The 121,896-nt window shown below is 44.5% G+C and overlaps 1 protein-coding gene across 1 annotated transcript; it reads right to left on the bottom strand.

Annotated features, from left to right (window-relative positions):
• Positions 1-21,390: 21,390 nt before the first annotated feature.
• Positions 21,391-91,076, bottom strand: LOC142685328 (proteinase-activated receptor 1-like). Its single transcript, XM_075847523.1, has 4 exons — positions 90,998-91,076; positions 84,068-84,082; positions 80,315-80,338; positions 21,391-22,499 (listed from the first exon to the last, which is right to left on the bottom strand). The coding sequence occupies exons 1-4, from the start codon at positions 91,074-91,076 to the stop codon at positions 21,391-21,393; spliced, it is 1,227 nt and encodes a 408-aa protein (XP_075703638.1).
• Positions 91,077-121,896: the final 30,820 nt, after the last annotated feature.

The following is a 121,896-nucleotide window of genomic DNA, read 5'->3' as shown; positions in this document are numbered from 1 at the left end:
ACAATGTGCCAAGAGGTTCCAAAGAAGAGTACCTGTCCTGGATATCTTCCAAAACATTTCTTGATATATTTATAACAGGAGGGAATGTTAGGAAAGTTTTAATTTTAAATGTATTGTTTCTTCATGTAATAGATATTAAATGTGCATGCAGGTTTCTCAGAAAATGCTTTAGTTGACAAATAATTAAATATATTGTACTCTTAAGTGTGTGAGGCGAGGCGGTTGGACTTCTTAATAAAGATTGCAATCTCCAGAGGAAGTCCAACATGTGGCATAATCTCATTCGGAAGTGTAACATTTCATGTGACAGGAAAACCACAAATGGTTTTAAGTTGGTCTGTATAGCAATAAGCCTTGAAATGTGTATATAAATCTGTGCTTATGTAATGAAGGCAGACATTCGTCTCCTCGCCGGCGAGAATAAAGCTCTTATTGGGATGAAAACTTGAATCATTATTTTTTTTAATTCTTTTATTTTTTGTTTTTCAATACACAAAAACAATGGTGCAGACATAAACAGCACTGACATCAGCCCACAGGCCAGCATATGGAGTGTACAAGAAGTGCAAATAACACAAAGAATAGCAACGTACAGTCGGAATCAATATTGATAGAGAAACTCTTGTATGCACCCTAAACCTGCAGCCATGCATAATAACCCGTAAGAGAACTGGAAGGAGCTAAAGAGAAACAAAAGAGGGGACAGAAAGGAAAAGGGAAGGAAGGAGAACTGACCTGACATAATGGGCCTAGGGATCATGCTCAAGAGGCCATGATGGTCCTGTACTCCACAGAGGATTGAAACCGAATCCAAACACGCCATGTTTTAAGAAATTTGGCGTGGGAGCCTCTCATTGATGTCGTGAGGTCCTCCATTCTCATAATCTCCTGGATTTTGCTGAACCACATGCCCACCGATGGAGGGCAAGTTTGTCTCCACAGCACGGGGATGCACGCTCTAGCTGCATTCACCATGTGGCGGACCACTGAGCGTTGATACGTGGATAATGGCACATCACACAGATGGAGCATGAAGAAACCCGGAGATCTCGGAAGGAGGAAATCCGTGAACTTTGAGGAAATGCGCCACACCTCAGACCAGAAATCAGTCAAGAGTGGGCACTCCCAGAAAAATGGGCAGAATTGAACCCACATGGTCACCACATCTCCAACACAACGGCGAGACCGCAGATATCATTGCATACAATCTGGAAGGCACTCTATACCATCCCGACAGGACCTTAAACCCCACCTCCTGAAATCTGCTAGCCATAGAGGATTTATGCGTCATAGTGAACAAGCGGTCCTTATGTTCTGTAGTGAACGTTAAACCCAAGTCCCTCTCCTAATTTAGCAAGTAGGCCGGAGTGGACAAATCGGATGGTGAGATCAGGAGAGCATAAAGTCTGGACAACGAGTGATGCACCAAACCCGTGCCCGTGCAAAGGAGTTAGAACGATGAACTATCTTGTGAGTATGCCGATGAGTTAGTTAGGGACGCGAGGAAGTGTCTCAACTGGATGACCTGCCACATAGTAAATGAGACAGGATCAGACAAAGACTCCAACTGTGCGCTAGACATCCATGTCTCATCCTGCATAAAGTGTGCGGCACGTCCCTTACCTGCCTTCAACCAGAGCTGAAAGGGCCCCCCTTCCCGCCCCGGTGGGAAAGCAGGATTGCCCCAGATGGGAAACAAGGGAGAGGGGGACAGAGAAATCTCTTTCCGGGGACAGAGAAATCTCTTTCCGGGGAAAGAGCCGTGACACAACCGCCAGGGTGGGCCCGATAGTCGGGTGTGTCCGCGCCGACAGTGGAACGTGTCTGCCCAACCAAGGTAAGACCTGCAAAGGAACTTCAAGAAAGGCCTGCTCCATGGACACCCACTCTTTAATCTCAGCATGCATAAACCAGTCCAAAATTTGTGTCACGTGAGAGGCCTGATGGTAGGAAACAAAGTCCGGGAGACACCCTCACCCACTAAAAAACATAGATCGAGCAATACACGCGGGTTTCACCACCCATATGAACTCGTGGAGTAAGGACAGTAGAGCTTGAATGAATGGGCGTGGGATGTGTACCGGCAGTGCCTGAAAAAGGTACAAGATCCGTGGCAAAATATTCATTTTAAATATGGCACACCTGCCAAACCAGGTAAAGGTGCCCGTCGTCCAAGAATCCAAATCGCTCTTTACACATTGAAGTAGCAGAGGGAAGTTCACCGTATAAAGGCGAGACAGATCACTGGGAAGCCGGACCCCCAAATATTTAAGCGAATCCCTAGCCCATTTAAAGGAGAAGGACTCAGACAGATCATCCACCAGGGTCTGTGGCAACAAGATATTAAGAGCCTCCGACTTCTGGTAGTTGATCTTAAAGTTGGACAATTTCGAGTACCTATCCAGCTCCGCCATCAAGTTAGGTAAGGAGATCCTGGGAGCCGTGAGAAAGAAGAAGAGCAGGTCATCCGCATAGGCAGCGACCTTGTGGGACCTTCCTCCCAAAGCTATACCCGCTATATCCGGATTGGAGCGAATATGGCACAAAAAAGTCTCCAAACATAAAATGAAAATTAACGGGGACAAGTGACAACCCTGCCTCGTACCATTGGAGTAGGCGAGTGAGGAGGAGAAATATCCGTTGACCTTAACCTGAGCCGATGGGGAGGAGTATAGACCCGAAATCCATTGCAACATATGTGCGCCCAATCCCACATACCGCAAACTGGCCAGCATAAAATCCCAATTGACTCTGTCGAAGGCCTTCTCCGCATCCGTCGATAGAAAGCAAGTGGGAAGGCCGAAACAGCCGCTTGATACATTAGGTTAATTGCCCGAGTAGTATTATCTCGTGCTTCCCTAAGGGGCATGAAGCCCACCTGGTCGTTATGTATCACGGTATGAAGTAGTGGGGACAGCCTATGGGCAAGAATCTTAGCAAATAGCTTCAGATCAACATTTAACAAATGGGGCGATAATTTTGGCACATGGATGGGTCCTTCCCCTCTTTGGGTATCACCGTGATGTGGGCCCTCAATGTGTCTTGAGGAAGGGCACCCCCCTCTGTGAGTGAATTGAAGGCGTGTAGGAAATGGGGCGAGGGCAGATCTGAGCAAATCTTATAATATTGCAAAGGCAGGCCATCCGGGCCCGGTGCCTTCCCCGCAGGCGAGTCCTTCAGTGCCCAAGACAACTCTTCCATGGAAATAGGAGCCTCAAGGGCAGCAATAGCGTCCGGAGGGATACATTTCATCCTCGAGGACCGGAGATACGCCTCAATCTTTTCCAAGTGGCTGCCGCCATCTGGAGAAGAAGGTTCCCGAGGGAGATTATAAAGAGAGTAGTAATAGGCACGGAAGGCCTCCGAGATGTCTTGTGGGAGCTGCAGGCGCCTATTGTGTGAGCTTTCAACATGGGGGACATAAGTGTGAGAACGTGCTTTCCTAAGTGCCCGCGCCAAGGTCCTACCCGGTTTGTTACTGAATTCGTAAAAATGCCGTAGGCACTTAACTAAGGAGGCCCTAGCCTTGGAAAGACAGAGCAAACGGACCTGCACTATCAACTGCCCCAGCTCCGCCCTCACAACCCGGTCTTGGGATACCTTATGGTACTGTTCCAAACTGTGTATATGGGACAATAAGTCCAGGAGGTGTGCCGTCCGCTCCTTCTTTAGTTTGGAACCAATACGAATAAAGGAACCGCGCACCACACATTTATGTGCCTCCCAAATGCAAAAAGGGTCAACCCCTGGCAAAGCATTCATGGTAAAATACTCCACTAGGTCCCTACGAAGGTCTGATACCACCGTCGGGTCCTGCAGTAGCGACTCATTCAAGCGCCACTGCCAGGAGCGAGGGCGGACCGTTGGGCGAGTGAGGGTAAGAGTAATAAGAGCGTGATCAGAAAGCGTAATGTCGTCAATGGAGGCAGAAGTGAGGCTGGGAAGATGAAAATGGCTTAGAAAAAAGTAGTCTATTCGGGAATATGTGTTGTGGGGAGCCGAAAAGAATGTGTAGTCTTTGGTCGAGGGATCGAGGAGCCGCCACTTATGAACGTGCTGATGCTCATGCAACAGCCGACAGATATGACGGTGAGCTGGCCTAGATAAAGAGGAGTGTCCTCGTGAGGAATCCCACAGGATCTAAGGTGGCGTTCAAATCCCCCCCCCCCCAATATTAGAGTGCCTTCCTGAAAGTCATCCAAATCCAGAACCCTCTTCAGGAAGGCGACTTGGCCAGTGTTAGGGAGATAGTACGATGCCAGTGTGTACAGAGTGTTATCCAACTTACCCTTCACGTAGAGGTACCGATCCCGCTCCATCTGTCCGAGTCTCCACATGTTCCCAATGGAGAGAGCGTGAAATCAGGATGGAGACCCCCTTGGTCTTGGAATCCGGGGTTCACACTATGATACCCCCCGGGATAATGGGAATCCGTGAGTTTCGGTATGCAGTCAGCCCGAAAGTGAGTCTCTTGTAGAAATGCCACATGCGCTTTTTTCTTCCAGAGAAGATGGAGAATGGAGGACCTCTTTTCCGGGATATTCAAACCCTGTGCATTTAGGGAGACAATGGTTATGTCAGTCATGAAAGGATATGGAAGAGAAGACAGAGACAGAAAGAGGAAGAAAGAAAGAAAAAGAAAAACCCCTATACAGGGACAGAAGTACCGGAGCTGCGGAAGAACACAGTCGCGCTAATAGCGGAGTACAAAACCCCTATACAACTTAACGTGAGCTATGTCGTCCTCAGATGGAAAAATACCCTCCGACCACGACACAGCAGCACGGAACCCTAATGGGGAATGAAGAAAGGTAGCGAAGCGACAAACAAATCTTCAAAAATACAGCAATAAACTAGAAATCACAAATCGAGCTCAGTGAAACCCCAGACCCACCCGGTAAACTATTGCAGAAACCTCCCCTCCCCCGCTGGACTGAACAAATGAACATCCCCCACTGAAGAGCCCCCCCAGACCCGCAACATGTACATATGTCCCCTACAAAAACACCATCAGCACCATCCTCTGCATCTCTTGAAGGACCCTGCGAAAAAAGGGGAAGGTAAGTGCAATTAACGTCCAACCATAACCGGTGTCCCCGTGAGAGGCATAAGGAAACACAGGAAGGAAGTAGAAGCTCAGTCTCTGTGTGGGGATCACCGCTCTGAGGGGCGGAGCTCGGTCAGCCCAACTCCGGAGCGAGGCGGGATAGGATGAACAAAATAGGATATGGTCCTCCTCTAATAAAGAATGGTTCCGGGGGTTCAGTCCAATCCGGTAACCGCACCGGTGAGATCTCCAAAAACCGGAAGGCCTCCTCTAGGTCATCCGGAGACCGAACCGCAAACGAATGCCCCTGTCTGCGAAGGATGATGTGGAAGGGGTGGCCCCATCTGTAAGTAGCTCCCGCCACCTTGGTCGCCTCCAGTAATGGCCGTACAATCCTGCGCATGGAAAGTGTTAGTCTGGAGACATCCGGCAAGACAGTAATCTCGGAACCATGGAAGGGAACGACCCCCTTCTCCCAGGCTCTCCGGGCAATCTCCTCTTTTTGTTTGTAGAAATGTACTCTACATATAACGTCCCGCGGACGGTTACCATCTCTAGCCCGGGGGTCCGCCAGCCTGTGCACCCTGTCCATCTCAATGGCCATATGACGTGGTTGGTCCAGGAGCTTATTAAAGATATGCATCACTGCATCATAGAGGCCATCCGGGGGAACAGATTCCGGTATGCCTCTCAGTTTCAAGTTGTTACGTCTCCCCCTGTTTTCGACATCATCCAAGTGCAAAGAAAAGTTCCGCAGTTGCGAAGCTTGAGTGGCCAAGGACTGTGAAAGGACCGAGATGTCCAAGGAGGATATTGAGTTCTGGCGCTCCAATGTATCCACCCTCGCGGTCAAAGCACGCACCTCCTGCGAAACAGCACCAATGGCCTGGTCATGCTTCTCCTCCAGCCGGGAGAGGCGTAGATCCAAATCGGATTTGGTGGGCAACACCCTCACCATTTCCCAGAGATCCGCCAGGGTTCGTTCCACGGAGAGCGGGGGACCCTGAGAAGGGCCTGACTGGTGTTCCCCTGATACCGCTGACGGGGCGAGTGACCCCCTTAAAATAGCAGGCGTCCACTGACTCAGCAGCCAGTCATATGGGGAAGACTGCTGCTGGACGGCAAGAAAAGATGGCGCCGAGACCGCCCTGCCTGGCGGGGCCATGTGATCCACACCCTGCCTGGGTACTGACTGGGGCTGGGGGGAAAGTCCTCTACCAGGGCCAGAGGAGCCGACCCTGGGGAGTCTGCAGAGCACTGACCTCTCTCCGGCGTTGCCATATCAGCTCCAGGATCCCGCGAGCAGCTGTCGGTCTGTGCCTAACCAGAGGAGGAAGGAGGCGGCGAGTCTCCACGAGGTGACAGAGTCTGGGTGCGGCCTGCAGAAGGAGTGGAAGAGCACCGTGGCAAGGTTCCGTCCAGCGTAGACCGAAGGTACATGCGATTGGACGAGATGCCAGGAGTGACCGGGAGGTTCTTGCGGCTTCTCCCCTTCGTCATCGTCAGCCGAGGGCCGGTAAGTAAGCCCTTTCGGGCGATTTTCTGCTAGGTGAGTCTGGAGCTTCAGTGGAACGTGTCCTCACACCGCCATGCCTAAGCCACGCCCCTAACTTGAATCATTATCGATAAAGTATGGAAAGATTCTTCTAACACCGTTACATCAGGGTGCCAGCTGTAACATACAACTGGCACCCGGCAGTGATGGTGCGGGCTCGGTAATAGTACTGCGCTTTGCGTGAAGCCCTGCCTGACAGGGCCGTATATATACGGCGGATGTCGGGGAGGGGTTATGGCACACATGAGGCTCAAACAGAACAGCAATAAGGTAGAAAATTGAGGCACAGTAAGGCACAATTAAGCACAGTGAGACACAATGAGGAACAATGAGGTACAATAAGACTCAATGAAGCAAAGATGAGGCACACATGAGGCTCAGATGAGGCACACATGAGGCACAGTTGCGTCACGGATGGAGCTCAAGAGTGAAACACATTTCACAGTACACCTTTGTCCAGTATTTCGATTGAGGAACATATATGGGTCAAGCAGGGCAACTATGAAGCACAGACGCAGGCACAAATGAGGCACAGGTACATTGAAGAACAGTGAAGCACAATGAGGCGCAATGATGCACAGTGAGACAAAGATGAGGCACAGCTGGTGCAAAAATGAGGCACAAATGAAGCACAGATGAGGCACAATGAGGTGCAATGAGGCACGAATGAGGCGCACTGAAACACAGTGGAATGCAGAGATGGCATAGTTGAGGCACAGATGAGGCACAGATGAAGCTTTAATGGAGCCCAGGAAAATCGGAGAGAAGTCCTCACAGCTCCCATGCTGTATAAACAAAATGTTTATTTATTAGTGTTGTCACGTTATAATTTTTACTGTGTTCAAACTTTTACTTCTCTATGGGGGCTGCTATTTATTTTTTTTCATCTCTGTATGTGTCGATTAACGACACATACAGAGATGGAATACGGCACTGTAATGATAGGGGTAGGGAAACGGACAAGTGAGCCCTAATCTACCCGCCACTCTGTCCCTGCCTACTTGCAACGACCCGCCCTAGGCGACGGGGTACAACTGGGCGGCGGTCCCTACGCTCAGTAAGTGCACGAGACAAACATACAAGGGAATATAAAGCAAGGGAAAGGGGCAGTTGCCCACGGCAACACCGTGAGCAAGAGAGTGGTGAACGAGCCAAGTCAAACCAGGAGAGCACGAGGTACCAAACGCAGAGCAGAAGAGTAGTCAGAAAGCCAGGGTCAGTATGGAGCAGGATCAAATAGTAGGAGCTGTAGCTGGGCCAGGAAACCACACGGAAAGAATCACAAGCAAGGAGGAACAGGAAAGGCAGGTATAAATAGACAGAGGGCGGGAGCTAGCTGAGGCTGGCCAGGCTGCGATAGGCTCTCCCACTCCTAAGCCTGCCAGCCTGAGTGGTGGAAGCTGGAGTCAGTCTCAGAGAGATAGACTCAGGTGAAGACTGATTACCTATGGAAGTTAACCCCGAAGCTGTGCCTGGCAGATCCTTTACAGTACCCCCCCTTTTACGAGGGGCCACCGGACCCTTTCTAAGTGGACCTGGTTTACTGGGGTAACGAAGGTGGAACTTCCTGACCAATACCCCAGCGTGAACATCCCGGGCGGGTACCCAAGTCCTCTCCTCAGGCCCGTATCCTCTCCAATGGACCAGGTACTGGAGGGAGCCTTGGACCATCTTGCTGTCCACAATCTTGGCCACCTCGAATTCCACCCCCTCAGGGGTGAGAACGGGAACAGGAGGTTTCCTCGAGGGAGCCAAGGACGGGGAGCAGCGTTTAAGGAGGGAGGCATGAAACACGTCGTGTATACGAAAAGATGGGGGTAACTCCAGCCGGAAGGAGACAGGATTGAGGACTTCAATGACCTTATACAGCCCAATAAACCGGGGAGCAAACTTCTTGGACGGGACCTTAAGACGCAAGTTCCTAGATGATAACCACACCAGATCCCCGACCATAAACAAGGGGTTAGCAGAACGTTTTCTATCAGCCTGAGTTTTTTGTACGCTCTGGGACGCCTCTAGGTTCTTCTGAACCTGGGCCCAGACTGTGCACAGTTCCCGATGAACGACCTCTACCTCGGGATTGTTTGAACTACCAGGTGAAACGGAGGAGAACCGTGGATTAAACCCAAAATTACAGAAAAAGGGGGAGACCCCTGACGAGTTACTGACCCGGTTATTAAGGGAAAATTCAGCGAGGGGAATGAATGAGACCCAATCATATTGACAGTCAGAGATAAAACACCTTAAATATTGTTCTAGAGATTGATTAGTCCTCTCAGTTTGGCCATTGGTTTCAGGGTGGAAAGCAAAGGAGAAGGACAGATCAATCTCCAACTTCTTACAGAAGGCTCTCCAAAACAAAGAAACAAATTGTACCCCTCTGTCCGAAACAATATTGACAGGGTCCCCATGGAGACGGAGGATGTGTTTGACAAACAAGGTAGCTAACGTCTTGGCGTTGGGTGGTTTCTTGAGGGGCACAAAGTGGCACATCTTACTGAAGCGGTCTACTACCACCCACACCACCGACTTGCCTTGGGATGGAGGCCAATCGGTGATAAAATCCATGGAGATATGTGTCCAAGGTCTCTGGGGAATGGGCAACGAACGTAGTAAGCCCGCTGGTCGGGACCTGGGAGTCTTGGACCTAGCACAAACCTCACAAGCGGCGACGTAGGCCTTAACGTCTTTAGGCAACCCAGGCCACCAATAGTTTCTGGCAATGAGGTGTTTGGTACCCAGGATGCCTGGATGACCAGATAGTGCGGAGTCATGATTTTCCCTAAGTACCCTTAGCCGGTATTGCAGGGGAACAAACAGCTTGTCCTCAGGAAGGTTCCCGGGAGCTGAACCTTGATCAACTGCGATTTCAGAGACTAAATCAGAATCAATAGAAGAAATTATTATACCGGGAGGCAAAATACAAGCAGGATCTTCCTCCGAAGGAGGGCTGGCCATGAAGCTACGCGACAGTGCATCGGCCTTAATATTTTTAGACCCAGCCCTATAGGTAACCAAAAAGTTGAATCTGGTAAAAAATAGCACCCATCGAGCTTGTCTCGGGTTTAGCCTCCAGGCAGATTCTAGGAAAACCAGATTCTTGTGGTCGGTAAGGACCGTTACCTGGTGCCTAGCCCCCTCCAGGAAGTGGTGCCACTCTTCAAATGCCCATTTAATGGCTAAGAGTTCGCGGTTGCCAATATCATAGTTACTCTCAGTGGGCGAAAACTTCCTGGAGAAGTAGGCACAGGGGCGGAGATGGGTGAGGGACCTGGTACCCTGGGACAAGACAGCCCCCACTCCCACCTCGGATGCGTCAACTTCCACGATAAATGGCTCCATTTGGTTGGGCTGAACTAGCACCGGGGCCGAGATAAAGCACTTCTTAAGGACCTCAAAAGCCTGGACAGCCTCTGGAGACCAGTGGAGGAGATCAGCACCTTTGCGAGTGAGGTCCGTAAGAGGCTTAGCGATGACCGAGAAGTTAGCAATGAATCTCCTGTAATAATTAGCGAACCCCAAAAAACACTGTAACGCCTTCAGGGAGGCAGGTTGGACCCATTCCGCCACAGCCTGAACCTTGGCGGGGTCCATGCGGAATTCATGAGGAGTGAGGATTTGACCCAAAAATGGTATCTCCTGTACCCCAAACACACATTTTTCGGTTTTTGCAAACTGTTTGTTTTCCCGAAGGACCTGGAGCACCTTCCTGACATGCTCAATGTGGGAGGGCCAGTCCTTGGAAAACACCAGTATGTCATCAAGGTACACTACAAGAAATATCCCCAGGTAATCTGTCAAAATCTCATTTATGAAATTCTGGAAGACCGCCGGCGCATTACACAACCCAAAGGGCATGACGAGGTATTCGAAATGACCTTCGGGCGTGTTAAACGCAGTCTTCCACTCATCCCCCTCTTTGATGCGTATAAGGTTATACGCCCCCCGTAGATGAAACTTAGAGAACCATTGGGCCCCCTGAACCTGATTAAAGAGATCAGGAATCAAAGGAAGGGGATACTGGTTCCTTACAGTGACCTTATTCAGGTTACGGTAGTCAATGCATGGCCTAAGTCCACCCTCCTTCTTCCCTACGAAGAAGAAGCCAGCACCTACCGGAGAAGTAGAGGGGCGAATGTAACCCTTGGCCGGGCATTCCTGGATATACTCTCTCATGGCTTCACGTTTGGGACAAGAAAGATTAAATATCCTACCCTTAGGAAGCTTAGCTCCTGGTACCAATTCGATAGCGCAATCGTATTCTCTATGAGGAGGTAACACTTCAGAGGCCTCCTTAGAGAAAACATCAGCGAAGTCCCGAACAAACTCAGGTAGCGTGTTCACCTCCTTAGGGGGAGAAATAGAATTAACAGAAAAACATGACGTCAAACATTCATTACCCCATTTGGTAAGCTCCCCAGTATTCCAGTCAAACGTGGGATTATGCAACTGCAACCAGGGAAGGCCTAAAACCAAATCGGACGATAATCCCTGCATCAACAGTACAGAGCACTGCTCCAAATGCATGGAGCAAACAAGGAGTTCAAAAACAGGGGTATGCTGTGTAAAATAACCATTAGTAAGAGGAGTGGAGTCGATACCCACTACCGGGACAGGTTTAAGCAAATCAATCAAAGGCATAGCAAGAGACATAGCAAATTCCACAGACATGATATTAGCAGAGGACCCTGAATCCACGAAGGCACTGCCGGTAGCAGACCTACCACCAAAAGAGACCTGAAAGGGAAGCAAGATCTTATTACGTTTCATATTTACGGGAAATACCTGTGCGCCCAAGTGACCTCCCCGATGATCACTTAGGCGCGGAAGTTCTTCGGCTGCATTCTTACGCTTAGGACAGTTGTTCACTTGATGCTTGTCATCCCCACAGTAGAAGCAGAGACCATTCTTCCTGCGGAAATCTCTAAATTGTTGGGGGGACACGAAGGCCCCGAGTTGCATAGGTACCTCTGAGTCTTCCGGGGAAGAATGAAGCAACGGAACCTCGGGAGGCATCATGGGGGAGTCGGAGGAGAAAACACATAAACGTTCGCGTTGTCGTTCCCTGAGATGTCGGTCAAGTCGTACCGCTAAAGCCATAACCTGGTCTAGGGAGTCAGAAGAGGGATAGCTAACTAGCAGGTCTTTCAGGGCATTCGACAGACCCAACCTAAACTGGCACCTTAAGGCAGGGTCATTCCACCGAGAAGCTACGCACCACTTCCTAAAGTCAGAACAATACTCCTCAACAGGTCTCTTACCCTGACGTAAGGTCACCAGCTGACTCTCGGCAAAGGCAATCTTGTCAGTCTCGTCATAAATGAGTCAGAGAGCAGAAAAGAAAAGATCAACGGAGGAAAGTTCAGGGGCGTCAGGAGCCAAGGAGAAGGCCCATTCTTGGGGCCCGTCCTGGAGCCGGGACATAATTATACCCCTTCGCTGGCTCTCAGAACCTGAGTAGTTAGGCTTTAAGTGAAAGTAAAGCCTGCAACTCTCCCGAAAGGAGAAAAAAGCCCTCCGGTCCCCTGAGAACCGGTCGGGCAACTTGAGGTGGGGTTCAGGAGTTGAGGTGAGGGGAACTACCAAGGTAGCATCAGGCTGGTTGACCTTCTGAGCCAGGGCCTGGACCTGTAGGGAGAGACCCTGCATTTGCTGAGCCAGGGTCTCAAGGGGGTCCATAGTAGTGTCAGGGACCAGGGTAGACTAGGTATTTGGGCTTGTGATTATGTAATGATAGGGGTAGGGAAACGGACAAGTGAGCCCTAATCTACCCGCCACTCTGTCCCTGCCTACTTGCAACGACCCGCCCTAGGCGACGGGGTACAACTGGGCGGCAGTCCCTACGCTCAGTAAGTGCACGAGACAAACATACAAGGGAATATAAAGCAAGGGAAAGGGGCAGTTACCCACGGCAACACCGTGAGCAAGAGAGTGGTGAACGAGCCAAGTCAAAGCAGGAGAGCACGAGGTACCAAACGCAGAGCAGAAGAGTAGTCAGAAAGCCAGGGTCAGTATGGAGCAGGATCAAATAGTAGGAGCTGTAGCTGGGCCAGGAAACCACACGGAAAGAATCACAAGCAAGGAGGAACAGGAAAGGCAGGTATAAATAGACAGAGGGCGGGAGCTAGCTGAGGCTGGCCAGGCTGCGATAGGCTCTCCCACTCCTAAGCCTGCCAGCCTGAGTGGTGGAAGCTGGAGTCAGTCTCAGAGAGATAGACTCAGGTGAAGACTGATTACCTATGGAAGTTAACCCCGAAGCTGTGCCTGGCAGATCTTTTACAGGCACATACAACCCCATAGAGAATGCGAACGAGAGCCGTTCCATTCTCAGATGCGTACGCCGTCTGTGTGGGAACTGCGCATGCGCCGCTCACACACAGACCAAAACGAAGCTCATTCGCAGAGCGAAATCCGGCGCCATTTTCATGTGGACCGGAAGCCACTGCCGGACAGTAAGATGACGACTTCCGGCCGCGACTTCCAGCCATATGTTCAGGCGCAAGGAATAGGAGCGTAGACCAGCGGAGGCGGCGGCGGCAGGTAATTTATGTTCGTGTATGTGATGTGTGTATTATGTTCGTGTATGTGATGTGTGTTTGTGTATGTTCGTGTGATACGGTCTGCTGAGCCCTGTATCTAATCCTCCTACACTGTGCAGTCGCTCAGAAAATGGTGGCACACAGTGTAGGAGGTTTGAAGATTCAAACCCTTCCTTCTCCTGGCACTAGCCAGAAGAAGGGAGGGGGGATTGTGTGAGGACACTAGAGGAGAGTGTGTCCGCCACCAATTTGCAGCATAAATAATGAGGTTGCTTTACCACATTGACAATGCTGCAATTTTAGGTACAGCTCCCTCTAGTGCCCAGTACATGGAAATGTTATAAATTATATCTAATTTATAATATTTCCTGACTTGTAAAAAAATAAAAAGTTTCACTCTGCAACATCGAGTGCACGCTAATTTCTGCAAAACACCTGTGGGGTTAACAAGATCACTATAACCCTGGGTGAATACCTTGAGGGGTGTAGTTTCCAAAATGTGGTCACTTCTGGGGGTTTCCACTGCTTTGGTCCCACAGGGGCTTTGCAAATTCGACATAGCGACCAGAAACCAATCCAACAAAATCTGCACTCCAAAAGCCAAATAGCACTCCTTCCCTTCTGAGCCCTGCCGTGTTCCCAAAAAGCAGTTTATTACCACATATGGGGTATTGCCATCGTCGAGAGAAATTGCTTTACAAATTTTGCGGTGCTTTTTCTCCTTTAGTCCTTGTGGAAATGAAAAAAAAATAGCTAAACCTACATTTTCTTTGAAAAAATTTAGATTTTAATTTTTATGGCCTAGTTCCAATAATTTCTGCAAAAAACCTGTGTGGTCAAAATGCTCACTATACCTCTAGATAATTTCCTCAATGGGTGTAGTTTCCAAAATGGGGTCACTTGTGGGGGGGGTTTCCACTGTTTTGTCCCCTCAGAGGCTTTGAAAATGTGACATGGCTTCTGCAAACCATTCCTGCTAAATTTGAGCACCAAAAGCCAAATAGTGCTCTTTCCCTTCTGAGCTCTGCCGTGTGTCCAAACGGTCGTTTATGACCACATGTGGGGTATTATTTTACTCGGGAGAAATTACTTTACAAATTTTGTGGTTGCTTTTTTTCTTTTAGCCCTTGTTGAAGTGAAAGAAAAATGTGCTAAACCTACATTTTCTTTGAAAAAATATAGATTTTAATTTTTACGGCCTATTTCCAATAATTTCTGCAATAAACCTGTAGGGTCAAAATGCTCACTATACCCCTAGATAATTTCCTTGAGGTGTGTATTTTCCCAACTGGGGTCACTTTTTGGAGATTTACACTGTTTTGACACCGCAAGAGCCCTTCAAACCTGACACGGTGCCTAAAATATATTCTAATAAAAAGAAGGCCCCAAAATCCTCTAGGTGTTCCCTTGATTCGGAGGTCTGTGCTTCAGTCTATTACCACACTAGGGCCAATTTTGTGTGGTATAACTGCCTGTCTTACAAGCAGATACATTTACATTTATAAAAATGCTAATTTTTGCAATTTTTCGCAAAATTTTGGCGTTTTTCACAATTAAACATTGAATGTATCGAGCAAATTTTGCCAGTAATATAAAGTCCAATGTGTCACAAGAAAACAATCTCAGAATCGCTTGGATAGGTAAAAGCATTCCGAAGTTATTACCACATAAATTGAAACATGTCAGATTTGAAAAATGAGGCTCTGTCAGGAAGGTCAAAAGTGGCCAAAGAGGGAAGGGGTTAAAGAGTTAAAAAATACTTGTACCGACTAGATTTATATTCTTGCAGTATGTACTAAATATCTATGATTGTGAATTTGTTTTTGTTACTATCATGTAGATTATGGAATTCTTACTTTCACTTTTTCTTTGATATACAAATTGCCATACAGGAATTTATATTGTTGACTATTATATGGAATTAATGTTAATACATCATGTAGTGCTTGTATACAGTACATCTGAAAATGTACCGTATGATTTTTAAGAAATTCCATTAAAGGGGTTGTCTCATGAAGACAGGGCATATGGATGTCATAGAGGAAGGGGTTGTCTCATGAAGACAGGGCATATGGATGTCATAGAGGAAATTTCCCGCTTGGGACCACTCTCTGTGAGCCATAATCGAGAGACACTCTGTCAGAGCAGCTCCTGTTCTGGTGGACTCAATCCGTCCATGTATTACTACATTTCCAGGGCAATGCCAGGCTGGCCGTGGCTTTCCCAGCTAAGTCAGCTGTTTGCCAAGGGTGACGGGAGCTGGACCCACGGTAATCAGTTGATCTATGCGGCAGTTCCTATCTGAAAGAGGGTGTCTGTGTTTAGAGAGCCCCTTTAATCAAAATCGACTTGTTGGTGTCGTTCTGTAACATAAATGTAGGATGTGTTATTTTTTACATTCTGTTGAGTTTTGCACATCATGAATTGTCAGAAGATTAAATCTGAGTTCTATTTATACTGCTGAAGTTCCAAGTAACATTACAAAATATCAGTAGGTAGTGACGTAGTGTTATAGAAACCTTTTGATTCACGGTGTGCAGCTACAATTCAATGAATAAAAATAGCAATGATACTACTATTAATAATAATATTAATAACTATAATAATAATAACCGACACATTTTAGAAATAATTTTATTCTACAAGACCAACAAGTTGTTCTGGCAATTACAGCCATAAGTAATAATAATTTTGAGAACCAATTTACCGGTAAAGACACAGCACCAAGGAAAATAACTTAGGCTTCGTTCACATCTGCGTTGTGACATTCCGTTGTTCTGCTCCGTCCGAGCAAGAGACAAGGGAATAACGGAACCAATAATTCCGTTGGACAATGGACCATTGACTTTAATAGGTACCATAGGCTTTCCGTTGGAGTGTCCGTGATTTTACTGGACACAATAGCACAGCATGTTGCGCTAATGTCTCCGGTAATCCCTGCCGGATCTGCAACGGAGGCCTCTAACGGAGTCTCCAATGCAGATGTCAACTAAGCCTTAAAGTCATGCTGTTACAACAAAGCCAGATACAATATAATAATAATAATAATAATAATAATAATAATAATCACAATAATAATAATAATAATAATAATAATAATATTATTAAAAACTAGTAAAATATAATAAGACACCTCATCTCAAGCAAATGTCATTCATAGTAAAATACAGTAGCGCACACCAATAATCTCACCTGAAAATATATAAATATTAAACTAATAAGAATGGAAATACAGTTTAGGGACAAGATAGACTGCACACACGCCAAAGTTGCAATAACTTTTGGACTGGGATAAAACAATTGGGGTTGTGTATAGATGTAGTTACATAACCTTTCTTGTACGTTAAACAGGTTTTCCCACCAAACTTTATGTTGAAATATGAACACTTACAAACCACAGAATCCCATAATGAAACACACCCTGAGCAAATGTCAAACCAATTAAAAAAAACTTCACAATAAACCCTTGACTCAAATAAACCACAGTATTCATAGTACAGTATAATGTAATCTGTAAACAATTAAAAACACACAGAAGTAGAAGGCTTGCATCTAAACCGTATTTTGTAGTGAAAAAGACATTAAATAGTTTGATGAATTTGGTACACGAATAATGTCCCAAGAGGAAATATACAATACAGTTGTCCTAAATGCATACCAGTAACTAGTTATAAGTGTTAGAAACAAGCCTACAGACCTGGGACAAACATGACAAATGACCAAGGGTGCAAGCCTCCATCAGACCGCTACATGTTGGAATATTACTAGGATATATCATCTCTATCTGTTTTAATCTGATTCCTTGAATGAAGGGCTTGCAGCGCTAGGTAATGTGCAGTGACTTCTTCGGATTTTGAGAGTGGCCACTGGATGTTACGTCATGTAAGAGAACATGTCACTTGCTGCTGCATTATTTACATAAAAGAGTTTACAATGAGTTACAGTGCTGTATATACAGAGCCGTCTATTTAATCATTAAAACATACATTAAAGGGGTTGTCCAGGAAAAAAAATTTTTCTAAAAAATGTCCCCCAGCCTTGATTTGCCTTCCCTAATACCCCCTATTAAACTTCTAACCAGTTTCTGTTTGATTTCCATCGTCACTGCTGCTTTTTCTGTTTGTTTACATCCCTTGCTGTTTGTTTACATGCTTTACTGGCTGTTTCCTGTCTTGTAACCCACTATACCCATGATCCCCGGCTGCATCTGAGGAGACAGTTGCAGCCTCCCCCTTCCTCCAAAAAACATGTCGTTTTGTGCGCGCAAAAGGTACAAAACAGCTCCGCGTGTCAGCCCCGTATGATGCGCGGCTGTGTGATTTTCGCGCAGCCGCCATCATTATGACACTCCGTTTGTATGTTTGTAAACAGAAAAGCACGTGGTGCTTTTCTGTTTTAATTCATACTTTTTACTGCTGTTGCGCGAATCACGTGCGTACCACGGAAGTGCTTCCGTGTGCTGCGATTGATTTTCACGCACCCATTGACTTCAATGGGTGCGTGATGCGCGAACAACACACAAATATCGGACATGTCGTGAGTTTTACGCAGCGGACACACGCTGCATGAAACTCACAGACAGTCTGCACGGCCCCATAGACTAATATAGGTCCGTGTGAGGCGCGTGAAAATCACGCGCGTTGCACGGACGTATTACACGTTCGTCTGAATAAGCCCTTACACAGTAATAATCATCATTATCCTTTGTGCCTCCATCTATCCCTGATCTAAGTCCAGGCACCCGTCTCCCTCCATCGCCCCTTCCACAGCCTGATAAATGTCAGGGTATGTTCACAGGCAAAGACGTCTCAAAATACGGAGCCGTTTTCAAGAGAAAACAGCTCCTGATTTTCAGAAGTTTTTTGTGCAAATCGCGATTTTCTCTGCGTTTTTTACGCCCGTTTTTGGAGCTTTTTTCACTACAGTCTATGGAAAACGGCTCCAAAAACGTCTCAAGAGGTTTCCTGCACTTCTTTTTCGCGGTCGTTTTTTTATGTGTTCTGCTTCGGATTTTTCGGTCATTTTTCGGGAGTTTACGGCCCGAAAAACGGACGAAAATAGGCCGTGTGAACATGCCCTAAGTCTGCCCACTCCACCTAAGTCCGACATCTTGGTACACACAATCCAGTCAGCACATTTACCTCACCTGCTGCTGGATCTGTTCCAATAGATCCTGTATTAGGCCCTGTTCACACTGAGTTTTTTTGCTGGCAGAAAATTCTGCATCAAGATTCTGTCTTGAATTTGGAGGCAGATTTTGACCTGCCTGCACGCCGTTTGCCACGTTTTTTGCCCACGGCCATTGAGGGAAAAAGAAGCGACATGCCCTATCTTCGGGCGTTTACTCCTCTGACCTCCCTCTGACATCTATGGGAGGCAGAGAAAGCGTTTTTTGCAGTGTTTTTGCCCGTTGCGCTCAATGCCCGCGGGCAAAAATCGTGGCAAACGGCGTGGAGGCAGATCAAAATCTGGCTGAAAATTCAAGCGAAATTTTGAGGCAGAATTTTCTGCCTGCAAATAACTTTGTGAACAGGGCCTTACAGTGAAGCAAACGCCAAACACTACTCCAAACAATGGTAAAACGTTTCTTTTTTTTTTACATAATTTACTATAAATGTATGTAAGGCCCCATACACACTAACGTGCTTTTGTGGGCGCAATTCCCCCGAAAATCCACGAGAGAATTGTGGCCCCATTCACTACCTTCTATAGATACTGCCACAGCCCCCCTGTAGGTAATGACACACAGCCCCCTGTAGGTAATGTCACACAGCCCCCCTGTAGGTAATACCACACAGCCCCCCTGTACGTAATGCCACACAGCCCCCCTGTACGTAATGCCACACAGCCCCCCTGTAGGTAATGCCACACAGCCCCCTGTAGGTAATGCCACACAGCCCCGCTGTAGGTAATGCCACACAGCCCCCTGTGGGTAATGCCACACAGCCCCCCTGTGGGTAATGCCACATAGCCCCCCTGTAGATAATGCCACACAGCCCCCCTGTAGGCAGTGCCACACATCCCCCTTGTAGGCAGTGCCACACAGCCCCCTGTAAGTAATGCCACACAGCCCCCTGTAAGTAATGCCACACAGCCCCCCCTGTAGGTAATGCCACATAGCCCCCCCTGTAGGTAATGCCACATAGCCCCCCCTGTAGGTAATGCCACATAGCCCCCCTGTAGGTAATGCCACATAGCCCCCCCCTGTAGGTAATGCCACATAGCCCCCCTGTAGGCAATGCCACATAGCCCCCCCCTGTAGGCAATGCCACAAAGCCCCCCTGTAGGTAATGCCACATAGCCCCCCTGTAGGTAATGCCACATAGCCCCCCCTGTAGGTAATGCCACATAGCCCCCCCTGTAGGTAATGCCACATAGCCCCCCCTGTAGGTAATGCCACATAGCCCCCCCTGTAGGTAATGCCACATAGCCCCCCCTGTAGGTAATGCCACATAGCCCCCCCTGTAGGTAATGCCACATAGCCCCCCCTGTAGGCAATGCCACCCTCCGTACTTTCCTGTAGGGGACGGCTCTGGAGAAATCCCTCACTTCACTGTCCATATATCAACAGTGAAGTGAGGTACTTCTCCTGGAACGGAATCCCCGGCCACATCGGCGGGGATTCCGCTTCAGAAGTCCCTGACGTCACTGTCCATATATGGACACAGTGAAGTCAGTGACTTCTCCTGGAGCGCAATCCCCGGCCACATCGGCGGGGATTCCGCTTCAGAAGTCCCTGACGTCACTGTCCATATATGGACACAGTGAAGTCAGTGACTTTTCCTGGAGCGGAATCCCCCGCCAATTCGCCGGTGATTCCGCTTCAGAAGTCACTGTGTCCATATATGGACACAGTGAAGTCCGCGACTTCTCCTGGAGCGGAATCCCCGGCCACATGGGCTGGGATTCCGCTTCATTAGTCCCTGACGTCACTGTCCATATATGGACACAGTGAAGTCTGTGACTTCTCTTGGAGCGGAATCCCCGGCCACATCGGTGGGGATTCCGCTTCGTTAGTCCCTGACGTCACTGTCCATATATGGACACAGTGAAGTCTGTGACTTCTCTTGGAGCAGAATCCCCGGCCAATTCGCCGGTGATTCCGCTTCAGAAGTCACTGTGTCCATATATGGACACAGTGAAGTCTGTGACTTCTCCTGGAGCGGAATCCCCAACCCCGGGTTTGGGGATTCTGCTCCTACAGTGAGCAAATAAACACCCTCCTCCTCCTCCTCCTCACATGCGCTTCGGACTGTGAGGAGGAGAAGGAGAGAGCGAGCTACGGCAGACACGGCCGTCACACTGCACACCGACACCACATATTAAGACTTGCACATGCGCAATGAAACACTGCTGCTGAAGACGCAGCCATATCATTTAACAGAGCATGCGTGGTAGTGTCAACCACGCATGCTCTAAGCAGATGGGGAAAACACGTGGTACAGTTACGTCATTTATGACGTAGCCGTACACTGTGCAAACCGGAAACCGCAAACCGGAAGTTAGGCGCGAATGGACGGGTATGCACAGGAAGTGCAAATTTTACATGGACAAGCGGTCACGTGACGGAAGAGGGGATACGACGATACAGCCAGCTAATCAAACGTAAGTACATTACAAAGTTAAATGTTTTTTATTGTTTAGTTTAATTAAAAGTAATTTTTTACTTCCGGAAAACCCCTTTAAGCAGCTCATCAGGGGTGTATGTGTGTCACCTAAGGTAATCTGTTCATTACTCCCTTCTATGAACCAGAGGAGAAAAGCTTCAGTTTGAGTCCTAAAAAAATGAATAGTCATTAGTTTTGTTGGACTATAGCTATAACAGATGGTTGTTGTACTATACCATAGTTGGCAATATGTTTCTAACTAACTTGCAGTATTTTATTTATATGCTTATATTTACAAGAATTGGGCAGTAAACTATGTAAAAGTCGTTTTGCTCTAACGCTATGAAAATATTTATGGCAATAATTATAAATTATTTTATTTTATTTTTTAGCTCAAGGTTTAATCCACACAGCAGAGCCATAGGCACTACACCTGTATGGTAGCTCCAAATAGCACTGCATTACAGAGGTATTCTCCCCTAGAAGCAATAAGAATATCTAGTAATCAGTAGCCTAGAAAGATGTAATAATAGGAGTACAAAGAGTAATGTGAATATGAATGATCTTTTACATTTTATCCTTTTTTGTAGATGTTTTAATATTTACAAGTTTGAGCTGTCCGTTTTTCATAGGCATTTAAACTTAACCTAAAGAAGTTATATTTGTGGAGTTACTTTTTGTTAGTTGTGATTCTTCAGAGTTTTTCCTACAGCACAGCATCTTGTATATGTAACTGTTAATTTTTGTTGATGCAATGTAATAGAACAAAGGATCAAGACAGCAACTGACACTAAACACACACATGCATATCATATAGATAAAATACAGGTAGTTAGAAGACTCAGAACTGATACGGAGACTATGAATGAAGAGGATGACATTGGTCGGACCAAAACACAAAAAAAATGCACAAAGCACAATGATAACTAAGATCACAGCTTGTCTCTTTTTTTCAGTGTCTCCCATTTTTGAGGAACTCAGAGTTCTTATTGTTACAGAATAGCAGAAAGTTGTGACAATTAAGGGCAAGAAAAATAAAAATGTACAAAAAGTGGGATAATAATAACGATATAAATTTTCCGTGTCTCCTTTACTCTGAACATCATGACAGGTTGTTTTATCAATTGAGACAAAGTAATGCGATTGCTTGTGTATGAGAAGAGGAATGGTGCTGCCTATGGAAATGAACCAAATGGTGAAACAGACCCACCATGATCGACTGACTTTACGCCAATAGAGAGACTGCAAAGGATAAACTACAGCGAGGTATTTGTCCACACTCATAGCTGTCATTATGAGAATGGAGCAATACAGGTTACAGTAGAATGCTGCAATGGTAAAACGACACATTTCTTCTCCAATGAGCCAGTTATTCCCAGAAAATCTATAAACTATGTTAAAGGGCAGCGTACAAAGAAAGAGCACATCGGCCACTGCAAGGTTCAACATGTACACCACTGCTGGCTTCTTGACTTTTGTCTTGACCACAAACATGATTATTGCGGTTATATTAAGAGGCAAGGCAATAAGGAACACAAAAATATATATTACTGGTGCAAATATGGTCAACCAGCGGCTGGAGAGATATAATATGACATTAGCTGAGAGATCCGTTCTATATAAATTTAAAATAGCCAAGAGTTCTGCTTGTTCTTGTGGGTCAATTGTGGATGATTCTGTCAGTGGATATGTTGTAGAGTTGCCTTCTTTGGTGCTGCTGGTGTTTGATATTTCTGTTGAGGTTTTTCCATCTAAATAAATGATAATAACAATTACATTAGTGAGACAAAATGTAAATATATAAAGACACTAAATTAACCAACCACAGCAACAAACAGATAATACAGAATATGAATATCACTGCAACCACAAAATATCAATCATACAATGAAGCATTGTCTGGAAGCAGATTCAGAGTGCAATGTCTGACACAACTGGAAGGAAGGTAATAATAGCAATAGTCAAGTAAAAGTCCAAGCTCGGTACATAGATAGGCAGTCACAGTTTGTAGTTTAACCCCTTAGTGACCAACAGTACGCCTTTTTACGTTCCTCACTAATGGGCTTTAGGCTAATGCGACACCTTTTAACGTGATCGCATTAGCCTAAAGTAGTGCCGAAATTAAAGATCAGAGCTCCGTTCTCTCAGCTACCGGGGGTAGCTGAGAGTTCGGGGCAACGACCAGAGACCATAACGAGTGGTCTCTGGTCACGTGATCGCCGTGAATCGCTATTTCACGGCGTTCACGCTAAAGCGGCAGATAATCGCCATTTCTCTCTCCTCTCATGGAATAACTCCTTAGAGAGGCGAGAGAACGGATAAATAGTGCGTCGTCCCCCCCTCCCACGTCCGATCCACCCCCCGTCCGATTCCCCTTCATGTCCGATTCCCCCCCCCCGGTCCTATCCCCCCCCCCACGGTCCGATTTCCCCCCCCCCAAATGGCGCCCGAGTGCGCTTTGCATGTCTTACCTGTGTCGTCATCTGGCACAGCAACAATCAGGGACCGTTGTGACTGGTCCCTGATCAGGTGATCTCTGTGATAAAACCTATCACAGAGATCACTGACAGTTATTTTCAAAACACAGCCAGGACATGGGCTGTGTTTCTCTCTCCTCCCATTGTAGTTGTTCTGAGAGGAGAGAGAAATCAGTCTAAGTCCTGTGCTGTGAAGAAAGAAAAAAAGTGATAAAAAATCATCGTTCTTATACATACATATATATATATATAATATATAAAATCTATATTAGCGTCAGCGATAGATTAGCGTCAGCGCTAGTTTAGCGTTAGTGCTAGTTTAGCGTCAGTTCTAGTTTAGCGTTAGTGCTAGTTTAGCGTTAGTTTAGCGTTACTTTAGGGTTAGGGCTAGTTTAGCGTTCGTGTTTAGGGCCGTTTAGAATAAATTTTACGTCTGTTATATAAAAAAAAATATATATATAAAAAAATATATATATAAAAAAATAAAATAATAATTTGTGTCGTTTTTAGGATTTTAGGTTTACTTTAGGGTTAGGACTTATAGGGCATATATATATATATATATATATATATATATATATATATATATATATATATATACATACACATCTATAAATATGTCTCAGCGTATGTACAGCGCGGAGCAAGCCTACGCCTTGCTATGTTCCGACACTTCTGAAAGCGAAACAGACACCGCTTCAGAATTTGTTCCAGACAGTGACAGTGACGATTCTAATTCCACCGCTGAACCCCATAGTCCTATGGTGGAGGATACGTCAGTCGCTGTAGAGGTGTCAAGTGCAGGGCCGAGTGTTGCAGTCCCTCCCGTGATATGGGATCCTGCACTATCATTTTCCCCCCAAGTACCCCAATTTGAAGCGACCCCAGGAATTAGTGTCGACGTCCAAAATTTTACCCCCTATAATTATTTTAATTTATTTATATGTGATACGGTCCTAGACTTGATAGTCCAGCAGACTAATCTGTATGCTAGGCAGTTTGTTCTACAAAAGCCTGCGTCTATGTACTCCAGAATGTGGAGCCCCACAAGTGTCCCAGAAATAAAAAAATTTTTAGGCATTACCCTCAATATGGGTTTGGTTAAAAAACCCTCTGTCCGGTCCTACTGGACTTGTAGTGCTGTCCACGCTACCCCTGTATTTGCAGCAGTGATGTCCAGAAACCGCTATGAGGCCCTAATGCGATTCATGCATTTTACTGATAATTCCCAAGTCCCCCCAAGAAGTGACCCAGCCTATGATCGGCTTAATAAATTAAGGCCATTAATCACCCTTCTAAGTGATTTATTTCTAAAGTTGTACACCCCTGACAAAAATTTGTCAGTAGATGAATCGCTCATGAGCTTCAAAGGGTGTCTTTCCTTTCGTCAATTCATCCCTTCCAAACGAGCCAGATATGGGGTGAAATTGTACAAAGTGTGCGAGAGCACAACGGGTTACACCTGCGGTTTCAAAATCTATGAAGGCAGGGACTGCCAAATTTATACCCCAGGCTGCCCAGAAACTATTGGCACCTCTGGCAAAATTGTGTGGAACCTAATGGAGCCATTTCTGCACAAGGGGTACAACGTCTATACAGACAATTTTTATACCAGCGTTGCCCTTTATAAAGCCCTCCATGCTGCAAATACAGGGGCCTGTGGGACAGTACGGAAGAACAGAGTGGGACTCCCACAACAGTTGGTGTCCAGGCGTTTGGGAAAAGGAACATCCATGGCCCTTGCAAGTCAGGAATTGCTTGCAGTGAAGTGGGCCGACAAGAAGTATGTCTACATGCTGTCCACCGTACACACGGACACCACTGTGGCAATTACGGAGAGGGGGGCTACCACTGCAAAGCAGAAACCTGTCTGTGTAACAGACTACAACAAATTTATGGGGGGTGTAGACCTTTCCGACCAGGTGCTTCAGCCTTACCTGGTGAAGCGCAAAAATAAGGCCTGGTACAAAAAGGTAGCAATCTACCTCATCCAGGTTGCTACCTATAACAGTTTTGTTATTTTCAAAAAAGCCCAAGGAACGCTCACTTTCCTTCAATTTCAGGAGAAGGTCATTGAGCATCTCCTTTTTGAGTCCACTATACCGGCACAATCCTGCGAATCTGAGGATGTGCGCAGGCTTTCAGAGCGCCACTTTTTACACCCTATTCCTTCCACTGAGACCCAAAAATATCCCCAAAGAAGGTGTCGGGTATGTAGCAAGCATGGCAGGAGGAGGGATACCCGCTTTTATTGCCCCATGTGTCCATCAAAACCAGCCCTTTGTAACTACCCCTGTTTCGAAACCTTTCACACGGTTGCAAATTACTAGAATTTAACACAAAAAAAAAAAATGGGTTGGGGGCCTTTTTAGGGAGTCAATTTCTTTATATTTTCTTTTTAGTTCGTGGGCTTTCCTAGTAGGGATTATTTCTTGTGGGAGAGGTTGTAGAGCATATTTTTTTCAGACCGTGAAACTAATTTTACCCCTTATGATTTTTTTTATTTATTTGTGGGTGATCAAGTGCTGGAATTAATTGTCCAGTACAAAATCCCACATCCACAATTTTTTTATTTTGACTGTTCTTATGACTATGTCCTGCCACATACCGCTGTTACATTCCTAATTCTGTACCGTGATACGGGCATGATCTTTTTTTTTTATTTGGAGGATCTCTAATAATTGAGCTGTTCCTTATCAATACACCATGGGCTTTGATACGGTTCTTCTGGAAATACTGACATCATTTTGGGGATTAGTGATCCTTTACTGTTCCTATAGATGGTTTTGGACACTGTCCCTTTATATATTCTGTAGGTGATTGGTTGTTTTGTGCACATAGCGGTTCCTACCTTGCCGGGCAGGGGCCTGTTATGGTGTACCGCGTCACTTGGCACATTCGTCCCTCATAAGGATTGATGGAGCTAAAGAGACGTTGTACAACCAGTCACTGAAAAAAAAAAACCTTGTCTTGACAGCCCTACAGGTGTTCTTCTATCTAGTGAACAGACTCGAGTTTGCAACATAGTTGGATACATTTTCCTCCATTTGTTTGAAGATATTGCCCGTCACTCCAGTACAGTTTATTTTTTCCTCTCTGACTGATTTTATATTAGGACAGAATTCTGTCCACAATGACATCATAATGGCACCAACTGCTTCTTCAGCAAGACATAGTCATAAGTACAGGCAAATACGTCTATAGCAACATGTATCCGTTATGAATACACAGCTTCACTTCTATTCTGTGCCGCACAAATTTATTAATGTGGCATATTTCTAACAAAATAACCTTCTACCACGTCTCCTCTATTTCATGTGGAAACGTAATAAGAGTTTGAAGAAAACATTATATACCCATAGTGTCTGAAATGATACCCATTATTTCCTCCTTTAAAAAATTTTTGGTCCGCATGCCCACTACACCACTAGATGAATACCTTTAGGGGTTTAGTTTTTAAAATGGGGTCATTTCTGCGTGGTTTTTTTTTTTGTTCAGGTTGCTCAATGCCTCTAAATGCATGATATGGGGCCTAGAATTTATTCAATTGTGCCCTGAAAGCCAAAGGGTGCTCCCTCTCTTTTTGGCCCAGCCACACGTCTAATAAGCAGATTGGGGCAACAATGAGAGTATTTTTGAAAACAGGAGAAACGGGGTGATAGATTTTGGGGTGTGTTTCTTCATTTTCATGTTCGCTTTACAAAGAAATCGGTCTTCAAAGTGATACTTTTATATAAAAAGTGATTATTTTTTTTTAATTTCACCAGCTATGCATTAAATTTAGCAAAAAACTGTGGGGTCAAAATACTCACTACACCCCTAGATAAATACCTTAAGGGGTCTAGTTTTCTAAATGGGGTCGTTTATGGGGAGTTTCTATCGTTCTGGTAGCTCAAAACCTCTCCAAATATACAGTGGGGCCTAAAACATTTTCAAGCAAAATAGGAGTCCTGAAAGCCTCCGGGTGCTCCCTTTCTTTCGGGCCCTGCTGTGTGTCCAGGCAACACATTAGTGTCACAATGAGGGCATTTTTGAAAACAGGAGAAACAGGGTGATAGATTTTGGCGTGTGTTTCTTCATTCTTATGGTCGCTTTACACAGAAATCGGTCTTCAAAGTGATACTTTTATAAAAAAAGTGATTTTTTTATTTTTTTTCACCTGCTATGCATTAAATTTAGATAAAAACTGTGAGGTCAAAATACTCACTACACCCCTAGATAAATACCTTAAGGGGTCTAGTTTTCTAAATGGGGTCGTTTATGGGGAGTTTCTATCGTTCTGGTAGTTCAAAACCTCTCCAAATGTACAGTGGGGCCTAAAACATTTTCAAGCAAAATATGAGTCCTGAAAGCCTCCGGGTGCTCCCTCCCTTTCGGGCCCTGCCGTGTGTCCAGGCAACGCATTAGGGTTACAATGGGGGCATTTTTGAAAACAGGAGAAACAGGGTAATAGATTCTGGGGTGTGTTTCTTCATTCTTATGGTCGCTTTACACAGAAATCGGTCTTCAAAGTGATACTTTTATGAAAAAAGTGATTTTTATTTTTTTTTCACCTGCTATGCATTACATTTAGCAAAAAACTGTGGGGTCAAAATACTCACTACACCCCTAGATAAATACCTTAAGGGGTCTAGTTTTCTAAATGGGGTCGTTTATGGGGAGTTTCTATCGTTCTGGTAGTTCAAAACCTCTCCAAATGTACAGTGGGGCCTAAAACATTTTCAAGCAAAATATGAGTCCTGAAAGCCTCCGGGTGCTCCCTCCCTTTCGGGCCCTGCCGTGTGTCCAGGCAACGCATTAGGGTCACAATGGGGGCATTTTTGAAAACAGGAGAATCAGGGTGATAGATTTTGGGGTGTGTTTCTTCATTCTTATGGTCGCTTTACACAGAAATCGGTCTTCAAAGTGATACTTTTATGAAAAAAGTGATTTTTTATTTTTTTTCACCTGCTATGCATTAAATTTAGCAAAAAACTGTGGGGTCAAAATACTCACTACACCCCTAGATAAATACCTTAAGGGGTCTAGTTTTCTAAATGGGGTCGTTTATGGAGGAGTTTCTATCGTTCTGGTAGTTCAAAACCTCTCCAAATGTACAGTGGGGCCTAAAACATTTTCAAGCAAAATATGAGTCCTGAAAGCCTCCGGGTGCTCCCTCCCTTTCGGGCCCTGCCGTGTGTCCAGGCAACGCATTAGGGTTACAATGGGGGCATTTTTGAAAACAGGAGAAACAGGGTAATAGATTCTGGGGTGTGTTTCTTCATTCTTATGGTCGCTTTACACAGAAATCGGTCTTCAAAGTGATACTTTTATGAAAAAAGTGATTTTTATTTTTTTTTCACCTGCTATGCATTACATTTAGCAAAAAACTGTGGGGTCAAAATACTCACTACACCCCTAGATAAATACCTTAAGGGGTCTAGTTTTCTAAATGGGGTCGTTTATGGGGAGTTTCTATCGTTCTGGTAGTTCAAAACCTCTCCAAATGTACAGTGGGGCCTAAAACATTTTCAAGCAAAATATGAGTCCTGAAAGCCTCCGGGTGCTCCCTCCCTTTCGGGCCCTGCCGTGTGTCCAGGCAACGCATTAGGGTCACAATGGGGGCATTTTTGAAAACAGGAGAAACAGGGTGATAGATTTTGGGGTGTGTTTCTTCATTCTTATGGTCGCTTTACACAGAAATCGGTCTTCAAAGTGATACTTTTATGAAAAAAGTGATTTTTTATTTTTTTTCACCTGCTATGCATTAAATTTAGCAAAAAACTGTGGGGTCAAAATACTCACTACACCCCTAGATAAATACCTTAAGGGGTCTAGTTTTCTAAATGGGGTCGTTTATGGAGGAGTTTCTATCGTTCTGGTAGTTCAAAACCTCTCCAAATGTACAGTGGGGCCTAAAACATTTTCAAGCAAAATATGAGTCCTGAAAGCCTCCGGGTGCTCCCTCCCTTTCGGGCCCTGCCGTGTGTCCAGGCAACGCATTAGGGTCACAATGGGGGCATTTTTGAAAACAGGAGAAACAGGGTGATAGATTTTTGGGTGTGTTTCTTCATTCTCATGGTCGCTTTACAAAGAAATCGGTCTTCAAAGTGATACTTTTATGAAAAAAGTTAAATTATATTTTTTTATGCCTGCTTTGCATGAATTCTTACAAAAAAACTGTGGGGTAAAAATACTTACAACACCCCTTAATAAATACCTTAAGGGGTCTAGTTTTCAAAATGGGGTCACTTGTGGGGGTTTCCACCATTCTGACACCTATGAGCCTATGAAAACCTGGCTTGGTGCAGGAAAACAAAATGTACTACAAAATTTATAAAATCATTACTTAACTTGTAAGTCTTCTAAATTGCTCAAAAATTATTTTTTTTTTTCAAAAGTGCTGCCAAAATAGAGTAAAGAGATGGAAATATATATTTAATAAAAAAAATTGTACAGTATGTGTGTACATATGTGACATATTGCAGTTAAAAATAGGGAAAAATGATAATTTTTACAAAATTTCTTCAATTTTTCTATTTTTTAAGTTATTTCCGCAAATCGTATCAGTCTACTTTTACCACTAAAATAAAGTACAACATGTGACGAAAAAACAATGTCAGAATTACTTGGATATTCAAAACTTTCACAGAGTTATTCTCTGATAAAGTCACACATACCAGATTTGACAAATTTGGCTTGGTCATTAAGGTCCAAACAAGCTTGGTCACTAAGGGGTTAAGGCAGATAAGCAGCAATAATTTGCAGCATAAGTGTCACACTCCCTGTTCTCATAACTGGTCCGAGAGGTAGGCAAGGGTTAAAATCTTGAATGCTTTGCTTAGATGTTTCTCTCATTCATCTAATTAGCCTCACATTAAGGGGGGATTCACACGAACGTGTATTGGGTCCGTGCGGGCCGCGTGGTTTTCACGCGCCAAGCACAGACCAATACAAGTCTATGCGGCAGTACAGACAGTCCGTGCTTTTTGCGCAGCGTTTGTCCCAGGGGCGGACATACCGCATGTGCAGCCGGTGCAGCTGCACAAGGGCCCCGCGTGGGAAGGGGGCCCGTTCCTCTGCTGGCCGACTCAGTTCTCAGCTGCGCGATGCTGAGGACTGAGACAGAGGCCCGTGGACCACTGGCGTAGCTATAGGGGTCGCAGCGGTCGCAATTGCGACCGGGCCCCGAAGCCAGGGGGGCCCACGGCCCCCCGCACCACATCAATAAAAAGTTACTATAGTAACTCGGGCCGCGGGCCCCTGTTACTATAGTAACATACTTTACTTACCTTCCTGGTTCCGGATCGCAGCGGAGGTCCTGACGTCAGGCGCTGTGCGCAGCGCATGACGTCACAGCGCTATGCCGCCGCGCACAGCATCGAGACTACAGAACTCCCGCCGCGGCCGAAGAGGAAGGTAAGATAGCCCTGACTGGCGGGGTCCGACTCCTGGGACCCGCCAATCAGCTGTTTTGAAGGGGCCGCAGCACTCGTACGAGAGCTGCTCCCCTTCATTCCTGTCACTTCATTCCGGTCACACTGTGAATCGGTTTCGGCGATTCACAGTGTGGGCGAGTAGTGAAATGAAGGGGAAGCAGCTCTCGTACGAGTGCTGCGGCCCCTTCAAAACAGCTGATTTGCGGGTCCCGGGCGACACATCAGCTATTGATGGCCTATCCTGAGGATAGGCCATCAATGTTTAGGGACTGCACAACCCCTAAGCCTACGATGTAGCAGGCTTAGGGGGCCCATGAGACAGGATCACAGATTGTGTGATGCTGTCTGCTGGGCCCTGTATCTAAGCCAATCACATGGTAGGCTTAGATACATGGCCCATGCGTGATCCTGTCTGCTGGGCCCTGTATCTAAGCCTACCACACTGTAGGTTTAGATACAGGGCCCCAGCACACAGTAATCTTATACTGTATAAGATTACTGTCTGCTGGACCCTGTATCTAAGCCTACCTTGTGGTAGGCTTAGATACAGGGTCCCACAGACAGTATCACACATGGGCCCTGTATCTAAGCCTTAGGGTATGTGCACAGACACTAATTACGTCCGTAAGTGACGGATGTATTTCGGCCGCAAGTACCGGACCGAACACACTGCAGGGAGCCGGGCTCCTAGCGTCGTACTTATGTACGACGCTAGGAGTCCCTGCCTCGCTGTGGGACAACTGTCCTGTACTGTAATCATGTTTTCAGTACCGGACAGTTGTCCGGCAGCGAGGCAGGGACTCCTAGCGTCGTACATAACTATGATGCTAGGAGCCCGGCTCCCTGCAGTGTGTTCGGTCCGGTACTTGCGGCCGAAATACGTCCGTCAATTCCGGACGTAATTAGTGTGTGTGCACATACCCTAACACATGTGTTACTAATCATTTTTTGTGTGTTTTCTTACAGGTTCGGTCGTTGGACTACGGCGGATTCCAGGACTACTTCGATGACAGCTTTTTTTTTTATTAATAAAATGGTTAATGAGGGTTGTGTTTTTTTTTTTTATTTCAATAAAATATTTTTTCTATGTCTTTGTGGTTTTTTTTAAACTATATTACTACCGCCTTAGTAATGGCCGCCGGCTGATTGACAGCATCCATTGCTAAGGCAGGGCTTAGTGTTAGCCGGTGCAGAGGCTAACACTAACCCCCTTTATTACCCCGGTACCCACCGCCACCAGGGGTGCTGGGAAGAGCCGGGTACGATCCAGTACCTGACCATCTGTAGTGATGGTCGGCCACTGGGGTGGCCGCAGGCTGGTATTATCAGGAGGGGAAAGGCCAGATACAGTGGCCCTTCCTACCCTGGTGATGCTAGGCTGCTGCTGCTTTATTGTATCTGGCTGGTTATGAAAATGGGGGGGACGCCACGTCATTTAAAAAATAATTGGAAAGAACGATGTCGGGTCCCCCCCAATTTTCATAACCAGCCAGATACAACACAGCAGCAGCAGGCAGCATTACAAGGGTGGGAAGGGCCACTGTTTTTGGCCTTCCCCAGCCTAATACTACCAGCCTGCGGCCACCCCGGTGCCTGCCCGTCACTACAGCTGGTCGGGTACTGGTTTGTACCCGGCTCTTCCCAGTACCCCTGGTGGCGGTGGGTACCGGGGTAATAATGGGGGTTAGTGTAGACTCTGCACCGGCTAACATTAAGCCTCGCCTTAGTAATGGAGGTTGTCAATCAGCCAGCGGCCATTACTAAGGCGGTGATAATAAAGTTTAAAAAGATACAAGCACATAGAAATTTTTTTTATTGAAATAAAAACACAACCCTCATTAACCATTTTATTGAGAATAAAAAAAACGCCGTCATTGAAGTCCTCGTATCCGAAGTCCAACAACCGAACCTGTAAAAAAAACACAAACACACAAAAATAATCAGTAACACATAAAGAAGCAAAATTATTATTCTTACCTTTCCTGGGTCCAGCGCTGGAGCCGCAATGTCAGCGAGCTGGGCCCTGTATCTAATCCTATCATGTGTGATACAGTCTGCTGAGCTGTGTATCTAATCCAATCATGTATGATACTGTGCTGGGCCCTATATCTAATCCGATCATGTGTGATACTGTCTGCTGAGCCACTGTATCTAATCCTATCATGTGTGATACTGTCTGCTGAGCCACTGTATCTAATCCTATAATGTGTGGTACTGTCTGCTGAGCCACTGTATCTAATCCTATCATGTGTGATACTGTCTGCTGAGCCACTGTATCTAATCCTATCATGTGTGGTACTGTCTGCTGAGCCACTGTATCTAATCCTATCATGTGTGGTACTGTCTGCTGAGCCACTGTATCTAATCCTATCATGTGTGATACTGTCTGCTGGGCCACTGTATCTAATCCTATCATGTGTGATACTGTCTGCTGAGCTGTGTATCTAATCCTATCATGTGTGATACTGCCTTCTGAGCCACTGTATCTAATCCTATCATGTGTGATACTGTCTGCTCAGCCACTGTATCTAATCCTATCCATAGTTTATAGGGTCGTAGTGCTATAGATATGCTATGCTGTCTCCTATACACACACTTTTTTTTGGGGCGGACACATATGTATTGGGGCTATTTCCCGGACATTTTAAGCCCTGAGGGTATGTTCACACGGCAGCGTCTGTTACGGCTGAAATTACTGTGCTGTTTTCAGGAGAAAACAGCACCGTAATTTCAGCCGTAATGGCATGTGCAGGCGTCTTTTGCTGCGTCCACTACGGAAGTAATTGAAGCTGGTTTTCCATGGAGTCCATGGAAAACGGCTCCATTTACATCTGAAGAAGTGACAGGCAGTTTTTTACGCGCCGCCTTTCGACAGCGGCGCGTAAAAAAAAATGACCATCGGCACAGAACATCGTAAGACCCATTCAAATGAATGGGCAGATGTTTTCCGACGCTTTTGAGCCGCATTTTCGGATGTAATTCAATGCTAAAACGCCCAAATTACGTCCGTAAATAGTGTGTGTGTGAACCCAGCCTTAGTGACGCCCCGGCTGCTAGTGCTGCATTGTTGGGTCACTTAGGAGACCCAGCGATGCAGCTGAAAGCGGACCGTCGGCCATGAGAAGTTTGCGGGGTGGGGGGGGGGGGGCCCTGGCACATTATCTGCACAGGGGCCTTTTGCAGTCTGTGTCCGCCACTGGTTTGTCCGCTGCGCAAAAAGCGCGACAGTCTCAATATCTCCGCGTATTTCGTGCATCACGCACCTATTGAAGTCAATGGGTGCGTGAAAACCACGCAGGTCGCACGGAAGCACTTCCGTGCGAACCGACTGTTTCGCGCACCAGCTGTCAAAAGGATGAATGTAAACAGAAAAGCACCACATGCTTTTCTGTTTCCAAACATCCAAACGGAGTGTCTTTGAGATGAGCGAACCCGGACAACCGAACCGAACTTCACCGGGTTCGGCCGAACTCGTTTTGGCCGAACCCGGCAAAAAAATTTCCGGTACGCGACGTCAGGAGATAGTCACTGTCCAGGGTGCTGAAAGAGTTAAACTGTTTCTGCACCCTGGACAGTGACTTCCGATCCCAATATACATGAACGTGTAAAAAATAAAAAAAGTTCTGACTTACCGAGAACTCCAGGCTTCTTCCTCCAGTCTGACCTCCGGGATGACAATTCAGTCCAAGTGACAGCTCCAGCCAATCACAGGCCAAGCACAGGCTGCAGCGGTCACATGGACTGCCGCGTCATCCAGGGAGGTGGGGCCTGATGTCAAGAGAGGCGCGTCACCAAGGACGCGTCACCAAGGCAACGGCCGGGAGGGAAGTTCTCGGTAAGTACGAACTTTTTCTTTTTTTTTTAACAGGTTTCTCGATATTGTGATCGGCATTCACTGTCGAGGGTGCTGAAAGAGTTACTGCCGATCAGTTAACTCTTTCAGCACCCTGGACAGTGACTGACGTCGACTAGACTCATCTCTATGATGGCGGCTGCGCGAAAATCACGCAGCAGCGCATCATACACGGATGACACACGCAGTTGTCAAGTGGTTTTTGCGCGCGCAAAACGCCGCGTTTTTTGCGCGCGCAAAAACGCAACGTTCGTCTGAATCAGCCCTAAGGGTATGTTCACACGCAAACGTAAAATACGTCTGAAATTACGGAGCTGTTTTCAGGCGCAAACAGCTCTGAAATTCCGACATAATTGATCGTACTCGCAGCGTCAATTCCGGACGTAATTGGAGCTGTTTTTCAATGGAGTCAATGAAAAACGGCTCCAATTACGTCTCAAGAAGTGACATGCGCTTCTTTGACGCGGGCGTCTTTTTACGCGCCGTGTTTTGGCAGCGGCGCGTAAAAAAATAGCCCGTGTGCACAGAACACTGTAACCCCATTGATTTCAATGGGCAGATGTTTGCCGGCGGTTTGGAGCCGTATTTTCGGACGTAATTCGAGGCGTAAAACGCCCAAATTACGTCTGTAAATAGGGCATGTGAACATACCCTTACACTCAGTGGCGTAACTACCGCCGTAGCAGCCGTAGCGGCAGCTACGGGGCCCTCGGCATGAGGGGGCCTATGTCGCCCGCCGGCACGGGCCCCCACCATGGCCGGAGGCTCCGCTAGCAGCCGCTATGGCTGCTACAGCGCGACACCACTGAACACTACGGCAGAGCAGGGAGGTATCTCCCCGCTCTGCCATTAAACAAAAGACATGTATCCCCTATCCACAGGATAGGGGATACATGAGTGATCACTGCCAGCGATAGGGAGAACGGGGGACTCAAAGTCCCCTGAAGTTCTCCATCACAAACCTCGGACTTCCGGGGTCTGTGTCGGCAGCTCCGTAGAAATGAATGGAGCACCGGTCGCGCTTGTGCGCATGCGTGACCAGCGCTCCTTTAATTTTTATTGAGCTGCGCAGACGCCGGAAGTCAGAGGTTAGTGATGGAGAACTTCCAGGGACTTTCGGTCCCCCGTTCTCCCTATCAATGCCAGCGATCGATCACACATGTATCCCCTATCCTGTGGATAGGGGATGCATGTTATTTGTAGGACACACTATAGGTCGCATTTTTTTGGGGGGTTGGGGACGCTGTATGGCGTTCCCTACATGGGGAGGGCTTATGGCGTTCCCTACAGGGGGGGCTGTATGGCGTTCCCTACAGGGGGGCTGTATGGCGTTCCCTACGGGGGGGCGCTGTATGGCGTTCCCTACAGGGGGGGGCTGTATGGCATTCCCTACAGGGAGGGGATGTATGGCGTTTCCTACAGGGGGGGCTGTATGGCATTCCCTACAGTGGGGGCTGTATGGCGTTAGCGCCATACAGCCCCCTCTGTAGATAGCGCCATACAGTCCCCCCTGTAGATAACGCCATACAGCCCCCCCTGTAGATAACGCCATACAGCCCCCCCTGTAGATAACGCCATACAGCCCCCTGTAGATAACGCCATACAGTCCCCCCTGTAGATAACGCCATACAGTCCTCCCTGTAGATAACGCCATACAGTCCCCCCTGTAGATAACGCCATACAGTCCCCCTGTAGATAACGCCATACAGCCCCCCTGTAGATAACGCCATACAGTCCCCCTGTAGATAACGCCATACAGTCCCCCCTGTAGATAACGCCATACAGCTCCCTCTGTAGATATCTACAAAGGGGGCTGTATGGCGTTATCTACAGGGGGGCTGTATGGCGCTATCTACAGGGGGGGCTGTATGGTGTTATCTACAGGGGGGGCTGTAAAAAAGGCACCATCTACAAGGGGGTAGGGTTGTGTGACACCCAGGGGAGGGGGGGTCCCAGTCAAAAGTTTGCTATGGGGCCCAGTCTTTCCTAGTTACGCCCCTGCTTACACTCCTCGTGCTAGACCTCTTTGCCAGTGTTTGACTTTACTTGCTGTGGCTCATTTGCTCTTGGGCTTCTGTGAGATCTGTTTGTTGTTATCTTGTTCTGACTCCGGCTCTCCTGACTATTCTCTTGTATTCTGATTTTGTACCGCATTTGATTTATAGCGTTTAGACCTCGGACTGCCTGACTATTCTTGTGTTTCACTGTAATGTTCTACGTTACTTCTCTGTTATTAACTTGGCTTGTCTCACTACTTTCCCTTTCACCTGCAGAATCACTCAGGTTCTGTTAGCAGGTTCCAGATAGCGGAATGTCCGCTGCAGGCAGGCAGGACCCCAGTCTGCAGGGACGTCGCAGGGTTAGTTCGCCTTCACTTGCCTAGTCTAACAGCTTGCACCAAGTCTGGTTGTGTGTGCACTTTTTGCTTGAATCTGTATTCTTTCAGTACCATTACAATAAGGCCTTATTCCCACGAATGTGTGCGTTTTGCGCACGCAAAAAACACAGCATTTTTTGTGCGTAGCAGTTCCGTGTGTCATTAGGCTGCGTGCTTTTCGCGCATATGGCATCGTTATGACACTCTGTTGTTATGTTTAGACAATGAAATGAAGGAGGTGCTTTTATTTTTCCCGTCATTTCTTGAACAACTGTTGCGCGAATCACGCGCAGCACACGGAAGTGCGTCCGTGTGCCGCGCGTGATGCGCGAACAATGCCCAAGTATAGGACTTGTCGTGAGTTTCATGCAGCGGACACACGCTGCGTGAAAATCATAGACTGTCTTAATGGCCCCATTGAGTTACATAGGTCCGTGCGACGCGCATGAACTATGAACTACGCTCGTGTGAATAAGGCCTAAGGCAGAGCCGTGGTCAGAACAAAATCTAAGTTCGGTGCGCAAATAAGTAGCAGTTGTTTGTAGAGTAAGGCAGCAATGAACTAGACTACAGGCAGAAAGCTAAATAGTCTGGCAAGGAGAAAGTGTGAGGGCTAGGCTTATACAGGAAGTGAAAAGGGTGAGACTAATCAGGTCATCAAGGCAAGGAATATCGAGAGGCAAGAATCAAAAGAACCTAGACAATAGATGCAGCATTGGAGCTGTCCAGCATAACCAGTAGCTCAATAAGAAGAGCTACTTCCTGGGACACAGGAGTTTCTCGATTTGAATCCTGAAAACATTAAAATTAAGACCTCCTTTTAGCTATTTAGACCCCCTTGTGACATTAGAAAAAAGTATCACAAATGGATCCTCTTTCTATTTGCTAGCACTGAGAGCCATGTCCAGTGCAGGTCTCAGTCATAGAGGACTGCAGACTTTATTTGACAACAATCGCCAGACATTACATACGCTCTCCGTCAGTATCGGACTGGAGTTCCTTGGGCCCACCAGAGGAGATGATTCTGAGGGTCCACCCTCCATCTATATAGAACATGTACTTATTCACTTTTCATTTAATCATAGTCCTTGTTCTTATCATTGTAAACACAGGATATATAATCAAAAAGGTCTAATAGGTCATTTGTGAATCATCCCATAAAAAATGGGCAAGGGATTGGCTCCAAATATCTCCAAATGGGGTTGTCTTCTGCTGGACCTTTAAGGCCCATTATTGTGTTAAAACCTGGGCCCATCGGAGGATCCTCTGGTTCTCTAGTGGGCCAGTCTGACCCTGCTCTCCGTCAATAACAGCTTACTATCGGTCTTCTAGCAGCGGTAGGTATAAATGGCTTTTTTATTTGCCTTTTTGTTGCTGTTTATTTCTTTTGTATATCTGGATTTTCAGCCCTACATAAGCCAAACATATTGGATCATGGCATAGCCTTCTTTAGAAAGCTGCTAGGAGGAAGTGCACAAGGACTGTGACAAGCACCAGAAGGGGTAGATGCAGAACGACACCCTGTTAAATATAATTCTTCACTTCTCAATATGTGATGCAAGAAATGCGCAAAGCTGAGCACTAATACAATTAAGCAGAGTCTTCAATATAGGTTAAAAACGCACAAAACAAACCAAAGGTTACAAAATCTTGGAAAGTTTAGAAAGTAAATGTTTCTTGAAATTGTAAAAATGGCTCCCAGTGGGGGAGGGTGCAAATGTGTCTGTGTCTGTCCGTAAGAGAGTGTTGCCAGATGTTAGCCTCCCCACCTCTTTAACACACAGTGTAATGCCCGCAGTCACTGACCGCCAGCATTCCATCCTACCGACAGCCACGCACCAGGAATATTGCTCCCAACTTATCCCAGCACACCTTGGACTTTATAAGGAAATCTACCCACTTCCTCAATACCTGAGCAATGTTGTTTTAAAACCTTATGTTAGTCTGCAAAGGTTCCATAGCCTGTTCCTCCATCCAGTATCCATGTCCGTGTCAGGTCCTGTGTCCATGACGACTTCATTATCCGTGTCCGGTGTCCGTGACAAGTCCTGTGTCTGTGACGACTTCAATATCCGCGTCTGGTGTCCATGTAGAGTCTTGTGTCCAAGATGCTGATGTGATGTGAACACACCCTTACTGTATCAAAGTCAATTCAGAAGGAGGTGTGCAGAGAATTCCATCGCTGATTTCTAACGCGTCCAGGAGTGTTGTAAGCCCAAAAGCCTATGTCCCCCCTTTCATACAAAAAAATATCTATATATATATATATACAGTTATTAAATCATACCACTATACGAGATTAAATATTACCTGCACACGGTTACTGAACACCACTCACAATTATAGGACCAATATTACCAATAATAACACTGTCACAAAGGGTCTGTGTGCTCACTGAGCCATACCGCCTTGGTGGTAAGGCAGCTAGCCAACAGGGAGCAGGTAAATGTCTATAGTTCATATAGGTACCTGTGGCAGCTCAGACAGCAGTAGGGCAGGCTCGGCTAGGACTAGGCAGAAGGTAGACGTCAGGCGAGGTGAAGCAGGTCAGACGTGGAATACAGCACGACACGACTTTGGCACAGCACAGTGCTCAACCAGGATGGTATAGAATGCAAGGAACAGGATCAGGAACTGGGACAGGTACAGGAACAGGTACAGGAACAGGAAACACACTAGGAGGCCATCACATAGACAAACTGGGAAACATCAACAACGCTCAGGCATGGAAGCAGGGGGCTGGACCCCTCTTATAGTCCAGGGTACTCACGGGTTCAAAGTTCATCGGAAGTCCGGTGCGCGCTGCCCCTTTAAGAGTGGGCACAAGCGTACGCGCGCACCCTACGGGATCCAGCTTAGGTGAGTGGACGCGAGCGCTGGTGTCTCCTGAGGAGGAGGCTGGGACCAGCGCTTGCCGACTCGTGGCAAACACAATGTAAGGTCCAAATAATACCGCCACACCATAACCACATAGACTGAATAACACACCCATACTGTTACTGAATAATACTGTCACACCATAACCACATAATGACTGAATAAAACCCTCATTCTGATACTGAATAATACCGCCACACCATAACTACATAGTGACTGAATAATACCCTCATACTGTTACTAAATAAAAAGACACTATACAAAGACCAATATTACCACCCTATAGTGACCATATAGTGGTAGATGGCAGTTATACACAGGAGCTCTAGAGACTATATAAGTGATTACAGAACATTTATATCTAGTGACTCACAGGTGATGTTTTCTCTGATTAGAGTCATTTACTTTCCCTTTTTTTTTTTCATCCGGCCCAGACCACTGTGAAGACTTATTCCAGCCACGACTCGTCCCGCAGAGTTTGGCAAACAAACATGTTGGTTTCTTGTTTTTCCAGCACCCTCCACACCTATACCCCATCCTCTAAACAAACTCTTAATCCACAGCCCAAGATGGTAATAATGATCCCTCAGTGCTCGACAAAATAAAAGTACCCCATCAGTAACCGTGCCCCCTTTGTACCCCCACAGTAATAATGCCCTATGTAGATCGAACCACACACAGCCCCCCTGTAGATAGTGCCACACACAGCCCCCCTGTAGAGCCACACACAGCCCCCTGTGGAGCCACACATCCCCCCTGTAGATATCGCCACAGTCCTCCCCCTTGTATATAGTGCCACACAGCCCCCTAGTAGAAAGTGCCACACAGCCCACCCTTAGTCGATAGTGCCCCGCAGCCTGCCTTGTGTATATAGTGCCACACAGCCCCCCCTTGTGTATATAGTGCTACACAGCCCCCCCTTGTATATAGTGCCACACAGACCCCTTAGTAGATAGTGCCACAAAGCCCTCCTCTTTTAGATAGTGCCACACAGCCCCCCTTGTATATAGTGCCATACAGGCCCCTCTCTTGTACATAGTGCCATACGGCCCCCTCCCTTGTAGATAGCACCACACAGCCCCTCCTTGTATATAGTGCCCCACAGCCCCCTGTAGATAGCGCCACACTCAGACCCCTGTAGATTGCGCCACACACAGACCCTGTAGCACCAGACACAGCCCCCTGTAGATAGCGCCACACAGCCCTCCTCCCCTTGTAAATAGTGCCATACAGCCCCACTTAGTATAGTGCCACACAACCCCCCTTGTATATAGTGCCACACAGCTGCCCCCCGTTAGTATAGTGCCACACAGCCCCCCTTGTGTATAGTGCCACAGAGCCCCCCTTGTATATAGTGCCACACAGTTCACCCCATGTTTGTAGTGCCACACAGTCCCCCTTTGTTTATAGTGCCACACAGCCCCCCCTTGTATATAGTGCCACACAGCACCCGCTCCTTTGTATGTAGTGCAACATGGCAATCCACCTTGTATATAGCGCTACACAGCAATCCCCCCTTGTATATAAAGATACACAGCAATCCCCCCTGTATATTGCCACACAGCCGCCCCGTACCTTGCCCTGTTCCCACGAAGGATGGAGTGCTGCACAGCCTCCGGGAGGGACGCTTGCGCAGACCAACGTGATTCAGTGACATCACGCCGGCCTGTGCAGGTACTCTTCCCAGCACCTTATAAGCTGCAGGCCTAACGTGGCCTGCAGCCTATAGTATTCATTTGTATCTGCATCCTGAGGATGCAGATACAAGTGAATGTGGTTGTCGCTAGCACCGGGTCCCCTCCGGCGCTAGCAACGCCATTAGGCCTCAGGCCCCGTAGCAGCCATGGGATTGGAGATCTGGGCGATTGCCCAGTTTGCCCACCCCCCTAGCGCCAGCCCAGCCTGTAGCCTAGTAAATGGCAGAGTAGGGAGATACCTCCCTGCTCTGCCATAGTATTCAATAGTATGTGCAGTCAAAGGACGCAGATACTATTGAATGTGGCGTCGCTACCGCTGTAGCAGCCATAGCGGCTGCTAGCGCCGCTACCAGGCATGGGGGAGCCATGACGGCCTAATGCCGCGTGCCCCGTAGCATCCACTATGGCTGCTACAGCAGTAGTTACGCCACTGTTACGCCACCATCTTAACCCCAGTCGGTTCCGGGGACGGAATTTCTTTGCCACTTTCACCTCGTTACGACTGAGATGCAAGAACCTGTTGAGGCTGCCTCAACCAATGTAAGATCCATTTCCAGCAGCATGCATATCTGTTGGCTTCTGATCAGACCAAAGTTGCCTTTGTCTTCTTACTGTCTGGCAAATCTCTTGCATGGGCGAACCATATCTGGGAACATGAGGGGCAGGAGTCTTCCAATCTACAGCTGTTCTTGGAAACTTTTCGCACAGTGTTTGAGGAACCAGGCCGTACGTCTTCAGCCGCTGTTTCACTTCTGAAACTCCACAAAGGAGAATCGACGGTAGGAGAATATGCCATACAGCACTTTGGCAGCCAAGCTTTCGTGGAACAATGAGGCCTTTGTGGCAACCTTCTGGCAGGGATTAGCCAGTAAGGTCAAAGATGAACTAGCGGGTCGTGATTTCCCTTCTTCCCTGGATGCCCTGATTCTTCTGGCTACACGTATCAACATGAGGTTCCGAGGGCGCTCCTAGGAAGTTCTTTGAGAAACGTCCTACAGATTGGCACCCAAGTTTTGTAGACCCCTGCTACCCTCTTCAGTTGTCGTTCCTGAAAAGCCTATGTAGGTGGACAGAGTCAGACTTTTTTACCAGGAGCGGCAGCACCGATGCTCCACTGGCCTTTGTTTTTACTGTGGCAGCAAGGGTCTTTTTGTGTGCCAATGTCTCCAGAAGCCAGGAGACTCCAGCACCTTGGGTTGATAGGAGAGACTACCGTAGGTGGACTGATGCCTTCAGCTAAATTCTCTCCTAAACTCGATATTCCTGTAGCAATCTCCTCAGGTTAAGAATTTCAAACTAGGTTTCTGCTTATCTGGAACCTGGAGCGGCTGCGAACTTCATTCATCAAGCCTTAGTAGACCATCTCTACTTGCCTACGACTCCTCTGGAGAAACACCTGGTGGTAGCCTCTGTGAATGGTGAACCATTGCCTGACCGAATTCTCTCCATCACAGAAACTTTTGAAGTTACAAATAGTTGTTCTACACTCTGAACAAATAGCCTTCCATCTTATGCCTAAGGCTATTAACCCAATCCTGCTGGGCCTACCATGACTTTGCCAACACGCTCCTGTTCTCTGCTGGAATTCTGGAGAAATTCTAGAGCGGGGAACCTGATGTCTACAGTGCTGTCTGCCGCAGGTTCATCCCATTCAATCTCCGGTGCCTCAGTCATTCTCTGGTCTGCCTCCACAGTATGCCTGCTATGCAGATGTCTTCAGCAAGGTGGAGGCTGTGGTCCTGCCTGACCATGTTCTGACTACTGTCCGATTGAGTTGCTTCCTGAGACTTCAGCTTCTTGTGGATGGGTATATCCTCTCTCTCTCTGCCTGAAACCTAAGCCATGTCGGCATACGTCTAAGAGAACCTCGAGAGGGGGTTTATCAAGATTATTCTTTGTGAAAAATAAAGATTATCGTGGTCTGAACCAAATCACTATAAAAAACAAGTACCCCTTAGCGCTGATCTCAGAGCTCTTCGACAGAATACGTTGAGGCCAAGATTTTCACAAAGCTGGATCAATGCGGGCTTATAACTTGATCTGTATCCTCAAAGGTGATGAATGGAAAACCACATTCAACACCAGAGCCGGTCACTAAGAATATCTCGTGATGCCCTTTGGATTGTGTTCCAGGAATTCATGAACGACATACACTACCATTCAAAAGTTTGGGGTCACCCAGACAATTTTGTGTTTTCCATGAAAACTCACACTTATATTTATCAAATGAGTTGCAAAATGACTAGAAAATATAGTCAAGACATTGACAAGGTTAGAAATAATGATTTTTATTTGAAATAATAATTTTCTCCTTCAAACTTTGCTTTCGTCAAAGAATGCTCCATTTGCAGCAATTACAGCTTTGCAGACCTTTGGCATTCTAGCTGTTAATTGCTGAGGTAATTGGGAGAAATTTCACCCCATGCTTCGAGACGGCCCTCCCACAAGTTGGATTGGCTTGATGGGCACTTCTTACGTACCATACGGTCAAGCTGCTCCCACAACAGCTCTATGGGGTTGAAATCTGGTGACTGTGCTGGCCACTCCATTACAGATAGAATACCAGCTGCCTGCTTCTTCCCTAAATAGTTCTTGCAAAATTTGGAGGTGTGCTTTGGGTCATTGTCCTGTTGTAGGATGAAATTGGCTCCAATCAAGCGCTGTCCACAGGGTATGGCATGGCGTTGCAAAATGGAGTGATAGCCTTCCTTATTCAAAATCCCTTTTACCTTGTACAAATCTCCCACTTTACCAGCACCAAAGCAACCCCAGACCATCACATTACCTCCACCATGCTTGACAGATGGCGTCAGGCACTCTTCCAGCATCTTTTCAGTTGTTCTGCGTCTCACAAATGTTCTTCTGTGTGATCCAAACACCTCAAACTTCTATTCGTCTGTCCATAACACTTTTTTCCAATCTTCCTCTGTCCAATGTCTGTGTGCTTTTGCCCATATTAATCTTTTCCTTTTTATTAGCCAGTCTCAGATATGGCTTTTTCTTTGCCACTCTGCCCTGAAGGCCAGCATCCCGGAGTCGCCTCTTCACTGTAGACGTTGACACTGGCGTTTTGCGGGTACTATTTAATGAATCTGCCAGTTGAGGACCTGTGAGGCGCCTATTTCTCAAACTAGAGAACAAGGCGTAGGGGAGATCCCAGGTAGTTGGCGGGCACAATATACAATTTACAAAAGAGGGGATTGCCTGCAGAGAACCAAGCCCAATTTCCCAACTACCAATCAATAGTAGAACAAACGTTATTAAGCTACGTATAGCGAGACAGACCACATACAATTGTATTAAAATTATCACTACCTAAGACTGGACCTCAAGGTAGATAACCTGTATGAATACAGGCATATAGAGTATTAGAAATAGGAACACGGATTCCTATCATTAGCAAACTAAATTGTTAAATTGACTAATAGGTGGATAGTAAGTCCGGTCAGCGGTAGGTATTAAAATCTTGACTGCCCCCCCGACATGTTTCGCTACAGAGTAGCGTCCTCAGGGGTACACGGGGCTAATGGCGGCGCGGCAAAAGAAAATCTTAATATGGACCTGTCACATGACGTATCAGAGGGTGTGACTGCAAAACGACCAATGACATTGAAGAAAACTGGCCGGCCATTCAGAAGGAACGACCGACAAATAGGAGAGCAGATAAGGTACACCAATGAGGAATAGGATACGTCGCATGCGCATCCACAGTAAAGAGGGACTTAGTGCACATATTGTATCCAAGGAGGGAAATTGGGAAATTGGGCTTGGTTGTCTGCAGGCAATCCCCTCTTTTGTAAATTATTTCTCAAACTAGAGACTCTAATGTACTTGTCTTGTTGCTCAGTTGTGCAGCGGGGCCTCCCACTTCTCTTTCTACTGTGGTTAGAGCCTGTGTGTGCTGTCCTCTGAAGGGAGTAGTACACACCGTTGTAAGAAATCTTCAGTTTCTTGGCAATTTCTCGCATGGAATAGCCTTCATTTCTAAGAACAAGAATAGACTGTCGAGTTTCACATGAAAGCTCTCTTTTTCTAGCCATTTTGAGAGTTTAATCGAACCCACAAATGTAATGCTCCAGATTCTCAACTCGCTCAAAGGAAGGTCAGTTTTATAGCTCCTCTAAACAGCAAAACTGTTTACAGCGGTACTAACATAATTGCACAAGGGTTTTCAAGTGTTTTCTAATCATCCATTAGCATTCTAACACAGTTAGCAAATACAATGTACCCTTAGAACACTGGAGTGATGGTTGCTGAAAATGGGCCTCTATACACCTATGTAGATATTGCATTAAAAAACAGACGTTTGCAGCCAGAATAGTCATTTAGCACATTAACAATGTATAGAGTGTATTTCTGATTAATTTAATGTTATCTTCATTGAAAAAAACTGTGCTTTTCTTTCAAAAATAAGGAAATTTCTAAGTGACCCTAAACTTTTGAACGGTAGTGTATTGCGGGATCTACTGTATGTCTGTGTGGTGGTGTATCTGGACGATATCTTGATCTACTCACCAGATCTGACTCCATACCTGAAGCATGTTTGCCAAGTCCTGTCGTGGTTAAGGGGGAATAACCTCTATGCCAAACTAGAAAAGTGTGTATTCTAAATGAAATCCTTGCCCTTCCTGGACTATATAGTTTCAGATCATGGACTCCAGATAGATCCGGAAAATGTGAAATCCATCTTAGAGTGGCCACGTCATCGTGATCTCCGTGCCATACAAAGATTTCTAGGCTTCGTAAATTCCTATAGCCAGTTCAACTCAAACTTCTCTGCTCTCACCAAAAACGGTGTGAATGCTAAAATCTGGACCTCTGAAGCAGATTCAGAATTCATTAATCTCAAGAGGGCCTTTCAAAACTCTTCTGTGCTGCAGAAAGAAACTACTCCATTGGGGACCGAGAGCTACTAACCATAAAGTTAGTCTTGAAAGAATTGAGGGCATTTTCTAGAGGGGTCTGCCCATCCAATTATCAACTACAATGACCATAAGAATCTCACTTACTTACAGTTTGCACAATGCCTGAACCCTCGTCAAGCCACATGATCACTGTTCTTTGCCAGATTCAAATTCCTACTCCTTTTTTACGTTCTGCTGATAAGAATGTAAAGACTGGTGCACTGTCTCGTTCCTTTGAAAAAGATTACGCTGAAGAGCATCCTCAGCATATTATTGACTCTTTCAGTTTTTTTCCTGTTAACCCTCTGCAGATAGACATCCCTCCTGGGAACATTTTTGTTCGTCTTATTAACAGGAAGAAAATTCTTAACTGGGGTCAAAATTCCAAGCTGGCAGGTCATTCAGGTATTCGTAAGACTCGGGACTTAACTTCTCGCCACTACTGGTGGCCCACGTTGCCCAAGGATGTTGTGAACTACGTCTTTCTGCTCAACACAACAACTCTGTACATCTCCTTCCATCGGCTGAATTCTCTTACAATACTTACATGAGTTAATCTACTACTACATTCCCATTTTTCATTGTCTACAGCCAATATGCACGTGTCCCTCTTCCTGTACCTGCTATATTTCAAGCTAATGTTTCTTTTAGGAGTGTTCCTCAGGTCTGGCAGCAAACCAAGTCTGTGATCCTGCAATGAATCGCATGAAAAACTATGCCTATAAGAAGAGAAGACCTCATCCCCAATTCCATCCCGGAGTTAAGGTCTGGTTATCTTCTAAAAATATTCGCCTGAAAATTTCCTGCTACAAATCCGCTCCTAAATTTCTGGGTCCCTGTAAAGTCCTGCAAAATATCAATCATGTGTCATATAAGCTACGTCTACCTCCTGCTCTCAACGTTCCCAATTCCTTCCAAGTATCCCTCCTAAAGCCTGTGGTCCTCAACTGGTACAGTAAGTCTCCTGGTTCTTCTACTGCTCCCAGAGGTTCTGCTGATGTGTTTGAAGTCAAGGAGATCCTGTATTTTAAGCAGGTTGGTGGGAGGATTTTTTAGTTGTTGGACTTTGAAGGGCTTTGATCCTGAAGAGAGGTCCTGGGAACCAGACGAGAACATTTATGCTCCCGCTCTCATCAGAAGATTCCTTCTACGCTTGGGACCTAAGAAGAGAGGGCATAAGGGGGGGTACCGTAATGCCCGCGGTCTCTGACCGTTGACATTTCCCTCCTACCGGCAGCCAAGTCCACAGGTCTCTGGATTTTCGACGGCGTCTCCTTCCCTAGAGACGCCGGCATGATCTGCTCTCTCCTCCGGTCTGTGCCCATAGGATGCACGTGTGCGCACATCCCCGGTCTTAAAGGGCCAGCGGGCGTACCAGGAATATTGCTCCCAACCTATCCCTGCACACCTTGGACTTCATAAGGAACTCTCTCCATTTCCTCAATTCCTGAGCAATGCTGTTTTGAACCGTGTATTAGTCTGCAATGTTTCAATAGCCTGTTCCTGCATCCAGTGTCCGTGTCAAGTCCTGCGTCTGTGACGACTTCTTCAGTATCCGTGTCCGGTGTCCATGCCAAGTCCTATGTCTGTGACGACTTCAGTATATGTGTCCGGTGTCCATGCCAAGTCCAGTCTCCATGACGACTTCTATATCTATGTCCCATGTCTGCGACAAGTCTGATAACCCAGCACAAACCAGTTTCTGTTAATCCAGCAAAAACCAGCTTCCGATAATCCAGCACAAGACATTTTCCGATAAACCAGCACAAGCCAGCTTCTGATATACCGGCTCAAGCCAGCTATGCAGGTACTCTTGCCAAAAAGACTGTTATATATCTGTTTGGCCAGCTGCTACTTCATTACGGCGGAGTGGCCCAGTGGGTCCACATTCCTCATGGTTGTGACACACAGCTTCTGTGCTCTGTTTAAAAAGCATTTATGTCCCATAGGGACCCATTGAAATCCAAATTTAACACATACAGTATGTATTAATATGGTTTAAGAGGTTGACATTGTAGATAAAATAACTCTTAACTTGTCCTTATAGGCACACACAAGTGTGTTTACTAGACTTGACACGCAGGTATGTTCTTCACATTCAACCTACATATGCTAATATGGTCACAAACCTATTAAGTATGACATAACACACAAGTGTATTCCTCACATCATGGTCTTATAACTCTTTCATTACTTAAAGGCTATCTAAACCTTTCAAGGGCAATTATTATATTTTTTTTAATAAACTGGTGCATCAGTGTGTTTGGTGCAACTTTATAAATACTAAGATGTGATAGTTTAGAGGTGGCTCCTGCGTGTCAGAGACTCACAGAACCCGCTGTTACTGAATCCGTCAGGTCCGTGGGACTGACAGATTCAGTGAATAGCACTTGATACAGCTGCTCTGTATAGAGAATACAAAGCAGCTGTATTTTAAAAAGTAAAGAGAATTTTCAATAAAAAGTATTTCTAAAGTGCACCAAATACAATGATACCTTTTTATAAAAAAAAAAAAAATTGCTTTTCAAAAGGTGTACATAGCCTTTAAAGGAGATGTAAACCTTTGCACTCATATATACAGTATACATTTTTTAAATAAAACAATATATTATGGGATTTTAAGTTTCAAATAAATTTTTTACTTTTTGAAAAACAGCTTCTGAGTATCCTGTATACATAAAAGCTGTATATCGCCGAATCAGTCAGGTCAGCAGGACTGACTGCTTTGGTGAAAGCTGGTCCTGCATGTCTCTAACATGCAGGATCCAGTTGTTATCAATCACATCTATATTCATGAACTCTGATGTGGTTGATAACAGCTGGATCCTGTGTGTCAGGGACATGCAGAACCCACTGACACCAAAGCCATCAGTCCTGCTGACCTGACTGATTTGGCTTTCACAGCAAGATATCACTTCTATTTATACAGGATACATAGAAGCTGCATCTCATATATATATATATTTTTTTTAATAAAAAAAACTATTTAAAACTTTCTTAAAATCCCATAATACGCAGTTTTATTAAAATTAAAAAAAAAATTGTGCAAACATTTACATATCCTTTAACCTTTAATGGTTAGATACACAGTATCTCTAAACATGTTAGTTTTACTAATTATTATTATTATTTTCCAGTCCCCATATGAGTGCATGATCACACCATCTCACGATGTCAGGCAGAGCGACAGGTGGGCCTGTGGAGGCAGAAACTTGTGTTGTTCCATACTGCCCATAGATTTGGGGAGAAGTGTTATAAATGGGGAATACATCCCAAAAATTAAAAGGGAAACCTTGCATTTACTGTTGTCATTGTACTTCAGGCCCCTCATGGCAATGTAATAATTTCATCATCAGTAAAGTATTCTGGAATTGCTATGTTATGCTGTTATTTTACGGTTTTCTTTATCCCTAAACTAGGTGGCACTTGTGCAGTAGTGAAAGTCTGGCAATAACGGGAGAAGATTTGCAACGATATGCCACGATATGCTATATTGGAGAAGAGAGAGGTTAAATCCATCCACCGAAGTAGCCGTGTACATATAGTATCCTGATGTTACATAGTTACATCGTTTGTACGGTTGAAAAAAGACACATGTCCATCAAGTTCAACCAAGGGATGGGAAAGGGGAAGTAAAAAATTTCTACACATAGCAGTTAATATTTTTTTGTTCTAGGAAATTATCTAAGCCTTTTTTAAAGCCATCTACTGTCCCTGCTGTGACCAGCTCCTGCGGTAGACTATTCCATAGATTCACAGTTCTCACAGTAAAGAAGGCTTGTCGCCTCTGCAGGTTGAACCTTTTTTTCTCCAGACGGAGGGAGTGCCCCCTTGTTTTTTGAGGGGGTTTTACATGGAACAGGATTTCACCATATTTTTTGTATGTGCCATTCATATATTTATATAAGTTAATCATGTCCCCCCTTAGTCGTCTCTTTTCAAGGCTAAATAGGTTTAGTTCTTTTAATCTTTCCTCATAACTTAGATTCTCCATGCCCCTTATTAGCTTCGTTGCTCTTCTTTGTATTTTTTCCAACTCCAGGGCATCCTTTCTATGAACTGGAGCCCAGAACTGAACTGCATATTCTAGATGAGGCCTCACTAATGCTTTGTAAAGTGGCAATATTACATCCCTGTCCCGCGAGTCCATGCCTCTTTTGATACACGACAATATTTTGCTGGCCTTTGAAGCAGCTGATTGACACTGCATGCTGAAATTTAGTTTATGATTTACAAGTACACCCAGATCCTTCTCAACAATTGACTCCCCCAGTGTAGCTCCCCCTAGGACATATGATGCTTGCAGGTTTTTCGTACCCAGATGCATAACTTTACATTTATCTACATTAAACTTCATTTGCCAAGTGGACGCCCAAACACTTAGTTTGTTTAAATCTGCCTGCAATTCACAAACATCTTCCATAGTCTGAACTATATTGCATAGCTTGGTGTCATCTGCAAAAATAGAAATAGTGCTATTAATCCCATCCTCTATATCATGAATAAATAAGTTGAATAATAGTGGTCCCAGCACTGAACCCTGGGGTACACCACTTATAACTGGGGACCATTCAGAGTAGGAATCATTGACCACAACTCTCTGGATACGGTCCTTGAGCCAATTCTCAATCCAATTACAAACTATACTTTCTAAACCTATAGTCCTTAATTTACCCATTAGATGTCTATGAGGGACAGTGTCAAATGCCTTTGCAAAGTCCAAAAACACTATATCCACAGCGGCCCCTCTGTCTAGGCTTCTGCTTACCTCTTCATAAAAACAAATCAGGTTGGTTTGACAGCTTCTGTCCTTTGTAAAACCATGCTGGCTGTCACTTATAATACTATTTATTGTCACATAATTCTGTATATAGTCCCTCAATAGCCCCTCAAACATTTTCCCCACGATTGATGTTAAGTTTACTGGTCTATAATTACCCGGCGAAGACCTAGAGCCCTTTTTGAAAATAGGCACCACATTTGCCCTGCGCCAGTCCCTTGGCACTATACCACTCATGAGAGACTCTCTAAATATTATGAAGAGGGGGACAGAAATAACTGAACTAAGCTCTTTAAGAACTCTAGGGTGTAACCCATCTGGTCCCGGGGCCTTGTGTACATTTATTTTATTTAATTTAGCTTGGACCATATCTACATTCATCCAATTCAGTATATCAACTGATATATTAACAGCACTGGCACCGGCTACATCAGCTGCTCCTTCTTCTGTTGTATATACAGAGCGGAAGAACCCATTTAGTAACTCTGCCTTCTCTTGATCCCCTGTGACCAACTCCCCATTACCACTATCTAAGGGTCCTACATGTTCGGACCTGGGCTTTTTTGCATTTATATGCTTGAAGAATTTTTTAGGATTTGTTTTACTATCCTTGGCCACCTGCCTTTCATTTTGTATTTTTGCTGATTTTATTACATTTTTACAGATTTTATTAAGCTCTTTATATTTTACAAAGGCTGCAGATGTACCCTCAGATTTGTATTTTTTAAATGCCCTTTTTTTGTCATGTATTGCCCCTTTCACAGAAGGTGTAAACCATGTGGGGTTTAATTTTAGTCGTTTATACTTGTTACTTGTAGGAATACATTTTGCACTATAATTACCCAAAGTAGATTTGAAAATCTCCCATTTATCATTTGTCCCATTATTTGACATTAGTTCTTCCCAGTCTATATCCTGAATTGCCGCCCTCATCCTGGGGAAATTGGCTTTCTTAAAATTAAATGTTTTTGCCCTCCCAGCCTGCGTTTGTTTTTTACAGTATAGGTAAAATATAACTATATTATGATCACTGTTACCAAGGTTTTCACGAACATTGACATTCCCAACAAGCTCTGCATTATTAGAAATGACCAGATCCAACAGAGCTTCACCTCTAGTCGGGTCTTCCACAAACTGGCACATAAAATTTTCCTGCAACAGGTTGAGGAAATGTCTCCCCTTTGCATTTGAAGCCGAACCATGACACCAATTAATATCCCGATAATTAAAATCTCCCATTATCACAACAGTACCCGCCTGTGCAGCCCGCTCCATTTGTTTATATATTTGACCTTCTATCTCTTCAGTTATATTGGGGGGTCTATAGATTACACCAAAAGTAATTTTTTCAGTGTTTACTTCCCTTTGTAATTCCACCCACAAGGTTTCAACCTCCTCACAGTCTTCACCCTCTAATGTCTCATTTACACTCACCTTCATATCGCTTCTCACATACAGACATACACCACAACCTTTCCTATTTGCCCTGTCTTTCCGAAACAGTGTAAAACCCTTTAGATTTACAGCCCAGTCATGTGAAGAGTCCAGCCATGTTTCAGCAACACCAACTATATCTATATCTTCTTCCAGTATTAAGGCCTCCAGCTCCCCCATTTTGCTTGCTAGACTTCTGGCATTTGTGAACATACACTTTAACTTGCCTTTAAATGTTTCACTTTCACTATCAGAAATGTGATTATTTGACATTTGGGCCTTTTTATTTTCACTGCTGTTTTGTAACGAAAGGATCTCATTATCTTGTTGCCTAGTCCTCTCCCCACCGTCTGTTTCTCCCCCCACCAATATAGTCTGACCCCTCTCTAACCTAACTACCCCTTTATTTCCTACATTGGCCTCCCTCCTCAGCCCTAGTTTAAACACTCCGCCACCCCAGCTAGAATTCTCTCCCCCAGCACAGCGGACCCCCTTCCATTTAGGTGCAAATCATCTGCAGAATACAGTTTGTACCCCAATGAAAAGTCAGCCCAGTGCTCTAGGAACCCAAATCCTTCTCCTCTACACCAAGACTTAAGCCATGCATTTAACTCCCTGAGCTCCCGCTGTCTTTCCTGTGATGCGCATGGCACAGGCAGTATTCCTGAGAATACTACTTTGGAGGTCCTTCCCTTCAGCTTGTAGCCTAGTTCTTTAAAATTATTCTTAAGGCTCCTCCACCTACCGTTTATTCTGTCATTGGTACCGACATGGACCACAACAGCTGGATCATCACCAGCCCCTCCCAGCAATTTGTTCACCCGTTCCACCACATGCCGAACCCTGGCACCAGGGAGACAGCAAACCATTCGGTTGAGGCGGTCTTGGCGACAAATTATTCTATCCGTCTTCCTGATTATAGAATCCCCTACAACTATCAATTGTCTTGGATTACCTGCATTACCATCCCGCCGACTACTAGCTGGGCTGTTCTCCCGGCTGTTAGGGAGATCAGTATCCACTAGGGCTGCCTTTTCTGAGACTGACACCCTCGCATCATCACCCAACCTGGCAATTTTGCTTATCAACTGTTTTGGTAAGGGAAGTTGCTTGGTCTATTCACATATTAATTTATGGGGTTGGATGTATGGCCCGGGTGCCATTTTAAGGCAGCATGTACTGTTCTGTAACAGGGAACTGGCGGACGCATGAGCGTGCGAGCGTCATCAAGCTTGGGACGGCACTTGGAATATAAAATTGTGGTGAGTCCGCCAAACAATGTTCAATGTTGGGAGGAATTGCATAGTTGCAAATTTTTTCCAGGGACACTTAGGGTGTGGCTTCTTTGGTGGGTGTGTCTTATGGTGGTATGGTTTATCTGGTATGTATCCAATGGGGGCGTGGCTTTCTTTCCAGAATTTCTGAATACAAATAAGTGAACAAAAATGTATGCACTAGTTTAGAGGACATCTATTATGGTGGCCAGTATCTCTCTCAAGTTGTCCGGTTGTTTACAGGCATGTGATGTCTAACATTATCACTAGGGCTAGGTGATATGTGCTGACCACTACTGGTAGTGTAAAAACCAGCATAGATAGTGCCACACTCAGTACCCCTTGCAGATGGTGCGCCACACTGCTCCCAGCAGATAGTGCCACACACAGCTCCCTGTAGATATTGCCACACACTGCTTCCTGTAGATAATGCAACAGTGCCCACTGTAGATAGTGCCACAGTGCCCTCTGTAGATAATGCCACAGTGCCTTCAGTAGATAGTGCCACACCCCCCTGCCGATAGAGCCACACAGCCCCCCCGTAGAAGGTGTCACACGGCCCCTTTTTAGATCGTGCCACAGTGCCCTCTACAGATATTGCCACAGTGCCCTCTGTAGATAATTCCACACACTCAATATAGATAGTGCCACACACACCCTCTTGTAGATAGTGCCATTAACCCCTGTAGATAGGGGCACACGCCCCTATAGATAGTGCCACACGCCCTATAGATAGGGCCAAACACACCGACTATAGATAGGGCCACACCCCCTATAGATAGGGCCACACACATACCCCCTATAGATAGTGCTACACACCTTTCCCCGTAGATAGCTCTATTGGGGCTCTCTCTAGGAGTGGAATCCCCAGCCAGCTCTTGCCGGGGATTCCTCTCCTGGTGGAGCCCCTGACATCACTGTCCATATATAGACAGTAACACCAGGGACCACCTCTAGGAGCGGAATCCCCGGCCAGATCATCGGCAACGCTCTAGCTGGGGATTCCTCTCCTGGAAGAGCCTGTGACATCACTGTCCATATATGTTCATATCTCTGCCCGGCGTCAGGTCCTTATAGTGGCCCGGAAGTGATGAGCGAGCCAAAGAGGAGAAGAAGAGGAGCATTCGCGGAGTGTAAAGTTTTTTTCTAATTATTATTATTTATTTTATTAATTTATTTATTTTAGTGTCTAATGGAAGGGGTGAGAGGGTAGTCTCACGGACCGCTATCTTGCTCCAGCATGGAGAGTGAAAGATTTCCAGTATTTTTTACGCCAGTTTTGTGGCGTAAATTATAATAATTTTGTTGGGCTTGGTGGACATGCAAGGGGGCCGGGGGCCGGGGGCCAAAACTTTTTTCACAAAAGTGACAAGGGTGGAGCAAAAAGGCTAAAAGTCAAATTGCGACTTTTGGGCCCTTTTGGAACTTTTCTATACCAGAAAACAATGATAAAATACCACCATAACTCCTGCTTCATTTCATCTTTCTCCGTGACATCTCTGCAGGGTATCCACCATCTTGCCCCCTCTGATTACCCTACCTATCTAGCTGGGACTCAACCTTTGACTTGACCTCATAGCAGCTACCTCCTTGGCAACTCATATATTAGGTGCACCTTTTTTAGAACGGTACCTCAGTGGTTAGCACTGTTGTCGATTCTGGATTCAAAAATCAAACAAGGACAATCTGCATAGAGTGTCTATGTCATCGCCTCTGGGAACTCAGATGTTTTTTTCCCACACTCCAAAACCATACTGATTGGAAATTTAGATTGTGAGCCCCATTGGGAACAGTGAGTGATTGTAAATACCGCGGTCGCTGATCGCCAGCGTTCCTCACTCAATGGCAGCCGCAACCGCAGGACTCGGAAGCCTCGCCAGCGTCTCCTTCCCCTAAAACACCGGCACATACTACTTCCTCCTCCGGCTGATGCCCGCAGGAAATTCATCCCAAACCAATCCCAGTATATCCGGGACTTTAAAAGGAACCCTGCCCACTTCCACATTGCATGCACAATGTTGTGTCTTACCCAGTGTTTGTCTGAAAAGGTTCCCTAGCTGTATCCTGTATCCCGTATCTTGTATCCGGTGTTCGAGCCAAGTCAAGTGTCCGAGACGACTTCAGTGTTCAAGTCCGGTGTTCGTATCAAGTCAAGTGTCCGAGACGACTTCAGTGTTCAAGTCCGGTTATCCAGCACAAGCCTGCTTCTGCTGGTCCGGTACAAGCCTGCTTCCGATAGTCCGGTACAAGGCAGCTACCAAGCTACACTCGCCCTAGTGTCTGTCATAGACTTTCCGTTTGACCAGCTGCTACTCCACTACGGTGGAGCGGCCAAGTGGGTCCACATACCCCACAGTCGTCACAATGGCAAATTCTATGCAGCACTGTGGAATTTGTTAGAGCTATATAATCAATGGAAGCAAGCAATAAATAAATTCTTCATGCCTAACTACTCATACTTTTTCTACAATTGCAGCACCAACAGTTTCACCCAGCTCATCCTTGTGTTCTAGCAAATGTATTTGCCATAGGTACTCCCTGGTTAATAAGTGAGGCAGCCTGACTGCATAGTTTTATATAGCTCCAACAAGACTGTAAGTATATATAAATGTATACATACTGCATACAAGTAAATGTGCAATATGTTTTCTACTTTGGGGAACATATGTTAAGCGGCACTAGTAGAAAATAATTTGCTATGGAGAAACGTATTGCATTACTATGTAGTGGCATTAGTGTATATCAGGCGTTCAATTTGTAATTGTTTTACACTAAGCAGGAGGTATGCAGCAGAGAAGTAATGTTTTTTTAGGCACAGGGGCCTGTCATATTGTATCTATCTGGCATTGTAAAAATAGGAGCAAATGGAACATCTTTGTCCAATGCCAAATGGAACCTAAATCATAGACAGGCATGGCATATGTAAATTTACATTCACAATCTGGTACTGGCACAAAGCTCTAGCCCCTAGTTCTTTACGGACTACAAATTTAAACAGTGTTTTACATACTTTCAAAAACGTTACCATGTTTTTTACTGCACAGACAGTAAAATAGGAGTTAAAGAATTCAATATAAAATTATGACTTGAATTTTTCAACAAAGCTTTATAAAGCATAATATTTTTGCATATTATATATAGTGTCACCAAAGTTAAACTTGTGTAGAAATGTTTGAGTAATCTAAAGGTTAGGTGATAGACAAGTGCTATGAAATCAGTTCACCCTGTGTTCCCAATTTAGAAGACAGCTGTCGGAGAGCAGACACAGACACACAGTAGTTGGTGTGATGGAGTCTCTAAGGACATTCCCTGAGCCCCCTTCTTTTATTGTATAGCAAAATGGAACAACGTTTTAGAGCATCATTTGACACAACACCTATCAATCGACGGCAGTCCGGCATCGATAACCAATTGTAGTATGGAATAACAATTTAAGAGATAAGAAAGCATCATGTGTAATGGCTGCTCCCCGCCTTTCCCACGGCCTCTGCTCCGGTTCCTGCGCCCTCCATTCCCTCATGCTCGTCCTGAGCTCCACTTACCCTATCCGGACGCTCTGCAGGCTCTGGACAGCGTCAGGTAAGTGCATCTCTTACCTCCCTCTGCGGCCGTCATCCTCGATGTGCGGCAGCAGCCAATATAGGGCGTGCGCTGAATCTTCCCTTCTTAAAGGGCCAGCGCGTGCCTAATTTCCAGACTTCCTATTTAAGGATCCTCCTCCCTCTGATCCATGCTTGTTCAACCAAGTTTTTCCCGTGAGCTTCCCTGTACCCTCGTTCCCTGTTTGCTTGCCTTCTGCCTTTATCTGAATTTCCCGTTGTGACCTCTGCCTGAAACTGACTATCCTTGCCTGCCACCTGCCTTGACCTATTGCTACCCATACCCGATACTGCCTATCCTGACTTCTGGCCTATTCATCCGACTGCCTCTAACCCACTGTGCCAAGCGTAGCCCTGGGTTCCAAGCACCATCTCCTAGACTACACAGAGGATCCACAAACCGGTGAGAACCGTTATAGCATGCATGCATTACTAGTATGATACCTCCAGATGCATCTCTCAAAAGGAACAAAGAGTGGTCCTATGTCCCCTCCTTTATGAACCGGACAAAACTGGATTTTACTACTTTGTTTTGTGTCTGGGCTAACAAAGCTGAACTTTTAATGATCCTTTTAGCACATGGAGTACAATAGAAACACATTGTTACTTTAACAGACATTTATGTGTTGTCTTTTATTAAAATTCTTTACTGTAGTGTATTCATACTGACCTATAGTTATTGACATCCCCAATTTCCTTGCATAACCTGAAAGAAAATAACCAAGCAGGATTATTAATAAAAACTGTCCTATCCACACTGGCATTACGACCTGTCTGTAGCACTAATCTTGCCGTTACAAATATTGAAACCCTGACATTCACATTTTAAGTCAATGGGATCCATCAGGATTCATTGTGATCCATATTAAAATGCATCAGAATAACAGTTATGGCTGACTTTTAACATTGATTGCCTTTCCTTAGAATGGACCATGAATGTTTCATCTATGGGGATCTGAGCACCAGGACCCCCACTTATCAGCAAAAAAAAAATGAAAAGAGAAATATGCTGAGATTATATTTACATTTTTCTATATTTAATGATCCTTTTAACCCCCTTAAAGGATCATTAAATATAGAAAAATGTAAATATAATCTCAGCATATTTCTGTATACTGCTTTCGCTGGCCATCTAAATGTATCTGATGGGTTATGGAATAGAAGGGATGTCCTGTGCATTATAAGCTCTCCCTCAATGCTCTTTGGTTTCTGAGGCTTTATTTCCCAGTGGAGGCACAATGCTATCAACATCTGTATTAACCATGCATTAAAAATTGCATACAAACTATATATTATTTCTTACTTACCCAACAGCTCATCAACTATGTTAGAAAAAAACAAAAACAATGTAAATATATAAAAGTGAAATGCAGAATCATTAGTACATCACATACATTATCATTGTAAGCACTAAAGGCATTGCATTCCAACGTTTTGGTACAATATTTATTTTCTTGTAATACTTCTTTTAAAAAACATCTGTTGAATTTTATTGTATTACACTGGTCTTCAATGTTCGAGTACATATTGTTTCATTTCTTAACGCTAACATTGAACTCCACCTGTGTGGGTTTCTTGACATAGTAAATTTTTCTACTCTTTCTTATTTCAAAAACTATAAGGCTATGTTCACACGGGGTATTTTTCAGGAGGAATATCTGCCACAAAATTCAGTTTGGAAGTTTGAGGCAGATATTCCTCTCCCTGCACGCCGATTTTCGCGGCGATTTTCACGCCGTTTTTCGCCCGCGGCCATTGAGCACCGCGGGCATAAAACAGCGCGAAATGCGCTTTCTCTGCCTCCCATTGAAGTCAATGGGAGGTCAGAGGCGGAAGCGCCCGAAGATAGGGCATGTTGCTTCTTTTTCCCCCGAGGCAGTTTTACTGCTCGCGGGAAAAAGACGCCGACGCCTCCCATTGAAATCAATGGGAGGCATTTTCGTGCCGTTTTTGCCGAGTTTTGCGACGCGGTTTCCGCGTCAAAAAAGTCGGCAAAATACCCTGTGTGAACATAGTCTTATAAGGTTATTTTGAAACAAAAAAAACAAACATCTAAGCCTAATATTTGATTGGTTTTCTGTTTTCTTAAAAACTTCACAAATATTTTGATGTTGTCAGACTCACACCCATAATACCTTTAATGCTTTTATTGATCTGTGCCAAATTCTTTTTTAGACCCTCTACTTGACACTTTGGGGGGCTGTTTAGAGGGTGTAATTGTAAGCACTAGTACTAGTCTAATCTTTAAGGATTATCATATTGTCTGTTTTAGTGAATACTTCTATCCCCCATTAAATAACAATTCTGGAACACGTTTTCTTAGAGCTCTCTGTTGTGCCGTTCCTCTGTTATTTCTCCTGGAGGATACCGATCCCTGCTATTTAATCCCTCATTTGCCGCTGTAAATAGTGTCTGCAGGATCTAAGTAGTTATACAAATAGGAAGGGTGTTGCACTGTCACCTCATCGACACCCCCACAATGCGATCGCGAGGCAGGACATAATTGGATGCCTGTAAGTTTAACACTAATATAATACAGAAGTACAGTATTACAGAGTATTATTTAACCCCTTAATGATGCAGCCTTGTTTGGGTCTTAAGGCTCAGACCCTATTTTTCACATCTGAGAGTTGTCATTTTATCTGGTAAGAACTTTGGAATGCTTTTATTAACCCCTTTCATGTATGATATATGGCGCATGTCAGGTGGGGGAGTATGGAGCGGGATCACGGGCTGGGCCCGCTCCATAGAATAAGCGTGTTGGCTGTATCTTACAGCGGACACTTCAGGGTAACCAGCGGGATCCCGCTCGAATGCGATCCCACTCATTTAACTCATTAAATGCCATGATCAAAAGCGACCGCAGCATTTAAATGACTGGAAACAGGGAGGGCGGCCCCCTGTAATGTTGCATTGGCCCCCCGCAATGCGATCGAGGGGTGCCGTTGGTTGGCATGGCAGCCTGGGGGTCTGATGAAGACCCCACGTCTGCCATTTTTGTACTCCTATGAAGCCCTGCCTCTGACAGGGCTTAATAGGAGAATGTCAGTATCACGATATACTGCAATACATTAGTATTGCAGTATATCATGCAAGTGATCCCTGGTTCAAATCCCCTAAGGGGATAAGTAAAAAAAACAATCAAATAAAGATTTTTTTTTAATAAATAAAAAAAACTTTTTTAACTTAAGTTTTTTTATTGATTTTTCCAACATCAATCAGTACATTACTATGCATATGCATTACATAAATATCAAATACAGATACATAAAAATCTAAGAAATGTACATCAAGTCACGGAAAAGAAATAGTAATCAAGCTTGTCTTTTTAACTTGGGGAGGAAGGGGAAGGGAAAAGAGAAAAAAGCTTTCAAACTAAAGAAGGTAATTGGTCTCTGCAGTCCGCAAATCTGTTCATCCATGGGCCCCATATATTAAAAAAAGCGCCATATCTATGGTTCCTTAAAAAAAAAAAGGCGTTCATAAATACAATGATTGGATACCCTGCCTATTACTTCCTGACATGAGGGAGATGTGGAGGATTTCCAAGCCTCAGCTATTAGAAGTTTGGTAGTGAGAAGCACATGTCCCACCAAGTACCTAGTACCAACTAAGTTGTTTTTGAAACTTCATAAGAGTAGGGGAAGGTATAGGAACCGATATAGTACGTAGAAAATATAGTATTTTTGGTAAAATAAACATTTTATAACAAACATTACGCCCCAACCAGGACGGTTCATATTTAGAAATACTTTTTTCATTATCTCTCAAGCACAATGTAAAAAAAATAAACTATTACAATATATCATTATTTAGTCCACACAGTGAATGCCGTAATCGCTGTTTTTTTTGTCACTTTATCTACCACAAAAATAAAATAAAAAGTGATCAAAAATCTCATGTACCCCAAAATAGTACCAATGGAAACTACAGCTCGCCCCACAAAAGATAAGTCCTCATACCGCTCCATCAACAGAAAAATAAAAAGTTATGGCTCTCAGAATATGGTGACAAAACGAAAATTTTATTTTTAACAATCACTTTTTTCCTTGTAAAGTAGTAAAACATAAAAAAATCTATATAATTTTGGTATCACCGTAATTGTATTGATCCGCAGAATAAAGTTAACAAGCCGCTTTTATTGCACGGTGAATGCCGTAAAAACAAAACCCCCCAAAAGATGAAGGAATCACAATTTTTTTTCCTATTCCACCCCACATATATTTTTTCCCCAGTTTCCCACTACATTATATGGTACAATAAATGGTTCCGTGGAAATCTACAACTCTTCCCGCAAAAAAATAAGCTCTCATACGGCAATATTGATGGAAAAATAAAATAGTTATGGGTTTTGGAAGGTGGGGAGGAAAAAACGAAAGTGAAAATCTGAAAAAACGCCTGCAGCGGGGAAAAGGTTAATCCGAGAGATTCTGAGATTGCTTTCTCGTGACACATTGTACTTTATGTTAGTGTTTATTTGAGAAAAACACCAGAATTTTGAGAAAATTTGCAAAAAATAAACTTTTTCTAAATTTGAATGTATCTGCTTGTAAGACAGATCGTTATACCAAAAAAAACTAGTTACTAGTTAAAATTTCCCATGTGTCTACTTTATGTTTACATTGTTCTTTTTAACATTCTTCATCACATTTTCAAGAAAATTCCAAAGGCCTTTTTTTTTCAGGACCAGTATAGTTCTGAAGTAGCTTTGAAGGGCCTGTATATTAAAACCCCGCATAAAACATCCAATTTTTAAAACTGCACCCCCTAAATATTCAAAACAGCATTTAGAAAGTTTATTAACCCTTTAGGCATTTCACAGGAATTAAAGAAAAGTGAAGGTGAAACATTTATTTTCTTTTTTTTTACCAGAGAAACACAACTCAATATTTATTGCCCAGATTCTGCAGTTTTTAGAAATGTCCCACGTATGGCCCTAGTGTGCAACTGGACTGAAACCCAGGCCTCAAAAACAAAGGAGCAGCAGGTGGATTTTTATTTTTATTAGAATATGTTTTAGGCACCATGTCAGGTTTGAAAATGTCTTGCAGGGCCAAATCATAGGGGACAACCCCAAAAATATGCCATTTTTGGAACTACACACCTTAAGGAATCATATATAGGTGTCGTGACCATTTAAACCCCACAGTTTTTTCACAAAACTTATTTGAATTGGTCTGTAAACTAAAAATAAAAAAGAATATGTTGTTTTTGCTCAATATTTCTTATTTCCACAAGGAATAAAATACTCTATGTTTCTACCGAGTACAGCAATATCCACTTTGTGGTGATAAAATGCTGTTTGGGACCATGGGAGGGCTCAGAAGGGAAGGAGCGCCATGTGTTCTTTGGAGCCCAGATTGGTTTTCATGTGCCATGTCGCATTTACGGAGCCTCAGAGGTATCAGAACAATGGAAAACCACAAGAAGTAATCCCGTTTTAAAAATCGACACCCCTTAAGGCATTCATTTAGAGGTGTAGTGAGCATTTTGACCCCACAGGTATTGTGTGAAAGGTGATGCACAGCAGATGGTGCAGAATGAGAATTGCAATTTCTTTATACATATATGCCATTTCAGTGCCCGATAAATAGTGCCCAGTATGTGCCGCTGGAGACATAAATGGTAATAGGGCTTCTCCCAGGTATGGCAATACCGTACATGTGGCTGTAATCTGCTGCTTGGGCACACGGCAAGGCTCAGAAGGGAAGGACCGTCATTTGGGCTACTGGAGCTTTTTTGGTGTCGTCATGTATGCAGAGCCCCTGAGGTACTAGTACAGTTAAAACCCCTGAGAAGTGACCCCATTTTATAAACTACACCTCTTAAGGCATTCATCTAGAAGTGTAGTGAGCATTTTGTTCCCACAGGTATTGTGTAAAAGGTGACTCGCAGCAGATGGTGCAGAATGGGAATTGCAATTTTTTATACATATATGCCATTTCAGCGTCCAATATATTGTGCCCAGCATGTGCCACCGGAAACATACATCCCAAAAATTGTAATGTGGCTTCTCCCAGGAATGGCAATATCCTACATGTGGCTGTTAACTGCTGCCTGGGCACACGGCAGGGGTTAAACAGGGAAAGAGTTTGAATGCCACAGGCGGGGGATAAGTTGTGTGGAGTGCATCAGGGTAAATTAAAAATTAAGGGATGTTTAATAAATAACACTTTTTCATTCAGCGTCTTGTTTTTTTGAGAGACGTGTCACATTGCTATGCCCAGCTACTCCTATGCTCTGGCTGGGGATTCCGCTCCTAAAGAGAATCCCAATGGCGCTATCTAGGTGGGGGGGGGGTAGCGCTATCTACAGGGATGGTGCCGCTATCTTCGAAGGGGTATGGCACTATTTACATGGGCACGGTAGCGCTATAAAAGGGCACTATCTACAGGGGACACTGGTGCTATCTACATGGGCACTGTGAGCACTACATGGGCACTGTGGCACTATCTCCACAGTCACTGGTACTAGGGGCAGCTAAGTGGGCATTATATTATATGGGGGCATCTAAGACTGCATTATATTGTGTAGGGGCAGATAACAGGGCATTAAACTGTATGAGGCAGCTTTGGGGGCATTATACTGTATTGGGAAGCTATAGGGGGCATTATACTGTATGGAGAAGCTATAGGGGCATTATACTGTATGGGGCATTATACTGTATGGGGGCAGCTAAGGGGGCATTATACAGTTAGGGGGCAGCTATAGAGGCATTATGCTGTATGGGAGAAGCTATTGGGCATTATGGTGTGTGGGGAACTTTGTTTGGGCATTATACTGCATGGGAGAATGTGTGTGGGAATTATACTGTATAGGTGCATCTATGGGGGCATTATACTGTATGGTGGCAGCTATGGGGGCATTATACTGTATTGTGGAAGCTAGAGGGCATTATACTGTGTGGGGACAGCTACAGTGCATTATACTGTGTGGGAGGCACTATGGGAGCATGATACTGTATGGGCTGAACCGGGTGTATACAGGCCAGGATTGGGTGGGATTTCAGGCATGGCTTAAAAGAAAAAAAACATTTGCCGCATTGGGTGTCCCGCTTTGTGATACTTGGAAGTATAGAGGTATGGAGGAATCCCCGGCCAGAGCATTGCTGACACACTTCCCGGGGATTACGCTCCTGGAGAAGCCCCTGATGACACTATCCATATATATCCAATAGCTCTATGTACAGGGAGGGGGGTGTAGTGCTATCTACAGGAGGGTGTGTGTGGCATTATCTACAGTGGTGTGTGTATGTGGCACTATCTACAAGGGGAGAGGGTGGCAATATCTACAGGGGGTGTGGCAGAAACTACACTAGAAACTGCACTATCTACAAAATGTCACCATATAGTCTCATTAGCCTCAGTTACACAATTTGTTTTAGTCAGGAACTGACCTCTTTCCTTTATTTTCTTTTAATTTATTGTTATGGTAACTCCCTTACATAGCTTTATTGCTTGTAAAATGTACAAATAGTTTTATGCTTACATAAAAAAAAAAATTACATCTTGTTGATTGGTAGAGAAAGCACACATGGCGAGGGGGAAGGAGATGTCAAGACACTGACTAGCCCCAACCGTAAACGAACTGCAGATAACTATCTAAAATAACTTTTTTTTAAATGTTATTAGTTTTTCTATATATATATATTTTTTTTATTGTTTTATAAAGAAAAAAAAAGATAGTTTTTATAGAGCTACCCTCACGCTAAACCTAACTACAGTGATGGATCCCTAATGCTAAACCTAACTACTGTTATGGATCCCTAACACTAATCCTAATTACGCTGACAGATTCCTGATGCTAAACTCCCTGACACTAACACTAACAACACTTTTGGACGGTTCCCTGAAACTAACTAACCCTAAGGGCAGATTCACACGAACGTTGCGTTTTTGCGCGCGCAAACAACGCAGCGTTTTGCGAGCGCAAAAACCATTTGACAGCTGCGTGTGTCATGCGTGTCTGATGCGCGGCTGCGTGATTTTCGCGCAGCCGGCATCATAGAGATGAGGCTTGTCGACGCCCGTCACTGTCCAAGGTGCTGAAAGAGCTAAATCTTTCAGCACCCTCGACAGTGAATGCCGAACACAACAGCGAAAAACCTGTAAAAAAAAGATAAAGTTCCTACTTACCGAGAACTTCCCGGCCGTTGCCTTGGTGACGCGTCCTTGGTGACGCGTCCTTGGTGACGCGCCTCTCTTGACATCGGGCCCCACCTCCCTGGATGACACGGCAGTCCAAGTGACCGCTGCAGCCTGTGATTGGCTGCAGCCTGTGCTTGGCCTGTGATTGGCTGGAGCTGTCACTTGAACTGAAGTGTCATCCCGGGAGGTCGGACTGCAGGAAGGAGACAGGAGTAATCGGTAAGTTAGAACTTCGGGTTTTTTTACAGGTTCATGTATTTTGGGATCGCAAGTCACTGTCCATGGTGCTGAAACAGTTTAACTCTTTCAGCACCATGCACAGTGAATGCCTCCCGACGTCGCGGACCGGAAATTTTTTGGCTGGGTTCGGCCAAAACGAGTTTGGCCGAACCCGGTGAAGTTAGCTTCGGTTGTCGGGGTTCGCTCCTCGCAAAGACACTCCGTTTGGATGCTTGGAAACAGAAAAGCATGTGGTGCTTTTCTGTTTCCATTCATCCTTTTGACAGCTCGTGCGCTGTTTCAGTCTGTTCGCACGGAAGTGCTTCCGTGCGACCTGCCTGGTTTTCACGCACCCATTGACTTCAATGGGTGCGTGATACGTGAAATACGCAGAGTTATTGAACCTGTCGCGTATTTTGCGCAGCGAACAAACGCTGCGCAAAATACACGGACTGTGTGTACTGCCCCATAGACTTCTATAGGGCATTGCGTGCCGCGCGAAAACCACGCGCCCTACACGCTGCCAAATCACGCTCGTGTGAATCCCCCCTAATACTAAGTTAACTTTTTTGTTTTTTATAAATTGAGATTTGTGAAGTGGTCAGTTATAGGAGATCCGTTGATGAAAACGTATGGGTGACGATTAGGACACAAGGAGCATACAAGGAGAAGGAGGAGGACAGAAGTGGGAAGTGAAGGAGGATGACGACGATAAGCAACAAAAAAGCACAAGTTTTAGTACAATTACTAGCAACAGTTCCTAACACCCGCTCTGAACCAAACAGAGAAGTTAACAGCGGGGGCAGGAGGTAACGGCAGCATCGGACGTCAGCGATCACTGCTATTGGACAGTAGTCACTGACTAAGCCAAAGCAGTGATCGCTGAGGTCCCTGGGTACTGAACTGTGATCAAGCGATCACATGGCCAAGTCCCTTTCGTGGGTCTAAAACAAAAATTTGTAAACAAAAAAATGTTAAATAAAATGTACTGGAATATAAAAAAAACAAATACAAGAAAAAAATATACAAAAAAAAAAGTTATCACTGTTCCCAGTGTTGCTCACAATTTAAATTACTTGTCTATGTTTTTGTAGTGTGGGTGCAAACCCATGCAAAAACGGGAAGAACATACAAATCAGTATGTGAGCAGTACCATAAAAGTTAAGCTGGCCTTTAAAAATGGATCGGCAATGTGGGCCAAATTCAAGTTTAACCCAATAGGTCTTTGAATTACTTGAATGTCTTGGGCACCAGCATATGTTACAAGTCCAAGCTACTGTTGCACCAATGCCTGTTTTTGAGCATAAGTCACTGTAAATCTTCCTAATCGCAGCTCTGGTAATAAAAAACACTTTAGATACTGCAGTGGGAGCTAAAATCTTTATTCCAGGCTCTCTTCCTTATTCCTCGGGTTCTGAGCAACTACTGGGACAGAATGGTGATTTCCTTGTTGCATGGAGATCCCCAAGGGTTTGCCTTCTCCCTGTCCCCAAGTCCAAGAATGGTCGTCTGTGAATGCCTTTTTCTCTGCCTGGCCTCTTGTGTGATGATCCAGATAGAGTTAATGAGAGAAAGATTCTCTCTCGCCAAGTGAATGGGAGAGGTCTGCAATACCAGGCACAGCAGCTAAGAAAGTGTTGGCTTTTGCAAGTAAGAAGCAGAATAAAGCCAATGTAAACAATGAAGAGGCTGCATTGCTCGTACGAGCTCTGCGGATCCTTCAAACAGCATATCGGTGGGGGTGCCGAGAGTTTTACTGGCGTAGAAAAGAGCAAAAGGAACAAAAATTCGCAATTTGTGGCACAAACTTTGACTTTTGCCCTTTTTACGCCACCCGCACCACTTTTGTGGGAAGGTTTCGTGGCCTGTCAAATTTATTTTAATTTACGCCAATAGACTGAAATATAGTGGAAATATAGGTCATTATACACTCTTCTCCGATCATCTTTTCCCCTCCGGCTCATCACTCCAGCACTGCTCATACAACGTAATGATGCCGAACAGCGTCAGGAAGTTGTTGGCAACACAACACTGATGACATTAAAGTGCTGCTGTCACGACGGGGGTGTGGATCCACTGGGCCATACCGCCATAGCGGTATAGTAGCTGGCCATACAGGGTACAAAGTCAACGTCTATAGTTCGGATAAGGTACCTGTGGCAATTCAGACAGTAGCGATGGTTTAGGCTTGGATGGAACTCTGGCAGCAGGCAGACAACAGGTGCGGTGAAACACAACGTGTGTAGTAGGTGACACAACACGACTCCAACACTGTACAGCACAGGAACACGGCAGCACGGGATACAGGATACAGGTAGCAGGCACGGGAACACTGGAACTGGAAACCACTCAAGGGACTATTTGCAAAGACAGACACAGGTAGGTACAAACAACGCTCAGACAATGAAGGAAGAGGCAGGGCCCTTGTTATAGTCCAGGTTGCTCTGGGAGCAATCAGCTCAATCTCACACATGTGTGCGCTCTTGCTCTTTAAGGCTGGACTGAGCTCGCGAGCGCACCCTAGTGGTCACTGCGGAACAGGATAGCCGCATGTGCTGGCATCTCTGGAGAGAAAGGCGTCGGCAGGATGGAAGGAGTTCGTGGTCAGCGACCGTGGACGTCACAGCTGCGTTGCATAACTCTCTGACGCTGCCCAACATCAGGACCTTGTACGATTGGAGGTTGAGAGAGCCGAGGGGAAGATGAAGAGGAGCGTTTAGTGGAGTATGTGCTTTTTTTTTTTACTTTATAAGCGAAGGGGGGAGTGAATGGCGCACGGCCAGGCCGAAAGATGCAACACATTTATGAAGACTTTACTCCAATTTTTCTTTTTATTAAGACTGGCGTAAGAAACGCCAGTCTTAATAAATTCCCCCCTTTATTGCAGATGAATTACAGAAAGGGTTAATTAGTAGGGACCCACCAGTAGGGGCGGGATTTTTTTTGTATCTAAGTCGGAGGTTTGCGGCCTTGTATCGATTTTCATAACCTAAATACGGATGTAGCCATCTTTATCTTGACTCTGATAACTTGTTGCAGCGAGATATCACACAACAAATGCCATTAAAAAAGTTAAAGGGGTTGTCCAGGAATAAGTTTTATTTATACTTTAACTTAATTTGACATATTTAAGTACATTTCTAATATAATGTATGTTTACCTGTGGCAGCGTTACTCTGTTCTGATCTGCGGTCACGTGACCGCACCGACACTAACTGTTTAATTTCCTGTAACGTTCCGTGTCTCTGCTCAGCCAGCAGTTCTGGCTGAGAATGGTACGGCATGTCATCAACTACATTTACAGGCAGTGGGCCGGCCAAATGTTTCATGAGCTCTTCAGAGCTCCGCCTCCTCTGGTCCTGCCGCCTGTAAACATAGTTGATGACGCGCCGTGTCTCTACACAGCAGGAAGTACTGTCCGAGCAGAGACACGAAATGTTCTTTCTGCTTGTACACGCCCCCTCCTCCTCCTATCTCGGAGTTCGCGCACTGCCTGCCCGTCTCCTCTCATCTCATATTACTGGATGTGTGTGAGTGCAGGGAGCTGGGTGCCTGTAATTAGAGCAGGGAATGACCCTGTGAACATAGAGGGGCATGGCAGTATGCAAATAGCTGAGATGCTGTGGAGGGAGGAAGGGGGAATGCAAGCTGTCTCCTCAGATGCAGCAAGGGATCATGGATATGGTGGGTTACAAGACAGGAAACAGCTAGGACCAGCAGCAAGGGATGTAAACAAACAGAAAGCGCAACAGTGATGATTGAGATCAAATAGAAACTGGTTAGAAAGTATGTAGGGGGTTTTAGGGCATGCAAACCATGGCTGGGGGACACTTGTTAGAAAATATTTTTTTCCTGGCGAACCCCTTTAAGGTTTCTTCTATCTAATCCGTTAACAGTCAAGATAAAGATGGCTACATCTGTAAGATAAAAATTAATAATCAATACCCTCTACCTTTGGTTCCAATCATTTTTTTAACTAGCTTCAGGAGGCTAAATTCTTCACTAAGCTTAATTTTAGGGGGGTCTATTATCTCAACCGAGTCCGACAAGGTGATGAGTGTAAGACTGTGCTTAATACCCCAGATGGGCATTATTAGTATCTGGTAATGCTTTTTGGTTTATGTCGTTTTTCAAAACCTTGTTAATGACCTTTTCAAGGATTTCATTCGAAGGCTCTTGGTGATATATCTTAATGATAATTTAACCTAATTTTCTCTCCTCATCTGAGTAGTCATGTTTCTCTTTCACACTATGAGAGAATTATTTATTTGTGAAGTTTGAAAAATGTGTCTTTCAGGTACAGGTGGTAAATTTTTTGGAATACATTGGCATAGAAAGGTTGATAAATTCCTCCACATTTTTGGCATAGAAAATTAGAAAAAGGCACAAAGTCGCAATTTGTGTTGAAAATTTTGACTTAAGGACATCTTACACCGCCCTAGCCACTCTTATAAAAGGGGCATGGCTCAAAAAAAGAGGCAAGGCCTCCGCAGCCCAACAAATGTATTCAAATTTACTCGAGAATACGCGTAAATTATAGCAACAATCTCTGGCAAAGATTTTTCTCCGTGGGGCGTAACAATGTAGGCGCCAGGGCCGTCCCCGATAAGACTACCCCCCTCTTCCTCGTCGGAGAATAAAAAAAAGAAAGAGAAAAATTGTATGCAAAATGTATGCTCACTGCACCGCTTCTCTTCGCTTCTCCCCACTGGGTCCCCTCAGGCACCCTCAGCATGTTGAAGCTCATGCAAGGTACAGATCAGGGGAGGGGAAAATGGGTAATTACCCAGGGACCCCATCCTCTCAGGGCCCCCTGCCCGAGGCAGCTATGGGGCCTGAGGAATGCGGGGGCATTTATGAGCCAGGCGGCACGGGCCCCGTCATGCTCGGTGGCGTCGCTAGAACCAGAGGGGGCCCTGGTGCTAGAGACAGCCACATTCACTTGTATCTGTGTCCTCAGGACGCAGATACAAATGAATACTATAGGATTAAGGCCATGTTATAAGGCGCTGGGAAGCCTCCCTGCGCAGGCCAGCGTGATGACGTTACTGCATCACGGTGGTCTGCGCATGCGTCCCGACCGGAGCCTTGCAGCGCTCCAACCGTCGTGGGAACGGGGCAAGGTAAGTAGAATATTATTTTTTGGGGGGGGGGATTGCTCTGTGGCACTATATAAAAGGGGGGCTATGACTCACTATATACAGAAGGGAGCTGTGTGGAACTATATACAAGTGGAGGACTGTGTGGCACTATATACAAGGGGGGCTGTGTTTCACTATTTAAAAGGGGGAGCTGTGTGGCACTTTATACAAGAGGGGGCTGTGTGGCACTATCAACAAGGGGACGGCTGTGTGGCACTATATACAAGAGGAGGCTGTGTGGCACTATATACAAGGGGGACTGTGTGGCACTATATACAAGGGGAGGGCTGTGCGGCACTATATACAAGGGAGAGTTGTGTGGCACTATATACAAGAGGGGGCTGTGTAGCACTATATACACGGGGAGGACTGTGTGGCACTATATACAAGGGGGTTGTGTGTCACTATGTAAAAGGGGGAGCGGTGTGGCACTTTATACAAGAGGGCTGTGTGGCACTATCAACAAGGGGAGGGCTGTGTGGCACTATATACAAGAGGAGGCTGTGTGGCACTATATACAAGAGGGGACTGTGTGGCACTATATACAAGGGGCGGGCTGTGCAGCACTATATACAAGGGAAGGACTGTGTGGCACTATATAAAAGTGGGTCTGTGGGTCACTATATACAAGGGGGGCTGTGTGGCACTATATAAAAGGGGGGCTGTGTGGCACTATATACAAGGGGTGCTGTGTGGCACTATAAACAAGGGGGGCTGTGTGGAACTATACACAAGGGAGGCTGTGGGGCACAATAAACAAGGGGGGGCCATGTGTGGCACTATACTAAGTAGGGGGATGAGTGGCATTATCCTAAGTGGGGCGGGGCTGTGTGGCACTATACTAAGTGGGGGTTTGTGTGACACTATCTACTAGGGGGGCTGTATGGCACTATTTACAAGGGGGAGGGCTGTGTGGTGCTATCTACAGGGGTACTGTGTGGCGCTATCTACAGGGGGCTCCTGTGTGGCACTATCTACAGGGGGCTGTGGGTGGCGCTATCTACAGGGTGCACAAAGGGAGCATTATTACTGTGTGGGGGTACAAAAGGGCTACGGTTACTTATGAAACGCTTTTATTGTGTTGGGTTAATAATGAACTAAGGGTTCATTATTACCATCTGGGGCACTGCGGATTACGAGTTTGTTTAGAGGACGGAAAAGCGAGAAACTCCAACATGTCTGTGTGTCAAATTCTGCTGATACGAGTCGTGGCTGGAATAAGTCATCACAGTGGTCTGGGCTGGATGGAGAAACAAAAAAGTGACAGACTAATCAGAGAAAACATCATCTGTGAGTCACTAGATATAAATGTACTGTAATCACTCATATCGTCTGCAGAGCTCCTGTGTATATCTGGCATCTACCATTCTATGGTCACTACATGGTGGTAATATTATATAGTCTGCAGAGCTCCTGTGCATAGCTGGCATCTACCACTATATGGCTACTATATGTTGGTAATATTGGTCTTTGTATAGTGGTTTTTATTCAGTAAAAGTATGGGGTATTATTCAGTCCCTCTGTGGTTATGGTGTGGCTTTATTATGTAAAAGTATGGGGGTATTATACACTATGTGGTTATGGTGTGGAGGTATTATTCAGTAGTAACAGTATGGTGGTATTATTCAGTCACTATGTGGTTATAGTGTGGCGGTATTATTCAGTAACAGTATGGGGGTATTATTCACTCCCTATGTGTTTAAGGTGTGGAGATATTATTCAGTAACAGTATGGGGGTATTATTCAGCCCCTATGTGGTTATGGTGTGGAGATATTATTCAGTAAAAGTATGGGGGTATTATTCAGTCACTATGTGGTTATGGTTTGGCGGTATTATTCAGTAACAGTATGGGGGTTTTATTCAGTCACTATGTGGTTATGGTTTGGCGGTATTATTCAGTAACAGTATGGGGGTTTTATTCAGTCACTATGTAGTTATGGTGTGGCGGTATTATTCAGTAACCATATGGTGGTATTATTCAGTCACTATCTGGTTATGGTGTGGCGGTATTATTCAGTAACAGTATGGGGGTATTATTCAGTCACTATGTGGTTATGGTGTGGAAGTATTATTCAGTAACAGTATGGCAGTATTATTCAGTTACTATGTGGTTATGTTGTGGCGGTATTATTCAGTAACTGTATGGCGGTATTATTCGGTCACTATGTGGTTATGGTGGGGCAGTATTATTCAGTAACAGTATGGTGGTATTATTCAGTCACTGTGGTTGTGGTGTGGCGGTATTATTCAGTAACAGTATGGAGGTATTATTCAGTCACTATGTGTTATGATGTGGTGGTATTATTAAGTAACAGTATGGGGGTGTTATTCAGTCACTATATGGTTATGGTGTGGAAGTATTATTTGGACCTTATATTGTGTTATTATTGGTAATATTGGTCTTACAATAGTGAGTTGTGTTCAGTAACAGTATGCAGGCAATATTTCATCTGGTATAGTGGTATGATTTAATAACTGTATATTTATATAGATCATTTTTTGTGTGGGGGGGACATATTCTTTTAGGCTTACAACACTCCTGGATGCGCTTGAAATCAGTGATGCAGTCCTCTGCACACCGCCTTCTGAATTGACTGAATTACTGATTCAGTAAGGGCCTGTTCACATCAGCGTTTGGTTTCCCTTGATGGGACCATCAGACCTTTCCGTCAGGGGAACCCATTAACGGAAGGGCAAATGAAAACCATAGCATTCTGATGGCATTACCACTGATTTGAATGGTAATGTTTCCATTGCAAAGGATTTACGTTTGTTTCCATTCCGTAAGGTTTCAGTTTTTTTGACGGACTTAATAGCGCAGTCGACTGCGTTATTGTTTCCGCAAAAAAGAATGAAACCTTACGGAATGGAGATAAATGGAAAACATTTGCAACGGAAACATTACCATTCAAATCGGTGGTAATGCCATATGGAAAGCTATGGTTTCCGTTTACCTTTCTGTTGATGGGTTCCGCTGATGGAAAGGTATGGCGGAAGCCATCAACGGAAGCCCGACGCAGATGTGAACAGGCCCTAATTCAGCATTTGGGGCCCCACTTTTAACTTTGCCCAGTGCCACACTTTGTCTAAAACCGGCCCGGGTACTGATGTTGTGCAGCGTCAGGACATTGTATGTGATGCAGCACTTAGGATGTTATGTGCTGAGTCGCATATAAGGTCTGACGCTGCTTGGCGTTAGGACTGTGTACAAGTTGTGGCACTTTGAGAGAGTCTGAGATGAGCCTAAAGAGAGAAGTGAAGAGAAGCGGTGAGGGAAGTATAAATGTCCGATGGGAGGTGGATAGCACACAGCCACAATCATTATGCCACAATTGTGGCCCTGAACCAGCAGAAATATGCAACAGGAGGTTAGAGTTAGTCTTATCTTGTTTCAGGTCACAGGAACGTAAATTGGTTAGAGGGGCAATGGAAAAAAATAGCAATTTCGCCATTGTTATTTGCGTTTTTTTTACGGTGTTTACCTTGCGGTTTAAATGACATATTAACTTTATTGTTTGACTCATTTTGGTCATGGCGATACCATATATGTGTACTTTTATTTCTTTTTTTACACTTTTACTAAATAAAACCACTTTTTATGGAAAAAATAGCTTTTTTTTTTACTGTAATTTTTAACTATAATTTTTATTTCACATTACTTACTTCTTTTTTTAGTCCGACTAGGGGACTTCACTATGCGATCTTCCGATCGCTGCTATAATGCTTTGGTATACTTACAAACACTTTTGCCTGTCAGTGTAAATCTGACAGGCAATCTATTAGGATGTGCCTCTGGCGCAGCCTAATAGGCATATGCCCAGGGCAGACCTGGGGGCTTTTATCAGGCCCCCGGGTGCCATAACACCCCATCAGAGACCCACGATTGCATTTGTGGGCCGCCGATGGGTGAGAGAGGGTGCTCCCTCCCTCTGTAAACAAGTTAAATACCACGGTCACTAATGATAGCGGAATTTAACAGGTTAAACGGCCGCGATCGAAGTAAACTTTGATCAAGGGCATTGGATCAGGTGCCCGGCTTTCATCAGACAGCCGAGCCCCGGCTCCAGCCTGCACGGGATACCCGTGCAGGACTTAGACTGGACCGCCGTGAAAAGGCGGCGGCCTAGCCTAAGACCCCTTAGTGACCGCCGTGGAAAAGCGTATTGGTGGTCACTAAGGGGTTAAAATGTGTTTTAGAATATAGAGACATTTTCTGATAGTAGCTATCACTGATCACAAAAATTTCTTGCATAAAGAATCCACCAAAAGACCAAACACTAGACAGGCTAGATGGACACTATTTTTCACTGTATGGGTATGTTTACACGAGGGCGTCCGTTACGGCTGAAATTACGGGGATGTTTCAGCCTGAAAACATCCCCGTAATTTCAGCCGTAACGGCATGTTCAGGCGCTTGAACGCCGCGTCAATTACGGACGTAATTGGCGCTGCTATTCATTGGAGTCAATGAATAACGGCTCCAATTACGGCCAAAGAAGTGACAGGTCACTTCTTTGACGCGGGCGTCTATTTACGCGCCGTCATTTGACAGCGGCGCGTAAATTACGCCTCGTGTGAATAGACAAACGTCTGCCCATTGCTTTCAATGGGCAGATGTTTGTCAGCGCTATTGAGGCGCTATTTTCGGACGTAATTCGTAATACGTCCGTAAATAGGCCGTGTGAACATACCCTATGGCTGGGTTCACACTACCTATTTTCAGGCGTAAAAGAGGCGTATTATGCCTCGATTTACGCCTGAAAATATGGCTCCAATACGTCGGCAAACATCTGCCCATTCATCTGAATGGGTTTGCCGACGTACTGTGCCGACGACCTGTAATTTACGCGTCGTCGTTTGACAGCTGTCAAAAGACGACGCGTAAAATTACAGCCTCGTCAAAAGAAGTGCATGACACTTCTTGGGACGTTTTTGGAGCTGTTTTCTCATAGACTCTATTGAAAACAGCTCCAAAAACGGCCAAAAAAACGGCGTGAAAACGCCACGAAAACGCAGCGAAAAACGCAGCGAAAAATGTGAGTTGCTCAAAAACTTCTGAAAATCAGGTGCTGTTTTCCCTTGAAAACAGCTCCGTATTTTCAGACGTTTTTGGCTCAGCGTGTGAACATACCCTAATGTTTAGGGTATGTTCACACGGCCTATTTACGGACGTAATTCGGGCGTTTTTGCCCCGAATTACGTCTGAAAATAGCGCCTCAATAGCGTTGACAAACATCTGCCCATTGAAAGCAATGGGCAGACGTTTGTCTGTTCACACGAGGCGTATATTTACGCGCCGCTGTCAAATGACGGCGCGTAAATAGACGCCCGCGTCAAAGAAGTGAACTGTCACTTCTTTGGCCGTAATTGGAGCCGTTATTCATTGACTCCAATGAATAGCAGCGCCAATTACGCCCGTAATTGACGCGGCGTTCAAGCGCCTGCACATGCCGTTACGGCTGAAATTACGGGGATGTTTTCAGGCTGAAACATCCCCGTAATTTCAGCCATTACGGACGCCCTCGTGTGAACATACCCTTAGACTGGTCAGTAAAAATTTTAAGACAGATGGCTTGTCTTAAAGTTATGTCCCTAAACAAACCAAAGATTCTGAGGTTGTTCAGATTTTATTGGAGGTTATTGGAGTAGTTATTTATTCAGTTTTTGCTGAGCCGATGAAATATAAAATTCTCAATTTCTAGCCCCTGTCAACTCCAAGTAGGAAATGGTCTGTTTCGCTTTCACTTAGAATCTGAGTGTTTCAGGAAATGCATGATTCTATTGACAGGGTGTCCAGGTATCTCTGCTACTTTTAGGTTAGGCTGGGTCCACAAGACTTATTTTCAGGCGTAAACGAGGCGTATTATGCCTCGATTTACGCCTGAAAATACGGCTCCAATACGTCGGCAAACATCTGCCCATTCATTTGAATGGGTTTGGCGACGACCTGTCATTTACGCGTCGTCGTTTGACAGCTGTCAAAAGACGACGCGTAAAATTACAGCCTCGTCAAAAGAAGTGCAGGACACTTCTTGGGACGTTTTTGGAGCCGTTTTCTCATAGACTCTATTGAAAACAGCTCCAAAAACGGACGAAAAACGGCGCGAAAAACACCGCGAAAAACGTGAGTTGGGCTGGGTTCACACGACCTATTTTCAGACGTAAACGAGGCGTATTATGCCTCGTTTTACGTCTGAAAATAGGGCTGCAATACGTCGGCAAACATCTGCCCATTCATTTGAATGGGTTTGCCGACGTACTGTGCAGACGACCTGTTATTTACGCGTCGTCGTTTGACAGCTGTCAAACGACGACGCGTAAAAATACAGCCTCGTCAAAAGAAGTGCAGGACACTTCTTTGGACGTTTTTGGAGCTGTTTTCTCATAGACTCCAAAACGTGAAAAACGCCGCGAAAAATGCGAGTTGGTCAAAAAACGTCTGAAAAGCAGGGTCTGTTTTCCCTTGAAAACAGCTCTGGATTTTCAGACGTTTTTGGTCACTACGTGTGCACATACCCTTGCTCAAAAAACGTCTGAAAATCAGGTGCTGTATTCCCTTGAAAACAGCTCCGTATTTTCATACGATTTTGGCTCAGCGTGTGAACATACCCTTCAGGCTGGGTTCACACGACCTATTTTCAGGCGTAAACGAGGCGTATTATGCCTCGATTTACGCCTGAAAATACGGCTCCAGTACGTCGGCAAACATCTGCCCATTCATTTGAATGGGTTTGCCGACGTACTGTGCCGACGACCTGTAATTTACGCGTTGTCGTTTGACAGCTGTCAAAAGACGACGCGTAAAATTACAGCCTTGTCAAAAGAAGTGCAGGACACTTCTTGGGACGTTTTTGGAGCTGTTTTCTAATAGACTTTATTGAAAACAGCTCCAAAAACGGCCGAAAAAACGGCGCGAAAACGGTGCGAAAAACGTGAGTTGCTCAAAAAACGTCTGAAAATCAGGTGCTGTTTTCCCTTGAAAATAGCTCCGTATTTTCAGACGTTTTTGGCTCAGCGTGTAAACATACCCTCAGGGTATGTTCACACGGCCCATTTACGGATGTAAATCGGGCGTTTTTGCCCCGAATTACGCCCGAAAATAGCGCCTCAATAGCGCTGACAAACATCTGCCCATTGAAAGCAATGGGCAGACGTTTGTCTGTTCACACGAGGCGTATATTTACGCGCCGCTGTCAAATGACGGCGCGTAAATAGACGCCCGCGTCAAAGAAGTGACCTGTCACTTCTTTGGCCGTAATTGGAGCCGTTATTCATTGACTCCAATGAATAGCAGCGCCAATTACGGCCGTAATGGACGCGGCGTTCAAGCGCCTGCACATGCCGTTACGGCTGAAATTACGGGGATGTTTTCAGGCGGAAACATCCCCGTAATTTCAGCCGTAACGGACGCCCTCGTGTGAACATACCCTTAGGGTATGTGCACACGTAGTAACCAAAAACGTATGAAAATCCAGAGCTGTTTTCAAGGGAAAACAGACCCTGCTTTTCAGACGTTTTTTGACCAACTCGCATTTTTCGCGGCGTTTTTCGCTGCGTTTTCGCGGCGTTTTTTACGTTTTGGAGTCTATGAGAAAACAGCTCCAAAAACGTCCAAAGAAGTGTCCTGTACTTCTTTTGCCGAGGCTGTATTTTTACGCGTCGTCGTTTGACAGCTGTCAAACGACGACGCGTAAATAACAGGTCGTCTGCACAGTACGTCGGCAAACCCATTCAAATGAATGGGCAGATGTTTGCCGACGTATTGTAGCCCTATTTTCAGACGTAAAACGAGGCATAATACGCCTCGTTTACGTCTGAAAATAGGTCGTGTGAACCCAGCCTTAGGGTATGTTCACACTTAGTCAACAAAAACGTCTGAAAATCCAGAGCTGTTTTCAAGGGAAAACAGACCCTGCTTTTCAGACGTTTTTTGACCAACTCGCATTTTTCGCAGCGTTTTTCACGTCCGTTTTTGGAGCTGTTTTCATTGGAGTCTATGAGAAAACAGCTCCAAAAACGTCCAAAGAAGTGTCCTGCACTTCTTTTGACGAGGCTGTATTTTTACGCGTCGTCGTTTGACAGCTGTCAAACGACGACGCGTAAATAACAGGTCGTCTGCACAGTACGTCGGCAAATCCATTCAAATGAATGGGCAGATGTTTGCCGACGTATTGTAGCCCTATTTTCAGACGTAAAACGAGGCATAATACGCCTCGTTTACGTCTGAAAATAGGTCGTGTGAACCCAGCCTCAGGCTTTTTAACACAGGCCAATAATCGGGAAAATGAGCGTCGTTCTCGATCATTGCCCCGTGTAAACAGGGCAGAAATCAGCCGATAAACGTGCAAATGCTTGTTTGACACCTGATCGGATCTTTTATGCGGTCATAAAAATGGTCGCTTATTGGCAGCACATCCCCCATATAAACCTGTCCTGAGTAGAGAGCGGTTACGAAAAGTGTATTTTGCTCTGGAGGACCTTCCTGTCCTGCATTAAACAAACAAGTCAATCATTTGAATGGGTACTGTGTAATTAACTTATTGTCAAGGGACCCTTCTAAGGGTATGTTCACACGGCCTATTTACGGACGTAATTCGGGCGTTTTTGCCCCGAATTACGTCTGAAAATAGCGCCTCAATAGCGCTGACAAATATCTGCCCATTGAAAGCAATGGGCAGACGTTTGTCTGTTCACACGAGGCGTATATTTACGCGCCGCTGTCAAATGACGGCGCGTAAATAGACGCCCGCGTAGAAGAAGTGACCTGTCACTTCTTTGGCCGTAATTGGAGCCGCTATTCATTGACTCCAATGAATAGCAGCGCTAATTACGGCCGTAATTGACGCGGCGTTCAAGCGCCTGCACATGCCGGTACGGCTGAAATTACGGGGATGTTTTCAGGCTGAAACATCCCCGTAATTTCAGCCGTTACGGACCCCCGCCGTGTGAACATACCCTAACAAGTAGGGATTGTCTAAAGCATACAACCCCTTTAAAAACCCTTAGCAATTATCGGAATTCAGATCACAATATGCTCTCCAGTATTGAATTTTTGTGTGTGTCTGATTCTGAAAGTACTGTATGCAATTAAGCAGTTAACTTTCTAATTGTATCTCATGATATAATCAGCACAAGTTTTAATGTGTTTATGTTTGATTGAAGGAAGGTGAGCTACTTCCAAAACATTACAGCGCATATCTGAAATAGGAATCTGTTACTGATGTTTTTGTTATAAATATTGATAGCAAACGTAAAATAGTTTAGATCATTTATGATGATAATAATAATAATAATAATAATAACAACAAATAATTATTATGATAAATAATTCATAATGACAAAATATGCACTCATTTCATAACACTCACCTTTGCCAGTTTTTTTTGCAAATTCTGAAAAGAAAGAAAACATTTACACATAAAAAAGAGCATGAGAATACGAACCGAAGTCCAATAGTAATAATACATGATGCCAAGACAGCAATTAAAGTTATATGTTATAAGCAGAGAGAGCAAATACAGCCTTCCGACCTTTCATGTTCATGTTGTATATACATTGACCAACAGAAAATAACGTGACAGATTTGTCACAAATTTTCAGAGCGGACTCAGCACAGTAAATCCGCAATAAGACACAGTACAATAGACGTGAATGGGGACTCATAGGATGAGCTCATGGGATGAGCGGAGGACAGACACAGGACGAGTGGAGGACGTGCAGACTGCAGAGGACAGGTAGATGAAGTTAAAAAGTTCATGTCAGAAGGGAGAAGTTTTTATGTAGAAAAATCTGCCTCATAATTCCTTCCGGAATTTTGAGGCATATTTTGACCTGCCGGTAGAACACTTCCCGCGTTTTTCATTGCGTTTTTTTGTGGCGTTTTTCGGCCATCGGGCCGTGGGCAGGGAAACGCAGCAAAAAACGCATTTTCTGCCTGCCATTGTTGTCAATGGGAAGTCAGAGACAGAAACGCCCGAAGAAAGGGCATTGCGCTTCTTTTTCCCGCATGCGGTTTTTACTGCTCGCAGGAAAAATTTCATGGATTTCAATGGGAGGCACTTTCTGACGTTTTTCGCGAAAAAAACCTCAGTGTGAACTCCCCCTAACACAGGGGCGTAACTACTGCTATAGCAGCCGTAGCGGCTGCTACGGGGCCGCGGCATGAGGGGGCCCGTGTCACCTGCCGGCACGGGCCCCCACCTTGGCCGGAATCTCCGCTAGCTGCCGCTATGGCTGCTACAGCGCGATGCCACGGAACACTACGGCAGAGCAGGGAGTATCTCCCCGCTCTGCCATTAAACATAAGACATGTATCCCCTATCCACAGGATAGGGGATACGTGTGTGATCGCTGGCATTGATAGGGAGAACGGGGGACCGAAAGTCCCCTGAAGTTCTCCATCACAAACCTCGGACTTCCGGGGTCTGTGTCGGCAGCTCCGTAGAAATGAATGGAGCGCCGGTCACACTTGAGCTGCGCAGACACCGGAAGTCAGAGGTGAGTGATGGAGAACTTCGGGGGACTTTCGGTCCCCCGCTCTCCCTATGTGGATAGGGGATACATGTCTTTTGTCTTTTCACACTGTAGGTCGCATTTTTTTGAGTGATTGGGGCTGTATGGCGTTCCCTACAGGGGGGGGCTGTATAGCGTTCCCTACAGGGGGGGGCTGTAAGGCGTTCCCTACAGGGGGGGCTGTATAGCGTTCCCTACAGGGGGGGCTGTATAGCGTTCCCTACAGGGGGGTCTGTATGGCGTTCCCTAAAGGGGGGTCTGTATGGCGTTCCCTACAGGGGGGGGCTGTATGGCTTTCCCTACAGACCCCCCCTGTAGGGAACGCCATACAGACCCCCTGTAGATAACGCCATACAGACCCCACTGTAGATAACGCCATAAAGTCCCCCCTGTAGATAACACCATACAGCCCCCTGTAGATAACGCCATACAGCCCCCCTGTAGATAACGCCATACAGCCCCCTCTGTAGATAGCGCCATACAGTCCCCCCTGTAGATAGCGCCATACAGTCCCCCCTTTAGATAGCGCCATACAGTCCCCCCTGTAGATAGCGCCATACAGTCCCCCCTGTAGATAGCGCCATACAGTCCCCCCTGTAGATAGCGCCATACAGTCCCCCCTGTAGATAGCGCCATACAGACCCCTCTGTAGATAGCGCCATACAGTCCCCCCTGTAGATAACGCCATACAGCCCCCTCTGTTGATAGCGCCATACAGTCCCCCCTGTAGATAACGCCATACAGCCCCCTCTGTAGATATCTACAGAGGGGGCTGTATAGCGTTATCTACAGCGCGGACTGTATGGCGCTATCTACAGAGGGGGCTGTATGGCACTATCTACAGAGGGGGCTGTTTGGCGCTATCTACAGAGGGGGCTGTATGGCGTTATCTAGAGGGGGGGGCTGTAAAAAAGGCACTATCTACAAGGGGGGGGGTTGTGTGACACCCAGGGGAGGGGGGGCCCCAGTCAAAAGTTTGCTATGGGGCCCAGTCTCTCCTAGTTACGCCCCTGATTTATAGATAGATAGATCTATAGATAGATAGATAGATCTATAGATAGATAGATCTATAGATCGATATGTGTATGTATATATATATATATATATATATATATATATATATACATGCTATTTTATATTCTAATACAAATTTTGATAAAAGAAAAAAAAAAAGAAAATCTCCCCAATTTATACAACATCACTGCCTGATCTCACAAATGCTCTTTTGGCTGAATGAGCACAAGCCTTCCCAGAAGAGTGGAGGCTATTATATCCGCAAAAGGGCTTTTGGAGTAGAATGTCCAACAAGCTCATATAAGTATGATGGTCAGGTGTCCATATACTTTGGGAAATAGTACCAGGACTGTATAGCTTAACTCTACTTGCAATGCATGCTGCTTTGCATTTTCCATGCGATTCCATTCTATTCTGCATGTTCTGATGGCCTCCTTCTCATCAGCTTTCAATGACTTCCTGATCTGTGACCACGCTGTGCTCAGCAGTAGTCCGTCTGTGCAACACTGGGGACTGCACAAGTAGCAAGAAGGTGTCATGTATTTACATACGCTGGGAGAAAAGGCATAACATATAGGGAGCAGTAAGGAATAGCAAGTAGAAGAAAAATACAGGTATGCAGACCTCCCATCCTTGAAGTATTGCAAAGATGGACACCGAGGTGTCTCTGTGAGTACTTTTTACACTGCTATTAGGTACCTAAATGTGTTTTTATCTTTGAACCTTGATTATTTTATTCGGTACACCAGTCTGGGGAGGGATTAAAGTTAATGCTAATGATTGTCTAATTTTGTGATGAAAGCCATATCAATATACTTGCACTTCTTTATACCTTGTATGCTTGACAGACTGTGCGAGTCAAAAAGTTGCACGCTGTGTTGGGATGTGTTAATAAAAACTTGCACTTTTTTCCCCATTTGGATGCGGTCATGGAGTTTTTACAGTAATCGAAGGTCTGAAATGGGATTTTTGGACATTTTGAATTTTGCGTCCTCTCTGATTGGAATATTACTTTGAGTGCTATGGGCATTCTGAACACTAAGTGACCATTATAATGTCGCCGTCCATGTGACATCATTACCCCTGTTAATCAGGAGAAGGCAGAAAAATTGTGCAGCGTTCTGGTCACGGTGCCTGGCAGGTAAGTATTCAAAACAATGTCTTTTTCATTTGGTATTATTTATTGTAATGCGGGACTACGCGTTTCAAGACCGGACAGGTCCTTTCATCAGGTTAAATAAATAATACCAAATGAAAAATACATAGTTTTGAAGCAGTGACCAGAATGCTGCACAATTTTTCTGCCTTCTCCTGAATGTCTCGTCTTCCCAGGGAACAAAGGATCCTATCCACCTGAGGGATTGCAGCGGGTGGCAGCCGGCATCCAGACAAGCATTCAGACTCACAGACGTCAAGCAGTAGCGTCGTGCCTATACTCGCACAACCTTACTAGGTGAGTCTAACTAGCCAATGATAATTTTTTACGACTTAATTGTCATACAAACAATATTACCTTCCTCTTCTCCCCACTTTTTTTCTCCCCTTCTACACTCATCATTACACTTGTAGGTAGAATCTATTTACTTCCCACTTACCTATAACTGCGTCACCTGAAAAGACAAGAAAAATTAATTACATTTAAAATAGATTAAGAACTTGTTCTAACTAATCTAAAATGTCATTCAAATTATCTTGTGGCTAGATTCAGGACGAAAAATTGTGGAATGTTCCATCACATGCTGTATTATGGAGTTATAGAGTGTCATACAGAGGCATCATATGGCTGCACACAGACTGCCTACAGCTCCGTAACATAGAACCATATAAACACCATGTGCCACCGTACAGGCTCCGTGCACACGTTTTTGTTGTGTGTCTAAGGCCTTAGCAGACAGTTACATTCTGAGATACATTTTAGTAATTTAACAGACTATAGCACATTACATTAAGCTCGGAAAATTTTCAAATGTATTCTACATAAGCAGAATTTTAAAGACAATAGAGATACAATTTAAAAAAATATTATTTTAAAAAATATAAAGTTTTTTTTAGGAGTTGCACTCAAAATGTGAAAAAAAATGGTTACATTGCAAGTAATTCAGAAGGAAAGAGTTTGGTAGTTATGCTTTATTTACTTACAGAAATACTGTCATTTTTCCGCTTTACTGCAGGTGACTATGTTTGGATATGTAGGAAGAGAAATGCAGCCATACTGGTTGTCATAGATGGATTAGCTTCTCAGGAACTGATTATTAACTAGCATGTTCAATCATCAAGAAAGTCACAGTTCCTGAACAGGTGAAACCAATTTGGCTGCAATTCCTATTGTTGTTTTTGCAAGAATAGCCACAACAGAACACAAAAATGGCAATATCTCTGCAAGGAAATGAGCATGATTAACTAAGGCCTCATGCACAAGAATGTATTTTTTTCCTCCCGTAAATCCTGGTGTAAATACGGGTACATTGTCAAGCGTATTCGACCCGTATTCCACCAGTATTTACGGACCCGTGCCCGTAAATACGGGTCCTTTGTCACCAGTATTCCACCCGTATTTACGGACACGTTTTCTCTGCAAAATTGCACTGCACTAATCGGCAGCCCCTTCTCTCTATCAGTGCTGGATAGAGAGAAGGGGCAGTCATTTCGGACAGAGATTCCGCAGCGGAACGCAGCGATTGTAAGTAAAAGAACTTCATACGTACCCCGGCCGTTGTCTTGGTGACGCGTCCCTCATTTGACATCCAGTCCGACCTCCCTGGATGATGCGGCAGTCCATGTGACCGCTGCAGCCTGTGATTGGCTGCGGCAGTCCATGTGACCGCTTCAGCCTGTGATTGGCTGCAGCGGTCACATGGGCTGAAACATTATCCCAGGAGGCTGGACTAGAGGAAGAAGCAGGGAGTTCTAAGTATTAACTTTTTTTTTTAATTGTTTTTGTGAGCGCCGCACATGGTACTCACTGTCCAGGGTGCTGAAAGAGTTACTGCCGATCAGTGCAGCCTCTTCTCTCTATCTCGCACTGATCGTTTAACTCTTTCAGCACCCTGGACAGTAACTGTGCCCTGACGTCACCTAGCAACGCTCCCGCAATTACGGGTTCACACACGTAGCCACCCGTAATTACGGGAGCCCCATAGACTACTATGTGCCTGCCCGTGCCGTAATTACGGCCTGAAATAGGACATGTTCTATATTTTTCAATGGCCCGGGCACCTTCCCGTAAGCAAACGGGAAGTTAACCCGGCCAATAGAAGTCTATGGGCTCGTAATTACGGGCCATAATTACGGCCCGTATTTACGGGCGTTTTTACTTTCGTGTGCATGACGCCTAACTATGTATCATTCTAACTTCTTAATTACACATACTATGAAGAAACAACCAGAGCTTTTGACGCCAATATATATATAAAATAGTAACTTTCGCCACGTATGCTTCCTCAGGGGGATGTGTAATCTGAGGAAGCATACGTGGCGAAACGCGCGTCGGGGTTCATGTAGCGGAGCTGACATTACTAACCACTTTTTGTTGCTATCTATGGGTGAGTTCATGATCTGACATATGACTCTTTTGACAGCAGTGTTACTCTGATTATACCTTCTCCTGTTACTTACTAGTTATTAGATCTGTACTTTACAGCTATTTCTCCTAAGAGATTTTCTCCTTATGAGGGAGGGTATACCGGTGTTAAACGTGTCTTGATCTTTCATTTGTCTAGTTACTCATATGTACACCCATATACCTGAATCAGCAATAATTATTGACATGGTCTCCGGAATTCACACTAGAGTTGTATCTTTTTGTATTTTAAATTGTCTGTGTTATTTGTCTAATAAAAGTTACTATTTTATATATATATTGGCGTCAAAAGCTCTGGTTGTTTCTTCATAGTATTTGAATTTGTTATGGAGCTGCCTATGTGACATGGGGGGTGCGTTTTGTTATTTGCAGTGCCCAGCCCTTATTACACACCTGTTTCGAGTCTATATATTGATTCTAACTTCTTAATTAGTAATATATTGGCAATTTTACATTCTAGGTGGAAATCCTTTTTAATAATGCACTATGACCTAACACTGTCTCGTTTGCTACCAATGTGCCTTCTGATTTTGTTTTTTTTCTTTTTCTGCCAAAAAACGAATTGGATCTCAGCAAAGGAAATTAAAAATGCTTTACTTTTAGAAAAGTTGCCCTTCTTTCCTCTGCTGGAATCTAGTCCCTTTTTTTTGCTAAAAACTACACAGGGGGAACAATGTTGGCATATATGGCCGCATAATCAAGTCCTTACAGTAAATACACTGAGGGATATTTAGACATTTATCTTCGTATGTCAGCTGATTGACATTGTCTGCTGTTATTTAGTCTATGATCTACAAGTACACCCAGATCCTTCTCAACAAGTGACTCCCCCAGTATAGCTCCCGCTGGAACATATGATGCATGCAGATTGTTAGTACCCAGATGCATAACTTTACATTTATCTACACTAAACTTCACATGCCCAAACACTTAGTATGTCCAAATCAGCTTGTAATTTATGAACATCTTCCATAGACTGAACTATATTACATAGCTTGGTGTCATCTGTAAAAATAGAAATAGTGCTATTAATCCCATCCTCTATATAATTAATAAATAAGTTGAATAATAGTGGTCCCAGCACTGAACCCTGGGGTACACCACTTATAACCGGGGACCATTCAGAGTAGGAATCATTGACCACAATTCTCTGAATACGGTCCTTAAGCCAATTTTCAATCCAATTACAAACTATACTTTCTAAACCTATAGTCCTTAATTTACCCATTAGACGTCAATGAGGGACAGTGTCAAATGCCTTTGCAAAGTCCAAAAACACTATATCCACAGTGGTACCTCTCTCTAGGCTTCTACTCAACTCTTCGTAAAAACAAATCAGGTCAGTTTGACCTAGATACCTTTTTAAAAATAGCCATCACATTTGACTTGCGCCAGTCCCTTGGCACTAAACCTATCATGTCTCACAACTTGTTTCATTCATTGACATGTATCTGCTATACTGCTATTTTTGTGGGTTTGTGTCTTTAATATTGTCCCTCCAGTGTGCCTGTACTCTAGCTGTGATGTATTAGCGCCTCCCCTCTTCCTGCTTGTAGCAGCCATGTTTTCATTCTACATGTGCTCTCTGTATGTAATGGCTGCCGCGTCTTTCCCCGCCTTCCCCACAGCCTCTGCTCCGGTTCCTGCGCCCTCCATTACCGCGTGCTCATCCCGAGCTCGACTTACCCAATCCGGACGCTCTGCTGGCCCTGGGCGGCGTCAGGTAAGTGCATCCCTTACCTCCCTCCACAGCCTTCATCCTCAATGTGCGGCTGCAGTCACTAGAGGGTGCGCGCGCTGACTCGTTCTGTCTTAAAGGGCCAGCGCACGCCTTAATTCTAAAGACTGCCTATTTATGGTTCCTCCTTCTGTTCATCCATGCTTGTTCAACCAAGTTCCCCGTGAGTTTCCCTGTGCCCTGGTTCTCTGTTTCCTTCCCTTCTGCCTTTGTCTGGATTTCCCGTTGCTGACCTCTGCCTCAACTTGACTATCCTTCCCTGCCGCCTGCCTTGACTTATTGCTATCCATACCCATTACTACGCCAATCGCCTGCCTTGACCTATTGCTTCCATACCCGTTACGACGTCTGCTGCCTGTCCTGACTTCTGCCTTTCCATCCGACCGCCTCTACCCACTGTGCCAAGCGTTGCCTGGGTTCCAAGCACCATCTCCCAGACGACACCGAGGATCCACGAACAAACCGGTGAGAACCGTTATAGTATATGCACTACCCTGGCAAGCTATCACCCTTTTTTACCTACTGTACTGAGCATTTTACAAGAATTCAGCCTCGAATAAAAGACTGGATCTTTCTACATGCCTTATGGTCAAGTTAATACTGTCTGACAAGACATCTTTCAGTGTGAGCACTGGTTTAATACAGATACAGGACTGTCTCTCACAAGCCTTAGACTTACAGTCAAGTTATTGAGTCAGAATATAACCAGTCACCATAGAATCTATGAATATTATGAAGAGGGGGACAGAAATAACTGAACTAAGTTCTTTGAGAACTCTTGGGTGTAACCCATCTGGTCACAGAGCCCTGTGCACATTTATTTTATTTAACTTAGCTTGGACCATATCCACATTCAGCCATTTCAGTATATTAATTAATGTATTAACAGCACTGGCACCGCCTAAATCATCAGCTCTTTCTTCTGTTGTATATACAGAGCTAAAGAACGCATTTAGTAACTCTGCCTTCTCTTGATCCCCTGTGTCCATCTATCTATTACCACTATTTAGGGGCCCTACATGTTCAGACCTTGGCTTTTTTGCATTTATATATTTGAAGATTTTATTAAGCTTTTTGTCATTTACAAAGGCTACTAGATTTGTATTTTTCAAATGGCCTTTTTTGTCATGTATTGCCCTTTTTACAGCAGTTGTAAGCCATGTGGGGTTTAATTTTAGTCATTTATAATTACCTATAGGAATATATTTTGCATTATAATTATACAAAGTGGATTTTAAGATCTCCCATTTATCATTTGTACCATTATTTGACATTAGTTGCTCCCAGTCTATGTCCTGAAGCGCAGCCCTCATCCTGGGGAAATTGGCCTTCTTAAGATTAATCAGCCTGTGTTATCTCTTTTTATAGTATAGGTAACTGTATATTGTGGTCACTGTTACCAAGGTTTTCACAAACAGGGACATTCCCAGCCAACTCTGCATTGTTTGAAATAACCAGATCCAACAGAGCGTCACCTCTAGTCAGATCTTTGACAAACTGGGCCATAAAATTTCCTGCAACAGGTTGAGGAAATTTCTCCCCTTGGCAGTTGTAGCCGAACAATGACACCAATTAATATCTGGGTAATTAATGTCTCCCATTATAACTACAGTACCAGCCTGTGCAGCCCGCTCCATCTGTTTATATAGCGGACTTTCCATCTCCTCAGATATATTGGGGGTCTATTCGTTACACCAAAAATATTTTTTTCAGTGTTTACCTCCCTTTTTTAATTTCACCCACAAGGTTTCAACCTCCTCACAATGTTCACGCACTATTGCCACTTTCACACTTGCCTTCATATTACTTCTCACATACAGACATGCTCCACCACCATTTTTATTTGCCCAGTCTTTCCGAAACCTGTAAAACCCTGTAGATTTACAGCCCAGTCTAGCCATGTCCCAGCAACACCAACTATATCCTATATATTTTCCTCCAGTACCAGGGCCTCCAGCTCCCCCATTTTGCTTGCTAGACTTCTGGCATTTGTGAACATACACTTTAACTTTCCCTTCAGTAACTTGCCCTTGCCAGTATCAGAAATGTTATTATTTGACATTTTGTGGGCATTTTTATCTTCGATGTGGAGGATCTCCTTATCCTGTTGCTTAAAGGGGTCTTTGCCATGAGAGACATTTATGACATATCCTCAGGATATGTCATAAATTACAGATAGATGCGGGTCCCACCTCTGGGACCCACATCTATCTCCAGAGCTGGACCCCTGTGTTGCGACTAAATGAGGTGAATTCCAACCATGAAAAAGGTTATATGGTCATGAGTTACGTAAACAGCGTAGCTCACATGCTACACTGCTTCTGTAACTGCCACTCACTAATATGGGAGTTACGGAAACAGCGTAGCTCAGTGAGCTGCGCTGTTTACGGAACTATCGACCATATAACCTTTTTCATGGTTGGAATTCACCTCATTCAGCCGCAACACAGAGCGGCTGAACAGGGTTTAGGGGGCCCTGTTCTGGAGATAGGTGCAGGTCCCAGAGGTGGGACCTGCATCTATCTGACATTTATGACATATCCTTTGGACATGTCATAAATGTCTCTCATGGGAAAGCCCCTTTACACCTCTCTCCACAGTCTATTTCTCCACCCACCATTATAGTCTGACCCCTCTCTAACCTAACTACCCCTTTATTTTCTACATTGATCTCCCTCCTCAGCCCTAGTTTAAATACTCCACTACCCCTGCTAGAATTCTTTCCCCCAGCACAGCGGACCCCCTTCAATTCAGGTACAAATCATCTGTAGAATACAGTTTGTACCCCAATGAAAAGTCAGCCCAGTGCTCTAGAAACCCAAAGCCTTGCACCTTACACCAAGACTTAAACCATGCATTTATCTCATTGAGCTCCCGCTGTCTTTCCTGTGATGCGCATGGCACAGGTAATATTCCTGAGACTACTACATTGGAGGTCCTTCCCTTCAGATTGTAGCTTAGTTCTTTAAAATTATTCTTAAGGCTTCCCCACCTACCATGTATTCTGTCATTGGTCACCAGATGTACCACAACAGCTGGATCATCACCAGCCCCTCCCAGGTATTTTATCCACCCGTTCCACCACATTCCAAACCATGGCACTAGGGAGACCGCAAACCATTCGGTTGTGGAGGCCTTGGCGACAAATTATTCTATCCGTTTTCCTAATTATAGAATCCCCTAGAACTACTAATTGTCTTGCCTTACCTGCATTATCATCCCGTCGACTACTAGCTGGGCTGTTCTCCAGGCCCTTACGGAGATCAGTATCCACTAGTGCTGCCATTTCTGAAACCGACACCCTCGCATCATCACCCAACTTGGCAATTTTGCTTGTAATAACAGAAACAGGATTGTCCTTCCTTTTCTTGGACCCCTTTCTACTGCCCCTAACTACATTAACTCAACGACCGCCTACTGTCTTTTGACGGCAGGCGGTGCAGGTGATTAGTCTACAGCGACGTCTGTTTGGCGTCGCTGTAGAAGCGGCTGATGAACGCTCCTGTGAGCGCTCATGCTCTAAGCAGGAACTGTAACTAAAAGCTCCTGATATTAGAGCAGCCTGCTATATACAGTTGGGGTCAGAAAACATTCCAACCCCAGCTGTTTAACTCTTGGATCGCCGCGGTCCGTGACCGTGGCATGATCAAAGAGAACTCTTCTCTTTGATCTTGTCATCGGAAACCCAGTGACGTGATCAAAAACCCGGGAATCTCTCTGCAGTCAGCCCTGGGGACCTAGAAAGGACCCCAGGGCTGTCTGTTCAGTTTGCCTGCTGTTAGGGCAAAAAAAGTGTCATTATTTTGCATAAAATATATTTTATTGCCCCTAAATTACATAAAAACAAAAAACCTACACATATTAGGTATCTACATGACCATAATAACCTGAAGAATTATTTAAACTTTTTTAATTTTTATTTTAGTGTGAAACGTGAACGGGACAAATAAATAAAACAAGAAAAAAACGATGCAGAGAATCGCTTTTTCATTTATTCACGCCATAAAAATAAATTTTTTCTACCACTAATCTGTGAGAAAAAAACAACTAATTCTTCTGCATAAAACAAGGCCTCATGCAGCCACTTCAATGAAAAAATAAAAAAAGTTATGGCTGCTGAAAAGGCAAAAACAGAAAAATGTATCTTGTCATTAAGGCCTTTTCAGGCCCGGTCATTAAGGGGTTAACCCAGCTACCTGCCTGATCCTGCTGACCCATGTCTTCACCCTCTAGATCTACCCCACTAACTGCTTGCTCAGTGAGCAGCATGCTCCGCTCCAGATTGTCTATCTTCCTCAGTGTTGCATTTTTCTCCCCTTTAGATCTCTAATGCGAGTTTCCAGATTAACATGCTCACATCTGCCACAGAGGTATTCACCCCGGAACTCTGGCTCCAGTCATACATACATACATACATATGGCAAACTGTGCACTGAAGAAAACCTCCAATCTCGCTATCCATTATCCCAGTTACAAAAACAAGTGAACAATTAAAGTAATATAAAAGAAGAGTACTTACTGGGACTTTAAAGAGGCTCTGTCACCACATTATAAGTGGCCTATATTGTACATGATGTGATCGGAGCTGTAATGTAGATTACAGCAGTGTTTTTTATTTAGGAAAACAATCATTTTTGACGGAGTTATGACCTATATTAACTTTATGCTAATGAGTTTCTCAATGGACAACTGGGCGTTTTTACTATATGACCAAGTGGGCGTTGTACAGAGGAGTGTATGACGCTGACCAATCAGCGTCATACACCTCTCCATTAATTTACACTGCACATAGCGATATAGCTATATCGCTATTTGCAGTAACATAAACACACTATAACGCTACTCATGTGTCATGACAATGAATATACGTTACCTCCAGCCAGGACGTCATGTTTATTCATTCTCCTGACCACTTCTGTAGCATCTCTGTGAGTTACAGCACAGCAGGCGTAGTCTCGCGAGATTACGCTGTAAACTGTCATTCACAGCGAGATCTCGCTGTGCTGTGTTGTAACTCACAGAGACGCTACAGAAGTGGTCAGGAGAATGAATACACATGACGTCCTGGCTGGAGGTAATGTATATTCATTGTCATGACACATGAGTAGAGTTATAGTGAGTGTATGAGGCTGCAGATAGTGATATATCTATATCGCTATCTGCAGACTAAATGAATGGAAAGAAGTGTATGACACTGATTGGTCAGCGTCATACACTCCTCTGTACAATGCCCACTTGGTCATATAGTAAAACATGTCCAGTTGTCCATTGAGAAGCTCATCAGCATAAAGCTAATATAGGTCATAACTCCGTCAAAAATGATTGTTTATCTAAATAAAAAAACACTGCTGTCATCTACATTACACCGCCGATAACATCACGTACAATATAGGCCACGTATAATGTGGTGACAGAGCCTCTTTAACTCCTCTTTTACACTCCGGATTATTAACTCCACTTAATACGCAAGCCACTTAGTCCACCACAAAAATAGTTGTGGTAGGTGTAAATAATTAAATTCACACGCATTATTTTTTGGTGAATTGTTCTTAGTAAATCTCTCCTTTTGTCCCTAGTTCTGTATAAAAAGTAACAGGAGATGAAAATTTACACTATGTGGACTCATTAACAATTAGACTGGAATACCAGATCGTTATTTTTTTTTTTCATTATTTCTATAGGTAGGTTGGTATGGTGAGATGACAGAAGAACAATTTTCTGGACATTCCACACTAATAAAGCTGTTTTAATTACATTGAACATTTGTCTATGACATCCATTGTAAACCCTTATTCACACAACAGTTTTTCCCGGCCCGTTGACGGCCGTTCTTAAAACGGCTGTCATCTGGCTGCAGTAGGAACAATAGACCCCTAATGGGGCTATTCACACGACCGATTTTTTGACGGGCCGGGAAAACCGGCCGTCGAAAAATGGGACATGCCCTATTTTTGGCCGTTCACCCGGCCGCCCGGCTCCCATAGAAGTCTATGGGGCCGGGTAATACACAGCCATCACCGGAATGTGTCACGAGTGACTGCCGTGTCTACCGTCGCTCGCTCTCTCCTCACAGCGCAGAGTGCATGTGAAAAGGAGTTTATGCCATTTGAACGAATGGCTGTACGCTGGAGGTAAGTTTCTACAATGTGTGGGGTGCTGTATACAGGGGTACAGTGTGGCAGAGCCCGGGTGTACAGAAGGTGGAAGGGAGCACTGCGCTGGCTCCCTTCCCCTGCTTGTTTTAAAAGTGCCCTGGCCCGGACCACAACTCCCATGGCCGATGGCGCCGCTAGCAGCTGCTGCTACTGCTGTAGCGACGCCACTATAGCAGAGCAGGGAGGTATCTCCCTGCTCTGCTATGTGCTAGCCCCACTTTGGCTCCCTGAAGGAGCGGAATCCCCGTGTGTTCGGGGATTCCGGTCCTGGACAGAGCGCTTGATGTCTCTGTCCATATATGGACAGTGACATCAGGGGAAACTCCTGAAGCGGAATCCCCGAACACTCTGTGACCGGGGATTCCACACCAGGCGAAGCCAGTAACGTTCAGTGTCCACAAATGGACACAGACGACAGGGGCTTTTCCTGAAGTGGAATCACCGGCCACATGGGGATTCCCCTTCAGGAGTTGCCCCTGATGTCACTGTCCAGATATGCCCGGGCCGGAAAAACAGCCGATTTTATCGGCCGACGCTCGGACTCGGTCAGGACCCTGTCATGTGAATAAGGCTTAAGACTGAATTTATTCCAGAGCTTAACCTAGACTTTTTGTAGTGCTACTGATTGATTTTATCTTGAGTGACAGCTGCAGCTGCAGTCCACAAGATTGCATGTAATTCAATGTATTAATATAGACTGCAGCTGTAGCTCAATAGTTAAAATTAATCAGTAGCACTACAAAAAGTCACTTCATTACACTCACCTATGATTACAGGTACGTTGTAGAATATTGCACCATCTGAAAAAAAAATGTCAAGGGATATTTAAAGGACAAGATCAAATTGGTAACAATGCTAGTCAAATATTTTATTTTCAGTCTATGGCATAAAATTCACATGCAAGTTATATGCTCAAACATAACTACAGCTTTTAGCTACAATGAAGCCTGGTTGTCTTCAATATAGTGCTGTTTTTTTTGTTATTTTTGCTGCACTATTTTGGTAAAAATGACAGCAAAATATTTTTTGGAGTGCTGTATGCACTATATATCTATCGCTGTATGTGCTATTTACATGGGAGCTATATGCAATATTTATTTGGTTTCTGTATAAGGCCGCCTGCACATGACCATGTGCACGGTTCGCGTTGATGGTATGAATGGTCCATGGACTATCACCCGCATTTGCACTGACAGGCAATAATGCTTTGGTATACTAAGTATACCAAAGCATTATATCTGCGATCATAATATTGCATAGTGAAGGCCTCCAAGCTGGACTAAAAAAATAAGTAATAAATGTTACATTAAAATTATTAATAAAGATTACAGTGAAAAAAAGAAATGAAACCATTTCACCATTAAAAAGTGGTTTTATTTAGTAAAAGTGTAAAAAAAAAGTATACATTTATGGTGTCGCCGCGACCGTAATGACCCAAACAATAATACTAACATGTTTAACATGTAATTTAAATGATAAGGTGAACACTGTAAATAAAAAGAAAAAAATGCAAAAAACTATGGCGGAATCCCTATTTTTTTCCCCTGCCCGCCAAATAAGTAATAATAAAAGTTAATCAATAAGTCTCATATACCCCAAAAAAGTACCAATGAAAACTATGTCTCGCCCCACAAAAAACAAGCCGACATATCACTAAACTGATGGAAAAATAAAAAATGATGGCTCTTGGAATGCGTCGATACAAAAACAAATAATTTTAGTTATAAAGTGTTTTTATTGTGCAAAAGTAGTAAAACATAAATAACCTCTATATATGTGGTATTGTCGTAATTGTACCGACCCATAGAATAATGGTAACATGTTATTCACGCTGCACGGTAAATGGCGTTATTTAAAACGAATGGAGAAATGGCGGAAATGCTGTTTTTTTTCTATCCCCCTTCCAAAAAAGTTAATAAAAGTTAATCAAAAAATTATATATACCCCAAAATAATGGCATTAAAAAAATACAACTAATCCCGCAAAAAAAAAGTCCTCGTACAGCTATGTCGACGGAAAAATAAAAAAGTTATAGCTCTTTAACCCCTTCCCGACATTTGACGTATCCATACGCCAAAGTCGGGTAGGGGAAGTATGGAGCGGGCTCAAGGAGTGAACCCGCTCCATACGATGTGGGTGTCGGCTGTTTGTTACAGCCGACACTTCAGAATAACGAGCGGCATTACTCTGCGGTCAATAGCGACTGCAGCATTTAAGTCATTAGAAAGAGGGGGGCGACCCCCTCTAACAGCCTATCGCGCCCCCGCAACGCAATCGCGGGTTGCTATGGCTGCCTGGGGGCTTAATGAAGGCCCCCAGGTCCGCCATCTTTGTGCACATATTAAGCCCTGCCTCCGGCAGAGCTTAATAGATGCCTGTCAGAATCACGATATACTCCAATACATTAGTATTGCAGTATATCGTGCAAGCGATCCAACGATCGCTGGTTGAAGTCCCCTAGGGGGACTAATAAAAAAAAGTAAAAATGAGTTAAATAAAGTTGTTTTTTTTGTGTAGAAAATAAATATTAAATGTTAAAAAAAAAAACCTTTTCCCATTTCCCCCCTAGAGCATAGTAAAAAAATAAATAAAATAAACATATAATTGGTATCGCCACGTCCGTAAAAGTCTGAACTACAATATATCATTATTTAACCCGCACGATGAACGCCGTAAAAATAAATAAATTGGAAACGCCAGAATCTCTATTTTTGGTCACCGAATCTCCCACAAAAAATGAAATAAAAAGTGATCAAACCGTCGCATGTACACCAAAATGGTATTATTAAAAACTACAGCTTATCCCACAAAAAATAAGCCCGCACACCACTTAATCCACGGAAAAATAAAAAAGTTATGGCTCTCGGAATTTGGCGACACAAAATTAATTTTCTTTTTTACACTTAGGTTTTTACTTGTAAAAGTAGTAAAACATAGAAAAAACTATATATATTTGGTATCGCCGTAATCGTATTGACCCACAAAATAAAGTTAACATGTTGTTTTAATTGCACAGTGAATTCCGTAAAAACGGCGCGCAAAAAAACCATGGAGGAATCGCAGTTTTTTTTATTTTCTACCCCACAAATAATTTTTTCCCCGTTTCCTAGTACATTATATGGCTAAATAAATGATGCTACGAAAAACTACATCTCGTCCCACAAAAATCAAGCCCTCATAGTACTATATCGATGGATATCTTTTGGAAGGTGGGGAGGAAAAAACTAATTTAAAAAAGGGCTGCGGCGGGAAGGGGTTAAATGAGACTTTGCAAAAACGAAAAATAATTGCTTGGTCATTGAGGCCTAAAATAGGCTGGTCACTAAACGGGATCACGCTCGTTACATTGAAGTGTCGGTTGTATGGAGTGGGCTCAGCCCGTGTTCCTGCTCTACACTTTCACCACCCGGCTATGATGCAAGTATGCATCGGGAAGGGATTCATCTTTTAAGTAGAAAGCAAGAGCAGAAGAAGTAACCAAACAGCAGTTTAAAAAAATATGACCTCATTTAATGTATGAGGATTTAAAGTGTAACTAAACGTTCAACAAACTTGTGACATATCATGGTGACATGTCAGAAGTTTTGATAGGTGGGGGTCCGAGCACTTAGACTCCCACCAGTCGCTAAAACAAAGCGGCATAAGGGCTTGTGTGAACGCTGAGCAGCTTAGTTTCTGTTCGGCTTTTTCCGGAAATCTATGTAGCGGAGTACGGGCTCAGTAGGAAGTCTATGAGCCCATATTCCGATACATCGGCTTTCCGGAAAAAGGCGAACAGAAACGAAGCTGCTCAGCGCTCACACGAGCCCCTCTGCCGCTTTGTTTTAGAGATCAATGGGGGTCTCGGGTGCTTGGACCACCACCTATCAAAACTTCTGACATTTCACTATGACATGTCAGAAGTTTCTTGAACGTTTGGTTACAGTTTAACATGCCACAAAATCTAGCCAAGTCTTTGGATAAGCCATCAATATTAAATTGGTGGGGTCCGACTGTTGGCACTCCCACTAATCAACTGTTTGAATGGGCCACGGCGCTCGTACAAGCACTGCAGCTTCTTGAGCGTTTACATGGTTCTTCTTTCTGTTCGTACTTGCATGCACCTTTATATTGATAGAGACATTGCTTGCTGATCGGACCTAGAGGAGGAAATTGGAAAAGAACCATTGGCCAGAAATAGACAATGTGGATCACTCAATTGGGAACTTTGTCTCCATTCGGCCTCAACTAATATAACATCTACAGTATATACCATTCATATAATGTTGATATTTGTACATTTTCTGATACGGTGTGGCGATCTCCTTGTTTTTGTTTTCTTTAATTGGTTTTATTTTGTTCAGCGTGTCCTATTCATTCTCTCTTTTTTCTTACCTTCTTATTCTTTACAGCTTACGAGTTCATCCAGCAACAAGTCCTTTCGCTACTCTATACTGTTGTGTGCCTGCCAATACACTACTGTAAATTCTTTCATCGCTAACGCCTTTTAATTGTCTAGTATTTTTGCTACTTGTGGTTGCCACGATTGTCTGCCTATACAGCTCTGTGTCAACGCCTCTTAATTTTGCATATATATACAAAAGTTAAATTCAGATTTATGCGCGCGGTCACTTTATTATCATTCGGAGGGTGCATTGCCCTTTGAACACATATTCTATTCCTTTTTTGTACAGATTTTTCTTAGTATGTATTCGAAAACTAAGTATTCATCACTCTGTGGATTCATTTTAAATAATAATATGGTACTATAGTTCACTAAAATCTCATTAATCTTAAGTTTTATATTCTTTGTCACATCAAATAATAGATTAATCACTATGTATTTGGCATTATGTATGTATATATATATATATATATATATATATAAAAATATATATATATATATATATATATATATATACACATTCATACATATGTATACATACATATACATCAGCCGGTCTAGCCTATTTATTGTTTCAGGATAGATTACCTGTAACTTGGTGTAATATACACCTATCAGCATCTTTCTCTTCCCTTTCACCTCCCTCTACTTCCTCTCCCTTCCCACTTTTTTTGCACTTCCCCTTCTTCCTTCTCCTATTCCTCCTTCCCTTCTTTTTTCCCCTTTCCCTTTTCACCATCCCTCCCCACTTTCTTTCCCCCCTCCCTCGCCCCTTCTTTTTACATCCCTTTCATTCCTCCCTCCCCTTTTCTTTCCCTCTTCCTCGGTTGACCTTTTCCTTAGGCCTTGTGCCCCGGACCCGGGCGACTGCCACATTCAGTCTCATAGCTACAGGGGTCGCAGCGGTCGCAATTGCATCTATAAGAAGTTACTATAGTAACTGGGGCCTATTTAATAAAATACATGGGCCCCTGTTACTATAGTGATGACACTATACTTACCCTCCTTCTTCCCAAGCACAGCGGAGGTCCTGACGTCTTCTCGCGTCATGTCGTCACGAAGTTGTGAGCCACGCGCAACGTCACAACGCTGGATAGTGTCAGGACACCCGCTGCACCCGAAGCCGAAGAGGTGGGTAAGTATAACATTACTATCTGCTGGGGTCCTGTATCTAAGCCTACCATGTGGTAGACTTAGATACAGGGCCCCAACAGACATTAATCTTATACAGTGTAAGATTACTGCCTTCTAGGGGGCCCTGTATCTAAGCCTACCTTGTGGTAGGCTTAGATACATGGTCAAACAGCCAGTATCACATATGGGCCCTGATATGTGGTAGGCTTAGATGCAGGGCCCAGCAAACAGAATCACACATGGTGTGATCCTGTCTGCTGGGTTCTGTATCTAAGCCTACCACATGGTAGGCTTAGATACATGGCACATGTGTGATCCTGTCTGATGGGCCCTGTATCTAAGCCTATCACATAGTAGGCTTAAATTTAGGGCCTCAGCAGACAGTAACTTATATGATTACTGTCTTCTGGGGCCCTGTATCTAAGCCTAGCATGTGTTACACGTAGAAACAGGGTCCAACAGACAGTATCACACATGGGCCCTGTATCTAAGCCTACCACATGTGTTACTAATGGTTTTTTTTTGTGTGTGTTTGTGGTTTTTTAAAGGTTCGGTTGTTGAACTACTTCGGATTCGAGGAATACTTCCATTACATTTTTTAGATGATTTTCAATAAAATGGTTAATGAGGGTTGTGTGGGGATGTTTTATTTTAATAAAATATTTCTTCAATGTCTTTGTATTTTCTTTTAAGCTTTATTGCTACCGCCTTATTAATGAGCGCTGGCTCATTGACAGCGTCCATTACTTAGTGTTAGCTGGTGCAGAGGCTATAACAAACCCCCATTATTATCCCAGTACCCACAGCCACCTGGGTGCTGGGAACAGCCGGGTACGATCCAGTACTTGACCATCTGTAGTGATGGTCGGCCAATGGGGCGGCCACAGGCTGGTATTATTAAGCTGGCAAAGCCCAAAAGCAGTGGCCCTTCCCACCCTCCCTGGTAATGCTAGCCTGCTGCTGCTATGTTGTATCTGGCTTGTTATAAAAAATGGGGGGGATGCCACGTCATTATTTATTTTTTAAATAAATAATTGGAAAAAACGACGTGGGGTCCCCCCCATTTTTCATAACCAGCCAGATACAACACAGCAGCAGGCGTGCAATCGCTCGTTTATCGGCTGACAAACGATATTTTATGCAGCCTAAAAAATAATCATTGTTAGCAGCACATATTCTTGTGTAATCAGGGATTTGCTGTTGACAATATGCAAACGGTATTAACAATCGTTGGCCCCTATACAGATTGCATCAGCCCTTGTGAAAGCGCCTCTACTCTCTAACACGGCCACAAGCAGACAGCAGTGCAAAACTTCTAAGAACAGTGAGAATCACAGTCTGTTACACTTTGTGCAGGCGATATGGCTGTCCCACCATGCAGTTGTAGAACAGAATGTTGCCACTCCTTCCCGATACAGGGTTAGGTCATCTTTAACGTCCGGGCTCTCACTTGGACTCTAGGGCTGACTATTCATTGTATGCGGCGAGGCTCAAGCCAATGTACCACCAATGCATGTGGTCTCACACAGGGAGGCTAATGTCACTTCCACTCTACAGCCACAGTAACACATGTGGGGAGGCTCCTGTCACTCGCAGACACGCCAGACCAACTCTACCCAGGGCCCCCGCTTGTGCCATCTGGCAATGACACAGCACTCAGCAATAGCTGCTTGTTCTTAGGGAAAAGTACCTGCACTGACCCTCATTAGGCTGCCTTACAAACGTCAATAACCGCCCCCGGCATGAGGACACATTGTAGCCATGCTTGTATGTTTCCAACATTATTACAGCGCAGCAATGCAACCTAACTTACATGGCATCCAGGCAGCCTCTCCTGGCGCCTTATATTAAGGCTACAGCTGTCACTTTTGAATGTACCAGTCTCCAGTACAATACAAGCAAAGTACAAATGACAATGCAATACAGCAGAATAATAACATGCATATGGATCATCTTCCTCCACATCTCCAGTTTCTGAGTAGCAGGTTATCCACAACACATTGCAATTAAAGAGACAGTGCACAAATAAAATATGCCATACTCTGGCACAGAATATTCAATGCAAGCAAAATATAACTTCTGACCCATTTTAAGATTGTTGGGGTTACCCCCATGTACTTACAATGGATGATATATGTTCTCCATACTTACTAATCAAAAAAAAAGCTAAGAAGAAAAAAATAAACAAACATGTAATATAAACATACACCATTATTTTCCACAAGCTAAAGGTTTCATCATTTTAAGCAATAATACCTGGGAATGAGCACGACTTTTTTTTCCAACCCAACTTTAAGGGCACGGCCAGACGTGGCAGAATTGCTCTGGAATTCTGCTGCGGGCCAGTCCGCTGCGGAAATCCGCAGCAGACATTTTCTCCATTGGTTTCCACACCTTTTTAGTTAGGTTCGTGCACATGTGGCGGAAAACTCCGCTGCGGACCATAGGCTGCGGTGCGGAATTTGGTGTCCGCAGCATACACTGGCTGTTGCGGACGTGTAGCGAACTTGTTGCGGAATTTCTCCATTGACTTCAATGGAGATTCCAAATTCCGCAATGAAATCCGCAGATGTTAGGTGTGTTGCGTTGCGTATTGGTTTTACAAACAGGATATTTCTTCATTCTGGCTGGACCTATGTGTTTCGAGGTCTAAAGCCAGAATGAGATGAAATATTTTAAAAGACAGCAGGAAGTACTCTTCACCTGAATACGCAACGGCTAATCCGCATCAATTTACTGCTCATTTTATGCAAAGCTGCAGCAGAATCTGCAACGCAGATTGTGTGCGGCATTGATGCAGACAGTGTCTGCAGAAATACGCCACGTCTGGCCATGCCCTTAGAGAAGATGAGAAGATTGGTAAATCTGTTATGTCTTGAATATGTTCCAAAATATTGCTTGTAGTTTAGTCTTGATGTGTTTTTTTTTGTAGTTGCTATTATTGTGTTGGTTGACAGTTGTGTTCTAAGAAACATGCATGCAATAGAGAAAGGGAGATAAGAAGCTGCCAGATCCTTTGGTGTTTCTCTTCTCTACTATAACAGAGGATTGATGGATTCAAATTCAACCTATCTCATTCTTCTTTCACCTGACCAGAGACATTGGGGATTGTTGCCTGTGCCTATACATATTATATTTTTGGTGGATGCCATCAAAATGGGGGTTCTGCAGAGAAAGCTCTAATCACAGGATATGTCACAATATCTGATAGAAGTGCTGGGACCCACACCTATATCGATAATGGGGGTCTTTTGACCCCCGTTTCAGCTGGCTGCCGATACCAGGCGGGGCCTAATTACAGAGAGAGCTACACATGTTTGGCTGCTTCTGTAACTCTTATAGAACAGAATGCAGAGAGCTGCTCCAATCGGGTGTTCCCTCTACACAATCCCCGCTTGGCATTGGCAGTTAGATTCCGCCTCAAAAGGGGTGGGTCGGGTGACCCCCATTCTAGGTTAATGTGTGGGTCCCAGAGCTGGAACCTGCATCAATCATATATTTATGGCATATCCTGTGGCCAAGGTCTGGGGCAGAAGAACCTGGACAAGGCAAAACTCAGGGTCGGGCAGGAGAGGCTTGGCGGGTAACATGAAGATTTTATATATTTATGAGCGCTGTTTATTCTGTCACTTTGTGAGTATATGAAATAAAGTACCAAAAGATTTTATCCAACGCTGCAGTCTGCGTTATGTTCGTCTGTTTTTATTTTTTGCAGAATCACTTTATGTGAAGGCTGGAAGACCATGCAGTAGAAACACCATGTGTTCTGATACTTCATCTACCACATGTAACCTCCTTGATATTGGGGATGGTGAGGAACTTTTCCTGGAATCAGTGTGTTGAATATTTATCCGGACTATACAGTGTGTAGCGCCATTGCACATCATTTTTAAAATTTTCGCTGAGCTGTTAGTGTACCTGAAATGAAGATTAGAGGGATCTGGCTTCCGTATAATATGCCATCCCACACCATAATTCCAAGAGTAGGGCCGGTATGACGTTCCCTTGTGAAGGCCTATTCATGACATTGCACATTTGGTCTCCAGATCAAACTCCAACTATAATTGCGTCCGAAGAAAGACCCCCCCATTCCAGCCTCCATTGCAGTCTTGATGTGCACCATGATGGCCTTTGAGAGCAGTGGTGTGTGGTCAATGGAACACCTGTAGCTGGACGTCTGGCTCGTAACCCAATATTGTGCAAACGCCTTCTGATGGTTTGTGTCGACACTGGTTGCCAACCTAGGTTTGGGATGTGACGTCCCATTTCACTTGCAGTACAGAATAGATCAGTATGCACTATTCTTCCAATCAGCCGATCAATCCTTGCAGATGTTCGCCTGCGCACACCTCTTGCTGTCATTCCCATTCAAGTGGCGATAACTGCCACATCGACGAACAGGAGGTATGGCACAATCATCCCATGCCACTTGATCCGATTTTTGAGGTTTCATGTGGTCAAAAAAAAACGTTGCTTTCAACCTGGTACACACAGGGTGAAAAAAAGCTGAGCTGGAACGATGAGAAGTGTATGGTGCTGATTGGTCAGCGTCATACACTTCTTTTTACAACGCCCAGTTGGTAAAAAGTAAAAAAATGCCCAGTTGTCTATTATGAAACGAATTAGCATAAATCTAAAATTGTTCATAACTTGCTAAAAAATGATCATTTTTCAAAATAAAAACCACTGTTGTTATCTACATTACAGCGCCGATCACATTATGTAGGAGAGAGGGCATTTATAATCTGGTGACAAAGCCTCTTTAAGATGAATAAATATAATGGATTACCTTTGTTTCAAATGAAATCTAGCTTTTTGACTATTCAGAGTAGCCACCTCTAGCTGATATAACGGCTTTTTATCCAGTGTGCCAGTAACGACATGCAAGTTGCCAACTCTGGATTCAGTCAAAGAGCCCCAGACCATCACGCTTCCTCCTCCATGTTTGGCAGTTGGTGTCACACACATAGGAAGCGTCCTTTCACGTACTTGACGACACACAAAAACCCTGCGTGATGTACCAAAGATGTAATATTTTGATTCATCAGTCTATAAGACCTTCTTCCACTCTTCAGTAGTCCAATGGAGGTGCTGCTTGGCCCAGGCAAGTCCTTTTTTCTTTATTTTGCAATCTCAGCAGTGGCTTTCTTACTGATACTCGACCTGTCAAACCTACAGATAGAAGTCTTCTCTTCACAGTTGAAATGGAAACTTGTTTACTTCTCGCTGCATTAAGCTGGGCTTGACTATTTTGTGCTTTGAGGCGCCGATCACACATATAGTTGACTTTAAAAAAACTGGTCATCTGATTTTGTAGTGGCCTTTGGTCTGCCAGACCTCTTCCTGTCAGTGTTTCCACCGGTTTCGAGGTGCCTTTTGATGGTATAGAAAACTGTACTGACTGCAACCTTGGCTTTCTTTGCAATTTAATTTGTCTGTAGGAGAGACCTACATTTCTAAGGCTACATTAACATGAGCGTATCAAATTCACACGCGTGAAAAACGCGTGTTAATCTGGTCCGTTATGCATCAGTGTGCTTTCCGAGGGGCATGCGTTATTCATGCACTCGCAAAGCACATCTTTTATTTAATCCTAATTTTCAATTGAATTGATGCGTAAATCACGCACAGCTCACGGATGTGCATCCGTGTGCTGTGCGTGATTTTCACGCACCCATTGACTTCAATGGACAATAGGTGTGTGAAAAATGCACCAATATAGGACATGCAGTGAGTTTTATGCAACGGACACACACAGCGTGAAATCTCCTGCATGTTCGAATGGCCCCATTGAAATCAATGGGTCAATGTGCTGTGCGTGATTTTCACGCACAGCACACGGACGAGTTTGACGCTCGTCTGAATGAGCCCTAAGGGTTGTCTGTCTTCTTTTGTTAATTGCCTATTTCTTTCCATTATGATATCAATGTGCTCTAATGTTGAAGAGCAAAACTGTTCAAATTCTGCCCTACAGGGTATTGTAATACAGCCTATTCCAACGCTGGTTATATAGAATCAGGGGGTCTGAAAGTAATGTCCACCTGAGGGAGACACCTGTAGGAATATTTTGCATCCAATTTCAAACCATAATTTGCTTTCTGTGCTGCAGAGAAAAAAGCCCGGAAAAAAAGCCCTTTTGTTAAAATCTGAAATTCAGACTATTATTGTTCTTAAGGTTAAAAATTCATATTGTTTTTATGTTTTTAACTTACTTTTGAACCATTTCACATTATTTGCTGTACTAGAACAGTGTTAATGTAAAAAAAACTGGAAAAATTTGAGGTGTTCTAAAACTTTGGACAGGTAGTGTAATATATATATATATATATATATATATATATATATATATATATATATATATACACATATACACACACATATACACACACATATATATATATATATATATATATATATATATATATATATATACACACAAACACACATACACACACACATGGGTTCATTTGTTACGAGATGAATTGTATCTTTTAATGGCACCATTTTGGGGTACATATAATGTACCGAATTACTTATTTAATTTTTTTGGGCGCATAATGGAAAAAATATATTTTCCGGCATTGTTGTTTGTTTTGCTTTTATGACCTTCATCATTTAGTATAAATGACATGTTAAATTTGTTCTGCGTGGCATTAAAATAAATATCATTTTTTTATGTTTCACTTCTTTTTCAGAATAAAAGCATTTTTGATTAAATATTTTTATTGTCACATTCCGAAAAGCTAAAAATTTTTATTTTTTTTTACTATCGATAGAGCGGTATGAGGGCTTATGTTTTTATGGAATGAATTGTCATTTTAATTGGTACAATTTGGGGGTAGGCAGAACTTTATTTAGGTGTATTCACACAGTGCGGTTTTGCCGAGGCTTTCACCGCAAAAAACGCATCAAAACACGCTGCAAAAACGCATGCGTGAATACACCGTTACTTGTCATAGCTTTTTTTGGGAGGCAAGATGGGGTCACCGTGTGGAATAAATAATATTTAATATTTACAGCAGGGGTCATTACGGATGTGGCAATGCCATTTATGGTTCGTTTAATTATTTCACATTTTTTTTCTTTTATAAAGAATTTTGTAAGGGAAACATTTTTGTTTTTTACATTTATTTTATTTCATTGAACTTTTTTTAAAACTTTTTTTAGTCCGTCTATCAGATCTCCTGATCACAGAAAAATAAACCATGTGTAAATCTAGCCTAAGTGTGCCTTCACACTAAGGCCTGATTCACATAAACATATCCGTTTTGCATTAACAAAAAACACAGCATTTTCCATGCGTTTTAGTTCCGTTTGCCATCAGTGTTTGTTTCGTGTTACATCGGTTTTTAATGTCAGTGTTGGTGCACTTTTTTTATATATTTATTTTTTTCCTCATCATTTCTTTAGCAACTGTTGTGTGAAACACATATGACATCCGTGTGCTGTCCGTGATTTTCACAGCATAGGCGGGTGGTCTGCAAAAACAGTCTAGAATAGGACATGCGGTGAGTTTGACGCAACGGAAAGACGCTGCGTGAAAAGTCACATGTCTGAATAGCCCATTGAATTGCATAGGTCTGTGCAATTGTTTTAACGGACAGCACACAGACATATACATGTTCATGTGAATAAGGCCTCACATGTTGTCGGTCACATGTTTTACCTGTAAAATCTAAATGGACAATAACAATATCACAAAACCATGGCAAGTTGTGTACTTCCTGTACACTGCCACACCATGTGAACCCAACCTTTAGGGTATATTTACATAAGTTGACAAAAATGACTTGTGTGAATTCTACCTAAGGCTGTATTTACACTGGCCAATTTTGTGTTCCTTTTTTGTGGCGGTTATCACAAAATTGACGCAAAAAAATGCTGCAGTTACAAGAAAAAATCTTGGCAACAGTGCAGCAGTTTTTTCAAAATTGCGTTGTGATTTTCTACAGCCAAAACTATCTCAATACATAAGGCATATTTTGCAGCATAGCTAGAAATGTACATTTGTAAGTGCATACCTTCTTTTCTCATCATTGCCTTAACTGTAAGAGAATATATATAGTTAATAAATCTTTACTGGATTACAATACTTTTCTAGCATGGAAGTCTCCTCTTTATACATAAATGCACATAACAATACAAAAAACTGCAACAGAATGGTAGAAACATTGAGTGGTTGGAAACAAACTGAATAGGATACAAACCACAGAATTAGGCCCCATGCACACGATCGTAAAAATTGTCCGTAATTGCAGACCGTAATACGGACCCATCTAGTTCTATCGGCTGCAGACACCTTTCTGTATCGCTACGGATGGGTGTTCGTGCCGTATAAATGCTCCAAAAATTATGGAACATGTCCGTTCTTTTGCATTTTACAGGCCGTGCTCCCATACTTTGTATGGGAGCACGGCCCGAAAATGCTGGCGGCCGTTGGCGGCCGGTCGTGCCCGCAATAACGGGCTGAGATTACAGGCACGACCATGTGCATGGGGCCTTAGGCCTCGTGCACACGACCATATTTTTCATCCACCCATAAATACTGGCCCTAAATACGGATCCGTAGTCATCTATAAATCATCAACATATACGGAAGAGTGTCCGTAAATACGGTCCGTAGTGCAACCGTAATGCATCCGTATTTACGGATCCACAAAAAAACAGGGTGGAATCTAGGGTAATCCCCTGGTGCCGCATGGCAATGCTTCCGTAATGACGGACGGCTACACATCCTTCTTCAGGAAACACATCACAAACATAATAAAACACCGGAACTATCTAGGGCTATCTTCTCCAACGCCTTCCATAGCACCTACTCTACTGCTAGCAGAGGAGTGAGTATTTTGATACGTAAAAATTTGCCTTTTAAATTACTGTCAATGCAGAAAGACCCTGAAGGTCGATATCTTTTTATTAAAGCTCACATTGGTACAGATTTGTTTTCTATAGCCAACTTATACGCTCCCAATACTGATCAAATATCGTGGATTATTCAGACCTTAGAGAATTTTAAGTTATTTGCGGAAAGTGTTAGAATAATAGGCGGGGACTTTAACATTCCACTTAACCCCATTATTGATTCCACTGGCAAGGTTAAAATGTCCCATCGAGCTGGAGCGAGACTCCACAGGGTACTTAGGGATCTACAGGTTACTGACGCGTGGAGACTTCTATATCCCACCTGTTAGGGATCTGCCAGGTACTACGTCTAGGTATACTCCTGGGATTAATCAATCCACACCTGAGGCCAGACCTGTTCGACTGACACCATCTCCCACCAACCAGGGTGGCAGGCTCAGGAGTGGGAGAGCCTATCGCGGCCTGGTCAGTCGGCGTTAGCTCCGCCCCCTGTCCTTTATTACCTGCTGTGTTCTCCTCCTCAGTGCTTGTAATTCTTTTGGATTCCTGGCCCCACTGCTGCTTGCTCCAGCCTGCTTCTGCCGTGCTTCTGCCTTGCTGCTGTTCTGCTTAACCCGCTTTGCTTTGCCTCCGGCTTGCTTCCTCCTCCGTGCTCACTTGGGTATACTCCTCTTCATCCTGGTCCTGACAACTCATTCACCGCTCCGTTTCCTCGCGGCGTTCCGTGGGCTACTGCCCCTTCCCTTGCGTGTTCCCTGTTTGTTCTCCCGTGCACTTAGACAGCGTAGGGACCGCCGCCCAGTTGTACCCCGTCGCCTAGGGCGGGTCGTTGCAAGTAGGCAGGGACAGGGCGGTGGGTAGATTAGGGCTCACATTCCCTTCACCTCCTTCCTGCTATTACATAATTACAAGCCCCTTACCTAGTCTACCATTTCCCCTACGCTGACGCTATCATGGACCCCCTTGAGACCCTGACCCAGCAGATGCAGGGCCTCTCCCTACAGGTCCAGGCCCTGGCCCAGAGGGTCAACCAGGGTGACGCTGCCGTAGTAGTTCCCCTTATCTCACCTCTAGAACCCGACCTCAAGTTACCTGACCGGTTCTCAGGGGACCGTAAGACGTTTCTCTCCTTCCGGGAGAGTTGCAGACTGTATTTCCGCCTTAAACCCCACTCCTCAGGTTCCGAGAACCAGCGGGTGGGTATCATCATATTCCGACTCCAGGAAGGGCCCCAAGAGTGGGCCTTCTCCTTGGCTCCTGACGCCCCTGAACTTTCCTCTGTTGATCGCTTTTTCTCTGCCCTCGGACTCATTTACGACGAGACTGACAGGACTGCTTTAGCCGAGAGTCAGCTGGTGACCTTACGTCAGGGTAGGAGACCTGTTGAGGAATACTGTTCTGATTTTAGAAAGTGGTGCGTAGCTTCTCGGTGGAACGATCCGGCCCTAAGGTGCCAGTTTAGGTTAGGATTATCTGACGCCCTGAAGGATCTGCTGGTTAGTTACCCCTCTTCTGACTCCCTTAACCAGGTTATGGCCCTAGCAGTACGACTTGACCGACGTCTCAGGGAACGTCAGCTTGAACGCTTCAATGTGCTCCCATCTGACTTTTCTGCGATTCCCCCCGAGGTCCCGTCTCCTCGCCCCTCCACGGAGGACTCGGAGGTATCTATGCAACTCGGGGCCTCCATGTCCCCTCGACAACGTAGGGAGTTTCGCAGAATGAATGGTCTCTTCTTCTACTGTGGGGACGACAAGCATCTTCTGAACACCTGTCCCAGGCGCAAGAATAAAAAGCCGGAAAACTTCCGCGCCTAAGTGATCATCGGGGAGGTCACTTGGGCGCACAGGTATTTCCCGTTAATGTGAAACGCAATAAAATTTTGCTTCCCTTTCAGGTCTCGTTTGCTGGCCGGTCTGCCACTGGCAGTGCCTTCGTGGATTCTGGCTCATCTGCTAATATCATGTCTGTGGAATTTGCTATGTCTCTAAAAATGCCTTTTATTGATTTACCTTATCCTATCCCTGTAGTAGGTATCGACTCAACTCCCCTTGCTAATGGCTATTTTACTCAGCATACTCCTGTTTTTGAACTCCGTGTTGGCTCCATGCATTTGGAGCAGTGCTCTGTACTGGTGATGCAGGGATTATCGTCTGATCTGGTATTAGGTCTTCCCTGGTTGCAGCTGCATAATCCCACGTTTGATTGGAATACTGGGGATCTCACCAAATGGGGTAGTGAATGTCTTATGTCATGTCTTTCTGTTAACTCTATTTCTCCCCGGGAGGAGGTAAACACGCTTCCGGAGTTTGTTCAGGACTTCGCCGATGTGTTTTCTAAGGAGGCCTCCGAGGTGTTGCCCCCCCATAGAGATTACGATTGCGCCATCGATTTGGTGCCTGGTGCCAAGCTTCCTAAGGGTAGGATATTTAATCTTTCATGTCCTGAACGTGAAGCTATGAGGGTGTATATCCAAGAATGCCTGGCCAAGGGTTTCATTCGCCCCTCGACTTCTCCTGTAGGTGCTGGCTTCTTCTTTGTGGGGAAGAAGGATGGTGGTCTTAGGCCGTGCATTGATTATCGTAACCTGAATAAGGTCACCGTAAGGAACCAGTACCCACTTCCTTTGATTCCGGATCTTTTTAATCAGGTTCAGGGAGCCCAATGGTTTTCTAAGTTCGATCTATGGGGGGCATATAACCTTATCCGCATCAAAGAGGGGGATGAGTGGAAAACTGCGTTCAACACACCCGAGGGTCATTTCGAATACCTGGTCATGCCCTTTGGGTTGTGTAATGCCCCTGCTGTCTTCCAGAATTTTATTAATGAAATCCTGAGAGATTACCTGGGTAATTTTCTTGTTGTGTACCTTGATGACATACTGGTGTTTTCCAAGGACTGGTCCTCCCACGTGGAGCATGTCAGGAAGGTGCTCCAGGTCCTTCGGGAGAATAATCTGTTTGCTAAGACTGAAAAATGTGTCTTTGGGGTACAGGAGATACCATTTTTAGGGCAAATCCTCACTCCTCATGAATTCCGCATGGACCCTGCCAAGGTTCAGGCTGTGGCGGAATGGGTCCAACCTGCCTCCCTTAAGGCGTTACAGTGTTTTTTAGGGTTCGCCAACTATTACAGGAGATTTATTGCCAACTTCTCGGTCGTCGCTAAGCCTCTTACGGACCTTACTCGCAAGGGTGCTGATGTCCTCCATTGGCCCACTGAGGCCGTCCAGGCCTTTGAGACCCTCAAGAAGTGCTTTATCTCGGCCCCCGTGCTGATTCAGCCCAACCAAGAGGAGCCATTTATTGTGGAGGTTGACGCATCCGAGGTGGGAGTGGGGGCCGTCTTGTCCCAGGGTACCAGCTCCCTCACCCATCTCCGCCCCTGTGCTTACTTCTCTAGGAAGTTTTCGCCCACGGAGAGTAACTATGATATTGGCAACCGCAAACTTCTAGCCATTAAATGGGCTTTTGAAGAGTGGCGGCACTTCCTGGAGGGGGCCAGACACCAGGTAACGGTCCTTACGGATCACAAGAATCTGGTTTTCCTAGAATCGGCCCGGAGGCTTAATCCTAGACAAGCTCGGTGGGCACTATTCTTTACCAGATTTAATTTCTTGGTTACCTATAGGGCTGGGTCCAAGAATATTAAGGCTGATGCCCTGTCACGTAGTTTCATGGCCAATCCTCCTTCCGAGAAGGATCCTGCTTGTATTTTACCCCCTGGTATAATCGTTTCTGCCCCGGATTCTGATTTAGCTTCTGATATCGCGGCTGATCAGGGTGCAGTTCCCGGGAACGTCCCTGGGGACAAACTGTTTGTTCCCCTGCAATACCGGCTAAGGGTACTCAGGGAAAACCATGACTCCGCTCTATCTGGTCATCCTGGCATCTTGGGCACCAAACACCTCATTACCAGAAACTATTTGTGGCCTGAGTTGCCTAAAGACGTTAGGGCTTACGTCGCCGCTTGTGAGGTTTGCGCTAGGTCCAAAACCCCTAGGTCCCGACCTGCGGGCCTACTACGTTCCTTGCCCATTCCCCAGAGACCTTGGACCCATATCTCCATGGATTTTATCACCGATTTGCCTCCATCTCAGGGCAAGTCGGTGGTGTGGGTGGTAGTAGACCGCTTCAGCAAGATGTGCCACTTTGTGCCCCTTAAGAAGCTACCTAACGCCAAGACGTTAGCTTCTTTGTTTGTGAAACACATCCTGCGTCTCCATGGGGCCCCAGTCAATATCGTTTCTGACAGAGGGGTACAATTTGTTTCCTTATTTTGGAGAGCCTTTTGTAAAAAGTTGGAGATTGATCTGTCCTTCTCCTCCGCCTTCCATCCCGAAACTAATGGCCAAACGGAGAGGACTAACCAGTCCCTGGAACAATATTTAAGGTGTTTCATCTCTGACTGTCAATTCGATTGGGTCTCATTCCTTCCCCTTGCTGAATTTTCCCTGAATAACCGGGTCAGTAACTCGTCAGGGGTCTCCCCGTTTTTCTGTAATTTCGGGTTTAACCCAAGGTTCTCCTCCGTTTCCCCTGGTTGTTCCAATAATCCTGAGGTAGAGGATGTTCATCGGGAACTGTGCACTGTCTGGGCCCAGGTTCAGAAGAACCTAGAGGCGTCCCAGTGCGCACAAAAGATTCAGGCGGATAGTAGACTTCTGCTAACCCCCGGTTTGTCGTCGGGGATTTGGTCTGGTTGTCGTCCAGGAACTTGCGCCTTAAGGTCCCGTCCAGGAAGTTTGCTCCCCGATTTATTGGGCCTTATAAGATCATTGAAGTCCTCAACCCTGTATCCTTCCGTCTGGAGCTGCCCCCATCCTTTCGCATACATGACGTCTTCCATGCCTCCCTCCTTAAACGCTGCTTCCCGTCCTGGTCCCCCTCGAGGAAACCTCCTGTTCCCGTTCTCACCCCTGAGGGGGTGGAATTCGAGGTGGCCAAGATTATGGACAGTAGGATGGTACAGGGCTCCCTCCAGTACCTGGTCCATTGGAGAGGGTACGGGCCGGAGGAGAGGACTTGGGTACCTGCCCGTGATGTTCACGCTGGGGTATTGATCAGGAGGTTCCACCTTCTCTTCCCTACTAAACCGGGTCCTCTTAGTAAGGGTCCGGTGGCCCCTCATAAAAGGGGGAGTACTGTTAGGGATCTGCCAGGTACTACGTCTAGGTATACTCCTGGGATTAATCAATCCACACCTGAGGCCAGACCTGTTCGACTGACACCATCTCCCACCAACCAGGGTGGCAGGCTCAGGAGTGGGAGAGCCTATCGCGGCCTGGACAGTCGGAGTTAGCTCCGCCCCCTGTCCTTTATTACCTGCTGTGTTCTCCTCCTCAGTGCTTGTAATTCTTTTGGATTCCTGGCCCCACTGCTGCTTGCTCCAGCCTGCTTCTGCCATGCTTCTGCCTTGCTGCTGTTCTGCTTAACCCGCTTTGCTTTGCCTCCGGCTTGCTTCCTCCTCCGTGCTCACTTGGGTATACTCCTCTTCATCCTGGTCCTGACAACTCATTCACCGCTCCGTTTCCTTGCGGCGTTCCGTGGGCTACTGCCCCTTCCCTTGCGTGTTCCCTGTTTGTTCTCCCGTGCACTTAGACAGCGTAGGGACCGCCGCCCAGTTGTACCCCGTCGCCTAGGGCGGGTCGTTGCAAGTAGGCAGGGACAGGGCGGTGGGTAGATTAGGGCTCACATTCCCTTCACCTCCTTCCTGCCATTACACCACCACAAAGGATTTCTCTTATTACTCTGCAGCACATAATGTATATACTAGATTAGACTATGTTCTGTTGTCGGATAGTCTCCTCCCGATGGTTCTGTCGGCAGGAATAGGAAACCTTCTCCTTTCTGATCATGCACCGGTGTTTGTGTATATTAAGCTAAATAGTGTTCCGAGGGGAGACAGACTGTGGAGGTTGAACAATACGGTTTTGAGTGACCCTCAACACTCCTCTGCGATACAAGATAATATTCAGAAGTATTTTGATATAAACTCCTCTCCGGATTTATCGGATACTATTAGATGGGAAGCACATAAAGTAGTAATAAGGGGAGAACTGATATCGCTATGCTCACATATCAAAAAGCAACGGTCAGCAAGACTGAACGATCTGTTCTCGAGAATATCTACGCTTGAGGCTATTCACAAACGTACGAAAGCAGCCACAGCCCAGACTGAGCTTGGGGAACTAAGGGAAGAGGTTAAAAATGCTCTGAATATAAAAACCGCTAAAACATTTCACTATACCAAATTTAAACACTATGCGCATGGGGAAAGGGGCAACAGAATCATGGCTGCACTGCTCAAACAACAACATGAGAAATCTTTTGTCTCTGAGATTCTGACTTCTTCAGGTGTTAGAGCTACTGAATCGAAGGATATAGCACAGGCCTTTACTCATGTCTACCATGGGCTATATAATCTTAATAGCAACGATAGTTTGCAGGTTAACCTAGGGGACAGCACTAGGGAGTTTCTGGATAAACTTAGCTTACCTCAACTCACACAGGAAGATCAACTAGCGCTTACTGCACCCTTCTCCACGGAAGAACTTCATAAAATTCTTAAACCAATACCATCTGGGAAAAGTCCTGGCCCAGATGGTTATACGATTCAGTACTATAAGACATTTAGCGGTATTCTGTTGCCCCATTTCACATCTATGTGTAATTCATTGATGGGGGGAGCTCAATTGACTCGCCAATCTCTGGAAGCCCACATCACAGTCCTGCCAAAGGACGGGAAGGATCCCACACTATGTGGTAGCTATAGACCTATATCTTTGCTAAACACAGATCTTAAATGGTGGGCGAAGGCTTTAGCGACTAGACTGGGGAAGCTTCTGCCCAAACTCATTGGCCCAGAACAAACAGGATTTGTGGGAGGTTGTCAGGGTAAGGATAACACAACAAGAGTAGTTAGGTTAGTTCAACATGCTTGCTCGACACACACCCCAATGGTACTTCTTAGCACAGATGCCGAAAAGGCTTTTGACAGGGTGAGCTGGCAATATATGGTAGCTACCTTGTCAAAATTTGGGATCCCTATTGAATTCATACAAGCTATATTGACACTTTATCATAATCCGAGTGCTAAAGTTAGAGTGAATGGCATATTGTCGGATTCCTTCCAAATCTCAAATGGTACTAGGCAAGGATGCCCTCTATCGCCTTCACTGTTTGTGATGGTGATGGAGACCTTGATTCAAAGGATCCGCCAAGATGATAATATAGCCGGCCTGAAGATAGGTCAATTCACACATAAAACGGCTGCGTTTGCGGACGATCTTTTGCTGTTGGTGACTGAGCCGTCTGTCTCCCTTCGGAACATAACACAAGCTTTTACAGAATTTGGTGCCATATCTAACTTTAAAATTAACTATAGTAAATCTGAGATCCTTAATGTCTCTGTACCTCGACAGGTAGCTGCTGCGGTGGCGGGAACGTCTCAGTTTCGATGGATTTCTACATCGATCTCGTACTTAGGCATCACCATTTCTAATTGCCCATCGCAATTGTATACTCTCAACTATATACCTCTAGTGGCGGCTATTAAACGTCAACTAGATTCCTTGAAGCTCCCGTTTATGTCATGGATGGGGCGGAAAAATTTCCTAAAGACTTTTATAGTCCCAAAAATTTTATACCTGATTCAGACGTTACCACTGTGGCTACCAAAATCATTCTTCCTCTCCCTAAAGCGTATCTTCTCGAACTTTCTATGGAACAAGAACAGACCAAGACAGAGACACATACAACTGATTAATTCGGTTAAAATGGGAGGCATGGGACTGTCCGACATCCACACATATTATATTGCTAATCACTTGAACAGATGGGTTGGGCTGCAACATCCCTCTCAGACTTAGAAAACACTCTCATGCTTAGCTGGGAGCGGAGGGCCCTGTGGAGTCTCGCTAAAAGTTCACACCTTGATCAATACTCTAGCATTCTTTTAAAGGGCACCATACTGGTGTGGCAAGACATACATAATAGATTGAGCTTACTCAGGATGCCTTCACCACATATGCCTCTTACGTTTAGTGCCTTGCTATGTACATCGGGATTCTACACTAGTGCCAGATCCGTGGGATATACCGCATCACATCAAAGTCTCCATCCTGATTACTGATACTCCGCAGAGAAGTGTTTCCATGGTCTTTGATAAATTAGGAATAAAGTCTCGAGATTTCCTCTTTAAACACACTTTCATGAAGTGTTGCACGGCTATGCTTAGCTCCTTGCTCACTCAAACCTCTCCTCAGAATTGGTTAGATAAGATGCTTTTGAGCTCTATACCCCCGCGTAAGATACTATTTACCTCATATAATAATCTGATCTCTCTGATCTGCCCACCGATACCAGGCTATATGGAAAAGTGGTAGACAGACCTCCACATATATTTGACCGAACCCGAAATTAGATTCATACTGTCTAACGCATTGGGTTTCTCTAGGTGTACTAGAATACAGGAAAGCTCCTACAAACTGTTAACTAGGTGGTATAAGACGCCTGTGGTATTACACGCTATTGATCAAGTGGTTACGGACCTGTGCTGGAGGTCCAACACTTCAAGGGGAACTTATCTACACATTTGGTGGTCATGCCCCCTTATTGTGCCTTTTTGGCAGCAAGTTGAGCAGAAAATTAACAACATATGCTCTACGAACTTGCACTTAACACCTGAGTTAATCCTATTGTGGAAACCGACCCCCACTTTTACCCCCAAGAAGCATTGTCTTCCAACCTTGTTGCTCACAGCAGCTAAGCTATTAATACCAAGTTGTTGGAGATCAACAGAACCCCCACAGTTGAGTCATTGGGTGAACAAGGTGTCGGAGTTAGAAAGACTAGAGGAATTAGCACATTGGGAACTGCTAACTAGAAAGAAGTATCTTAAAATATGGGGACCATGGAAGGCCCGGGCAACTTTGAATTTGAATTAGGTCAGAGTAATTGCACTATAGATCTTCTACATCATACACAACGGGTTTAGTATGCATTGTCTTCATCAATATCATCAATGACATCAATGTTAGCTGAATTCAACACCAGTCCACCTCCCTCCCCCCCATCCCCTTCTCTGTTTATTCCCCCTCCTTCCATATCCCTGACCTACCTCCCTGCCTCCCTTTTTCCCTTCCCTTCTTGTTTCAAAAGATATGTAAATCAGTATGTGTTCCGCATTCTTAATGGAACTTACATTGCTCGAGCTATGTTATTATACTTATTGCCTGCAATACTGAAAATCCAAATGTGATTCCTGATAGATGTGAATTTTATTTAACATGTTATCATTTTGAATGACATATCTTTGTACGTGTTTTTGGAGAAAAATTAATAAAAACATTTTTGAAAAAAAAATACGGAAAGGTGTCCGTAGCCCAAAGAAATGAATGGGTCCGTTATTACAATCCGTAATTACGGATGAAAAATATGGTTGTGTGCGTGGGGCCTAAGGAGTCAGTATGAGCTCATATGTTGACAGTTTCACTAATGGAAGACATGCTTTGCTCCAAAAAGCTCCAGTAAGGCTGGGTTCACACGACCTATTTTCAGACGTAAACGAGGCGTATTATGCCTCGTTTTACGTCTGAAAATAAGGCTACAATATGTCGGCAAACATCTGCCCATTCATTTGAATGGGTTTGCCGATGTACTGTGCAGACAAACTGTCATTTACGCGTCGTCGTTTGACAGTTGTCAAACGACGACGCGTAAAAATACAGCCTCGTCAAAAGAAGTGCAGGACACTTCTTTCAGACGTAATTTGAGCCGTTCTTCATTGAACTCAATGAAGCACAGCTCAAAATTTACGGCTGTCAGAGAAGCCTCGCAAAATGCGAGGAGGAGCATTTACGTCTGAAACGAGGCAGCTTTTTTCTCCTGAAACCAGTCTGTCATTTCAGACGTAAAAGCCTGCTACCGTGTGCACATACCCTAAGGGTTAGGGTATGTTCACACGCTGAGCCAAAAACGTCTGAAAACACGGAGCTGTTTTCAAGGGAAAACAGCACCTGATTTTCAGACGTTTTTTGAGCAACTCACATTTTTTGCGCCGTTTTCGCGCCGTTTTTTTGGCCGTTTTTTTAGCTGTTTTCAATAGAGTCTATGAGAAAACGGCTCCAAAAACGTCCCAAGAAGTGTCCTGCACTTCTTTTGACGAGGCTGTAATTTTACGCGTCGTCTTTTGACAGCTGTCAAACGACGACGCGTAAATTGCAGGTCGTCGGCACAGTACGTCGGCAAACCCATTCAAATCAATGGGCAGATGTTTGCCGACGTATTGGAGCCGTATTTTCAGGCGTAAATCGAGGCATAATACGCCTCGTTTACGCCTGAAAATAGGTCGTGTGAACCCAGCCTTAATGTTATTGCTGTTGGACATAGGACTGTAATAAATTATGGAACAATAGAATGTGTTATCATACTTACTCAAACGACTTTCCTCTGCAAAGAAAAAAGATAAAATAAGCTCTATATAAAAAGATTCAACTAAAAGTTGTGCTTATTTAGCTCACTAAAGCAGAATTTCCCCAAGTTTTAACCCCTTACTTCCGCAGCCACTTTTGGATTAAATGACAGAGCCTTGTTTTTCAAATCTAACGTGTCACTAGGTGGTAATAACTTTGGAATGCTTTTACCTATCCAAGTGATTCTGAGATTGTTTTCTCGTGACAAATTGTACTTTATGTTAGGGGTAAAATTTGGTCGACAAATTCATTGCTTATTTGTGAAAAACAGCAACATTTTGCGTCAAATTAGCAAAATTTGCATTTTTCTAAATTTCAATGTATCTGCTTGTAAGACAAGCAGTTATACCACACAAAATAGTTACTAATTAACACTTCCCATATGTCTACTTAATGTTGGCATAGTTTTTTGAACATCCTTTTATTTTTCTAGGACGTTACAAGCAGGGAAGGGTACCATGAGCCCCTTGCACTTTTTCAAGTCTGGCCCCCCTCCCCCCGAACTCTGAAGACAGAATTCTGATGACACTATACCGTATATATTTGCAGATTCCAGTTTAGGCGGCCACAGATCTGGCACGGTTTTGAATTTGCTGTAAAAGCAAAATGAGCCATACCGAAGAGAGAAAGCAGAATACTTTAAAAAAAATATCTGCTCTGCGTGAATACAACCTGTCTCTGTTGTTTAACCCCTTAAAGTCCAAGTCGTTTTTCATTTTTCAATCGCCGCCTTCCTAGAACCATAACTTTTTTATTTTTACGCCAATGGAGTGGTGTGTGAAGGATTATTTTTTGCGGGAGGAGTTGTAGTTTTTATTGGCACCATTAAAAGTACCATATAATGGTTGAATTGGAAAAAACTGAGATTCCTCCATGTTGTATTTGGGTTTAGTTTTTACTTTCACCTTAAGATAAGGTAAATATATACAGCCCCAGAACCAAGCTCATTACATAAATACAAAACCAGAACTAAGCTCAGTACATATATACATTGCCAGAAACAAGCTCAGCACATATATACAGCCTCAGAACTAAGCTCAATACATAAATACAGAACCAGCAGAAATATAACTACATACAGAGATCATTTGCAAATTCAGTTTAACCCCTGTTATATAAGTTTGTACGACATAAAACGACAGCTCCCAGTATAGCCAGAACAATGGATAGGATATGCTGGGAGTTGTTGTTTTACGCAAAAGACTGATACACCCATCATTTCACTGCAGATCATACAGTGAATATAGTACTGATCAGTCACAGGGAGAATAAACATTTACATTGAGTGACTCACAGGTGACGCCTCAGATTATTTTTCGTTCTTTTACTCTTTTCTTCGCCATCCGGTCCAGACCTCTATGTTGATTTTTCTCGGCCACAACCCATATCTGCAGAGTTTTCCACTCAGATGTCTTTGGCTCCTCACTTTTCCAATATTTCCGCACCTATAAACGAAGATAAAATTCTCATGGTGCCACACTCTATGCCCCTGAATATAATAGTATCACACACTGCGCCCCTGAATACAATAGTACTATACACTGTGCCCCTGAATATACTAACACCATACTCTGTCCCCAATAATGAAATTGTTTCAAACACTCTAAAGTAAAACAACACAAGCACTAACAATGCCCCCTGTAGATAGTGCCAGTCACAATACTCTCTGTAGATAATGCCAGTCACAATGCCCCCTATAGATCGTGCCAGTTACAATGCCCTCTGTAGAAAACACCATTCACAATACCCGCTGTAGATAGCGCCAGTCACAATGCCCCCTGTAGATAGCACCAGTCACAATGCCCTGTGTAGATAGCGCCAGTTACAATGACCCCTGTAAATAGTGCTAGTCACAATGCCCTCTGTAGATAGCGTGTCACAATACCCCCTGTAGATAGCGCCAGTCACAATGCCCTCTGTAACTAATGCCAGCTACAATGTCCTCTGTAGATAGCCCCAGTCGCAATGCCCTGTGTAGGTAGTGCCAGTCACAATGCCCTCTGTAAATAATGCCAGTCCCAATGCCCTCTGTAGATATTGCCCAGTTTAGGTAGCACCCCCTGTAGATATTGCCCCCAACACTGGCTACAGAAAAAAAACATTCTCACCTGTCCCCATTCCCGTACCGTCTTCCAGCGACATAGCACTGGTCAGTAACCAGGCAGCGTCATCCGGGGGTAATGGCGCAGTCGGCAACATTATCACGCCGACCACGTCATTTTTTAAAGCGCCGAATGGCGAGACTTTAGCTGATAGTTCCCGTCTCGCCAGTGCAATAATAATCAATTGTATCCTCGTTCTAAGGATAGAGGTCCCTTGGGTGAGAGGTCCTGCTTCACCACGGCTCTCTGAACCAGATGTAATTTTAACAACCGGTTCGGAAGAACGGGAGCGAAGTGGGCCCCCTTTCAGCCTCGGACCCTGGGGACGTGCCCAGATTGCCTTCATTTGAATCCGCCCCTGGTTACAAGGCTTATAAGTTTAGCAACAATCTCTCAGATTTTCAAGAAAATGTCAAAAGGCTATTTTTATCGGGTCCAGTTCAGTTCTGAGTCAAAGTATTCAAAACAGTTTTAGAAAGTTTCTTAACCCTTTAGGTGTTTCGCAGGAATTTAAACAAAGTGGAGGTGAAATTTACAAATGTCATTTTTATTGCAGAAATTCAATTTTAATCCATTTATTTTGTAACACATCAAGTGTTAACAGAAAAACACAACTCAATATTTATTTCCCAGATTCTACAGCTTTTAGAAACATCCCACATGTGACCCTAGTCCGCTAATGGACTCAAACACCGGCCTCAGAAATTAAAGAGCACCTAATGGATTTTGGGGCCTCCCTTAGAATAGAATATATTTTAGGCCCCTTGTCAGGTTAGAAAAGATTTTGTGGTGCCAAAACAAACACCTAAAAAAAAGACCCCATTTTGGAAACTACACCCCACAAGGAATTAATCTAGGGGTGTAGTGAGCATTTTGACTTCACAGGTGTTTCATACATTTTATGAGAATTGGGAAGTGAAAATAAAAAATATTTTTTTTTCCAATAAGACGTAGCTTTAGCGGAAACATTTTCATTCTCTTAACAAATAAAAGAG

This window comes from Rhinoderma darwinii, chromosome 1, assembly GCF_050947455.1.
Source record: "Rhinoderma darwinii isolate aRhiDar2 chromosome 1, aRhiDar2.hap1, whole genome shotgun sequence".
Taxonomy (NCBI): domain Eukaryota; kingdom Metazoa; phylum Chordata; class Amphibia; order Anura; family Rhinodermatidae; genus Rhinoderma; species Rhinoderma darwinii.
The sequence above is the reverse complement of the archived record's forward strand: the minus strand, read 5'-3'. Positions and strand labels throughout refer to the sequence as shown.

What these genes read in the sequence shown, in the direction of transcription:
- LOC142685328 (XM_075847523.1), bottom strand. Translation starts at nt 91,076, where the DNA reads ATGGCAGCACTAGTGGATACTGATCTCCGTAAGGGCCTGGAGAACAGC. An exon ending in TGCAAAAAAAACTGGCAAAG is followed by an intron (nt 22,500 to 80,314) that starts GTGAGTGTTATG and finishes TCATTTATTTAG; the next exon opens with ATGGAAAAACCTCAACAGAA.